The sequence below is a fragment of the Pieris brassicae genome, chromosome 8, assembly GCF_905147105.1.
Source record: "Pieris brassicae chromosome 8, ilPieBrab1.1, whole genome shotgun sequence".
In the NCBI taxonomy this organism is placed as follows: Eukaryota; Metazoa; Arthropoda; class Insecta; order Lepidoptera; family Pieridae; genus Pieris; species Pieris brassicae.
The window spans coordinates 528,415-672,593 of NC_059672.1; the positions used below are offsets into that span (position 1 = coordinate 528,415).

General features: G+C 35.0%; 10 protein-coding genes across 18 annotated transcripts in view; 6 read left to right on the forward strand and 4 right to left on the reverse strand.

The window, feature by feature from the left end:
• Window positions 1–4,437, forward strand: part of LOC123713752 (protein spaetzle 4) — a 9,019-nt gene extending 4,582 nt beyond the window's left edge. The window contains exons 2-5 of the mRNA XM_045667577.1: window positions 1,938–2,111; window positions 2,279–3,036; window positions 3,362–3,523; window positions 3,773–4,437. Coding sequence (XP_045523533.1) covers window positions 1,938–2,111; window positions 2,279–3,036; window positions 3,362–3,523; window positions 3,773–4,031 — 1,353 coding nt within the window. The 3' untranslated portion in view covers window positions 4,032–4,437. The remainder of the gene's footprint in view (window positions 1–1,937; window positions 2,112–2,278; window positions 3,037–3,361; window positions 3,524–3,772) is intronic.
• Window positions 4,438–21,439: 17,002 nt separating this feature from the next.
• Window positions 21,440–28,155, forward strand: LOC123713139 (serine/threonine-protein kinase VRK1). Of its 2 annotated transcripts, none has more exons than XM_045666668.1 (9): window positions 21,440–21,827; window positions 22,103–22,172; window positions 22,253–22,449; window positions 23,034–23,250; window positions 23,741–23,914; window positions 24,363–24,844; window positions 25,683–25,781; window positions 27,290–27,452; window positions 27,983–28,155. In XM_045666668.1, exons 1-8 carry the CDS (start codon window positions 21,603–21,605, stop codon window positions 27,440–27,442), a joined length of 1,617 nt encoding a protein of 538 aa, XP_045522624.1. In that variant the 5' UTR covers window positions 21,440–21,602; the 3' UTR covers window positions 27,443–27,452; window positions 27,983–28,155. The 2 variants fall into 2 exon arrangements, with proteins under 2 accessions (XP_045522624.1, XP_045522625.1); XM_045666669.1 differs by having other exon boundaries at window positions 27,290–27,443.
• Window positions 28,156–28,274: 119 nt separating this feature from the next.
• Window positions 28,275–32,671, reverse strand: LOC123713140 (facilitated trehalose transporter Tret1-like). Its single transcript, XM_045666670.1, has 4 exons — window positions 32,164–32,671; window positions 31,293–31,428; window positions 29,818–29,963; window positions 28,275–29,409 (listed from the first exon to the last, which is right to left on the reverse strand). Exons 1-4 carry the CDS (start codon window positions 32,206–32,208, stop codon window positions 28,321–28,323), a joined length of 1,416 nt encoding a protein of 471 aa, XP_045522626.1. The 5' UTR covers window positions 32,209–32,671; the 3' UTR covers window positions 28,275–28,320.
• Window positions 32,672–32,871: 200 nt separating this feature from the next.
• On the reverse strand, window positions 32,872–35,916 carry LOC123713141 (facilitated trehalose transporter Tret1-like). Its single transcript, XM_045666671.1, has 3 exons — window positions 35,420–35,916; window positions 34,089–34,234; window positions 32,872–34,016 (listed from the first exon to the last, which is right to left on the reverse strand). Exons 1-3 carry the CDS (start codon window positions 35,529–35,531, stop codon window positions 32,928–32,930), a joined length of 1,347 nt encoding a protein of 448 aa, XP_045522627.1. The 5' UTR covers window positions 35,532–35,916; the 3' UTR covers window positions 32,872–32,927.
• Window positions 35,917–36,170: 254 nt separating this feature from the next.
• Window positions 36,171–63,566, reverse strand: LOC123713788 (insulin receptor substrate 1). 6 transcript variants are annotated; one of them, XM_045667632.1, is made up of 13 exons: window positions 62,574–63,566; window positions 57,800–57,983; window positions 54,110–54,235; window positions 49,014–49,162; window positions 47,125–47,220; window positions 45,599–45,910; window positions 45,145–45,249; window positions 44,484–44,595; window positions 43,274–43,444; window positions 42,930–43,143; window positions 41,745–42,225; window positions 41,374–41,505; window positions 36,171–41,236 (listed from the first exon to the last, which is right to left on the reverse strand). In XM_045667632.1, the coding sequence occupies exons 1-12, from the start codon at window positions 62,938–62,940 to the stop codon at window positions 41,378–41,380; spliced, it is 2,445 nt and encodes an 814-aa protein (XP_045523588.1). In that variant the 5' UTR covers window positions 62,941–63,566; the 3' UTR covers window positions 36,171–41,236; window positions 41,374–41,377. The 6 variants fall into 6 exon arrangements, with proteins under 6 accessions (XP_045523588.1, XP_045523587.1, XP_045523591.1 ...); XM_045667631.1 differs by having other exon boundaries at window positions 45,599–45,913; XM_045667635.1 differs by lacking the exon at window positions 47,125–47,220.
• LOC123713789 (facilitated trehalose transporter Tret1-like) lies at window positions 50,310–53,900 on the forward strand. Its single transcript, XM_045667638.1, has 4 exons — window positions 50,310–50,466; window positions 51,153–51,288; window positions 51,984–52,129; window positions 52,386–53,900. The coding sequence occupies exons 1-4, from the start codon at window positions 50,428–50,430 to the stop codon at window positions 53,460–53,462; spliced, it is 1,398 nt and encodes a 465-aa protein (XP_045523594.1). The 5' UTR covers window positions 50,310–50,427; the 3' UTR covers window positions 53,463–53,900.
• A 479-nt stretch (window positions 63,567–64,045) lies between the features above and the next one.
• LOC123713831 (disks large homolog 5) lies at window positions 64,046–82,431 on the forward strand. Of its 3 annotated transcripts, none has more exons than XM_045667713.1 (28): window positions 64,046–64,385; window positions 64,583–64,619; window positions 64,690–64,735; window positions 65,191–65,462; window positions 66,040–66,155; window positions 66,457–66,579; window positions 66,695–66,812; window positions 67,199–67,344; window positions 67,619–67,742; window positions 68,382–68,494; window positions 68,803–68,909; window positions 69,465–69,604; window positions 69,977–70,072; window positions 70,141–70,266; window positions 70,966–71,126; window positions 71,635–71,789; window positions 71,906–71,982; window positions 72,437–72,564; window positions 72,935–73,022; window positions 73,441–73,531; window positions 75,911–75,984; window positions 76,116–76,179; window positions 76,251–78,190; window positions 78,948–79,222; window positions 79,402–79,622; window positions 79,757–79,890; window positions 80,708–80,927; window positions 82,301–82,431. In XM_045667713.1, exons 3-28 carry the CDS (start codon window positions 64,693–64,695, stop codon window positions 82,405–82,407), a joined length of 5,259 nt encoding a protein of 1,752 aa, XP_045523669.1. In that variant the 5' UTR covers window positions 64,046–64,385; window positions 64,583–64,619; window positions 64,690–64,692; the 3' UTR covers window positions 82,408–82,431. The 3 variants fall into 3 exon arrangements, with proteins under 3 accessions (XP_045523669.1, XP_045523671.1, XP_045523670.1); XM_045667715.1 differs by having other exon boundaries at window positions 69,471–69,604; XM_045667714.1 differs by lacking the exon at window positions 64,583–64,619.
• Window positions 82,411–83,359, forward strand: LOC123713285 (the record flags this gene model as incomplete). The annotated part of the gene is made up of 1 exon (XM_045666889.1): window positions 82,411–83,359. A coding segment is annotated over one exon (786 nt), but the record flags the coding sequence as incomplete, so codon positions are not given.
• A 4,835-nt stretch (window positions 83,360–88,194) lies between these two features.
• LOC123713375 lies at window positions 88,195–116,922 on the forward strand. Its single transcript, XM_045667000.1, has 9 exons — window positions 88,195–88,563; window positions 105,997–106,173; window positions 112,609–112,769; window positions 112,847–112,949; window positions 114,475–114,663; window positions 114,918–115,085; window positions 115,338–115,459; window positions 115,978–116,175; window positions 116,497–116,922. Exons 1-9 carry the CDS (start codon window positions 88,365–88,367, stop codon window positions 116,698–116,700), a joined length of 1,521 nt encoding a protein of 506 aa, XP_045522956.1. The 5' UTR covers window positions 88,195–88,364; the 3' UTR covers window positions 116,701–116,922.
• Window positions 116,923–137,973: 21,051 nt separating this feature from the next.
• LOC123713468 (ommochrome-binding protein-like) lies at window positions 137,974–138,922 on the reverse strand. The gene has a single exon (XM_045667144.1). It carries the CDS (start codon window positions 138,883–138,885, stop codon window positions 138,109–138,111), a length of 777 nt encoding a protein of 258 aa, XP_045523100.1. The 5' UTR covers window positions 138,886–138,922; the 3' UTR covers window positions 137,974–138,108.
• Window positions 138,923–144,179: the final 5,257 nt, after the last annotated feature.

Genomic DNA, 144,179 nt, shown 5'->3' on the forward strand with positions numbered 1-144,179 from the left:
CAAGCAAAGTCGATAAGCAAGCAGTAGAGAAAGTTTATAAACTATTAACTAAATGTCCGTGTATACACTGTAATATTACCACAATTTGTGGTAGTGATGCTAAAACAAAAATAAATATTTTCATTACTATTTAAAAACTTGGAGTCGGAAAATTACAGTGTGTTAAAATAAAAATAAAACTCCGCCATAACATGAAAATATAATTAACATGCCTGTCGTAATAGAACTCCATCAATTATGTGAAGAAGAAAAATTTTAATCAAATATTATCAACTCAAATACGTGTGTCCTTTGAAGTTTTACATCAAACAATTTTTTTTCAATTAAGGAAGTCCTTCAATTTCTGATAAGTGGTTATATGTGTTAATATATTCGGAGATAAATGAACTTTATACAATAGTTTAAAAACATATGTATTTTTAACAATGAGCAGTGATGGCCTAGTGGCTTCAGCGTACAACTGTCATCCCTGAAGTCGTTGGTTCGATGGTCCCTGGCTGTGCCCCAATAGACTTTCTTTGTATGTGCGCATTTAACATTCGCTCGAACGGTGAAGGAAAACATCGTGAGGAAACCGGCTTGCTTTAGTCCCAAGTCGTCGGCGTGCGTCAGGAACAGACGGCTGATCACCTACTTGCCTATTAGATTAACAAATGAATGATTATTTGTTAATCTCATGTTCATGAGAAACAGATACAGAACTGAGGCGAAGACCTAAACGGTTGTAGCGCCATTGATTTACATTTGACAATATTTTATTAATACGATTTTCACACAAGCACCTGTTGAGTCTAAGTGAGACTGGTTTTTTCACGATATTTTCACCTAACGAGTCTTAAATGCGCTTATAGAAAGAAGCTTGAATACGTGCAAAACCGTGATACGAATGCACTTATTTAGATTCGTACGTTCAAACCACTCTGTTAATAATACGTATATGTTGCATCATAATCGTAATTGAAGGCAGCTCATCAGCCCTACGTGCCTTCCGCGAGAAAGTCAATAAAAGTGAAATCTAGTATCTAAAACAATATTCCAATTAAATACACAAGGTGTATTTACTTTCATTTTAGTATTTGGGGCCTATCCTAAATAGGCTTGCTTTTATCAGTAAGGTACATTTTGAAATACGTATTACATAGTTGTATAGTTTTCTTCGTAAATAATTTGTATATCGTATGTGTATACCACAGAACTACACTAACAGAAATTTAAGCAATATTGACAGATCTTATTTTGTAAGCTAAACAATCTTAGTAGGGAAACATCAAAGCCGGAATAACATTACGAAATTAGTGGCATGCATGTGAAATCTGTTTCACGAAAGTAGTTTCGATATAGCCGAAAGTAAATTCTTTATCGCATCAAAGCTTTATTTTTCTATATTCAATGTAGCCAAGTGCTTATCTCTTAACTCTGAAAGAAGACGTTGATGGATTCGAGAATGATTAACCAGAAAGGCTTTGGCTGAAATAAATTTAATCTCTGAATTAGCAGATGAAGATTCTGAGAGCTATGAAAGCTATTTTCGTATGAGTACAGATAATAATTTTTTTACTGAAAAGTGTGTCTAAAAAAATATCTAAACAAGATAAATATGTCGAGAAGCGAATAACAAAACTTAAACTTCAAATTACGCTGCGTTTTTTAGCAACTGGAAATATAATAGTTAAGTTTTTATCATACGAATTCAGGGTGGCATCGAAAGACAGACATAATACATGATTTCGCGACACTAGTTTCACGTCGTCGAAATTGATACTAATTTCACCAAAAAAAGATTTGCATGCATTACGAAAATATTAAATTCTCGTAAAACTAGTGTGACGAAATAAATTTTATACTTATTTCGTAATTATCACTAGTTTCTGTTAGACTTTATATTACAACGTTTATCGATATTTTCGAGTATCAAAGTATCAATTGTCCGTAAGTAGGTGACATGGCGAGACGTGGTTGGCTTGGACTCGGCCAGCTCGTGTGCGCGGCCGCATCGGACCACACGTGGCCTCCCGGACGCCCCATGCGATCTCAGCAAGCTGAGCTATTGTACCACGCCAGGGAACAGCTATCCATGGCATGCGATACGGCGATTCGTTAGAGAAAATCAGGTACATAACTAGATTTTTTTGATAGTTTTTTAGAGACTGTTTCAGCAAGATTCGTTTAAGTATTCTAAATAATTTCCGTAGTAAGCTTAGGTACGATTGTAGTATTTTTAAAAAGACATATTCTGAGACTTTAAAATACATACTTAACAAGAAAAAAAATATTACAGGGACTTATGAAAAGAATGTACGGCGAAGAACGTCACATAGCGGTGTTGAAAGCTGAAATAGAAAACTTTATTGAAGACGACGAAGACGACAAGTCGAAAGAATTCGCTGAAGATATAATTAAGACAAAAATAAAGTACACAAAGAAAACACATCGAGGCATAAAAGATAAACCGCATTTTAGACCAATACAAACTGATAAACAAAAAAAAGAAAACGATACCTTACGTGTTAAACCACTACACACTTCAAGCAATAAAACTAAAATAGAAAATAAAAAAGTGGAGAAAGTAGATGAAAACGAAACTATAGATGATGCAGAAATATCATATAAAACAAAATTAGAAAGTATTGCAAATATAGAAATTAACAACCTAGCCCCGGATGTTATAACATTAGAAGCCGTTATCAAACAAAGTATCGAGACAAATAGTATTTACCCAAAGGTATCCAGTAATTCTAAAGTTGAGGCTTTAAAATTTGATAATAATTCAAAGGATGAAAGTAATGTCACTACTAGTACAGAAAAAATGAATTCAACAGAAACGACATATGATCAATACGATGAAATAACAACAGAATCGAAAGACAGTTGGAAAACCACGGATACATCGACTCTCCCACCGACACTTCTATTCTCTGAGCTAGAAAAAGTCAAAATAACTGATCGAATAGATACAAAAGTGAATGAAAAGAAAGAAGATTTTCACCCAAAACCTCAAGAAACAATACGACCTGCAGTAATTAAGTTGCGAGGAGCGTGAGTTGACAATTTATAATATTTTTACATTTTTTATATTGATTTTATTCATAAGAACCTGCAGCTGAGATCATCATAATAAGCATAACGATGATGTCATGTTTACCTAAATTACCGGACACCATATTTAGGATGCTAACTTTCTCTGACTACTTTAAAAACATTTTATTATGATAAATTTTCCATTTTAGTGTTGAGAAAGAATTTATTTTTCTCGTCCGAACGTCATCAACACCTTGAGTATCATTTGTCCAATCGAAACATTATCATAGACATTAGATTGAATTTAAGTTTATCTAGCTAATAACAATGTTGTGTATTGCAGTAATGCATGCGAATCAAAGGAGGAGATGGCAGCTCCATTCTGGGCGAACAGCACTCGCGGCGAAGTCCTGGCCCTTCTCAACATGTATCCTTTCGAGCAGTACATACATTTGGAGACCTGTGTACACGAACACAAACAAATGTACTGCAGAGAAGGATGCAGGTATGTAATATTTAATTTCAATGTTTAATTTTACATCGACTTAATCGACATATAATTTACATTCAATAAAATAAATTAATTAACGTCACATATTATGACGCCTGCCAAAAATAACATAATTAAAATGGGTTAAATAATAACTTATAGAATTTATTACAAATATGTTTTGTCTCAAATCTTTAGTAATAAAATATTAATATCAATATCAACAGATATCTGAGTTTGATTATACCAATATCCTACTTACAGATGTGAGCAGCAATACCGTATCCACCGACTTTTAGCGTATGATCCTCGCAACGAGTGCCGTGGTATCTTCGCCGACTGGTTCAAATTTCCTGCGTGTTGTGTTTGCAAGTGCTATGATGTTCCATTGGAGTTTAGAGCACGATCTCCAAGAATTCTTCGTCCTCAATATGATGACGACGTCAGGAGGATCATTTATGAAGACGTCGCTCGCGATTGGTACTCGTTATCTTACGATGACGAGGATGATGACTTTTATTAGGAGTTTTAAACACTTAATTGCGCCAGTACCATTAGACCGTGGTATTTGAAAACATCTTAATTAACATCCAATAAGAATTTTGGCGGTCTGTTAGGTTTTTTCAAGTTGTTATTTATTAAACAAATCATACCACTTTTCCTTAAATGAATCTATAAGATTTTTCTGTTCTGTACAAATCCCTTATACCTATTATTATATAAGTAAATATTAACATAGATAACTATTTTTAAAGTGCCTTATAAGCTATAGTTAAGTAGGTTAAGAAAATTTGTGAATAGTTGTATTAAGATACTAATAATGTTATATAAATTTATGAAAATAATTGTTTACTCAATAAATTAAATGTAAGGCTAGTGAAGTTGTAAATTTATACATAAATAATCTATATTTTTATTAAACAACGTTTCGAAAATCGTATTTTTATTAAATCGTGATAATTTCTTTTGTGAAAATGATATATATTAATGTTATATTACTTATTTTCATTAGTATTCCCTATATTTCTATTATCACTAATCAGTAATTTAAAATTATTTTTTCAATAGTATGTGTGGACTCAGTTTCCGCACTTAGACGCTCAATAGGTCCATTGTGCGTAAAGTCCTGGCTAACTAAGCCAGCCTAACTCCTTCCAAAAGCACAGAGGCCTCCTGGGCACTTAGCAGGCTTCACGGAGCGACCTCGCTGTTCCGAGGATTTCTGCACGTTGTTTAGTCACAGCCTCGCATTCCAGGACTACGTGGGTGACTGATTCCTCTGCGCCGAAACAGCCTCTGCACAGGGGGCTGTCTGTCGCGCCTAGGACATAAAGATGTTTATTAAGGAGACAATAGCCCGTAATTGTCTCTATCATTATTTTAGATTGATCCTGTTCAAGTTTAGAAGTTGTTTGGTAAGTTGCCGGTTGACTGCTGGCAGAGCCATTTTGGACTCACATGCAGTCCGTACCTTGTAACCATCGTTGATGTTGCAGTTCTTAGGATCTTTGGCGTATGGGTACCTGCGAGATGGGTAAGGGAAGGAGCGGATACGGACCAGCAGGCCTCATCTCCGAACCTCTCCTCGCAAGCTCATCGGCAGCATCGTTGCCAAGTGATCCACTGTGTCCCTTGATCCACTGCAGGATAACTCTGTTTGTCAGGGTTATTACCTCCAGTGCATCGTAATATTCCAATATCAATCTACTGTTGGTCTTTTTGCTTACTAACGCCATCAGCACAGACTCACTGTCGGATACGAACTTAATACACAAGTTATTTATTCCTAACCGGTGCACGGATCTGGCTGCTTCGGTTAGAGCGACACATTCGCATTGAAAGATGGAGCTGTATGTGCCCAAGGGTACGGTATGTTGATGTTGAGATCAAGAGAGAATATGCCAGCACCGGAGCCACAACCTGTTTTTGAGCCATCGGTATATATGCGCAGCTCATTCAGGGGTGATCTATCACATTCCTCTTCTCTCATTTGCACATGGTATCTTCTATTGAGTATGTTCTGATTTGCGATCCTATCACATGGAGCGGCTAATAGAGGTTGGTACTCTATCGCCTTGTTGAGAATCGCTGTGTGTGTGCTGTAGTGATGTTTGCCCCATAGATCCAATACCATCAGCATGACGGCAGCCAGTGCCGCCTCCTGCTGTATGTGTAGGTCCAGGCGTATAACTTGTAGGGCTGTCTCCAAAGCTGCAGTAAGCGTTGTTTTCATGCAACCGCTTGCAGCGGACAACGCAAGCCTTTGGAAGAGTCCAAGTTTCATTACTGCCGTTTGGAGCTCTATTCTCGGCCACCAAACCAGGGCTCCGTAAGCTAGCATTGGCCTGATTACGGCAGTGTATAGATAGCCATAAGGTAATCTTAGGTGATAGACCCCATTTCACGCCTAGCATCTTTTTGCATCTTTAGGGTAGTTTTGGTTTATGTTGATTGGTCCTTATTTGGTTAAAATAAAACTTCCTAATAATTCGTTGAGAAGAGGTGAAGATGGAATGTGGAATGTGTTTAATTTTTAAAAACTGTAGATTTATATACAAAAATTATCCTACCTGGCCACTAGTGGTAAACATGTGGTACTAAGATGCGAAGGGTGCGTAGACAATAAAATCGAGGCGCGGCAAAAAGTTGTCCTAACGGTAACGCAATTAACTGTTCTTTTCAGAACAAATTATTGTTTCATGACGACACGTACTAATCACCTACAGGATTCCCCCTCTAGCGAAGCGTACCGGCAGGCGTATAACGCGGCCTCGGCGAGTTGTTCTGGTAGGTATTGAGGTGTTCCCAGTGTCTTGTTGTTTCAGGTTGTTGTCATCTTGATGTTTCAGGGTGTTGTCATTTTGATGTTTCAGGCTATTTGATGGTTCATGTAGTTCGCTCGCACTTGATGTGTTTTGCTTGTTGCAGGTACTCGTTGTTGTATCAGTAGGCACATCTTGCTCGGCGATAGTGTAGGCAGGTTTAAGTCTGTCGATAGAGATATTCATTTCACGGTTAGGTAACTGCAGCGTGAATATCTTACTGTCTCGTTTCAGCACGCGATAGGGTCCGTCGTAAGGTGCTTGTAATGGCTTCTTTACGGCGTCTATGCGTACTGTTATATTATAATCCTGCACCCTGTTCGGCTAACGTGCTAATACCTTCTTTTTGGTCAGCATTTCTTACCGAGAGGTGAGACGATGCTTGGAATATGAAAATCAGTTCGTTATCATCCTCCGTCGCGCACACACATTTGTTGGCTTCGTTTTAAATATAGTAATTAAATTAAAAGTTCAATTTTATTCTGAACTCATCTTTCCTTTCCTTTTTTTTTTAAAAACCCAAATACCAGAACACGTCTAACATTGGTGGCAGCGAAAAGGGATTTTTTATAAATCCTGGTAACGTCTCCTGTGTGTGAAAGTGCATAAGTGTATTTGTGAAAGTGATATCGAACTCAATCCGTCCACTGTGTGATAAGTGGCACAGGCTTGTCTTTCATCGTCAGCCCAGTTGAGCCCAACACCGACGGAACTATATTTCTCCATTCAAGAATGATATTTTTGTACATCATCCTGTAAGTTTTTAAAATACTTTTGTAACTTACAACTCAATACCCGTTTATCAATCTCCGCATACCATAACAAGTAACGTGATACTTTAATTGTTATGACTACACAAGCCGAGACAGTTTCAAGGCGAACAAAAAAGGAAGACAACGAAGATAAGATGGACCTAAATATATTATTAAAATTCATTAAACCTTTCGATGGCTCTAGGGAAAAACTAATCCCATTTCTCAACAATTGTGGAAACGCCTATGATTTAGCAAGTGATTCAAAACGGTCTGTACTATTAAAATATATTTTTAGTCAGTTGGAGGGTAAAGCCGAAAGTGCATGTGCCATTAAAGAATTTGAGTCATGGGAACAATTATCAGAATTCTTAAATACACAATTCGGGGAAAAGAAACATTATTCGGCCTTATTATCCGACTTACAAAATTGTAATCAGAACAATGATTCGGTTAATGAGTTCGCTTTGCGTGTAGAATCATGCTTATCCAAATTATTGACGGAAGTAAATCTATCCCAAAAAGAAAAGAAAAGCGAACTTGCTGGCCGAATCGCAGCTATGCAGGATCTAGCTCTGCATCATTTTGTCATTGGTTTAAAACCACAATTATCCACAATTGTCAGATGTCGAGACCCGGAAACATTAAACGACGCTATAAATTTTGCAATTTCCGAAGAGAAAATAATGGAAGCTTCTCGGAAACGATATAATAATCCTCAAAGTCAAGGGCCGCTAAATAAAAATAATTATTCGCGCCCTAATTATCAATTTCGAGATCGTTATCAAAACAAACCAACATTAGCATATGAATGCACTCCTAATAATGTGAATTTAAGCAGTGCCCAATCACTGTTTTGTCGCTATTGTAAAGCTAAAGGGCATGTGATAGAAAACTGCCGAAAACGCGAATTTAATAATAGAAGATTCCAAAATACAAATCAAAATCCACGCACATTCCAACCACGAACTAACAGTAGTTCTAATCACGTAAACTTTGCAGATCAAATACCTGACGAAATTACTGATGAAAATAATGAAGAAGGCATAGACACAGTGGATCATTTAAACTAATCCCAGACTCGCGTAAGTGCCGTGCGGGTCATAAGATAAAATACGGCACAACATATAACAACAATGTTGTCAATTATAGTAATCCCATTTCTTTACCCTGTAAATCAAAATCCAATTCCTTGGCTCCGCTACATGGTAGTCAATTTCGTAAAGCTCCAATATCCTCTCAGGGTAATCCAAGTCCAAAGGCTCCGCTACATGGTTGCCATATTATTAACCAACGAGACGATATTATGACTAGATCTTCTGTATCCACTACAACTAAATGTCCCACTGAATCTTATGCTTCCGCCGCGAAGTTTGGACTGCCTAATTCCACTGTATATACCAATACACAACACAGTACAACCACAAGCTCTAACTCCAAAGACACACCTACTGTGTTCGAAGTGACATCCAATGCCATAAAGAGATCCTTACCATATGTGTTACTCCAGACAAATGTCTCTGAAATCCCAATCAAATTCCTAATTGATTCAGGCTCGTCAGTTAGCCTAATGAAACAATCTTGCGTCCAGAAAAAACTATTCTTTGAACCGCCCAAAATCTTACTTAAAGAAATAAACTCAAACAGTGAAGCAACCAAAACTTTAGGCCAGTTTCCATTAAAATTCTTCCTGAGCAATAAACAGAACATTACTTTTGATTTTCACGCTGTAGATGACATCAACTTACCCTATGATGCCATAATTGGTAATGACTTCCTCAACGATCTGGAAGGCATAATTGATTACAACCAAAATTTATTAACTCTAAAGAATGATGCAATTAAGGTAGATTTCTATAACCCCGTTTATGTAATTCCACCTCGTTCAGAAAGTATTATTGAATGTTCAGTATCCAACCCTAACGTAAAAGAAGGCCTTGTTTTAGACCAACATTTTCACGAAGATTTAATTTTCGCTATCTTGTCTCAGTCAAAAATAATAAAAGAATTAATATATCTGTTTTGAATATCTCCGAAGCTCCTGTTACCTTAAAATCAAATCTCGAGATTACTCTGAATCCTTTAGACTTTGATGATATGATTCATGAATCAGTTAACTTTAATTCTACCTTACAACATATTCAACATAGTGACGCTTACACTCGGACTCAGGAAGTACTTAATCAATTAAGAGTGAATCATCTTAATACTGAGGAATCTAACGCCCTTCATGACATATGTTCTCAGTATTCCGATATCTTTCATATTCCTGGAGATAAACTATCTCATACTGATGCCATCCAACATGAAATAAATACATCACCCCAGAATCCTATACATGTAAAATCATACCGCTTTCCAGAAATTCATAAACAGGAAGTAGCAAAACAAATAGACCAAATGTTAGAGCAAAACATCATTAAACCTTCTATGTCCCCGTGGTCTTCTCCTATCTGGGTGGTCCCGAAAAAGCTTGACGCTTCAGGACATCGCAAATGGCGTGTAGTTATTGACTACAGAAAATTAAACGACATTACCATTGGAGATAGCTATCCTATTCCTCAAATTTCCGAGATCTTAGATCAACTCGGCCAAAGTAAATATTTCTCCACTCTTGATTTAGCCTCTGGGTTTCATCAAATTCCCATTAGGGTGGAAGACACACCCAAAACCGCTTTCAGTGTTCCCCAAGGGCACTTTGAATTTACTCGAATGCCCTTTGGCCTTAAAAACGCACCAGCTACATTCCAACGTCTTATGAACACAGCTCTCGCTGGTCTTCAAGATATCCGTTGTTTCGTGTACTTAGACGACATTGTCATATATTCCCACGACTTACCTAGTCACATAACAAATCTTGAGTTAGTTTTCCAACGTCTTAGAAAGTTTAATCTTAAACTTCAACCCGATAAGTGCGAGTTTCTGAGACGTGAAGTTATTTATCTAGGGCATGTAATTTCCGATAAAGGTGTAAAACCCAATCCAGATAAAATTAAATCCGTGACACAATTCCCCATTCCAGAAACTCCGAAAGATATCAAATCCTTTTTAGGTCTTGTGTCCTATTACCGAAGATTTATTCTGGAATTCTCCAAAATCGCCAAACCTTTAACTGCTCTTTTAAAAAAAGATGTCCCATTCATATGGGAAAACCAACAGCAAATTGCTTTTGATGAATTGAAACTTAAATTAACTTCTGCACCTGTCTTAATTTACCCAGATTTTTCCTTACCATTTACCTTAACCTGCGATGCCTCTAAATATGCCATTGGTTCTGTTCTTTCTCAAGGACCTAAAGGCGAAGAAAGACCAATAGCTTACGCTTCTAGAACTCTGAATAAAGCTGAGACTAATTATAGCACCACAGAAAAAGAACTTCTTGCAATACTCTTTGGCTGCAAAACCTTTCGTCCTTATGTTTATGGGCGCAAGTTCAATATAATAACTGATCATCGACCATTAGTCTGGCTCATGAACCACAAAGACCCTAGCAGCAAGTTACAACGTTGGCGGCTTAAACTCTCGGAATATGACTATAATATAATCTACCGTAAAGGTCGCCTCAATTCCGCAGCAGACGCTCTATCACGATATCCCGTAAATCCCATACAGAGTGATGGCTCTCCATCTAACCTTGATGAAATTAGCCCATTCAATCCCGATCATCTTGTCGATTTTGAACCCCTGAGTCCGGATGGCATTATTCCTTCCGAAATAATAAATCCCGATCCAATGACAGATCAACGGCAAGCTGAATCTCCTATAGATGCACAGCGAGTTCTCGACGACTTAATACAATTAGAAGACTTACACTCTCCAAACTTACAAAATAATCCAATTCGCTCTGAATCACTAACTCCCAACAAGTCTCATTCTAACAGTTCTCCTCCTGTCATAATTCCTTCGTCCAACCATGATTACAACACGTTCTTGAAAGCATTGTCCAAAGATGGTACAACCTTTACAACTCACATTAAAGAACACAATGAAAATCTCCTGAAGTCTAAATCCAATACTATCCTTGTACCGGTGTCAATCGATTTTGACGAATCCAATCCTTATCTCGAGGAAATCCTCTCTAATTTAGAAAACGAAGAAATATTGAATGAAGAACGAGAACTCCATTCTTATAAAGAACTTTTTATAAATGAAAAAACCTTTTTCCTTCTCTTAACAAAAGTTTACTACTTCGACAATTGCTCTTACCCAGATATATTTAAAACATTAAAAAATGTACGGGATAAAATTCTTTTATCCGGTAATATCAGCGAAATAGCTATATCCGACTTTAGAAACCCCTATGACAACCAATCATTCTTTAAAATATATAACATGTTAATTTATTTATTTAATAACACAAACATAATAGTTAATGTCTATCATAACAGTATCATATATCCTGTTCCAACAGAAATTACTAAACTACTTAAAGAAAATCATGATATTCCTATTGCTGGACATTTAGGCTCTAATCGAATGTTTTCTCGCATCAAAGAAAGATATTATTGGAAAGGAATGCGTTCCGACATTGAAAATTATGTAAAAAATTGTAGCTTATGTCAATCTAACAAAGCTTTTCGCAAAATCAATAGAGCTCCCATGCAAATAACTACGACATCAACTCGTCCTTTCGAAAGAGTTGCTTTAGACATAGTTGGTCCTTTGCCCGAAGCTGGTATTATTAAACTTAAATACATACTTACTCTACAAGACGATCTTACTAAATTCTCTTTGGCTTATCCTATTACTAATGCTAATGCTGAAGAATCTTGTGAATGCTTAACACATTTTATATCCTTATTCGGTATTCCAAAATCAATCTTAACCGATCAGGGTACTAATTTTACTGCAGAACTTTTTAAAATGTGTTGTAAATTTTTAAAAATTAAACAAATATGGTCAACACCATATCATCCACAAACGCAAGGCGCACTTGAACGCAGCCATTCAACCTTAAAGGAATATCTTAAATCATTCGTAAACGAAAACCAATCAGATTGGCATAAATATGTCTACACAGCTATACTCACCTATAATAGTACTACCCATAGCACCACCAAGTTTACTCCTTATGAACTCATATTCGGTTTTAAACCATACATACCAGACTCAGTATTTAAGTCCCAACCAGATCTCACTTATCCTGAATATATTAAAATGCTACACCATCGTTTAAAACTTTCCCATCAAAAAGCTTTAGAAAACATCAATATTTCTAAAGAAAGATCCAAACAGTACTACGACAGATACACTCGGCCTGTACAATATAAAATCGGTGACTATGTGTATATTAAAAACCATGTCCGACTCCGTAAAGCCTTATCACCTATATGGAAAGGTCCATATAAAGTGGTAAGGATACATGGTAATAACACCCTATCTCTTTTAATTAATCGTCGTCATGTCAAACATCATTATGACGAAGTTAAACTCGCAGTCAACAGTGAAAACTAAATATAATAAAAATAGTAGTAAGGTAATTTCTTAAGTAAACCTAAATATTAATTAATGTTTAATTAAATTATGTGATAGACTTAACTTTAATTAGCATTCAATTTTCTATTTCTTCTTACAGACTAATAATTTATAATCCTATCCTGGGAAACGAGAATGAAGAGTACATTCATACTATCACCTCGAGTCCTGGCATTTACTTCGATCCACAAGGCACTGCAAAAATAATAAATGATCATATTCACATAGTGATCCCAATTGATATATCCTTTGCTCCAACTCACATCGACAATATTAAGAATGCTTTTGGCACAATTCGTTACTTATGTCAACAAAGCGGATCATTCAACCACTTTGAATGTCACAATTTAATTCAACCACTTGATTCATTATTCAAAGACATAATTCGAGATTTTCAATCTATATCGCACCTTACGACTTCCAAATCTAAACGATCTGCTTGGTTTGCCGGTATTGGAACCGTATTCAAACATATATTTGGAACTCTAAATGAGGATGACGCACATAGATATAATAAGGCAATTGCTAAAATGCAACAAATCGATAAAGATCTTAATTCAAACATTAAACAAAGCATCTACATCTCCAAATCAGCAATTACAAATTTCAACGCTTCCATGAACGAACTTAATAAGAATCAAATCCTACTGAACGATGTTATCGATAAATTATCTCTTTCCGTCAAAAACGTTTCCGAGGTCATCAACTCTGTCAAATTTCAAACAAACATGGATGAACTCTTGAGTGTGTTACAAGCTAGCCTATTAACACTTTCATTCAAAATTGAGGATATTGTAAGTAGTGTATTGTTTTCAAAATCAAACACTATTCATCCTTCAATTATTACTCCTAAGCAATTATACATAGATTTAGTAAGTAATATTAAAGATGTATCTAGACTTAAGGATTTCCCTGTAGAGTTAAATTTAGATAATATTAACATTCTAATGAACCTGGCTAAAATAGTTTCATATGTTATCGATAATCATCTAGTATTTGTAATAAAGATTCCTCTTGTAAATGTGGAAACATACAATCTTTATAAAGTTATACCTATCCCTGTACCTCATAACCCGACATCTCCAAATTCTTTTGCACTTATTACTGCAACAAAACCTTTTATAGGCATTAGTGAAGATAAGAAATTATATTTTAACTTTGATAATATAGATTCTTGTAATTTAATGATTGGACATCAGTATATTTGTAACCCTTTGAATATTCTCAGTGTTGTCAATTACCCAATATGTGAAACAGAAATAATCACTAAAGCTGTAGAAAATTTACCTAAAACTTGTAATACAAAATTTATATTTGGTAAAATTGATATCTGGCATAAATTAAATAATAACAAATGGTTTTATGTTGAATCCAATGATGAGAAACTGACTATTGAATGTAATCACAAAATAATTGACATTGTTATATCAGGAACCGGAATACTTACCTTGTCATCCGGTTGTACTGCATTTTGCAAAGAAAATAGATTTGAAGCAAAAAGTGTTTATGAAATTATTATAAGTTTCAAACTTTAACATTATCAATGACAGTTGTTGCAATTTGATTGAATTTTCCAAATTAAATATTAACATTTCAACACAACAGTTACGTCATGTGAATCTTGATAGTTTGAACTTAATTCACGATTTACCTATTAAGTCAATTGATGATGATTTAGATGATTTCCTTAATGACCCTTCAGACTATGTTAGTTTTAGCTTTAGCATAGTTTCCTTTATAATAATCTTAAGTATTGCAATTATAATCTTTGTTAAAGCCAATAAATGCGTTTTCCGAAACAAAGACATAGAAAATCCAGATAATACCTCTTCAAACAGTGAAACCCCATATCCTCAGCCTCGTCTTCGTATGGAATGACTATATTACCCTTTTATCCTTTTCGCAAACTTACCTAAAACCGTAAGTTTACTCTTAAACGGGGGGTTGTTATATTATAATCCTGCACCCTGTTCGGCTAACGTGCTAATACCTTCTTTTTGGTCAGCATTTCTTACCGAGAGGTGAGACGATGCTTGGAATATGAAAATCAGTTCGTTATCATCCTCCGTCGCGCACACACATTTGTTGGCTTCGTTTTAAATATAGTAATTAAATTAAAAGTTCAATTTTATTCTGAACTCATCTTTCCTTTCCTTTTTTTTTTAAAAACCCAAATACCAGAACACGTCTAACAGTACGAATACGTATTCACATGATTGCAGGTCGCGGTGAACGAATATGGGTTTTGTGTTGCTGTGTGGTTGACTCGGCATTGGTTGCAGGTTACGTATTGCGTCGCGCAGCTGATCGATGTAGCCAGAGTCCATGATGACATCATTGCGGGTCGTTGATAAGAAATCACCGGGTAAGCGTATGTTGCAACCGTAGGTAAGCTGAGCGGCGCTTACGCCGGTGTCACTTCGCATAGCGGCACGTAATCCGAGTAGGACGGTTGGGAGCTCGTTGATCCAGCTTCTTGCGGTCTGTAGTCTTGCTTTTAATGCGGCTTTAAGGACACGGTGCCATCGTTCGATGATACCGTTACACTGTGCGTGGTATGAAGTTGTACGCGTTTTTTCGATTCCTAGTAAGCGAGAAAGAGATGCAAATACTCTGCTTTCAAATTGGCGTCCTTGGTCCGTTGTTATTGTTACAGGACAACCGAAACGGGAAATCCAACCTTCGTATACCGCTTTGGCGACGTCTTCAGCTGATATTTCGCATAATGGGTATGCTTCGGGCCATCTTGTTGCTCTGTCGATCATTGTCACGAGGTATCGATGACCGCTGGCCGCGGTAGGTAGCGGACCAACGATATCGATATGAACGTGTTCGAATCGTTCGGTTGGTGAAAAAATTGATAATCGACTTGATGTGTGGCGTTGTATTTTGGCGCGCTGACACTGTAGGCATACTTTTGCCCACTTGCCGACGTCTGCGTTCATTGAGGGCCAAAAGTAACGTTGCGTAATTAATTTTCTCGTAGTCTTGATTCCAGGGTGGCTAACGTTATGTACTGCGTTGAATGCGGTACGTCGGTATTCTTCTGGTAGGTACGGACGTAACTGTGAGGTTGAAGTTTCGCAGTGTAATTTGATATTTGAGACGGGCAGGTTGACTTTCTTGAAACATAAGTTGCTCTGTAGACTGAGTGCTTTAATGGTATCGCTATCGCGTTCTTGAGCTTGTGCAAGTAGATTGTAGTCGATCGGCGATGGACAGGTGATTGCTTCGACACGTGATAATGCATCTGCGGCTGCATTTTGAGATCCACTGACGTGTCGTATATTAGTGGTAAATTCGCTGATATAAAGTAGCTGTCGGGTGCGTCTCGGTGATTCGCTGTTTGTATTTGTTTTTGTGTAAGCGAAAGTTAGCGGCTTGTGGTCGGTAAATATAATTATTTCTCGTCCCTCGAACATTTTGCGGAAATGTTTGACAGCCATGTAGATGGCGAGTAGCTCTCGATCGTAGGTACTGTAGCGCGTTTGTGCGTCGGTGAATTTCTTCGAGAAATAGCCGAGTGGTTGCCATGAGTTGTTGATAAATTGGTTGAGTGCGGCACCAGCTGTTTTGTCGCTAGCGTCGCTGAATATAGCAAGTGTCGCCTGGTGAGACGGATGAGCAAGTAAAGCGGCGTTTTTTATGCTCTCTTTACATGCTTCATAAGCTTGCGTTGATTCAGTGGTCCAGTCGATCTTAGTTTTGTCACGCTTCTTGACGTTGTGCAGGTAGGTATTTAACGGCGCTTGTATGGTGGCGGCATCTTTGATATTTTCACGGTAAAAGTTTATCATACCGAGAAAACGTCGTAGTTCTTCTACGGTTTGTGGTTTTGGAAAATCTGTAATAGCTTGTACCTTCTCTTGGGGTGGCTGTATTCCTTCCGCTGTGACTTGGTGACCGAGGAATTTCACAGTTGGCTGGCCGAAAACACATTTTGATGGGTTGATGGTGATGCCGTATTCTTCTAGTCGCTGTAATACGATGCGTAGATGTTTTCGGTGCTCTTCCTCGTCGATTGATGCTATGAGTATATCATCAACGAAAGGAAATACGAAGTCGAGTTCGCGCAGTACTTCGTGAATAAAGCGTTGGAAAGTCTGTCCGGCGTTCTTTAGACCAGGACACATGCGCGGAAACTCGAAAAGACCAAAAGGTGTGATGATGGCGGTTTTCTCCACATCTTGCTCGCTGACTGGCAGTTGTTGGTACGCGCGATTGAGGTCGAGTGTGGAGAAAATTTTCTTCCCTGCGAGTTGGTATGTGAAGTCACGTATGCGTGGTATGGGATACCGATCGGGCTTGGTTATGGCGTTGAGCCTTCGGTAATCGCCACACACGCGTAGGTCTCCATTCTTCTTTGGCACGACGTGAAGAGGTGATGCCCAAGGGCTTTTGCTTGGTCTGCATAACCCTTGATCGATCATGTTTTGGAATTCCTTCCTGACCATTTCGTAACGATGCGGTGCAATGGGGCGTGGCTTGCAGTGAAGGGGCGGTCCATTTGTTTCAATGAAGTGTTCAACGGAATGTTTGGGACTAAGCTTCATTGAAGTGATTCTGGTTGTGCCTGGGAAATCTGCTAGTATGCTGTGGTAATTTTGCTCAATGTCTATACTACGAACTGTAGGTATGTCTGCAGTACTGAGTTGAGCGTTTGTTACCAGCTTTGTTTTCCCGTCGATCAATCTTCGGTTTTTTACATCGACAATGAGGTGGTGGTGCTGCAAGAAATCTGCTCCCAGGATTGCCTTAGACACATCTGCTACGACGAATTTCCATGTGTATGGTCTTCGGAGGTTAAGATCAAGTTGGAGTGACTTCTCTCCGTATGTTGGAATGACAGTGTTGTTGGCGGCGTAGAGTTGAAATGGCAGTGGTTTTTCACGTGAGCCTTTTGTCTTTGGTAGCACGGAGATATTGGCTCCTGTGTCGACCAAAAAGGTAAGTTTCGTTACCCTGTCGATAACGAAAAGGCGGTGTGATGATTCGGTAACGCCGGTTCCCGCCGCGGCCAGCGTTACTTTTAGTTTTCCGACTGATTTATGGGCTTGAAACTGCATGGTGGTGTGCATTTCTTCGCGTCCATACCGTAGCGATGATGGTAATAGCAGTACGGCATTGGAGATTTTTTCCGGCTTCGATCTTCCATCTGCGACTCTCGTCGGTTTTCGTTGCGCTTTGTTGATGCGTTCCGCGAGCGTGATTGTGAATGTGAATGGTGGCGAGAACGACTGTTGCGGTAGTTGTCGCGAGGTTGTGCTCGTATCTCAGCGACTTCCAAAGACAACCTTCTTATTTCACCGATAAGGGTGTCGATGGTTGGTTGTTCTGGAATTGGTGGCGATGCTACAGGTGTGAAAGGCGTTGCGACGGCAGCGATGTGTTGCGACGGCGTGTGGACTTCCATCATCTTGTCCGCGAGCAAGGTCAGGTCGTCAAGCGTCGTTTTGATTTTAAACGCTTCGCTGACGACTAGCACGGAACGAATGTGGGGCGGCAGATGCTCGAGCCACATCATTTTGATGGTGCTCTCGGGAAATTTGTCCTTGTTAAGCTGCTTCATTTGCCTCATCAGCTGGCTGGGTTTCTGGTCTCCAAGCTCAACTTGCGACCGTAGCTTCTTCGTTTGTGCGCTGTTAGATTCTTCATATAGCGATATTAAACGGTCTTTAATGGCGTTGTAGTAATCTGCTTCCGGCGGCGAGCAAATGAGATCAGCGATGTTTTGGATATCTTGCTTTTCAAGCTGTGCGATGACCATCTGGGCGAGTTGGGCCTGGCTTCGTTTCAGATCGGCGGTTGCTGCTTCGAAACTGCAGAACCAGAGGAGCGGCTGGTCGCGCCAGAATGGTGGCACACGGAGCGACAGTGAGATACCGGAGACTTCTTGGCTCGACGGATGTGATGAAACTTGACGCTCTGCACCGGAATTTTCTGTGTTCGTCATCTTCAATTTTCTTGGTGTTCTTCTCGGGGTCACCACTTTAGGGTAGTTTTGGTTTATGTTGATTGGTCCTTATTTGGTTAAAATAAAACTTCCTAATAATTCGTTGAGAAGAGGTGAAGATGGAATGTGGAATGTGTTTAATTTTTAAAAACTGTAGATTTATATACAAAAATTATCCTACCTGGCCACTAGTGGTAAACATGTGGTACCAAGATGCGAAGGGTGCGTAGACAATAAAATCGAGGCGCGGCAAAAAGTTGTCCTAACGGTAACGCAATTAACTGTTCTTTTCAGAACAAATTATTTTTCATGACGACACGTACTAATCACCTACACATCCATAAAGTGCGATCGTTGCTTTGTTTAGTTTGTATTCCAGGGGTTTATTGCAAAGCAGTTTGCTGTCCAGAATCACACCTAAATACTTGGTGTTTTCCTTTCGTTTTTTCAACAGTCTAAAAAATAACTAAAATAATCTAGGAACGAACGCAATAGGACTATATTATATGTAAAAGGCTGTCTAAATATATCCCATAAACAACGCTGTTTTACGACCCACCAAAAGATCACAATTATCGACACAATCTTAAACCGTCCCAAGGAGTGCGTCTTTAACTCCCCCAAGAACATCATAGACACTCATTTAAAATTACTAAAATTTTCATTCATCATTATAGTTATATTAATACACATTAATGATGTTAAGTACCCATCTATTGGATAGTTAAATAATAGGGATGTTTTTGTTCGCGATTTTAATATTAAAAATAATCGAAAATAAATCATAGTTTCTTTTTTCATCTACCAACTTCCGACCTGATATCTGACATTATGTCTGGTCTTTTATAACCCATACCTCGAACTATTAGGGATGTTTGATATACATCGATGTTTACAATGCGATACATCGAATAGATCCGATGCTTTAAACGGGTATTGAGCAACAGTTATTTAAAAAAAACTACTTAAACGCAAATCAGGCAGCAAAAATCACTTGGAGGTGTCAATCAAGGCCCCCCGAGTCTCCTACATAATCAGTATCATCAAATTATCTATGAGTTGCGGGCGACGTAATTCTAAACCCAACCCTTAACCTTAGTTGGCCAAGAGGAAACACTCACTGAGCTGATTGTCTTTTGGTTGCGGGTTTGTAGCAATATATCCAACTTTCATCACTGTGACGATGTCAAATACAGCATTTGAGTCACCGCCGTTGAACTTATCTAACATTTGGTGACATCAGTCCATGAGAAAGTGTCTCTGGTCGTCGGTTAAAGTATGGGGAATCCATCTGGTACAAAGCTTCCTGACACCTAAATGTTCGTGTAATATTTTTTGAACTTAACTCATACCAATACTTAGGCTTGCCCGTACCTGCTGATAGGAGAGTGATCTCTTATCTTCCTCTATCATGGGTCGCACAGCACTGATCTTACTCAGCACTGTTATCTTCAGTAGTCGCTGTTAAAGGACATCCCTCGCACGGATCATCCTGATTCGGAGATTGCTACGACCACGCTAAAAATCGTGAAACCGTACCATAAATAGTGGCACGAGATGGGGCTTCATTAAAATCTCTTCACAACGAAAGTCATAATAAATAATGTGTAACTAGAGTTTTAGATTTGCCGCCAATTTACAAAAACAAATAACAAATGAATGCAATATACTACATTAGGTTACCAAAGAGTTCTAAAATTAAAATTCAAGAAAAGTTTTCATTAGCAATGTTTCTAACTGGCCAGTTCTAAACATTTTCGGTGTTACTCACGTATACTTTTCAGATGTTCAGTATTGTTGTATGAATGCTTAAATAAATCTCAACCAATGTGTGACGTGATTTGTTACAAATCCTATCACGCATAAGTTCTTTAATAAAATAATTAATAGTATAATTATAATTAAAATAAAGTCAATTATTACAACGACAATGATAATAATATTTCAAATCAACTGTTTACAATATACAACTTACATTTATTGTATTTATTATTGATTACGTATCTTCCTTCTGTACCATAGATCGGAACCCCTTCTCAGGTAAAAGCCTTCAGCACTTTCCAGCTCTATACATGGCTTTCATTCTTCATTTGTTTCGTGCTTCAGTAACTACATCATCTATCCACCTTTTGCTTGGTCGCCATTTTCTCCTTCTTCCCTTTGGTCCTTTCCAGAAAGTTGATTCATCTGTCATCTATCCATCAGAAAGACCCACATGCAGATATACCGATTATAGCTTCATGCTAAAGTTCCTTTAGGTAGTCAACAGAATCTGCAATTATGGCAATAGTTTTGTCTTTATGCCAGTTTCAAATAAAGGTTGGGAAACTACACGCGAGAAAAAATAAACAAAGACATCAAAAGAAAACAAAGGGATAAGCTAGTTAAAAATAAAATATGTACATAAACATATTACATCTTAACATTATTATTTGTTATGAAAGAAGATAACATTATAATACAATAAAGGATAAAGCAAAAGGCAGGAGATTTTAGTCTGAAACGGAACATGTGGTAATTGTAAGGAATATATAAACGAGGTGTGGTCATATTGGAAACAAGAAAAGAAAATATGGACGAGATCACCTATATCTTCTCCACCATCAACAATACGAAGCCTAGCTAAATGATGAGGTGTACATACATGTCCTAAACGCATTCTACAAATGATAGAAGTGACCATTTTAGAACTTTTAATCTCATAGAACCATGGTTTACTGGGGATCCTGGGTTGAATTTCAGCATAATGTTTGCATTTGAACTATAGCATTGTTTTAGATTTTATTATAATACTATGTATTTATTTTGCGCCTAAGTCTGTGGTCAGTGATAATCTGTAACTGACTAGTATCGACAGCTTTATGGCAACATTTGTCAAAGAAGCAAATTGCCAAATCAATTAGTCAAACATCAAAATAAACTTGTAGAAACCAAACGAAAACGAAAAAACGGCGGTAGAATTTATTCGTTTTACTATATAAAGTTTTGTAAAATCTGTTTGTTAACTGATGTAATTAAAAATCATGCATGTGTAAATAAAGTGTATATTGTAATTAATCATCTGTAGATATTTTAAAGATATACTAGTTAAAATGACTGGAAGAGGACGAAAAGCGGCCGTGCCGAAGAAAAAAGCTAATGGCTACAAAATGCCAGCACCAATTCCAGCAGGAGAAGTAATTAATGATACGATAGCTAAGAAGAAATGGAGAATCGGCCCTTCGATTGGAGTCGGCGGGTTTGGGGAAATATATTCAGCGTGCAATCATGAAGGCTCTCCGAAAAAGGCATCTGAATATCCATTCGTCGTTAAAATAGTAAGCCTTAATAATAATGTTTATAGCACGTGAAATTATTTTGATATTAGAATTCTAGATTGGCTTGCCTACCTAAAAACACAACTTGTGCCTTTATACATACACCCCCTGAATTATTGGAATATTAAAATAAGCTGCAATTCTTTTATCTAGGGTGTAATGTGTAGGCCTTTCTGTTTTCTTATTATATATGTATAATAATGATGATATACTATATTGATATAATGATTGATGATGAGATACTTGTTTTTATACTTGTTTTTTTTTACACACAGGAACCTCACGAAAATGGACCACTGTTTGTAGAGAAGCATTTTTACATTAGAAATGCTAACAAGGATGACAGTAAGTGGTTGTAATTGTCTATTAAGCATTCTAAAACAATTGTAATTAAATTGTATAGTACTGTAATATATCTGTTTTAGTTTCCAAATTCATGAAGGAAAAGAAGTTATCAACATTTGGCATGCCAAGTTACTATGGAAATGGCTCACATACCTTCAAGGGTGAAAAGTATAGATACTTAGTTTTAGAAAGATATGGCAAAGACTTGTGGAGTATATTTAAGGATTCTGCACGATCATTTCCACCAACTACTGTTTTTCAAATAGGACTGCAAATGGTAGTATTTTTGTTATAAATCTTGTAAATGGTCACACTAAGATAAGAATTCTTACCTGGTAAACCTCAATTTAGGTTATTTGTAGATAAATTGTTAATACAATCTTATCTTCTTAAAGTTTTTAAAAATAATCTAAGCTTGTTGGGTACATTTATTTATTCTTAGTTGTCATGTTATTCATAAATTGGTAGTTTTCTTGTTATTTTCTGTGCCGTATCCAACAATGGATAGTCTGGATTTCAGAAGTCAGATATAAAAATAATAAAAATAAACAAATTATTTCCTTTAATTGGATTCTACATTTTGGTTAGATAATGTGATTTTGTATAGTATTACATTTTATATTTTATTTCAAAACAATGTGCCAAAGTATTATAATATTATCGGTCACTCTCCATTAGTGTCATTTAACCTATTATTAGTTATTTCCGTTTACAAAGTAAAAAACTATAGTTCAGAAATATCTTGTGAATGAGACTCAACCGGAATATCCTTAAGAAGACCTAACTCTTGATGTGAATGTTGTATGCACCTGGTTTTTTGAAATTTAGAGCTTTAAATTGATAGGTATCTTACATTTACAGCTAGATGTGTTAGAGTACATCCACGGTAAAGGCTATGTGCATGCAGATATTAAGGGAGCAAATATTCTATTAGGACTTAAGAAGGGAACAGAAAATCAGGCATATCTGGTTGACTTTGGCCTGGCAACACGGGTAAATGATAAAGAGTTCAAACCTGATCCGAAGTGTGCTCACAATGGCACGATTGAGTATACGAGCAGAGATGCTCATTTGGGAGGTAATTCATGTTCTTTAAATAGTTATGCAGTGGAATCTCGATAAGTCAAAATCCTCATTTAATTTCAATTATGTAGACTTTGTTGACTCCAACAAAATGTTATTTGTATATTTAGTTGGTAAAATATAATGACATCTCACTTGGAAGTCCCGAAATAATAGCAATACAATCCAATGAATTTTTTGCCTTGACTTTTGAGCCATTGATATTCCACTGTATAATGTTAATAGTAATAAAAAATTTTAGTAAGCTTAACTGCTTTATCGTAACCCTTAAGCCTACAACTACATAACTTCTCCCATACATTGCAAAAATAGTGATTAATGTTCCATATTTATCTGCAATATGGGTTACATGTGTAAGAGCAAATATGTATTTTAAATATACTTTTGTATGTTTATTGGGGTCTTGTCTAATATGCAATTTCACTATGCAATAGCTTGCTTGCTTTACATAGAGCTCAAATACATAAATAAAACATTCCATACAGTATCAACAATGCGTGGAGATCTGGAAATCTTGGGGTATAACATGCTTCAATGGATCGTTGGTGACCTACCTTGGGAGAAGGTTCTGTCCCTACCGAAGACAGTGCAGGGAATGAAAGAAGCCTTCATGAAGAATGTTCGCGCTGAAATCACTAAGAAATATGATAATGTACCCGGTGAGTAATTTCTGAAACTTGATTTATTTTTTTAGCTTTCAAAGAAAATGGTCTAACAGCCGTAAGCAGAGTGGTTTATTTCGAGAAACTACAGTTATAATACCAACCATAGATGCTAAGCATATTAAAAAGATCTGCCCCACTGTTCTTTGCTCCCTTAAATTAGTATGAAATCAAAATAAATTTGATGCATATAAATTAATCCGTCAATATAATTCAATGTTTGACTCTAGATTCTGTTAATGCTCTAGTTTATGTGGCTTCTGTGAGACTAGGTAGGCTATAAATGCTGCTTCAATAGTTTAATTTATTGACAATATTCATTTATTAGTTATTTTGTGGGTTCATAAAAATTCTTAAATTTAAAAAAACTGGCCTTTATTAATGAAAGTATTAAGTTGCTATGAGCTTGTTAACAATATTAATATGTGTTAATGATTCTTTTTAGATCAGTTAATAAATTTTTTTGAGTATATAAACAAATTAAAACCGAAAGACCCGGTCGATTACGCAAAATGCAGACAAATGTTCGAAAGTTACCTCAAAACCGAGGGAAAGACAAAATCGAGCAAATTAGAATTCGCATCGAACAAGAAACGGAAAGCCGTAAAGAAAAATGATACAGGGGATGATGCAAGCGACGAAGCGGCACCCGAAAGCCACCAGGACGACGATGAGTGTAAACCGAAGAGGAGAACGACGAAGCGGAATGGTATAGTTAAAACCAGAAGTAGAAAAAAGAAAGATGAAAATACGGAACCAGATAAAAATAAAAGTGTAACGGTGAAGAGGAAGTCCCTGGAGCCTTCGTTCGTTGTGAAAGTAAAACGAACGAAAATGGCCCCGAAGGCCACGCCCCCCGCGAAACAGAATCACACCAACATGGCAACGCAGACGTCGGAAGAAAAATCTAAGAAAAATTTGCGACAGGTATATTATTTTAGTATTTAATCCAAAAAGTTATATGTGTCGGAGAAACACCTTCCCCACTGACGTCATCAACAGTGGTTGCAGATTTGGTGGGCGTCATGAGGGTAAAGCGCGAGCACAAAACACGACGATTATAGTTTTTACAATATTTTATTTACACAGATGATACACTGATATTTTATGGTAGTTATTTAATAATAAATTATAAGTTTTAAGACCGAGCAGTGAGTTCAATGCACCAATCTAGCGACCAAAACTCAGGGATCCAACTCGATCCGTCTCCACTTCAAAAAGGCCCCGTAACAACCAACGGACTGGGCTATACATAGATGGCGCTTCGACCCCACTCGAGCAAAGTGCTCTGCTCTCATTGGTCGTTTGTTTAATAACGATTACAATCATATAAATTAGAAAAACGTAACAAATTTTAACTAAAATCACTAATTTGTTAACAGAAATATGTTTTAGGTTTTATAATATCATAAAATCGCGTATTAAGTTCAATTAAGATTAATGCAATCTGTTTAAATGATAAAGAGAATTTAATGTGTTATTGTACAATCAACAAGCAACTCGTTGAATTGCTTCCTCCGACATATATATATTAATTACCATAAATGCTTTTTAATTAACTTGTATCTATATCCCAGAAGCGCAGGCACATTCGCACATCGCTGTCCAGACTTCGCATGGCTGGACGTTGATTTTAACATAGTCCAGTAGTTTTTGTCTGTTACAAACTTAAAAAAAATAATTCATGGCAGCCTGGTAATTTCTCAGACAAAGATTAGTTTAACTAAGAGTAATTAAACCCGTTAAAGATCGTACATCATTGCAGGTGTCGTTCGACAGTCCCATCTGTGCGGTCATCGGAGAAAACCCAGCCGACTCCAGCGCAGATATCTTCGACGATTCCTTCACTGACGACAACAAAAAGGTAGATTACCTTATCACTTGTAATTTTATTTGGAAATTGACATGACAAAAATATTTAAACGATTTTAAAACACCAGTATAATACTCGAAACTGAACTAATTTGTGTGTACGACCATCCAAGCTCCAGAAGATGAACCACTCCTGATATGAATGTCTAAATACTAAAAGGGCACATGTCCCCTATTTAGTTCTGAATTAAAATTTACAGGAGATAGAAATAACTGTATAGTTTTTGAAAGAATGAAGATAGAAACTTATGTATGCTATTGAGAATGTACATGACAACATAATCTATATTAAAAAGTTGCATATTTCTCTGTGAATGCTTAAAAACAGCCATAAAAATATCATGTACAAGTTACCTTTTAGTAATTAGGTATGTATTACCATGGACATGCGCTCTTTTACCACTTAAATAGTAATCAATCTAAGTAATATTTAAATAAAATCAAACACAAAGTTAATCAAAAAATTTATAATGTATTCGTTAACCATCTATAGTATCTATATTTATCACTTATAAGTTTTATTCTAGTTTTATTCTTATTATTCTAGTTTTATTCTTATTATTCTAGTTTTATTCTTATTATTCTGGTTTTATTCTTATTATTCTAGTTTTATTCTTATTATTCTAGTTTTATTCGTATTATTCTAGTTTTATTCTTATTATTCTAGTTTTATTCTTATTATTCTAGTTTTATTCTTATTATTCTAGTTTTATTCTTATTATTCTAGTTTTATTCTTATTATTCTAGTTTTATTCTTATTATTCTAGTTTTATTCTTATTATTCTTATTATTCTAGTTTTATTCTTATTATTCTAGTTTTATTCTTATTATTATAGTTTTATTCTTATTATTCTAGTTTTATTCCTATTATTCTAGTTTTATTCTTATTATTCTAGTTTTATTCTTATTATTCTACAGGCCAATTATAAATGCTATTTCAAAATGACAGGTATTCTTCTGGACAAGTGCCGTTTTAGTATTTAGACATTCATATGGAAATGGTTTTTACAAAATTAGAGCTTTTATCAGTGAATAAAATTCAAAACTCTCGTTAAACGTTAATTAATCATTAAAGCTTTTTATACATTTGACGAATATTCCAATGATCCAAATCCTTGGGATTGATTTGACCCAATTCATACAATTAGTATGACTCGAAACTTGGCGAATAAAAAAAATGGGGGAAGGTTTCTTGCCAGTTCTTCTGGTCCGCTCTACGCCCTTGAGTTGCAGACTTGCTTGAACTGTTAGTAAATGTAAACTAAGAAGGAATTTAACATTTAGTTTTATGAATAACCTTATTTTGAGTTTGTATTAGAATATATGTAATATATAGAACTGTGGTTATCACACGATTTTATGATTGAAAATAATGGACTTCCATACGACGACTTCTATTCTATTGGATTTATAATATTACAACAGAATATTGGAAAAAGGCTTCTTTGGAAATCAAAAACTTATACACCTCAATTGTCTAAGACATGCATCGGTTCTTAGGTGAAGCCGAAACCAAAAAGGCGTCTGATGTCAGATGAAGAGGTAACTGTCAAAAGGGTGGTAAGGCGGAAGGTGACCTCGGCCAAGGCGAAAGGCCGCTCGTGGAAGGACACGGCTGCGGTGCTGAACGGAAGATCACCACCCAAGGCATGAGGTCACTTTGGTAATTTATATTATTTATTGTTTAAAATTAAAGAATTACAAAATTACAGTTTCATTTAATATTTGGTTTATTATAATTAATCTTCTACAAATAAATATTATGCTAAAGTTTAAGCTCAAATTGTGTTTTGGTAATTGACTAATTATGTCTATGAGTGATCGAACAATATAAAATATTTTAATTAAAAAATCTCACATAATTCTATATAGGCAAGTGGGTGATCAGCCTTCTGTGCCTGACTTTTTGGGTTTGAAGAATAAAGTTTCCTTCACTGTTCGAGCAAATGTCAAATGAACAAACAGACCGTACATTGGTGCACAGTCGGAGATCGAATCTACGACCTCAGGAATGAGTCGCACGCTGTAGTCACTAGGCCATCACTCACATAATTATAAAGTAGTTATAAATTATAATTTCTTGGAACCTTCATACATAGAGTATTTTTACTATTTTAACATACATTAATTATAATGGTAAATTATATTGGCTAACAGTCTATAATCGATAACAATTCTCTTTATTGTTCACAGGGTGTGGTATTTCGGCGACTGTTTTTAATAAAACAAGTATTTTTAATATTTTGCCAAGTATTAGCAAATATAAGGTATTTAATGTATTGTGAATGCAGACTGATAAAATTAAGTTGACTTCTGCATTGATGTGTGTTTGGTATTAATTGTTCTACGTACTTTATAATGTAAATGCTCTCGTTGAGTTTGTACTTTAAAAAAATAAATAATTTGTACTTTATAAACTACCTCACTCGAACTACCCTCAATTTGAAATCTAACTTTCGACTGACGCAAACGTTATATTCCTTTCTGTTTCTGTTCTATTTTGTCGCCGGTTAAACCTATACTATCGAGTATTAGCACTTTTCGTTGTTGTTCAAACTCTCCATCTCGGCGACGAATCTTTGAATTCCCTTGAACCGATCCTCGATTTGCTGTAAAGTCTGTCCCTTGGTCTCCGGCATCGCGAACCAAATCACAGAGAACCCGTAACAAATGACACTCGCGTAGATCCCGTACACGCCCTCGATCCCCACCCCCGACAGGAGGTATGGGAATGTCTTCAGAACGGCAAAATGGAAGCCGGTCGCGATTGCCGTGGTGAAGCTTATTCCTACGCTGCGATGCGCTAAAGGAAATATTTCGCCAACTATAACGTTGTTCATCGGCAGTATCCCCGATGACATAGCCACGCATTGCAAAACCAATAACAAGGCCGGAATCGCCACGTAGTCGAAGGATACGTAATTTCTCACACACACGTAGGAGATGATCAAAACGTGTATCAAGAGACACGAGCCGACGGAATTGAATAACACGGTCCGTCTTTTCAATGTTCTGATGAGGTACACGGCGAGGAAACTGGTCACGATTCGGGTCACGTCCAAACACACCAGCCAGAAGTGAGCGTCGACATCCGATCCCATGATGTTTGAGATGATGGTCGTTCCATACACCGCGATGGTCATGGTTCCACTGAAGTATGTTATCAACGACACGTGAAGACTGATAATGATTGGCTTGTAAAACTCCATACTTCGAATGAGCTGGACGATATTAACGGCTGTTTCGGTGTTGTGCTTTATTCTGGCTTGGATTAATTCGTTTAGCTCCTCGTTTTCGCCATCGCCTCTGAGCCACCGGAAATGCTTCTTGCATTCGGCGTATCTCCCGTTGTTTGCGAGCCAGCTGGGCGATTCTGGGAGGGTGAAGGTCATCACAAAGCTGAGTATCGTGAAGAGGACGCAGATGCCGGCAGTGATCTGCCAGCTGACCAGGGAGCCCAGCAGGTGGACGAAGAACACTCCGGACGATTGGGCGACGGATATCAATGTGAGGAAGGCTCCTCGGTTTCTGGGGCTTGTGTATTCTCCGATGATAACGGCGCGAATTAAAGCAACTTGGCCGAGAGACAGACCGTGCATGATACGGGCTAGAATTAAACTCTGAAAAGAGAGCAAGAGGAGTTATTCAATAGCTCAAGGGTTTTAATGTAGTGCGACTGCTTGGAGGTTTTTGTATATGATTTATTTCCAATAAGCAATGGCTGATTAACATATTGGATTGAGTATATGGCTTCTTAAACTGGAAATTGGTAAGTTGTTACACTAGTGTCGGAAATTTTCACTGTTTTGTCACAAGATTTATGTCTATATGTTGACTTAGATTGAAATTCAGGACATAAATCCCATGTTTTTAAATTATTAGAAACTGAAATGGAAATTCTGCTATATTTTTGCCACGGCCAGATGGCTCGCGAGTGTGTTGACGGACCTTTGTGAATCGGCACGCTCTTTTCATAAGTTGTTTGAACTGTAGTGCAGTTATGAGCTTAATTGTGTTATGCGACTTACCTCAACACTGGTAGCAAATACGATGAGTAGCCACCCAATGGCCGTGGGTATCATGACTATAAAGTGTGCTTTTTTACGTCCCAATCGGTCCATTACAGCCGGCATGCTGAAATTGCCCACCAACATCGCTATTGTTACCACTGACGCTGCAATCGGTAATTCTTAATGATAAACCAATCAAAAATATCGGGATTAGTAGGAGCTATCAACGGTTTGAATGAATGCAGGAATTGGATCACTTTGTGGCTATAGGTTATTGAGGTTAACTGCAAATATACTTTCAAATTGAGGATTAGACCTTACCCACATAGAAAATAACAGCGCTATAGTACTGCGAGCTATATATGTTTCATTATGGGTGTCTTAACTACTTTCGTTTAGTTTATTGGAAGAAAAATAGGGCAAAATTCACAAGTTTAAGCTTTATTTATTAACACTTCGTTGCATACAGAAATATTATTGACATAATTTAATGAAAACGAAGGCAACTAGTGGCCTTATCGCATTCGAGCGATCTTTTCCAGGCAATTACAAAAAAATACATAAGGTAAGCAAGAAGTGCAAAATACATACATATTTAGTCTACTTTAGTTCAGTTTTATGCCGGCAACGCACTTGCGAGCTTTAGTCATTGCTTTCTTAATATATTTTACATTTTTTTTTCAAAACTATAAAGTTAACCTTTAGCGATGGAAAGTAATGCGTGAGTCGAGACCGTTAGTTGGCCCAGACAGCGATTAAATGAAAGTTCACTTTAATATTTCAAATAATTTCTCTTTCGTTCAAATTATTAATTAAGCCGAAGAACATATTGTAGTTCACTTGTCTTTAATCTCAATAGAGATATTCCTCTATCTTTTGGCATATAGAACAATTAAAAGCCTAAAATAATTTCAAATCTTTGTGTGTATTGAGCTATTCTATGATATCGCAGAACAACATAGCAAACAATTGTGCGTAAGATATTGAACATCTTATCTCTCATAGTTCGGTCTTATCTGTAGTATTTTAAACAGCCGTAGTGATAATTTTTGATTTTCCTGATTTGATTTTATCTTTTGAGTGTTTTATAGCTTCAAACTATGTTTTAAGGTTTTTTTATTTCGCTATGTTAACCTGTTACTTAATCAATAGCAACGGCTGTGGATAAGTGGTGGCTAGAATCAATTTCGGGACCTAGGTTCGGGGGCTTGTACAGATTTAAAAATTATCAGTGAAATACACATTTCGACATACAAAACTTAGTTTCTCCTTATCTTAAAATAGTAAGGTAATAGCTGCTTCTAAATTACGTATCAGAAAATCTCTACGGTAGGTACAGTATCGAAAAAAATATTGCAATTACATTCGAACTGTCAAAGATAGGGTAAAAATCAGAGTATGCCAGAATCCAATCTTCATCTTATGTAGTTAGGAGTACTGATATATTTTTACGACCAATAACAAAAGTAATTTTAAAAATACTGTTGTTTTACCTATCCATGACTCCTGGGCCTTGGTGAGTGGAATGGGAGAGTCTGGAAGCTTGAGTTGCGGCAGCAGCACCGCAGGGAAGCCGTAAGCGCAACCATTACTTAGAACATTCATACAAACAGTCGCGCACACGTAACACTGTAATATGTAATCGAGTTTGTATTTCTAAAATGTAAATGTTATAAGTTATGAAGGAACTGTCTATATACGATTGTTCATTAGGTAGGACGTAAATTTTACAGAGCAACGTGAAACACTTCCTATACTTGACGAGCATTTAATGCTATATAATGCATATAGAGTGCTGGAAAAGTGAGAAATCGGGAGGTGTATGTCAGGATAGGAAGCGCCAGGCTGGTCTCTGCAGGGTAGGGCATTGATTTATATTAATAAAAAACATTATCTTTGAAACAGACTTGACGGACCAGACGCTTGTCGCTTATACTCCAGTTATGATCGAGTTTCAGTTTCCTAATTAATTTCACTTTCATCGAGCCTTATTGAATTACATAGATGTCGTTATACGCATGTAAAGACTTATAACGCAACATGACTTGACTTGTAACCTACTTATTTGAGGATCAAGATTTATATCGAATGCATAGTGTAAAAAAAAATACGAAACGAAATATGTCAACGTGTTAAATATTTTAACGTTGCCATGAATTTGGAAAAGCAATGCGTATTTTTAAACGTCTACCATAATACTTAATAGTGTCTTTTGTTAAAATAGCTTTTTCACATTAAGAAAAACACTTTTTGAACGGATTAAAGCTATGTATTATTATTTATAGAATTATGTAAATAATTATAAGTTTTTAGCAATACATAGCATTAATCCGTTCAAAAAGTGTTTTTCTTAATAATACTTACTTGTTTTATAAACGGTGAGATAAGGCTTTTGTCAACGTCCGTCATTCTAACATCACAAACTGAACACTGGATTTATTAAACAGGCAATAAAATTTATCTTTATGACTATATCACTAAAAATAAATAAAACTTTACAAGTTTTCTTTACTACTACTGTTCGCGCGAAATTCGTCAAACGTCACTTAGATCGTTATGCGAGACGAGTGCCAATTTTCGACATCTCCAACCCCACCTATGCTCTTATAAAGACAGGTTTATATTTCCTGATGATATTCCTATCAAATAAGGTCACCGTTATGTTACGGAAAAATATTTTAACCTGTCTTTTAATTAGAAATTATCTGCAAAATTACTTAAGATATTCTGAATTTAGCACTGACTTTTATTATTATTTTCATACCTTTGGTATATTCTTTATTGACTACATCTATGCAAAAACTTAATACATATTTTTACGGACTATTTAGATTAATCAATTTCAATTTGTTAGCGTCTTATGTAATTTATATCTTGGAATAAGACAAGTCAAACACGTACTTTTTGCATTCCTATTAAGTCCTTAAAGTATAGTGTTTCAAAGTTTCTTATAATAAGTAATATTTTTGTCCTGCATTATATAGTTAATGTAAATATGTAATTCATATGGAATTATTTCAAAAGAGGCGGTAACTTTTACGCAATAAAATAAAAATACATTTATAGCAATAGGTAATGATTTTTAATAAACGTTATTTCTACCTACGTTTATAAATAAGTACTTAACATTATTTAGCAAGTTCGTTTAAAGGCTCGGCTTCAACAGTTTTCTCAATACCTTTAAACCTATCCTCGATTTGCTGCAATGTGCGGCCCTTTGTCTCCGGCATCATGAACCAACAGACAATCATGCAATAGCAAATTACAACGGCATTTATTCCGTACACGCCTTCAATGCCAACCATAGTTACCAGGTACGGGAAAGTCTTTAATATGACAAAGTGAAACGCAGTTGCGATGGCTGTACTGAAACTGATACCTAAACTTCGATATGCCAGAGGGAACACTTCTCCCGCTATGACGGTAATTATCGGTACTATACCTGCCGATACAGAGAAACTTTGCAGGTGAAGCAGTACTGCCGGTATCCAGTACACATGATACATCACACCAAACTTTACCAGCCATATATAAACCACTACGGCAACATGCGTTGCCAAACATAACCCAACAGAGGTAAAGGTGACTGTTCGCCGATTAAACTTCTTCATAAAGTATACCGCAGAGAAACTGGTTAGTATCCTTAATATATCTATAGAAACGAGCCAGAATTGAGGATCGACCTCGGTACCCATGACCTCCGATATGATTGTAGGCCCATACACGGCTATAATCATGCCTCCCGACATATATCCCAATAAGGAAATATGCAACGTTATAGTTATAGGCTTATAAAACTCCACTTTATAAATAATCTCTTTAAAACTCGACCTGTTCTCATTCTCCCTGTAATCTATTCTAGCTTGAATTAACTCCATAAGTTCATCGTTTTCCTTTAATCCTCTTAGCCATTCAAAATGCTTTTTACTCTCCTCGTATCGGCCCTTACTTGCGAGCCAACTTGGCGATTCGGGAATAATAAATGTCATGACAAAGCTTATAACTGAAAAAGTAATGCAAATGGTCGCAGTCGTCTTCCAGCTGACCAAATAGCCCAAGAGATGGACAACGAATATCCCTGATATCTGTGCGACTGCGTTCATGCTGAGGAAAGCTCCTCGATTATTTGGACTGGTGTATTCTCCAATCATAACGGCTCGAATAGGAACAACTTGACCAAATGAGAGGCCATGCATGATTCTTGCCGCTAAAAGCATCTGGAAATAGATAATTATATAAAAATATAATCTTTTTTATAAAATTTCGCGCACATTTTAATACCTACGTACTTCTACATTTGTCGCGAAGATGATTAAGAGCCAGCCCACAGTTATGGGTATAAGGACAAAAAAGTGGGAGTTTTTACGTCCTAATTTGCCCAATAATATGGGCATAGTGAAGTTTCCAACCATCATTGCTATTGTAAGAACTGCCGCTGAAATATATTAAAAAAGCAATATACATAGTTTCACATATATCCTTCTAATAAATAGGCTTTACAATGCATTCATATTTTACTATTTACAATGGTTTCATATGGAAGATCTAATTTTAGATTTTGACACTGAAAATATTTAGAACTGGCCAGTTAGAAACATTGCTAATGAAAACTTTTGAATTTCAATTTAAGAACTCTTTGGTAACCTAATGTAGTATATTGCATTCATTTGTCATTTGTTTTTGTGAATTGGCGGCAAATCTAAAACTATCTTGTTACACGTAAACGTTAACCTAACGCGATAAATTTTCGGTCAATTATTTATTATGACTCCCATGTTCCCACTTTATATGTTGTGGGCTTACCCAACAACGAAGCTATGATAGTCTGCGAGTAGCATTTCTTAATGTAGCCCCATCTCGTGCCACTATTTACAATTGGTTTAACGAGCTTAAGCGTGGACGTAGCAATCTCAATGATGATCCGCGTGAGGGACGTCCTTTAACAGCGACTACTGAAGATAACATTAGTGCTGTGCGACGCATGATAGAGGAAGATACGAGAGTGACCTATCAGCAGGTACGTGCAAGCCTAAGTATTGGTATGAGGACTGGTATCACCAAATGTTAGATAAGTTTAACGGCGGTGACTCAAATGCTGTATTTGACATCGTCACAGTGATGAAAGCTGGATATATAGCTACGAACCCGCAACTAAAAGACAATCAGCTCAGTGGGTGTTTGTTGAATATTGTACTATGGCAGGTGCCGAGATAATGAGTCATCCGCCATACAGTCCTGACCCTGCGAGTTTCATTTATTCCCAAGACTTAAGATAAAATTCGAGGTATTCGCTTTGCGAGCCCTGAAGATGCGATGAAGCGTACGAAAATGTCATGGAAGAATGGGCCCACTGCTTTTTAAATACTGCGACGATGTGTAGAGGAACGGAGATTACTTCGAAAAACAATAAAAGTATTGGCAACTTTATACATTAAGCCGTTTTTCATTTTCTAAATAGTTTCAGTGTTACCTAGGTATTCATAGGAATTATAGGCGTATTTTTGTATATATAGTCATAAGTTTTAAATGAAAAAAATTATCTAACACTTTTAGTGTTATTGGTTTTGCTTACTAGTACAACTACAAAATTAAAATACTTGGCCTGGTGTATTTAACCTACCTATCCATGACTCCTGGGCCTTGGTGAGTGGAATGGGAGAGTCCGGAAGCTTGAGTTGCGGCAGCAGCACCGCAGGGAAGCCGTAAGCGCAACCATTACTTAGCACATTCATACAAACAGTCGCACACACGTAACACTGCAAAAATTACGATCTAACTTCTAGTTTCACAACACGTTTTTAATAAACATTTATTAACACACTCACTTGTTTGATAAATGGAGAAAAAACTGCCTTCTCGGTCATTTTATTTCACTTTCGGAATGAAACATCCAATTTTAAGTTATCTTATCAATAATTCATGACCGGATAAATTTGAGGATGCCTTTGTATTCCGTAAATGCTTATTCGTAGGTATTCTGAATTACATCTTCTGTCTTATATTTTAAAATGTAGAAATTTGACTAACGGTTTAATAATTAGTTTTATTTGTATACTATATTATTTTAAAAGCCAAGTCACACATTTTGTCTTTGACAGTCCAAGGTTATTTATAACGACACACGTTGCGATAGACGTATTTATTACGCAATAATCGGCAAACATATAATTACACTAAACAAAATTTATACTAGAAAGAGTCATAGGGTTACACGGGTCTATTGACCCGACCAGAGATAAAACGGATCATACGTCATTGACTAGACTAAAAAACTAAAGTTAATTAAAATTAGGGTTTTTGCGTGTCGGTCGTAATTCGATACAAGTTTACGAATACGCAAAATGGGTACAACAAAAAAAAAAAAACAAAAATCAAATCCAAAGCTTTTATTTATTTACAATATAATCGTAATATGAAAGTAAACAAAACGCAACGTACGAAAAATTAGATTTAGATATTTATAAAACATAACATCGGGCGAGCCCACGAAAATGCGAGAGAAAACTTTTAATGTGATAGAAACATTTCAGCGAGAGCCGCACTCGGTTACAAAAGCTAAAATACGTAAGTGTAGTGATGTTAGTCTAGATCTAGGGCGTTGTGATACGGCTCGGCCGCAAGCTGACGTCACTAACACGAGTAGCACCTCTGCAGAACCACCCCGCTCGGCACTCCCGTCGCAACTACACGTTCACTATGCACACTTACTCAATAATATTAAAAAAAAAAAACTTTACAGGAACATCTTTATGCAAAATCCTATTAAACTTGCAATGGGACTAGTATAGAATAAAACTCCATTTGTCATGACGTCTCTCGTGGAGCTTCTTCTCGTACAACATACGACAATAAGGCCGCATTCACACCAGCTTTCGATGTCGTATAATACGTGTACCGCCAACGCTCCTTTTATAATACGCAACTTTTTTCTAAATATACTTCCATCTGCTTTTGTGACACTTAGCGTAAAACGTATTTGTGCTTATGAATAAATATTTTCTCTATATAACACTTTGTAAAATATGAACATAACAACTTGCATTATAAAAGGAGGTTCGTTTACGCCATTCGGTACGGGTGCGCTCGACGCTAGGGCCGACTCGACGACTCGACGCGCCTTACAGCTAAGTGGAATAAAGTAAATACGCTACTCGTAAATGTAATATATACCTAAAAGTAACTACATAATTGCGAGGTGGCTAGCTATCTGCGCACGGGCTGAACGGACTCCGACGCCTCGCGACTCGTCAGTGCGAACGTTAAGCCTAAATTAAATAATAAATTAAATTAAGTCTTATCCACTCGTTATTGAACAAATCTTACTCACACTGGTTGAAGTCGCAGACACCGACGCTATATGCATGTATAAAAACAACGGCTGTGCCCAATTGTACTAATTACCGCTTAAAACATTCGCCAAGAGCCGGCGACGCAATTTTCTGGGATATCGAATATCACGAAATTTTACTCCAACTTTATACAGACCCTCGGGCACGGTCGGTATCGAAGATGAATCGAACCTTTGCAGCCGTGAAAGCAAGGGGTAATTTAAAGCTAATTTATCGACCAGAAGCGGTCCAAATTGCGGACAATAACATTATATATAAAATTTGGTGTCAACGCAGTCAGGCACATACAGATCCCATTACGTCATATCGAGCGAAGTCCGGTAAGAGCCATCGATTTTGTCGTGGTAGGATATTTACAGTATAAATATATGGTGGGATGTGTTAGTTTGTAAATTGACAAAAACCTACAGCTCTTAGGGCCAATCTCGTACTTATCAATAGAAATTTTCATGATTACTGTAGTAGAATATCTATTAAACGATAATCATTGTAACACAACATTTAGTTATCAGGATTGGTAGTGGAAGATTATTGAACACATGTGACTAGTCAAATTGCTTCGGTCGGAATGTCAACCGTGAATATTTCATACGACATTTACTGCATCGACGACCGGCTCGTAACGAGTTTGTATGGTAAGGCTGAGAGATTATTTAACTGATAAATCTATCGCTTGTGCTTGGAGTAAGCAGACAAAATTGTCTGAAGCTAAAGGACGAGTTGTTGGAGCTAGACACCGCTGCTGGTGCGCCGGTCGCACCTCAACACCTTGAAACTGCACGTAAGTGGGTCATACGGATTTGTGGGGATCTTGTAGCGTCAAAAGCTAATGACGCAGAGAATAGATTTATTAGAAGAGAAAAAAAAAATTAGAAGAACCCAACATTAACGGGACGAGAGAGCAAAAAGACAACTTCCAACGAAAAAAGCTTCGATATTTTCGTTACACAAAAATCCATTAACTAAAGGTTAACGATTACCCGAGTTGAATTTGGGAATTGAAATTCCTCAAATCAATCTTCAATTTCCATCAAGTATGAGAGCCTTTAATGACCGACTGACTCAGAGGTCTAATCAAAATCCAACAAAGCATGATTATACTATTGTAATATAAAGTTTTCTTAATATTAAAATTCTATTTAGTGGACGTCAACGAACAGGTCGTCGATTTATACACTGCTCGTGGAACGTTTCCAGACTAATTCATTCCGAGTGAAACGATTTGAAATGTACCAATTACGTATAAAATAAACAGCTCTATTATTTGTGTCAAATGATACTGTAGACATATCAAGAGGAACATTAAAGTATTGAACAAATTCTGGCATTTTTCAAATTGCAGATCTTCGTCATAATTTTTCAAATAGAAAATCAAGAGCTGCTTAAATTTACTTAGTTAACAGTTCATATATAAAGAACAAAACGTATCAGTGGTACATACATGTAGTACCAAGAACCGCTAAACTTTCGTAATTGTACCCAACAACGGACAGACTATGTATAATTGAGCTAATCATAGCTGGAACAGACTACGGGTCAGCTAAAAGTTACTGAAGCGGCCGATGTGCCGCATATGCTGACAAATGGATAACGATGGCTGAGTTTTTATTCTGGAATTATTATGGCCAGTTCTAATCGTGGTCAACGTTCTAAACCAATGTTTCCCATCGTGGGACCCACTCCCCACAGGGGGCCAATTTGATTATTAAGCTATTTATTTATTAGAATTAGTTTGAATTTTAAATTCAAAAAAAAAATTTATTTGCCGTGTTTTTCGTAACCAATTTCCTAGTGATTTATTTTTATTCAGTTTCTTAACTAAACAATTAAATTTTTATTACTACAAATTATGCATGTTATACATTGGTGGGGATTGGGGAGCATGGCCCAAGAATGATGAGAAACACTTTTCTAAACTGACTTTGGTGTTTAGATGTAAATTTAATGGAGTTGCAGAAACTTTTTGTTGGGTCCACTGATTTAAACCATACGAAGCTAATAAACTTTTCGTATTACGCTTAAATTCACGATACAAGGGCGTTTTAACGCATTTTTTTTGCAAAAATATACCTTATCTACAATCTAACCAGAGATATGCAATTGACAAGTAAATTTTCACGCTGACCATCTCAAAAACTTTGTGCCAAATTTATGACTTTTGTAGAATTGTTAAGTATTTTATAGAATGACATTATTGATATGTCATTCAAATAATGGCGGGCCAAATGCCGCACTGCTTCAGCAGTGGACGTCAACGGGTTGAAAATATACAAACGAGGGCTGTCGAACCGTTTCACTAACTCCATTTCCACTTAACCAAACGTTCGACAATTATATAATTTGACAGAAATCAAGTAAATACGTCACATCTGACACCCATTACCAACGAAACACGCAATAACAAGTTTAACACGTAACCGGAGACAATAACACCTACCTGTAAACTGTCAATATGAAAACAAATTTCTTGAACACATCGCGAAGCCTGAGCCCGAACTTTACGAGAGAAAAGAGAGAAACGCCAATTAAGAGTCATCGTGAGAGATGTTGCCAATACTCGAAACTGGCAAATCAACCGAAGGCCAACAAATACTCCCTTCGTTTGGCAACATTTGGTGAATTCACAATGGGCGATTTCAAATTGGGGAAATTTTTCGTCGCAATTAAAATGAAATTGTTCATAATTAGTTACAGAAAGTCCGGCCACAGCGGCGAGACTGAAGGTATACGTGTCCGTAATAAATACCGCGTCACACGCCGAGGAACTAAACACGGGTGGTATCTCCGAGGTAACGAAGGGGACGACGGGCAGGCTCAGGTTCCTGTCTACGCCGAGAGTCGTCGAGCAGTGGTCATAATAAATCAAACGGGAAGCCAACGGGACTCTCGTCATAAACAGTATAACAAACGGACCGGGGACGGGACAGTCGGTCGCGCCGCGGCCTCAATTCTGCTATTTTTCTCATTCTCTAACTGTTTATTACAAATCGTACGAAAATAAGAGCTGTGTCAACTTTTTAAAATATTGTTTACAATATACAACGCGATATATAGGTATGGCCTGTACGTACGCGCACGTATACGCGACCGTCTGTCGCCGTCGATTTCGCGGTCGGAGCTGTAACTACGAACGACAGGTACGTCGGTGCGTAACCGTCGAATAATTAGGCCTCACTCACAACCGTGGCTTACGTGTTCGCGACACGCGCAGGAAACAAATTTTTGCGAATGTTAAACGTAAAATCGTTTATTGTCTTATCGCGTGTCGAGTTCACTTTGTATTTATATATATATTTCATTCAATTATAGCAACGACTCCCAAAAGGTATCCGCTCGATCATTGTACCACGGGACAACATGAGAAAATTTTATATCAAAAATATTGATGAGTATTTTCACTAGGCATTACGAAAAATATTTCTTTTTTTAACACTTTAATAAAAATCCTATATGGAAGCGCGTCATTGGCTAAGAGGCTCGATTAATATTTTTGATATAAAATCGTTATATACAAATACGTATCCTACGTACGAAAGCTATGTGTGAAAATCTAAATTACATAAACTTTTTACAAATATTCAACAGACGCAAAGCGCGAACTCGTCCGGCGACGAAGAGCGAGACGGGCGCGTCGACCGGCCGGTCTTCGTCGACGACGCGAGTGTACAATCTCTTCGACGGCCCGGACGGGGCTCGCCGGGAAAGATTTAACGTATCGTTTTAAAACGGAAGCGAGCGACCCGAGTCTTACATAATTTCGTTCTAAACTTAATATTTCAAATCAAAAATCAACAGAAAAATAACAAAAGCATAACATTAGATTTAACCAGATTTTGTACGACGTCGCTCAAGCCGCGTTCTCGATCATTGATAGGATCTCCCTTAGGGGCCCGTATTCCGGCACGTGTCTCACAATTTAGTCTTTACAAAAGTCGACGCTCGGAATACGGACGTAGAACTTCAACGTGATTTTAAATTTCCTATCAAAATTTGATAATCCCGTTTGTTGCGTATACGTACGTACGCGTGTACGTGTTCTCGTGCGGAGGCGTCCGGTGGGCTGATCGCCGACTTCAAAGTGCACACATCTGGAATATCATTTTAGAAAATTAACTCCGGCAGTAACGTCGGCAAAACCAGGGGCGGTACTCCTACTTCTGCGGCTCATTGACGCTTCCCTACCGCTGTTGATTAGCCAGATGTGACGTAATATCGACAGGTATACCTGGCTAGAGCGCGTCGGCGGCGTATGTCTCGCTGCGGGCGAAGTCGATCTGCGTGTAGAGGCGGTGAGGGGGAGGGGCAGGGGGAGTGCGCGCCTCCAGATCCAGAGCCGCATAGTGAAGGCGCCCACCCTCTGTGGAAATTTATATTTGTAGTACTATTATGAGTGAAGAGCTCCCAGTATAGATGGAGCTATTCCCGTATGGCGTAATTCCTTTTGAACTTTCGTAAGACAGTTTATTTGTGCTGGAATTATTTTAAGAATATATACAGAAGGAAATTAATGGCACAAAAACACATTTCCGTATCTTCGCAACCGCTTCGGTGGATCATAATTCTTCTACAAATATCTTGAGAAGACTATAAACATACCTCTGTTATCATCGATCTTGGCAGTCTTATTATTGTTGAGGCAATCGGGCCTCGCCAACGTCACGTACTGAGGCGAAGAGGAGACTTCGACTCTTCCTTCTCTTCCGTCTCTTCCCTCCTCCGAAATCTCCCTCACGGTGCTCAACGCGTGCTCGATTTCCGGGGGGGAATCGGGGGAAAAGGGGAAAATGGTCTGCGATCCGTGGAGGGCTTTCTCCGAATCGGGGGAGGAATAGGACGGCCGATTCGTTATAGCTATGGGGCGAGTCCGAGAGCGATAGCTCATCTCCACGTACCCGTCCGGGGGGGTCAGGGGGTTCATCGGGGAGGACACGGGGTTGATAGGGGGGATGGGAGCGATCGGCTCGCCGGGCTTCATCTCTACATAGCCGGCGTTGCGGGGGGACATGTCGACGTATTCGTCGACGGGTTTCGATTTGGGTATGTCCGAGTGGGTCGGCGGCGTTCGGGCGATAGTTGGCTGGAATAATAATAATAATAATCTTTATTTCTTCTCTCACATATACATACATAGAAGGTTATTATGATTAAACTAAGATGATAACATTTGGAAGTGTATGTGAGAGACTGGTCTCTGTAACAGGAGACCTGAGTGACAGATAGCCAGCCTCTCCACCACCGGACCGGAACACCTACAATCAGGTCTTTGACATAAGATACAATAGCAGAAAATAAGCAAGTGCTAAAAGAAAACATTGGAAACGGAGTCGTAAAAATAAATTTGGTGTGTGTTTGTGTCTGTGTGTGTGTGCGCGCGCGTGTGTGTGTATGTGTGGGCGAGTGGGTGTGTAACAGAGTAACAGTTATTAAATCTTCTGTTTCATCATAAATCAACGTCTTCAGCCAATTAGTAACCTTTTTTTTACATTCATATTTCGATAGTGGGTAAATGTTATTTTTTTTCATTTAAATTATTATACAGGTAATGTCAATCGCATCAGTAAACTGTACCCAAAATAGATTTTGTCGAGAATAACTGTTAATCAATAATTACATAATTACAAAACACAATTGATGTGGATCCCTGTCGAGGTCTACAATGGTTCGGTAGATGAAGTATCTTCTTTGCTGGTCTTTCTTTTCATCAACTCGAACCTCGAGCAAGTACAAAGCAGGGAAATATTGACACTAAACGGGCACTGTATTTGAATTTACTTTCTTTACCTTAGACTGTGGTGAATTCGCGGAGAAGTCAATCTCCATGAGGTCATCCGTGGGCCTGGCGTGCGCTGGGCGTCGCCTCGCGCCCGCACTGTACGCTCGTAGCCTCGAAGCGGGCTCGACGCGCTCCGTGCGCACGGGCCGACTTCCGACGCTGTACGCGCGCGTCGACCGCTCCTCGGATATGTGGGACGTCGCCGGTTCCAGTTGGTATTCGCTGGAATTATTATAAGCCGACCTTTTGCGAATCGAAATTTTTAAGGTCGTTTATTTATCTGTTGTACATACCTTGATTATTAAGTCACTCCCATTTCAAACCAAAAGAGAGAAAATAACAAATGTCATACCTAAACCGTGGATCCGTAGAAGGCGTCCCGCTACAGACGGAGGCAGAGGAGGACACGTGCGGCGGACCCATGGGCAAGTAGCCGTCAGGTACGTCCCCCACGTCTCTATCACCCCCGTCGTCCACCCCCATTGACGATGTCCGAGAGTGTGCAATGGACCCCGTGCGCATACTGTACATACAATTTCGTCTTTACTGAACGAAAATATAATATTTAGAGTAGAACGTAGAACTTGTACGAAAAAAATTAAAATATTATAAATGATAATTATAATTAACTTTTTATCTATATAAAAACAAACACTTTGTCCGAACTATAGATAGTCGGTACGGCAAGATTAAATAGAAGCTTTTACATCAGTGTTATTACAAAGGCAGTTGACGTAATGATATGATAGTGTTACGAAGACGGGTCGACTGCAATGTTTCTAGATTTTTCCACTAGTTAGTGAACTTTTCAGCATGCTGTAATATGATTTCTGACCGTTTCAGGAGAGGGTCAATCACATATTAGAAAATTGTAATTTCCATAATGTTACCCTAGTTTTCAGGAAGCTGAAACCATTTTTCAGTCGGTTTCAGAACATGTGTAGTCGATTGGTGCAGTTTTCAGGAGACCCGTTTTCAGGCGTTTTCAGGCCTAGGTATACCCCTTTGATGAAGGAATATTCTAGACCGAACTTTCTAGGTGTGAGACAAGGACGAAATGATACGAGAGAGAGAGAGAGAGAGAAGATCAGAACATTCTCGAAACTAGACTGAGCACTCTAGAACGCCGTACGACAAGGACGGAGCAACGTGCGAAAGAGACAAAGAGTGCGGACGTTCTAGAATTGTGCAATCGCTACTCAGTAGCAAGCCCGCCTAGAAAGTTCTCGAATATTGTTTAGAATTATTCCCAGGGATATATAAGCGATCCGAAACGCGACTAGTCGCCTTTAGTTTTGAATGCGATAACAAGAGCGAAACACCGAAGTGATAAAGTGCGAATAAAGTGAATATAAGTGATAAAGTACTGTGTGAAGTGTGCATAAGTGAAGTAATAAGTGACTGTGTTTTTGTGTGTTATTAGTGCATCTCTGCAATTAATTTGTGCCCATAAATTCCTCATTGATTTATCAAGAAATAAACCCTTGAATAAATCCACGGCATTTTCTATCCGATCCCCTAGCTCGTAACAATAGTTTAGTTTGTACATATGAGATAAGTACCTCATAAAATCCCGAGGCAACATATATTCGCAGCAGTCCGGCTCTTCAGGTATTCGCGGAGTGCGATACCACTCTGATATAGAATCTATGTCGTCGCGTGATGAAGTCAGACCTAAAAATAATAAAAAAAAAAACTTATTTTCGTGCAATTTGAAGTTACATATGAATTACATATAGTATTGTCTTTTGTTAACATAGCTTTTACACATTGAAAGAAAACACTTTTTTACCGGATTGAAGCTATGTTTTATTATAAACTTATAATTATTTTCCCGACGTTTCGCGTGCTTTGACCGTCGGATTAAAATTATGTAAAATAATTATAAGTTTATAATAAAACATAGCTTCAATCCGGTAAAAAAGTGTTTTCTTTCAATGTGTAAAAGCTATGTTAACAAAAGACAATACTATATGTATCACATTACATTATGCATCATATCATCATAGTCAATTCTCATATTGTTTTATCGCTTTTAATTATAATATTTCACCTGTATGTAAATAATCGTAGCTTTTCCAAAAGTAGTACATTTAATATATTTTGAAAAACTTTGGTATAAAGATCTTTGAATATTTGTGTTAAATTATTATAACCTTTATTGCCATACAAAATATATTTTTCTATACAATTCCAGATTAATTTAAGGCAATATATAATTACCGTCAACGACATCAGTGTGCCTCGTTATTTGTGGACGGTCCGACTCGAACGAGGAATAAGCCCTAGAAGGCATCGTCTCACAACGATTACGAAGTGCCGTTACATCTGCGAACAATGTAATTATGTAAACCCAATGGCCCACGTTAACTTCCGTTTAAGAGCGACATGTCAAATCTTAATCATTGCATACTTACTAGTACTCATGCTGAAGCAAATTATACATACAGTTAGACTTATGTCTCAAGCATACGCCAATTACAAGCTCACGAACAAACATTTCACAGCAAAATATACACCGGGGAGTATATACAAAGGGAAACGATCACAAAAGCAAATAAACACATGCAGACAAACCAAGCTGACAAAGTAAACACAGGCAGATCTGATAAATCGAAATCAGGAATGGGATTAGTGTATGCGATGCGATGTTGGTTAGTCGAAGCATGATACATACTCTTGGTATGCGCCGGCGACAGTTTGGAAAACCGTGTGCCGGTACTGGCACGTCTGCACCAGGGATTCTTCTTCATAGAATCCGTTCCATTGACGGTTTTGCAGGAGGAGTGCATCACTGTTTTCTCTAAGATAGCTCGATCTACTTCGTCCCCTGTGAGAGGCTCGGATCTAGTTCTGCCGTGGGCGATCTTCAAAGGCTCCTGGAAGACTGAACAGCCGGCTGGGAGGGACACTGTACGGTGGTGTTTAATATGCCGCGCGGGGCGGTCCTGCTGTTCGGGCGTTAGTGTGTTATTCGGCGGTTGGTTTTCTGCTGAAGACAATGAGAAGCGACACGTAAACATCTGGCACCAAGCGTCACCCGGTGCGATGGTAATTCGTGATGATGTTACGCTGTGTACGAGTTTAAACGCAGAATTGCAAGACTGTTCATCAGTGCAATTGTCAACCGAAGTATCAAGTACAATGGTCGTATTGTGATTACAACGTTGATATAAAAATATGGCATGATTTAAAGAAGAAAAAAAAAACACTTGTTGTCTTTAAGCAAAATCCAGCGTACGCGCACTGTTGGCCAGTTAATGATATGTTGAGAAGTAACTGTAACAGCGATTTGTTTTACCATATCTTTACATAGAGGTGAGTAAATGACGCTAACAACACAAGACTGAACCATCACCGTTCCATGCAGACAACAATCTTTCATCACACCATACAAGTTTAAAGTACAGATACTCATACAGATTTTGGGGTAGATTTACGGTTATTGTAAATTCGATATTAAATGATAAGAGCCGTACATTGTTAAAAACATGCTACATTTTGTTCTTTTGCATTTTCCAAATATCTTAAAGCCGTTAAATTTCGCTGTTACACAGATAATTTCATGCTAATCCGTTAATACAGATGTCACCGTCACATTGAAAGCATCCGATATTAATCGAGCGATTGGAAATTCAATGATACGATAGTTAACAGTTAATGATAGACAAATAGCACATCAATTTGAGGAGTGCAACGTTTCCGAAAACCATTGATTAGCCACTCATATATTTTGATGTGAAATTTGTTATCAATCTTTTTTCCGATGGTAAATGAGGATGAACGATGAATGATTTACGATGCCTCCACAACCAAGCACGACCAAATGATCGTCAAATGACAGCCATGAACGAATTGAGCTAGTGAATGAACATTTCTAACATTCTGTACACTCGGTTGACAATCTAGACAAACTAATTAACATATCTTCACTTCCATCTCTTTTCAAAGACAATATTAACTTTTTTAAATATTGATAGCAGGAAAAAGAATGAAATAGATTACGAGAAGGAAAGACATAATTTCTTAGAAATTATAAATAAAATAAGGCATAGTATGCTTTCAAATGTAGGAGAAATGGTTTTCAAAGAGGTTGCAAGACTTAAAGAAATAGGCACTGAGGTACAACGAAGTTGCAAGAAGAGTCTAGAATGTCACCGAGCATACATGAGAAGAGAGTCAGCCAATAGAGCGATCTCGTACCGTTAGTGGGGACGGCAGCGGCGGAATCATCAATGGAGTAGGTGGCGGAGGCGCAGACGCACTGCCGTATGCACGCGCCCACGCAGAGGCCTTTCTCTGCAATGCGCAACGCGTCAACCCACTACGCTACGTACAGCTCACACGATACTAAACTACATTTTAAAGATAGTGTAGTGTGGTGTTATTTGTTTGTTCATATATTCATTAATTGTGAAATACTGTATTCATTTGTGTAAATGTCCAGTGTATATGTATAATATACAGTTCAGCTCATAGTGAGATATTTTACACCTGGTGTTAAGTCATAACGCGCCCATGGCCATTCACATTGCCACAAAGCTCGCAAGTGTGTTGCCGGCCTCTGAAGAACCATCTATAGATGGTAATATAGGTAAATATTTGGGATGCATCCGATACCGATCCCTATATATCGGCGATATTTTAATTGCCGATATTATATATTTTTGAAATCGCGCTTTAATTAAGTAATTGTTGTTTGGTCTAGTTCGTTGCAAACGAGACACGCACTATCTACGCCCGGGGAATCCCCGCGTTTTATTCAGTTTGTTGTCTCTCTCATACGGTTTGTCCCCGAGTATTTCATTTCGCTAGACACGTTGGCTTTTAGATGCTGTAGTGCGTAAAATTACAAAAATCTTATCAATGTTAATTTTAATTATTAACTGTTATTAATTTTAATAATTAAACCTTAATTCTTATTGAAAGTTTGAGACTGTGTATATTTTATAATATAAATTAAAAAGCTTTAACCAAACTTGAATTTTTTTTTGCTTAATTTATTTTTATTCAATAAGTGTTGGGATCGGTATTTTTATAATCAGCATCGGTAATCGGCAAAAAGGCGTATCGATGCATCCCTAGTAAACATAGGTTAAACATCAAAACTATAAACTTATAACTGATAATAAATGTCTTTCATACTTGTCAAACTGAAATGTTGAGGAATTGTAATCGTGTAAGGTAATCAGCTAACTACGTGCTATGTTACATAAGTGATAATGGAACTATGTACTACTAATATAGTTTTACGCTATCTATATATTAGTCAAAACAACTTTATTTACCCACATAGCATCCATATAAATTGCTAACACACAATCATTATGACAAAATATATTTTATATATCAACGATAATTTATTATAACCTAAAAACTTACTATAAGTGTAACATATAGTATATTATTTGGTACCTCAGTGGGTTAATATAATTGTCGAACAAGCATTCTACTCTACTGTAAGTCAAACTACTATGACAGCCTAGTCTACTAAATGACATCTACATGTATCGGAGTCTACATCTACATACATCAGTTTTCAACTAAAGACTTTTGTACTGTTGAACTAATGATTTTCGTAACAGATAAGATATTTTGGAAATCGCACCGAGTTACTAACTTTTCATTACTTCAATTACGGCGTTGTATAATGTACTATAATAATATATATAAACTATCTGGTCACTCCAGCTTCTTCTATAGCCTGAGCAGTCATAAAGTAATCGAAATTTTCTATGTGTAGTAGTCTTTCTTAAATTCATTAAAGCCTAAGCCCGGTCCCATCAAAATGACCTACCGTAATTCCTACGAGTGGTTTGACAGTTTTTCCAAGCAAATTATATTGACAGTTAATGGAATCTGTTTAGTGAGTTAATCACATATAATGTCACATTATTAATAAAAAATATAAAAAAAACGTAAATAATGACTTATTAAATACAAGTATACAATCATTAGTTATACTACAAAACTGTCTGTTGAACAATTGTAAAACTATAATAAATGTATTCCGATAGCAATTGTTTGAACTAACTTATAAAAACGACACGATCGTAATTAAGTTAAAAAGTTATAAATTGTTGAATACATACCGTTATAAAGTCCAGCGCGTCCTCTGCCATCTGAGTAGGTTTGCCTTCGTGCGGGTAGTGGGTTCGAACTCTCGAGCAAAGAACTTTTCCCCGGTATCACTATATGATCCTTTTCATTCTCCGACTCTTTCGCGCAGTTCATCATCGCACTGAAAAGTAAATAATAATTTCAACAATCTCTGTTTGAATTTGCATAGGCTTAATAGATTACATGCTGTAGTATGTAATGATTACGTTTTCTATTAAAACGAATAAAAATTATGCTCCATGAATGCCGATTATATACCCATATCTATATAACCTAAAATAGATCTGGTTTTAATTGGGTCATCAACCCTTCCCCAGCATCCAAAGGTAAACTGTCACTAGGTGAAAAATGTGACAAAACACATAGTACATCGTGTTTTGAACTACGTACGTATAACGAATTTATTTAGCTTAGATAGGGGCTCAGTAATTATTTTAACAACAATTAACCCTTTTTGTATTTTTATACGTGTATCAATTATAGTTATATTTGTATTATGTAAAAAAGTATACTTCTAAAGTTTAATTATTAATTAATTAAGCTACCACAGAGACATTAATTTAAATATCGTACCGAATATATGTTGTCTAAGGATGAGATTTTTGAAATGTTTACTTTTATTTCTATTATACGAAATTGAATAATAATAAATACTTATTTAAACAGACAATCTTAATCATTATTTTAAATCAGTCAGATTTTTTCTTTTTAAATATTAGCGAGTGCTGCCTTTTGCATTTAAAACATGTACTTAAAGAATTACAAACAAATTTCTTTAAGTTATTCAACTACATAACATAATGTCTGGTGGAGTTCAAAAAGTACGACCCCATCTCGACAATAAGACATATACTATATATAACATAATCTATAACACAAAAAAACTTTTTGTGTAATAGATTGAATTACGAAATTGACACACGTTACTCAGTTTAATCGTAATTCAACAATAATGAATGAAAGTTTATATATTCATATTAAACCGGGAGATAATGACACAAAATATTGGGTCATTAGTACCAGTATTGCAGTTCTTTAGAGGTCTTATTACGCAATGAAAAAAAAAAAATGAAAAATGATGATCATAGCTGGTACCGGCGGACCAAAATATAACAATAATTTTCCCATATGTTCAGTTTGTCTTTAAAAAGCAGTTAACAATTTTCAACCTGAAACACTGTATAAACAACCTGATAGTGAAGATAACGCTTTATAATGTAACCGTTGCGTCAATATTAAATTTTGTTTTGTCTTGTGTGCATGATTTTGATATACGCGATCGACGTGGTTAGAGAAAAATATTCTAAGATAAAATGTTATCCTTATAACAATATAATTATTGTGGTCTATCAAGGAGTGCGGAAGTGTTAGAGGAATAATTTCATCATGCATCTTCCATTTGGTAAATCGCCGCTTCTTATACAAGTAAGATTTTCTATGGATATGTTTTATAAGAGGACTGTGACGATTGTGACCAAGCTTTAGTACTTAGATTTAAAATGTTAATTATGCTAACCAAAATATATTTTTTATTATTATTGTAATAACAAAATAGGTTAAAATTTATTCTTCCTCGAATTTCGGGGCCAAATTTGAAAATTCCTCTTGTAGATTAAGGTTAAAAAAAAAATTTTGTTTTCGACAGAAAAATACATATTAAAAATACATTATTAATTTAAAATATGGCAACCCACTAGGAAAGCCTTCTAATAGAGATGTGTTAGCTGTGCTTTGCTGTGGTTACGTGTGCAACTTCTATGATTACCCTGAATCCTAAAGACATCAAAAACAGTAACAATTAAATTAATATTGTATGACAATTATTACAAATGGATACATAGTTGTAATTTAACGCTCTTTTTGTACTCTGAATGATTGTGGATTGTGCATTAATATTGATTATTATTTATGCTATACGCGTACTCTGAAATGTAATGGTCTGGTAAATGGTCTGAGAACATGAGTTAAGATACTTTTTTACATATATAATGTTAAGTTTCTCATGTAAATAAAATAAAATTTTGTAAGGAGAAATAAAGTTCTTTAAACATTATAATGTGAGGAACAAATGAAACATTGGTTACTTCATAAACGAATATAATATTTTCCAGTGTTTCGTGTGCGCGACTGTTTGTATGAATGTGCTAAGTAATGGTTGCGCTTACGGCTTCCCTGCGGTGCTGCTGCCGCAACTCAAGCTTCCAGACTCTCCCATTCCACTCACCAAGGCCCAGGAGTCATGGATAGGTATGTATTAAGGACCGGAGTTAATATGTGTAATTAGGGACTCTGGTGGTGTATGTTTAACTTCACACACACAACACAATAAAAGATTAACCTCTAAATCCAGATTTAAGTTATGATAGAATCTCGGAATATAGTTTTACAGCAGGACAAAAAAAAACTAATAGAATAAAAATGGAGAAGATAAGATCGGCTTACTATTATGATTAAATTGACTTTGTTTTCGTTATAGTACATTATAACGACCATGTCACATTTATTTTGTAAATTATTAATGTTTGATTCGTACCTAAATTAAATTCGCTCCGACCGATCCAACCCAAATAATGGAAACCAATATCAACGGCCAGCTCCTGCGGCATCCTGAGGGCCACCAGCTGATAAGCGATTGCCAATAGGGCCTTTGCCATTGTACAAATGGTTAGTCAAGATATAGGTAAAGCCTTTGATCGGGTGAGGCATAAAAATATAAAGTCTAGGCTCTTTTATAACTGAAGTTCCCTTTCGTCTCTTTCTCTCAAACTGTGTTAACGCTGTATTGAAAAAAGATCAAATAGTAATTAAGATTGAATAATTTAAAAATATAGTTGAAGTCCAATGTGGCCAGTAAGTGTCAAGATAATAAATTTTCTTGAAACACTCAGTCAATAATGTCGTGAGACGATGTATTCTCATTTTAAGCAGTAATATTTTTTCAGCTTCAATTATCACTGTAGCGATGTTAGCAGGTAATTTAACCATGCCATTGATACTGGATAAATTGGGACGGAAAAAGGCGCATTTCTTGATCAATATACCGGCTGTTATAGGATGGCTTCTGATAATGTTTGCAACGAACGTTCAGGTTAGTACTACCAGATTTGTATAGTAGTATAAGTGTGAGTAGAAAATAAATACTAGCAGTAGATGATAAGGGAAAACAAGCTTACGGGATATCCAAAAAGGGAAGTCATCGCTGACCATGGACACGCATTTTAGTGGTTGCATTGCCGGCTTTTGGGGGACACAGCTCGCTAGTCGCAATAGTAAGTGTCTTGTTAAGGAGACCGTAGAAGACTTCCAAGTGTTTTACGACAAATGAATCAAATGTTTAATTTCAGATTATTCTAATTGCAAGACTGATGCAAGGACTATCCTTTGGGCAAATGGTACCTCTGCGAGCTGTCGTTATAGGAGAATACTCAAGTCCAAAGAACCGCGGCGCATTCCTAACAACAACTACAGTTGCACAAACACTTGGCATGTTTGTAGTGCATTTGTTAGGATCGCTGATACATTGGAAGATGACTGCTTTAATCTGTGTATCATTCACTTTAATCAGCTTTATCATGACATTTTTTCTACCAGAATCCCCGAGTTGGCTCGCAAGTAAAGGGAGATATGATGACTGTAAACAGCATTTCCACAAACTAAGAGGCGATCAGGAGGAAGCCGAGCTAAACGAGCTCATTCAAGCCAGAATGGAGCACAATGCTAAAAAAACTGTAATCAATCTTAGAAACAGCGTGAAGATTGTACGTAAAGTAGAGTTTTATAAGCCCATTCTTCTTTTCTTGCATGTGACGTTACTGGTGTATGTGGCTGGTGGGATGAATTTAGCAGTATACGGGGTAACTATTGTAGGGCTCATTATGGGTCCGGGCGTAGACGCGAATTTCTGGCTGGTAGAGATAGACATATTACGTATAATCACCAATATACTGGCCGTTTTCTTTATGAAGGCGTGTTTGCGTCGCACGGTGGCGTTCAGCACTGGTGTCATGTGCTTAATAACACACATCGCCGTAGTTGCCCATGTCATTATGATAAAACAAGGCATTACATTGTTTGACAATATATGGATACCAGCTTTGTTGCTGAATCTACAATGTTTCGCTGTATCAGCAGGAGTATTACCCATAATGTGTGTAATTGCTGGTGAAATATTTCCTTTAGCTTACCGCAGCATCGGTATAAGCTGTGGGACCGCTGTAGCTACACTATTCCACTTTCTAATATTAAAGACCTTCCCCTACCTCACATCTTCAGTGGGTATTGAAGGTGTCTACGGAATATATGGGAGCGTCATTTTGTATTGTCTGATAGTTATGTGGTTTTTGATGCCGGAGACGAAAGGCCGGACGTTGCAACAGATTGAAGACAAATTAAAGGGAATAGACAGATCAGCTAAGCAGTAAAGCGTCAGCTCCAACCGACTAGTTTTAGTTAATCACATAATTAAATTATATATAAGTATATATAGGTCCAATTTGGAGTATTGATTTAACTCACAAACTAAACACTTCATTTATAAAACTATACTTATATATGTACTCACAATTCATTTTTATAGTTGGCTACATCACATTACATTTAGTTATGTTAACAAGATAGAAATTTAAACTATGTAAATAGAGCTTAACAATTAGAATAATCAGTTCCTTCCACAAAATTCTTTCGTATTCTAAATGAGCTTTTGCTAATAAATTTTAGCAGGCGTTAATTAAGTATGACAACGTCATTATTCTCTTCGTACGTTCTTCACAACTATGCGTGTCTATTAATTTAGTATAAGTAAGAAAAATACATATTTATACGCTATATGTATAATGGTACATAAGAATAAAGAATATTTGTTAAATTGTAAATACAGTTTAAAGTTAAGATTAAATATTTTATTTACAGTTCTTTATATAAAATTTATCTACGAGTTCAACTGTATTTTTGCGTGTTTGGTATCCTGTTACCCGACTAATGGACCATGATACCAGCATTATACTCATCCGTTCACACTGTTCTGGGTTCAAATCCAGGTCAACTAAATATATGATATAATAAAACTTACTGATATATAGTTGAATGCATGCTCTGCGCGATGTTAGAGTCATCAGAATGCATCCACAACTCTCCCGCACCTGTCGACGTCTGCCGCCCCACTTCCATGTAGAAGAAACATTCCGAATCACCGCACCTGTCAAACAATTCAAATCATTTTCGCATTAACAACAAAAAGTCGATCTGAAATTGATCAACTTTGGTTAAAAATGAAAAATATTAATGTTAGTATAACATTCTGTCGAGACTGTAACCTCGCTGCAAACTATAAGCTTCGTAATCAATCAAAATCAAATAAATTTTGAGCATACAGCAGTTATCCATGATTCTAAGTACCTATTGACTCTGAATGTTACCTATAGTAAGATCAATCAAAAAATAAAATAAATCAATGGCGCTACAACCTTTTTAGTTCTGGGCCTCATTTATGTATCTGTTTCATGATCATTTGTTAATCGAATAGGCAAGTAGGTGATCAGCCTTCAGTGCCTGACGCACGCCTTCGACTTTTTGGATCTAAGGCAATTCGGTTTCCGCACGATGTTTTCCTTCACCGTTCGAGCTAATATTAAATGCGCTCATAGAAAGAAAATCCATTGGTGCACAGCCGGGGTACGAACCTACGACCTCAGGTATGAGCGCCGCACGCTGAAGCCCAACTAGGCCAACACTGCTCATAGTACGAACAATACAAAATGAAAAATTATCGTAATAAAAAAAACGATTAATATTGTATGAAACTGATGTTTTCGAGTTGTTGTCGAAAATTTAAATTATCGTATTGACGGATATATATATACTTGACACTTTTTTTATATATAACAGGGTCAAACTCGAGAAGTTCATCTGATGTTAAGATACCGTTTTCCTTGAACACATTGACAGAAGGCTGGCTAGTGCATTGTTGGCCTTTAAAGAATTGCTTCTGTCTTTTATTGAAGGATCCGAAGTCAGATTGACTTCATTCCTTAATCTTTTTTAATACTCAATGTTACGATTGCACGACGCGAAGTCCAGACATTCACTGAGCTGCAATACTTGAAATTCAGTAGAGACGCAAAAAATCAAGTCAATGTAACCGGAATTAGCAAAGCTTTGAACTAATACTTCCAAAAATCGTCTCTGTTTCCTGAAACGAGCAATCAGACAAAAGTGATGCCAATAATTCCAAGACGAAAACAAATCAAAACCCGTCTGAGACGCGTATTAAGCCCATTCAACAAAACATGGCCTGGTGTAGCCCACGCGCTCAGTGAATCATCAAAACAAGTGCCAAATATTGCTTCTACAGTGCAACGAACGAACAGTTATACGTTTTAGCATTCCAGCCGAGGGTCGCTACTCATAGAGCTAAAATTGTTAAGAGTTTTTAACATATGCGACTTGTTAATTAGGCTGGCAAATTAAATACCTAGGATACAAGGAGAAATCCGTAAATTATTTATTTGTATTGATCTATTTCTGTAAAACGTAATGGATTTCGAAATAGAACATCCTAATAAAGGAAAATCCTTCTTTCTCAATACTCATACATATACGGATTTTCATAGTTTCCGTCATAGATTAACAGATTCATATAAGTTGCTTGGAATATAACTATAATTATTGGAAATGTTGGAAAAAGTCGAATGGAACGAAGCCATAGCCAGTCGCTGTTAAATAAAATTTTAAACAGTATAGTTGGCTTGTTCCTTAAGGAGATCAATTTCACCCGAAAACCCTGGACGCATTTTATGAACTTTTCACAAAACCCAGCAATGGCAAAACGCAATTTTATACTGCAGCAACGTGTATCATTAAGAATTCACACGCAGCTAAATGCGATATAAACTGTACCAGACGTGTCTCGCATTATAATTAAGTGTTATTTATAACTGGGAGAACAAAGCGATACCTAAAATAATCTGCATCCAGTAATAGACCAGCAATGCTGAGACAAACCCGCAACTTCTGCATAGATAAATAATTCCAAACAAAACGTTATAACAAAAACTAATAATGTTCCCATTAAAACCCCTGGCATATCGAAAACCTAAGGTACAAAAAAAAATACCGACTGGCAATAGATGGCGTTGATATTTTCAAGACTCTCATCATAATATCAAATAGTTATATGTTAACTTGAGACAGTAATCTGCTAACCACAATTCCTATAAAACACTCGAAACATCGAGTTCTGTAAATAACTACACTTGTAAGGTATATACAGGGCAGGGCACAAACGGGCAGTAGGCTCACCTGATCATAAATGATACCACCCATGGACAGTCGCAATGCTAGAGGGTTTGCGAGTACAAGCCTTTTAGTGGTACGCTCTTCGCTTGACCCCAAGTCGTATAGGTTACTTAGTAGTAGCTGTTTTCACAGTGGTGGTGCGTGACAAAAACTGCTTTAAATAACGCTCAGACGGACGTCAAAGGAGGATTTTTGTATTAATCCAAACCAACTATGTCACTTTCATTTAAATAGTAGCCACGTTAATAAATCAAATAATAAATGTGTCGTTTTAGTATACATGCTTATTGTTTATATACGAAATGAAGAATTGTCTAGATTATGGCTGTGAGAGCTTGTTTGTTTGGCTTGGCTGGTCACGAAACTCACCTACATATTAAGTAAAATTATCAAAAAGACAAATATTACAGTTTTTCGTGTATTACACAATAAACAGAAAAAAACAAACTCTACTAACAAGGAGGGGAAATAAAACACCAATACCAATTTGAAGCGCAGTTTCATTCGCACAAAGCAAACATGTCTTTGTTTTTCTACTGTGGACAGTCACACGACCTTTCTTAGAAATATTAAAATGAATTTCCCCGTCTCCAGATCGTACTTTGTGTATGAAAAACTTCAGGTCATCGACTCGAGATGGTGTTTTTTTTAAAGAAAACGATTTTCTTAGAATTATATCGGCCTAAATGAAAAGCATGTACATCATTGTGTTTACGTAGTATTTTATTGGAACACACATGCAAAATAACTTTTAATTAGTTACATATGGTAATGTATGATTCAGGAAAAACTACAACACATATTTTACCGTATCTTATTCATTGGATTGTTTTATTAAAAACTCATTCCGGATTTCCTATATAATATAATTAATGAACTAGATTACGAAACAACCTAATTTAATTTTCCCTATTGAGTATTATGTATGACACTATTATCTATATCCATCTATTTTCTTTGATAACATATCTATGCTCAATAGTATTATGAACTGCAGAGTTTATTTGTATAGGCATACTAAGAAGCTATGAGATTAAACTAGAAAAAAAAGGTATTATAATAGTAATTAAGGAATACCTATAATAATAATATATCGGATACCACTAGGATCGAGTTCAAGCGATTGAGAAACCAAGCACAGTCAGTAATAATTATTCAACCCTCCAACTCAAATACAATCTAATAGGCAAGTAAGTTATCAGCCTCCTGTGCCTGACACACGCCGTCGACTTTTTGGGTATAAGGCTAGCCGGTTTCCTCACGATATTTCTCATCACCATTCGAGCGAATGGTAAATGAGCACGTAGACAGAAGGTCCATTGGTGCACAGCCGGGGATCGAACCTACAAACTCCAGGATGACTGTCGCACGCTGAAGGCCAACATTCCTGCTGTATTTACAAGCGCAGCCGCAAAATATCAACAATACGCGACAAAAATAATGAAATTAATAAAAAAATACTTACCGTCTAATATTCTTCAGAGAGTACTCCACACGTTCCGGTATAACCAGGTCGCTGATGATGTTGTTGTGGCTTTTGATCTTAACTAGGGTTAAAGTCTTGTCTGTGAGACACAGGTTATATAAACCTTGGATGCTCTTGGACGCGCCCAGACCTTTCTTCTGGACGTTCACTTGCCATACGTGTTCTGAAAATTGGTAATCTACTTAGTTAAGTGAAGGCACTGACACTGACAGCTCAACATGGCAACAGCAAAGAGAACTGTTATAAACACCGGTTGACTATTTGAATCACGAAAATGTGTACTTTATTTTAATTAGTTATTCGTAACAAATATATTTAAAACATATCCTATATTATTTAGCAAATAAGTTCTTAGTGCTTTAGCTGATTTTTAGAAGGCTAACATAAATAAATTTAAATGAAGCTTGGCAGAGAGTGGCACAGAGCAGAGAGGAATCGCGTGATTCGGAGGAGGCCTTTGGCCAAATAGGGCACACAGATACCTAAAAAAGTTTGAAATAGTGTTCATGACTTTATAGTCAAAATTTTTGTTAATTTAGAATTTTCAAAAATAATCAAATCTTGGAACCCACGATGACTTACATATTAAAAATCCAATACCCGTTTGACATAGGCAGTCAATCTAAGTCCCAACTCAGAATTACTCTTAGATATCTATATAAATACAGGTCTTAGACTTTTCAGTATAAACCCATAGAACAGTTACGTCAACAATTCATAAGGCGGTTGGAGACAACTCAGCAAATTTTACCTACCCAGAAGGTTGTCTGTGGTTTGAGGCTTAGCAATGTAGCACAATTATAAATTATATGGATATTAAGTGAATGTAAATTAAATTCCATTTAAACAAATAAATATATCTATATAATCCTACTAAAATAAGTTTAAGACTCCCACAAAAATATAGGTTTAATAGCTAGAGTAGTATTTTTTTTAATTCACAGAAAAAACCTACCAATAAAAATACTTACATTTTGTAAATGAGTCTTACAATAGTACGAAAAAGTAAACAATATATACCGTGGTAAAGAATTAATATGTTTCATAGGAAAAACCTAATCTATAGATCAATCATAAGTCGATAGAAAATAACATATTGAGTCATTTGTGTTTTCCCCACGAGTTGATAAATAATTTGAATAAAAGATTATTCAACTCATACGCACAAGGATTACCATTTTTGGACTTAGCATGGAAAAACTATTAGCAAGAAAAACCGGCAAAGAATAATACCGGCGCATATTTTATTATACTAAGGCTTAGTGGTAAAGTTAATATTTATATTAAAAGACTTTATAATTTTTCTTTACTTATTATTAATCAAATTATATAAAGAACAAACTGGCACAAATGTTTTTCCTTTCCTTTCACCAAATTTTAGACTTCCGGGTTCAACCAATTGACCACTAAGCAATGGTGTTGATGTTACATTAGGTACATAATCTAATATTACAAATATAAGGAAAACGGCAAGTTTGTTCGCTGAGAATTTGGAAATTGATACGCTCGATAACTGTTCGCGGAAAAATATTGTTTTCGGAAACATATTACTTTTATCATTACTTAAGGAGACTTAGATTTAATATGTACTTGAAATATATAAATGTACAGAAGTATTAATCAGTAGACACCGCATGTGAGTAACATTTAAAAATGAATAAAAACATTATATACGCAAAAACTGTGTTTTATTTATTTTGTCTCGTCCGTTCTCGCTAATTTTTAAACTAACTAAACTTATATGATTATCGGAGTTTAAACATAATATATATATATAACTTGAATGGTTCAGATAGTCAACGGTAGATTGGTTCCGCGTTATAGGAGCATTCTCGTATAACGCGCTAGTATGACCTTATGTACAAATGAATCGCGTTTAACTTTCCTAGTTAAAGGAGATTTAACACAAACATTAAGAAAACACTATATAATGCGCACAAATCATTATAAATGTCACAGTACAGAAATAAAACGTGTGAAATCTCCGCATATACCCGTGTTATACGAGGGACTAAAATCGCGCAATATAAAAATGCGTTATAAGAATACCGCGTTATAAGGTGGTTTACGAAATTTGTTATATTTATAAATTTGTGTAAAAATCACCTGCAATATGCAATATAAAAAAATCAAAATAAATCAGTGGCGCTGCAATCTTTTAAGGTCTGGGCCTCAGATATCTGTCTCTGTTTCACGATAATTTCTTAATCAAATAGGCAATTACACGATCGGCCTCCTGCGCCTGACATACGCCATCGCCTTTTTTGGTTCTAAGACAAGCCGGTTACCTTACGATGTTTTCTTTCACGTCCAAAAAGTGAGACCGAGGCCAACACTGCTTAGCATAATGCATAGAAATAATAAAAGTCAAGCGAAAAATACAAATTAAATTATATATACCCTTTATCATAGCTTAGGACTAGAGAATTCAAGTTCGACGACTTTTTCGTTTTAACGCGTGTGTACTATCAATACGTGACTGAAAAGCTCATTTGATAAAACTGATCTTCATAATATAATAATTTAAACGGTAGTGTAAAAGGCTAACAAAACCAAAAGTCCCTTAAAATAAGGCCACAAAAGTTCTATCAAGTTCTATAAAACAGAAAAATGTTTTTTTGGCTAGACATCTACGATTTCCCGAATAGTCCGTAATTTTGGGTAATTTTTGTCTAATTGAATATAGCTAACACTGAAGTATATAATGACGCGTAATATAAGGTAAAAATAATTAAAAAGAAGTCGCACGGAGACAAATATATTGCGATGCGTTCTTTGCATGTTTTATTCATTTTTTCGCATGTTTATTTTTATCTTAATAAAGTCTAGTTACCTATATAGTAAATGGATGCGAAGTTGTTTATCATTCGCAAAACAAAGCATCAAAAATACAAATTAAGCGAAAGTACTTTCCACCCTGTCATCACAAACCGCTGAAAACGAAAGCCAAGTAAATACCGAATGTTTTCAGTAAGGGTTTTTACGGTAAATAGGATTTTACGAAAAGACGACATTTATGAAATTGTGCAGAACATTATTTATAATAAAAAAAAACATTGTTTCTTATACAACGTATACAGTTTTTTTTTAAATAAAATATTTTTTATAAATGTTTACAAAGTAGGAATTCGAATGTTTAACCCAATTTTACGAAAGAACCGCGAGCTATATAGAGCTAAAATATTTCAGCAATTGTCGCGACATTAATTTAATTATGATCGATCATGGTTTTTGTTGACTTGTTATGATACGTACAATGGTAAGGTCAATGACATATCAATTAGTTTTTTAAGTATGTTTCCACCGTGACGCGGCGCGGTACACAATCCTTGCAAAGTCAACTCTCAAGTCATTAACACTTGGCTCCAATTAGATATAACTGTTCAAACTTACGTCTTGCCACATCTTTTGTAATATTCTGTTAGAATTGCATAAGCACAACTTATTGGAATGCGCTGTTAAAACAATATTAGAAAAATACATGCTAAAAACAAGAATTACTTAACCTTTAATACGGATCCATCACGTGTTCAAATATAGGATCAAAATCGAAATTACTAAAGTGGCTGTACTATTTTGTGACTACCAGTATTAATTTTATAATTTTACCAATATATTCAACAAACAACTTACTAACCTCAACCTCTAACAAAAATAATACACCAAATAGTTTGTGTTTTAATAAATACAAAATAAACACATAATATCAACCTCAATTCTAGTCATTAAAGTTTTTCACTATCTGTACTTTTTTAATTTCCTCTTTCAATTCATTAAAAACTAGTTTTTTATTTTATTGAAGTGACTTAATTTTAATGTATTCTTCTTAATGAGTTTGTATAAAGATGTTTTTTCTCTAGAATATACAAATTTTCTCAATGACAGTCTTTCAAGATGCGAAAATTCTCTTTTATTGTAAAATACATTTACATGTTTAAACAGAGAATAACTTTACAATTAACAGACATTAATAGTCTGCAAACCAAATTATAATATTTTTTTAAATATCGAGTGAAAACTTTAACTTAAATATATAATATTTAATTAATTAAGTAATTAAATGTTTAACCAATTTACTCATTCAAATATTTATTAAGTATTAGTGGTGATGGTGGTATATATTAATTTCCGAGCCTCTATTGCCTTAACATATTTAATAAAAGTTTTCCTATAATTTTTATACTATTAAATATTGAAATCACATAAATTTTTATTTATTGTAAAATCATATTTCATCAAAATCTCTATCAAGAAGCAAATTTTGCTAAGATTAAATATAAAACTTTTAATTTTCCACCAATAATCATTATTTCATAAGCAGTTTAAAAATAACCATTTGGCTTTGGTTAATAATAACCAATTACACATATGTATAGTTAAGGTAAATAAACTTAAATAATTCCTTACTGTTCAATTTAAACAATTTTGTTGTTAACCTCAACAAATTAGTATCTATTATTAGTTTGATAAAATGTTTACTAATTTAAAGATTACTTAAAAACTAAAATTGAATTAAATAATTTGTATGGCAAATGCTTACTTAGTTTGTGTTATCAGCAGCTATTTTCATTCAATGAAATTGATGAATCAGACAGACTTGTTTACAAGTCATGATTTCAAAATAACTTATCAAAGCAAATTATAGAAAAATAATTATAGGGAACAAGTTTGCTTGGTAATTTATAATACAATATTATTATGCAACATCAAAACAGGTACATTTGCCAGTCAGGTAAATAAGTGAAGTACTTACGTATGGGATGTAGAAGTTCAGCACTTGCATCATCATTGCGGAATAATTTGAGTATAGCAGCCAACCATGCATGCAAGTCTTGCTCATTCTCTGCTACTATACACAGCTGTTCCTCTCGAGTGAAAAGAGCAATCACATGCTTCTGCTTCAAGTCCAACCTTCTAGTTATGTTGTAGCAGCTCTTTAGGGACAGCACGCGGCGCGGGGCCGCGCCTGATCTAAACTTCTTCTCACTCTCGTAATACTCTAGCCTAGCAGAACAGTCAGAGGTTTCCGCGCGCAGAACGAAAAATTTCTTTTTCATCGTCTTTAATTTTCGTAGGTGGCCCTGACGCACGATGGCGCCAGCCTCAGAAACCGCAGCCATGTCAGCGCCTCCGCATCAGACACAAATAACCTTCAAGTTGTTTACGAAGTGTTATGAAAGTCACTAGTCTCGGTTGACGCGACTAAAAATACGTACTATCTCTTTTCAATAGTGCGTAAATAGTAAAGCGCTCGACAAATCGAACGGCGTAACTAATCCGTATTCGAGATAGTCCTGGCGCCATATGACTGCTTATTTTCAACCACTACGATCTTCAATCGAGATAACGGCGATTACTCCGCAGCAATGCGGTGCAAATATCAAAATACAAACAACAAACACTTTTCAATCCATAATTTGGTACGCTCGCTGTTACACTCGGTCATTCACAGATACTCGAGTTTAGAAAGAGATAAAACCATTCATAGTAAACGTAATCTGCACGCCCTTCCGTAGGTACACAGGGCATGGAAGTCACGCCGTGGTCATGCCTTGGAACGACACCAAAACAATCAGATTCCAAACTAGTCTTGCACTATCACTAACACAAAACCATCTGGACACAGTCAGTACAAGAATCAAGTTACAGGAAAGTAGATGAATGTTTTGCACTCGATTTACAAAACTCTTGTTTTTGCGCGTCGTTTTTTATTGGCTCGTCGCTATTGCGTGTCATTTTTCGAACACCGTACTCGAGAAAAATAGTGCCGTATATAAATCGGAAAGTTGTACCAATCATAGTCACAGATTACTAGACACCGATAATTATTCTTTGTTGGAGTACTTTTTTAAAAGGAGTTTATGTTTAAAATTTCTAGAAACATTAATTATTTCACTTTTTAAAAAACCAATTCATAATTATAACCATAATTCGTAATTACTAATGCTAAGCGTAGTATTCTTATTCGAATATAAACGTTTGTTAGATAATAATTGGAATAAATTCTGAAAAAAATATCATGTCACCTTGTATGATATAAGGTATGAGATATGATTATTTATTTGTACCTTGTATATTGTAGTCCAAGAAGACTAATAGTGGTAATGGGTATATATATGTTTATTGAGATATCAACACACGTATCCGAGTTTATATATTTTTGACTATGACAACACATAATTATACGTCCGTCTGCTTTTGTTCCGAATCCGTCATTTCATTCATTCATTTCGTTTTGCTACTAAAAAAGGTACCTACCTACTGAGAAACGGGAAATGTTGGCAAGTTACAGAAGATAAATACGTGTTAAACTCGTAACCGCATAATTATTTGATGAAGAAGCTTGGTGTTACTTTCAAGTATATGTTCAAAGCCCAATATTTTACCTATTTCTGTTGGGAAATTGGTAATATTTAGTTTCTGTGAAAACCATAGTCGTAGCGAAAGGAGAGTTTTTATGTCGTTTTCGGTGTTCAGTGTTCAGTGATCGTGTTTATTGACTGCATTACATTTACAGTTATGTGATAATCGTGGAAGGTTATGGTGAATTTGGCTGGATTACAAGGTAATTTATATTTTAAAATTTTGTGTAAACAGTATAATGTGCAAAAGTGAAGTACCGAGCTCGGTTGCGGTTTCATAGTTTTGCAACCATCATTAGAGCGTGAAAATCGTGTCAAGCTTATACCCTCTGGGCTTTAGATTCGTGAATATGTTTATTATACAAGTTAATTCTTATAAGATGATTCTTGTTTGTTGTAGTTGAGGAGACAATGGAATACAGTCACTGATTGTGAAGGTAATTGCTAGTTGTAATTCAATAGATTTCATTTTAGTTTGTCATCAAACTTACATTGCACATATTTCAGATTATGGCTTCTGCAGCATCTTCATTGGAAAGCAATGGCAGTAATGGTAGGTGTCTTTTTAGTCTAGTATTACAGTGATTGTAGCATGTTTATTATTTAAACTTTGTATTATATTTAGGTACCTAAGAGTGTATATTGGTAAAACAAGATGTTGAATAAAATTTAGTTATCACTCATCTTAATAACAGCAATATATTTTCAAAAAATACTATTTTAAATTGGCTTTTGACTTTTTAATATGAAAAGTACAATAAAACTAGTTAATTTTTACCTAACATCAGCAAGTTCTCTTAAACTGAAGAATTTAGGTCTCTTTTGACAAATGTTCTTGTTTCTCTATAATTTATAAAAATCAATATGAGAAATAGATAAAATACTATTTATTTCTCACTAAGATACGGTATAAGATACACAGACATCAGTTTGATGAATGATTATTTATAGCTCAAAGAAGCTAGTGTGTTAACTCTTACTATCTATAGAAGATATATTTCATTACAGAGTCCATATCTCACAGCTATGCTGGCAATGAGCGGCACAATACAGCACAATCAATACCTCTACCCATAGACTATGAAGTCATAACTTCTAACTATGACAAGAACTACACCCATTCCCATACTCTGTCCACACCTTATGAACATCAATATGATGTTATTAACAAACAGGCAAATGAAAACTTGAAACAACAATGTGAGAAAGCCCTACATGATTTAAATCAATTGCGACGGCAGCATACAGAAACCACGAGGCGATGTGAGCATGTTATGAAAGTGAGTGCTATTTATTTATATGAAATATATTTTTTTGTAATTTTAATTAGTTCAGCAGTTTTAAGTGTTATTTAATTTAGTTGCAATTATGATAGATTGTTATGGTAAAGGTTACAGTTATGATTATGGTGAGATTATATAATTTTAGCAACATAAACAATTAAACAGAGCATATTGAACCTTTGGAGAATACTGCTTGTAGTTGAAAAAAAAGATATACTTTCAAAGAATGAGTTTAATATTTATTGTCTATTTAAAACTTTTTAGGATTGTTTAACTCTATCCTATTCTATCAATAGAACCATAGTTATATTTTGTGGGTGAACAGAAAATATCCAATATTTTAAAAGTATATACTAATACTACTACTATTACTATTAATATCTGCTTAAAATATTAGACATTCAAAATTCCAGTTGTTGATAAATGGTTCATTTATCATGTATAAATTCACCAAGTAAGAATACATTTTGCAAGTTTAACCTAATTATAAATTTTGTTAGTAATTAGAGAACCTTATGAGATGCTTGTAAAGTTATTGAATGCTGAATATTCATTGTTATGAATATTTTTTTAGGAATTAGAGTACTTCCGTGGACAACATAGGGCTGCAATGAATCAGTTAGAGGTATCGGCTCAGGAGGCAAGTAGCCTTCGCGGCAAGTATGGAGACTTGCTTAATGACAATCAAAGGTAAGCTATAGTATCCTACCCATTTTTTATTTATATTTAATTTTTTTCACCTTATATAGGTGAATATGACATAGAACGGTTCGTTGTTCCTTTGAATTCTCATGAATTTCGATGGAACCGTAGAGTAAGATTCAAATGCAATACATTTGTGTTATTTAGGTTTAGTTTGACTATAAGTTGCAGCTCTTATTCAAATTAATTAAGAACAAATTTTATTAAGGTGTTTACAAATATTTATTGTCTTGGTTTGGTTACATAAATGTTGTATTATATTTGATATTTAATATTATGAATTTTACAGATTGGAGCGGGAAGTTCAGCACCTGCAGCAAAGCAGTACTTCGGAAGGTAGTTCCGATGCCCTCGTCCACACGTTAAGGAAATATGAAGCTCTCAAAGAGGAACTTGACTGCTTCCAGAAGAGGTACGTATCTCTACCCACCGATGTATTTCCGAAATATATAATATAGATAAATAAAATTATTTTGTTTCGTTTCGAGATGACTTAGGATTCACAGTCCGACAATCTTTCTGTTAAGGTACGATGATCTCATAGAAACACACAATGCTACGTTGGAGAAGCTTCGAAGCGTTCAAGAAGACAACAGCAGATTGAAGACGCAGTGTCACGAGCTCACACAAGAGAGGAATGCTGTGGTAAGGACACTTGAGTTTCCTGAATATGTTAAATAGCTCTAAATTTTATAAAATTATATAAAACTATATGTATATATATGTGTATTGTGGCTTGAGCGTGCGCCTTTCAACCCAAAGGTATGTGTGGTGTGGTGGTGGTGGTGTTTGTATTACGGCTGTGCACCAGTTGTTTCTTTTTAACACTCTTACGGTGAAGAAAAACCGATAGCGTGTTAAGAAAAAATAATCACCAGAAGCAGAAACCTGAGGGCCGGACCAAGGGTTGTAGGAAGTAGGAAGGATAATTTTACCTTCGGAAGGCAGTAGACCAAGTAAATGTTACTTGTAGAATCGTGTTTCAAAGGAAAAAATAAACAATATTGTATTTTATTAACAAACTTATTTAGATCCGCGAGCGTAACGCCCTAAAGCAGCAAGTGTCGAGCGTGGTCCGCCAGTGGGAGGGCGGAGTGAGGGAGAGGGCGGACATGAAGCGCCTCACGGACGAGCGCAATGCCGCCATGGCCGAGTACACGCTGATCATGAGTGAGAGGTGAAGCTTTTATTTAAAGATTTCCATAAATTGTATTTGAAAACACTAAAATGAATTTTCCTTTTGATATTTCTTAGAGCACTCGGACAGGAACCTCGATGTGTTAAGTGCTCTGACCCATAGACACTTACACCGCCTAAAAATAATATATAAATGCAGTTATGTAAACTGTCTATCTAGTAAAATGTCATTTGCTCGGTTAGAAAAAAAATATTATCAAACTTTTGTATAATAAAAGATACACGTGTCTGATGTGCCGAAGGTCGTATTTCAGGGACACAGTGCACAAGGAAATGGAGAAGCTGTCCGATGATCTGCAAGCAGCGTTGAAGAGAGTCGCGGCGCTAGAGGGCGCTCTGCAGGCCAGCAGGGATGAGCAGAGGGCCACAGCGCTGCAGGTGATTACGAGATGAATAATAAATCATCATTTATATAACATACACATAATATGTTTAGAGAACATATAGGACTTAAAATTATATTTTCAAGAACCTCTTATATAGTATAGACCTCCTTGAACTGGCTCCATCGTGAGCATTTTTCTCCCCATCTCAATCTCACATCACGAAATATGTGAAAAAAACTTCAGCTGTGACTAGTATGTCGAAATCCAATACGTTTTTTGACAATGGCTCGTACAAGCCTGTCGTAACTTCCGTGAGTGTAATTAAAAAAAAAATTGCTTAATCGTAAAATTCAATTGTGGAAATTTCCTACACTCTTAATGAGAGTTTTTCTCACTCTCACTCTGTCACAGAGTCACTCTTCACTCATTTAAGGTCGATTGAATGGGAAATGGGAAAACTTATAACACACCTGTATGTTCTATGTATCAATGTTTTGTTGTGATTAGAGTCAAATGTATCGTCTTAGTTTCGTACAATTTCACTTTGTTTTTTATTTTACTTAATTAATAAAAATAACAAAAATGTTGTAATTTTTTTCAATGTTCGATGGCCATATAAAATATATAATCTGTATAATTGTGGCAGCGTATTAAAGTGGCTCTCTTTTCTCACGTATTGTGTTGGTTCCAGGCTGAAAGTTTGCGTCGTGAGATAGAGTCGGCGTTGGTCGACCGCGATCGAGCTATCAAAGAGTGCACAGATCTCAAAACTCCACAGAACACATCCACTTTGGGAAAGTCTCGGTGGGTTTTAGTCCGTTCATCTAATATATGATAGTCCGTATAAAACCTAAATATAGTTTCAATGTCAAACCATTTCTCTGTTTGGCATTTTTTTTTAATAACAAGATTATGAGTTGAGATTTGAATTAGAATATAGACCAAATATTATACATTAATGTGGTATGTTTTTGCACTCAAATTTTGGTAGATAAAGTTTTTATGAAAAAATTAAAGTATCGTTTTATAGTAAGTTTTGTTGTAACAGCAAATTTTAATTTTAAGCAACCGATCTCATTTAGGCTAGATTTTAAAATATTTTTTTATTGCAGCCAAGACAACACTTCGTACCATCACATGGGTCTGACCACTGGGGTAGGCACCGATGGCTTCCTTAACGGGCAACACTCCAACAATCCGTCTATGGATAAGTTGCAAGGTATGGAGAGTTAAGGAATTAATGTGAATACGGAGATGTAAATTAACAATCATTGCTCCACTGCTTTAATGACATATTGATATGACTTTTACAATTACCCATTGTTTACATTTGCATTTGATAAGGGTTATTTTGCCTAAGTACAATTTATTAACTGAATTATGGTAGAATTTTTGAGTATTAGCTGTTTTTAGTTTTTTTTTCTTCAATAGTTTTGCTTATATCAAGCGTATGTTATAACAATTTAAATATATAAAATACATATTTAACTTGATATAAAAAGTAAATAAATAGAATCATATGTACATGGAAAATATCTCGTCTGTTCCGTACGTATGGGTGCGTGCGCGTAGGTAGTGCGTACGTTCAGTCTACGTACGTATTTTTGTAATATATCATTTTTAAGATGGTGGCCCCTACTTCAAGTTCTCATGAAAATTTTCTAAAAGCAATTATTGATTGCCAGAACCCAGACGCTTTAACACGCTTCGTTCATTTCGTAATCTTAGGTTAAAAGTACCTTAATCCAAATCGAGTAAGGGTTTTAAATGTCAGGTTTAGTGGGTATGGTAGTGGACGCAGCCGATAAGGAGCGAGTGGACAACCTGGAGCAGGCGAACCAAGAGATAGAGAGACTCCGCAAACACGTCGACAGGTTGCAAGCCGACTTTAACGATGCTACACGAGAGGCCGAGGTGAGATATATTGTTTAATAAATATATATCAATATATCAGTGGATAAGCCGAGCTCGCCCTCTATTGACGTGTCAATTATTATTAAGCATTATTTAATCCTCAATATGGCGATGAGCTCGAAGCTCAAGAGTTAATGAAGATCTTACTTTAACGAGTGTATTCCGTAACTCTAGGTGATTGGACTCTGGCATACAGAAGTCATGGTTGGCGTTAATTCACTTTTCTGAATCATGACAGCGCTTGCAGTGCCCTGATTGGTCAAAGTAATTTTTTAATGATTAAGTTAGTTCGAGTCAAAATACAAGTTTTTTTTTTACAGAATTGCCTTAATGGTTAATAGTTAGTTTAACAGTTAGTTGGGTTTTTAACAGGTCTCAAAACGAAGAAGAGACTGGGCATTTTCTGAAAGAGATAAGCTGCTACAAGAGAGAGAAAGCGTCAAGGCGTTGTGCAATAGACTGAGAAAGGTTAGTTCGCAAGTAACTCTTTTGTAAATGAACACGAGGACGGTTTTTTGATGCTTAAATGTTTATAGGAACGAGACCAAATGGTAGGCGAGTTGGCTGAAGCCAGACGTCACGGGAAGTCTGAGGGGAGAGAGGGGAAGTCGAGGAAACACGATCCTCGGTTGGGGAACTCTAGCGAAGCGAGGGAATTTCAGGTAAAAAAAAAGTATAAATAAGTCTTTTAAATATAGTACGGTTGCCCCATTTGGGCATGGCTGATTCACGAAGATTCTTGGTTTATATTGAAAAAAAGTTTTTTTTGTGGTTGCTTGTTTATTGTTATATTATTTTATGCATACGCGTTGTTTTAAAACTTATAAATTAATAAATTTAAAAGACCTGATGGACATTAGTATTAACCGAAAATTTCAGCAATTTATTCTAACAGAACAGATGTAATTAATTTATTATCTCTCCCGAATGTTAGTAGTCTGTTAGCTGGTTCAAGTCACCACAGACTACAGACAGATAACAGTTAAATATTTACTTATAAGTCAACTATTGCTTATCTTGCGTTTATATTTTTAATGATGGGCCTGGTGCTCAAATAAATTTTTTAACTAGACTATAACCAAAATTACCCCCCATCTTAATGGTTTCAAACAGTGTTACGGTGGGCTAACAAACTAAAAATATTTAAACAATACAATAATCACAGCATAATTAAGAAGATACAGACCAAACAGCCTCCGCCTCTCTGTAGTAGGAGTACTGTTCGGAAATATAGACTAGTGTTCTTACAGCTATCTTGAAAAATATGTATACATAGCTCCCCAGCTAAATAAAGATAAATGGCACCATAACACCCCTGTTATGGTGCCATTTATCTTTATTTTCTCTTTACCATAATGTAGGAGTTGGAGTGGGAAACGATGGAGATCGAGCTATGCGGGGAGCTGGAGGCGGGAGGGGGATTGGAGCTGTGCGGGGGGAGGGAGCAGCCCGCCTTCCCCGGGGACCATGCCCTCTACGTGGCCAGTGTTGCGCCTGGCTCCGTCGCTGATGGGAAACTTCGGTATGCGAATTTACTATAATTTGATGTAAAATAATTAAATGGGTTCAATTACATTTTAAAATTTATGCGAAATGCGTATGTTAGTTACATATCAACTTAATTTGCTAAAAACAAAATGTTGTCGACAAAAAAAAATTATTGCATTGTTTTTCTTTGGCATTATATTCTCAAAAGATATGACATAGTACAATCCAAAAAAAATATTACATAATAAATAAAAATTTCAATATTTAAATAAAACGTATAAATTCATTTAGGTAACTCAATGTACACTTATGAACGTCAATAAAGAAATACCTAAATGCTTCTAACTTTACATTTACTGCCGGTTCTCAAATCAGGGGCGCAGAACGGAAGAGAAGAACTGGCAATAAACTTTCCGCCACTTAATCAAGTTTGTTTTAGGCGTACGCGCGAGGAATTCCTCAAAAAATGAAAAGGTTTTTTTGTTCGCCTCTTGACGCTTCAGAAACGTTTTCTGAATAATTTCTTATTATATTGATTATAGGGTCCTAGATCGGGTAACAGAGGCCTGTGGGGTCTCGAATTGGGCACGTGGAGCGGCCTGTAGGGCGGCGATTAGGGCCGCCTTGATGAGGGGACCTGTGGCTTTGAGGATCCAACGAGCAAGGGGAAACACGGCCACGCTTACTATGCATCAAGGTGTGTATTGATCTCTGTGGTGATGGCGTGAACTAAACGGTAGCAAAGCAGAATTTCTTTCAGAAGAAAAAGCCGCGATCAAGTATGGAAAAATTGTTATATTTTTATAATTTCAGGTCTGTTTATAAGCAAAGTGGCGAATGCTAACGCGGCTAAAGCTGGTAACATTTATGTCGGAGATCGGATTGTCGGGGTAAGTTTTTAAATTACTTCTTCAAATTAATTTTTTCAGATTTTTTTTTATCAACAACAGCAAAAATGAATAGTATAAAAATGGTTGTCTGTAAAGTCGGTTTACGGACGATAGTTTAACGTGGCAATGTCCTAACAAAACATCAATGAAATGATTGCATACTTTTATGAATAAAATTGAATAACTTTTATTGAATTATCACTATTTTGTATACAAATACAAAGATGGAGTGAATTGTGGGAGAGAAATAGATGCGGTGCAAACGTACAATGAGCGTAACGGGACAATGAATGTAATTGTACAATGCGTCATGCTTTTTCGTTCGTGTAGCCGGCGTTTTTCGATTTATTAGACGTCAAAACGCTTTTTTTTTAGTTTTAAACGTTTTGAATTAAATATTTTCCATATACTTGTTGTGGTAAAGTTCGAAGAGTAAGTGATATTTTGAATTCAGATAAACAACCGATCGTTGGAAGGCGTGAAGAACGCCAACGAGGCGTTGTGGCTCCTACACGAATGTCAGTACGATTGTGTGTTGATTACTGCGTTACGGCCTGCGCAGTGTCACGACACGAGACACAGGTATGGATGGGGCATGGGACGCTTAGATCTTTGATGGAATCCACTTGTTTTGTGTAATGTTTACAGAACGCAATGAATTTTTTGCATACTCGAGAATATTTGTCAACACATTCAGTTTGATCTCGACTTCCGTCGTCAGTTGCTTTTGGAATTTTTCGTGTCAAAATTGATGTTCAAGCAAGTTGCAAACACCAATTTATGAAGTCTTTATGGACATTTGAATGTTTTAAATTTTTAATATAAATTCTGTGCAAAGTATTTTTCTATGTTATTAATTTAAGTGATATTAAAATGTAAATTATTTTCCGATGAAAGTTTTTTTCTAAATTTTGTATAGAGCAAGATCTGTAATTTAATATTAATTTTGTAGGACGTCATTGTATGAGCCATCATACGGAGATGGGAAGTCTTCGGACGAGGCGTGGGCGCCTTTTACGCCACCGCCACCTGAACCGAAGGTAATTTCTATAAATTTAAATAATAATAATAATGTATTTCTTAAGGATCATCATTTATTGTTTAGGATAACATAAAAATAACAATTAAATATACAGTATTTACAATTTTCTTAACATTTATACTAATAATAATTTAAAAAGTTTGGTCCCTGTGGCAGTGTAGCTTTAATACTGGCATTAACTCGCTGTATTGCGATAATTATTCGATCAGCTCTCATTATTTAATATCAAATATTCCTTCCTATTAAAAAAAATATATATATACTAATTACTACAAGAACAAAACTAAGGTTTCATCAGATTTATTCTGTCATATAGTTTGTCGTAGAATTATACTTCTATATAAATTGAAGTGGATTTGCTATCTCTATCTTTCCACTCCATAAATATAGCTATCTCTCTCTACCTCACTTCACAGGTTCACATCGACGCGTGCGTAGCGGAGTTCGATCGTCGCTACGTATACCACGTGGCTGCTTCGAGTCAGGGGAAGATACATCAGGAGAAAGGTAATATATATGTAATAAGTCTCTGTCATATTTATTTATTTAAAAAAAAGATGGTGTTTTTGTTGTTGTTTAGACTTTTTGCGAAATAAAGTTGTTTATTTTAAATCTTTTAATATTAGTTTAAATTAACGAATATAGATTTATAAAAAAAGTAATATGATGTAGACATAGACATAACATTTATTACTAACAAAACACACACACAGAAACACATAAAATAACAATAATCAAAAAAATAATAATAATAAAAAAATAATAATAATAGAGAGATACCAATTTTTTTAAAGTAAAAGGTTTAATTGTTTAATGCGTGTGTGCTGTGGTTGTAATTGGCCCTGGCTCAGCATTATGCTGAGGAGCAGAGTTGTTCCACAGCGCTAATAATAATAATAAATACTTGTACGATGTTATTATTTTCTAGTTAATTTTAGACACTTTAACAGCCATAATCGCAACTCACCGAGTGACTAGCCCTTATTATAAACTTTTAAAATTTACTAGGGGTATTCTTAGATTTTGGGGTCAAGTTCTAAAAGTCCAGTTTCTAGGTCTCTTTAAGTTGATTTTCTTAACTGGTAAGTAAATATTATTGCGTTATCAAACAAATATACCATAACATTCGATCGCACTTGACTGATATCCTATCGATCTCTGATAAGATTGTAATTTCTTTCGGTTACGGCTGTCGTGCATTATATTTGATATTTTGATAAGACATTATTTTTTTTACTAATACGAAAATCTTGCAAAACTATTTTTAAAAATGTTCATTATCTTTCCCCTAAGTAATATATAAAATCAAAGTCAAAAACCGTTATTTCGAATGGTTTATTTGATTTGTCAATGTTGCTAGATCTATAAGTTAACGGCTATTCAATGGTTGATAATAATAATGACACCATAGTCATTATTAATATTATTAAAAGTAATTTGTAGATCTATTAATATAGGCAAATCAAAGAAACCATTCGTTTTATTGTTGTAAAGTAGTTTGACTTTGATTATATTAAATTACCAGGCAGCTGATACCAGCGCCATTGTTCCGATATATATATATTAATTTTCAATATATTTTAATATATAATTTGCTCTCATTAAATAACTAAAATAATTCCGTTATAGCGAATGAAGAGGACTACGGCAAGCATTGCTTATTTATGTACAGCTCACATGCCAAACAATAATAAAGACTAACTTTCAGTATCTTACTAATAATTTTTCCTACTTAAAATATAAATAAAACACATGTGAAACTTATTTATAATAGTGATTTTAAATTCGTCGAAATCTAATTGGCAGGGTTTAGACCGTCAATATATATTGTGATCCTTCATACACGTCAATATTTATTGATATGTAAACGTAATTATTGACATAAAATGTAGATTTTTTTGTGCACCATCAATATTTATTGACTGTGTGTGCGTGCGTGTCGTTTGGATGAGCACTCAGAGTCAGATTTTGGATTACAAAATAAACCTACGTAAAGTATCTTTGTGTTAATGCTTATTCAAAAAATAATGTACATAACTGATTTCGCAAATTTATTGATTTAATTAACTTAATGAAGATAAAATTTTGGTCTGTATTATGGAAATACAGGCCTCATTTGTATCGTCCATTATTACGAAACACGTCTACTGCGAAGAATGATCTTCTGACTACTGGCGATATTAATGTTAATATCTATTAAAAGTGTTCGACCAGTTGATTGAGATATTGAGACAGGTATCGTTATATTGGATCGCGATATTTATTGACCGCCTGACCCCCTGCTATTGTAGAGGTAGAGCCAGGGTAGAGCCTTTGTTTCTATGTGTTAAAGCAAGGAAATATAAGTTATGTTTAATATTCTATCAAAAACAAACAATTACGTAACCCAAATAGATTCGGTGACTCTTTGACAACAAAGGTCTGTGATCTGTTGTATTAAATCTGTGTGTTTTCTGTTCACATGTTTGGCAACCAATATTTATGTATGTCAATCCTGTTTCATTACTGACTTTCTATAATACGCCATTTTCCGAATATTGTGAATAAATTTGTCGATTAAAATACCTTCTGTAAAGAACTCTAGGTTCACATTATCGACGGGATGAAGATGAAATGTTTGACAGTTAAAAAACCCATGAACATTTTATCTTCGTTAATTTTTTCAGCTATTCGGAGACGTATACAACAAATCAATATGTCCAACCGTTTTGGAGTTATAAGTGTCCGAACTAACCTGACTTTGTTTTATATAAAAGTTGTTTATTTATTTGAATGCAACCCTAATAGGTCTATAAAAGTTATCACACAATTTGCTATCCGATAACGGCTCTCAGTGTGCACATTTGTGTCGCAGGCCTATCGTTATCGGTTGTGATCGTGTTTCAGGGACGTGGGACATGATCCGAGGCAAAATTGAGGCAGTTACCGGACGAAGCAAATCTAAGGATAAACAGAACAAGGTGGGTACTATAAAGTCTTTATATTTTTTTAAATATTCTTCATTAGGAATAAAAATTTCTTACTTTTTTAATTCCAATATATATCAAAGTCATATATACTTATATTTATTCATATATTATTTATATTATAGGTTCCGGAATCTGATGCAATCGCAGAGTTAGACTCTGTAATCGACAGTTATCATGGCAAAACAAGTGAGTTTGTTTATTCATTAAATAATAATTGTTCTAAAGTTCTGTGCTATTTATTTAATTTCCTTTTTCAGTAAAAGAAACGAGTAGTGTGTTAAAACGTTCACGAAGAAAAAATAAAGAATCACAGAACGATGCTAAAAACGGTGGCACTTGGCCCAAAGCCCGAGCTAATTTTATCCTTGAAGATAACGCGACCGGGACCATAGTCCAACCCCGTTCCAGAAAAGAGAGGCCACCACTGTCGATCCTTCTCAGTCCACCCACAAAATTACCGCCCGAACCACAGCGCTCGAACACTAATAGAAATTCAAACCCCATACCCTTGGGGCACATGCCTCTTACTCAAGCGACGGCACCGGCGAGGCATTCAGTGTATAAATCCATCGAATCTAGCCCAGCCATCGAACATTTTCCAAAACCAGCGCCGTTAGCCATACACAACCCTTTTGCTTCCCCTAATAATATTAACTTTGAAAAGAGTCGGACGCTGGAAAAGGAAAGGGACAAAATATCCATAAGCGACTACGAACATGATGTCACGCCAAACAGACTAAGCCTAGTTCTCAACCCTTCCGATGATTCCTTGGACTACCAACCTGCTGTAAGAAACAGAACAAAAAGCCCACATTCTTTAGATTTCATGGTCAACAAGGGACCCAGTTCCCTCGATTTCGTTTCTCGAAAATCGCCCAGTTCTTTAGAGCACTCTATCAAAAATCACACGGGTAAAGATATTCTCGACCAGTATTATTCGTCAAAAAAGTCTTCCTCGCCCAAAACTGTGAACAAATACCTGTCTGACAGCGATAGTTTCGGTCCTGATAGTTTGACCAGCAATGCAAACTTTCCCATGACAGGGACTCTACCTTCACAGACGAGATTGCAATCGCAATATTACAGGGGACCGTTCACCAACTCCAATCCACACAACTCTAGCAGATACACGCATTTGTCCAGCCCCACAAACATCCCTCAGAGCCAGTCTGGAGAGAGCATAGGAACGAGTTACGATATGCATTCGTTCACCTCACACACGCACAATATGTCGGACTTGAACCCAGTGCCTAGAGTCAACAGAGAATATCAGCAGACGTACGAGGGCGGGACGTTTCCCAGAAAAAAGGAGAATCAGAGGTTTCGAATCCCATCCAACCCCAGTGTGACATCCAAGAACTCCGCTGGGAAACTTAGTACGGGTTCTATCGAGAGGAGTTCGGAGAGAAATTCTCCCATGCCGACATTTCATGTCGAAGTTTTAAGTCCCGGACACGGTGTTAAGCAGCTAGCCCACAAAACGAGGAATTCGATGCCTGAATACTGTGGACTCAGCTGGAACAAGCCGTTACCGGGGGAACTACGAAGGGTACACATAGATAAAAGCCAGCAACCACTCGGTATTCAGATTTACTGCCCACCGAGTAGTGGCGGAGTATTCGTGTCGACGGTGAATGAAAACTCCTTGGCTAGTCAAGTTGGTTTACAAGTGGGTGACCAATTACTTGAAGTTTGTGGGATAAATATGCGATCGGCGACCTATACTTTAGCCGCTAGTGTTTTAAGGCAAATCGGCAATTCGATCACGATGCTTGTCCAATTCAGCCCCGAGAAGTATAAAGATGAAATGGAAACTCCCGGCAGCTCGTCGTCTGGAGAAAGTTCTCACGACGAAGAGGTATCTCTCTCCGGATCGCCTACTCCCAGAAATTCTCCTGGTCCTCAACAGTCCTTGAGGATGGACGTCCCGTCGACTGACGCTTCTACGCTCAGGCAATCGCAAGGCAAGGACTTGCCGAGGTTTTTGTTGATAGAGATGAGGAATTGTTCAGACCTGGGCATTAGTCTGGTTGGTGGAAATGCAGTCGGGATTTTTGTACATAGTGTTCAAATAGACTCTCCGGCGTACATAGCAGGTCTACGTACGGGTGACCAGATACTGGAGTATAACAACGTTGACTTAAGGAGAGCTACGGCCGAGCAAGCTGCATTAGAACTCGCAAAACCTGCTGATAAAGTAAGTTTGTTTTAATACATTTCCATTTCCCATAACCAAGTTAATGATTCCTTTTTTCAATTGCAAAGAGGGAGTGTGTGTGATGTGTAAGAATGTGTTACTAGTTGTTAGGTCTCAGTATCATCTCCAACTGCTTATTAGTGGATTATAGGTTAGACATATAAAATAAAAAAAAACTGTGTACTAGTGTCCACACGTAAGAAGAAAAACTTCTTTATGACTTTATTTTTCTAAAAATGATTTTTTTTTAATAAAGTTAAATTAGATAAAGTTTAACAAAAGTCTTTTATTATCATAGACATGAATACAAAAAATACAATTATTTCATTTTAACTACTACTATGATTATTAGAGAATTTCATTAATTTTAATAGAATTATTACTATCATTGTTATCGTAATTATATATTTTTGTTATTAATGGCTTCGAATCTGTTCGAATCAATCGTGATAGGGACAAGAAAAAGATGGCGTGTAACGGAAGAATGTGACGCGTAACCGAAAAATGTGACGATAATTTTTTTTACAACTCCAATAAAGAAGTTTCACTTCAAAAAAAGAAATACTGTGTGTATGCCAAAGACAATAATTTAATGGTGGGTTGTGAGCGGCCAGATATTGTGTAGCCTATTTAATTTATTGTAAATATAGTCTGCCTTCATATTGCAACTGGCGAAGTCAGTCTTTACTGTCTGACCAAAGCCAACATATTATGGTGTATAATATGGATTTCCTTAACGTTGTTTTATTCCCATTAGGTGAGCGTACTAGTCCGTCACGATCTCCAACAGTACCACGAAATAAAAGATAAACCGGGCGATGCATTTTACATTCGAGCTGGCTTCGATCGTTGTGCCAAAATTACATCCATAGGAATGGATACGATAGACGAATATTCATTATGGTTCCGAAAAGACGAAGTCCTGTTCGTTGATAATACATTGTTCAATGGAGCCCCGGGACTGTGGCGCGCTTGGCAATTGGATTGTAAGGGCGTTAAGCGACACTGGGGAACGATACCGAGTAAATTCAAGTGAGTGTGGTCTGACTTGTTATGTTTTGTTCAAAAGAAAAAGGAATATTATTAATTAACTGAAACATTATAATGCGAACATTTTTATCAGTTTAAGAAAGAAGCCCTGGACCCATCTTTCATATATACGTGGCCAAAAAGTTATTTACCGTATTGTATAATATTGTATGGTCTTTCAGAGTTGAAGAAATCCTTCGAAGATCGATGGGCGCGGTAGACGCCGACGCACAAAGACGCGCGTCAAGCACGGCGAGAAGATCATTCTTCAGGCGAAAGAAACACCGAGACAGCAAGGAGTTGGCTTCCTTTTCTAATACAGAGCTGGGATGCTGGAGTGATTCTGGGACCCTCGCCGATGATGTACCGCCTCTGTCTTATCAGAGGGTTGAGAGGTTGCATTGTGAGTACAGGTTTTTTTTTACTACATAACTAGCTTTCCTTAGAATTTCTTTCTAAAAACATACTTGTCTCTGGAAAGTGTAAACGCATCTATCTCATAATTTTTTTCTTTATCACCAATTATTTCCTGTTCAGACGGTAGTCGGCGTCCAGTAGCAGTGTTGGGACCGCTTAGAGAGATAGTAGCGGGGAAACTGGTGACGGACTGGCCTCACGTGTTCGTACGTGTAAGACCGGACCCGCGTACGTTACGAGATCGTGCGGACAAGGTAACGTACAACTATATATTGTCTTACTATGTTTTAATACACAAAAAGAGTCAAATACCCATTAGGCTTTTATGCACATGACGAATCCCGGTGGTACAGGATGCAAATTAATCACCTTCATGCATTACAATCTTTCAAACGGAGAAAGGTTTCCATAAGGAAACACTATAAAGTGTACTACAAATATAACAAGAATTGTTTGGGTTGATCCCTCCTGCCTCGTTCCTCACAAAACGGACTAGCGAACTGTAGAATCGACTCCCGGTGAGGTTACGACCTCCAATTGTTTAAAGAAAGAGTATATGTAGTCCGCAAACGCACCCACTAAAATGGGTGTCCATGGGCTGGGATGACTGCCCTTTTTGGGCGTTCTGAAGGGTCGTTTGTCCCCCTATTGTTTATATAAAAAAAACTAAATTGTAGTCAATATTTGTCCACCATATTTTCGATAGAACAGTAAACTCAATAAAAAGTGTGTTTAGTGACTAATTTCCGGATACCCATCTCGCTATAATTAAATAAATATTTAATACGTCAACATCGATATAATCTTTTTCTAGTATAAACAGATATCTTACGTCACAGTCTACTTGAGCATTGGCAAATGTCAAACTGCTAATAGAAAAAATTGTCTTAGTTTGACAGCTCTTTAGACTAGATTTAAATGCCCTAGAATACTAGCAGCGACACACCTAAATTATAATTCGATTTTTATATCTAGAAAGGCAGGAATCAAAACAGAATTTTGTTTTTTATTCTCGTTGGACACGATTTCTCGGTCCAAGTGTCCATACTACGTGTGATAGTTATTTTTCAGGGCATCCACTGTATAATCGACGTCTCAGTGGCCATAATCGAAAAGCTTCACAAGCACCAGATATACCCGATAGTGCTATTTATCAAGTTTAAATCGTTCAAACAAATAAAGGAAGTGAAAGATACTCGCTATCCAGCGGACAAAGTGTCGGCGAAGGCTGCGAAAGAGATGTACGAGCACGGGCTTAAATTGGAGAATGAGTTCAGGAATTTTATTTCAGGTATGAGTTGTATGTTTAAGATGTAAGGACGGGTACTTAGTACCCGTATATTTTGACCGAGGCCACCGCATCAGTTATATTGAGATAATATCAGAAAATAAAAGTGGTAAAAGAATTTAGCAAATATCATGAATTTTTCACACGCATTACATTTATATTTAGTACAAATACGTATTTTAAAAACAATTGCTCCCATAAAATTAAAGTCACAATATAAAGAGGACTACAGAAAGATATTTGCACTTTTCAAAATTATACCTATACACGAGAAAGTGCAACTAGGATTATTAAATGAAAACTACTTTACAGAAAATTACCTCAAAACAATTAAAACTCACTATAACTATTCAACAAGTAGAAAATTAAAAAACGAATTACTATTACCCAAATACAATAATTTATATGGTAAAAAAACATTAGATTACATTATTCCAAATTTAATAAACTCGATACCAGCTACACTTCTTACTAATATAACAAGAAACAATATTAAATTTAAATTAAAAAAAATACTACATAAGTCAAACAATTATAAATTATGCATAACAAAAATTATGCTATATACGTCATTAAAACATATTCGAATATAGGAGCTCATCCTGTACGTGAATGAGAATTCTCGACAAGAACAGGTTTCACGTCAGTGTTTAGATTTGTTTACGACGTTTTACGTGCAATTTTAAATCGTTTATTTTTATAAATTTAAATTAACAGTATATATGTCACTGGCCTTAGTATATATATATATGTGTGTTAATGATTTAATTATGTTCGACGTCCTGGTGGATAGAAAAACTGTGCACAGTTTGTATTTCCACCACATCAACTTCCTTTATATTAAGAACACTTATACAATAAATAAATAAATAAATAATTAACTCATAGTAACTTTTTATGGGAGGGTAAACCGCTTCGTTAGGTAACGCGTTATGACAGCCTGTCTAGCTTCTCTTTCTCTCAGCGATGGGCAGGCTCCTCTTCTCTCACTCTAACCTGCTGCGTTAGACGCTATCCCCTAACTCTACTCAGTGTCTAGTGTGCGTTAGACTTTTGCTGTTGACAGTGAACATAACGACAAACTGTCATCGTTTTTTTAAAGTGATTATAAAAAACTACTATGAATGAAGCAGTAAATGATCCTATGATCATTAGAGAATTAAATAGTTCAACTTAGATAAGTAAGTTTTCACTTCTGCCCGGTGTCCCGAGACCCCACACATACATTTTATTTATAACTTCTGAATATAAATACGAATATATATTTGAGTTGCTCTAAAAGTAAATTATACTAATTACTATTAATAATAAATTATTTTGCCAGAACCCTTCCGCTTCTACCAGTTGCTCTATAATAATGTAATAATATTTTACAGCGGAGATCCCAGCCGGAGTAAATATCGCGTACATGTGCACTCAAATCAAAGAGGCCGTCGAAGAGGAGCAGAACAAAACACTCTGGGTTCCCTCCGCACAGGCCTGACCCTTACCCCCCACTCCTCAGAAGTCTGTCACGTTCTGCGCCCACTACAAACACGAGAGACACAAGCGCACAGACAAACGCAAACAGATCGACAAACATATTGAACAATATCACTCGGACCCTGAAAAACCGCAGACGGAAGTCAAAGAGAAACCGAAAGATGACGACGTCAGATATTATTCGGAACCGGACGGGAAGTATTTTGAGATCGACTACGAATTCCTCAAAGAGTTACGTCAGATCGCAAGAAATAACTGCCCGAAATGTCGCCGAAGATCCAAGAAGGTCGACAACACGAAAAGATATAGAGAAAAGAGGCAGAAAGAGAGAAGAAGAGGCGAAGAGAACTACGTTTTGTGTAACGGGAGGTATCACAGCGCCCGGCAACATTGCAGATTCTGCTGCAAAATCTGCAATCGATCGACGGACACGCTCGACTCTTTCGACGACGAATATTCGTTCGTTTCGAAAAGTTACAGCTTCCCGTCGAGCAGAACCACTAGCTCTCGCTCGAGATCGACCCCGAGAAGATTCAAGGAGAGAAAGAATTCGATACAATCGAATAAATCGGTGTCGTTCTTGGAGTCGAGCAACGAGGAATCGATGAAAGACGAACCGAATTACACAGCGAAGAGTTTCACAAATGATCTGAAGAAGTTCTTACTCAAACCGTCATCGCCTCGACTCAGTTTGAGGGAGAAGTTTATGATCAGTTTCAAGCAGGAGCTGGAGGCGACGAAAAAGTCACCGAAGTTAAAGGCTATTAAGGGATTGTGGAAATCTTATTAAATTTATCCTAAACGGAAGCGAAGAATGCAACATTTTGGTATGTTTAACACGAATTTTCTATTATATTCTCATCTTGTGCGATTTTCCATTCGGGTCGAGTTACAATTTATATCAGATTTGATTAGATTCGATATGAAAATGTATTTTTTTCGGTGCTGTGTTCTGTTTTGTTTTTTAATTTATACGGTAACTTTACAAACGTGTTCATATTGGTCTAAACGTAGCAACGTAGGTGCTAACCTATATATACCCGTCCTTGTTTATTCATCTTTCTATTTATTGGAACTTAGGTCCCTTTCAGAGGCGCTTTCGTAAGAATAACTCACTACTGAAATGATGTTTTTATGACATTCAAGTTGAAGTACATTTTACAATGTACATCAAGGTGTATTTTTCAGTTGGTTTGAATTTAAAAGCAATCCAGCGCTTATGAGCGAAAGGGACGCAGTTATTAGGAAAGAAAGAGCAAATAGAATGAAACTCTTGAAACTTAATAGTATCATGAAAAGTTTAATATTTTTATCTGTAGTAGAAATCACGTAGATTGTAGCAATAAAAGATAAAAAAATTAATTAACATTTTAAAGATTTTGATTGTAGTTGGTCCGATGACTTAACGGTCTCTGATTTAAAATGGCAAATTTCGTTTTTGCGAAAGTGGTGTCTTGTGTCTTGTTAAAATATGGCATCATTAAAATAAACCTCGTCCTAGTCTCGACATAAAAAATCTAAAAACAATGGCTACTACATAATCCTTGGAAGTATTACGAAAAGAACAAAATTTAAGACATTGGATCTCAAAAAAACACAAAAATGCATTGTAGCGTAGATTAGATTTGTGGTAGTTATCTAGGGCACAATAGACAACTTTTGTTGTATAGATGTTTGTATACTCTGTTAGGTTTAGGAATGCAATTTTTGCGTTTTACTGAAATCTGTATCAACTTAATGTATCCGTTTAGTAAAATGCAAAAATGTTATGAAAAATTGTAACAGTTCGTTAGTCGATTGACGATATACAGTTATACACGTAGACGTTAGTAAGCACAGTGAAATTAGCACATTTAATAGATATTCTAAAGTACTTTGATACTGTTTAAGAATTAAAAAAATTATGCAATTTTTTTAAAATATAAACATCACAAAAAATCTATTTAGAAATTACGTCTTTCCTAAAATATGAAATAATTTTAAATTATGTGCAAAAATTGCAGAAATAGAACTATAGTTCAGGAATTATACAATTATGCACGTTATGGTAGAAACGTTTCATCAGTGATGATTAAAATATAGATTTACAAGCTAATGTATTGTTTCCTAAGCTATTTTTACAATATTACTATGTCAGTCTTATCAATTGAAACTATTCCATATTAAGTTAGTAAAATGCAAGCACGTATACGTCGGTGCGTACGTCGTCACGTATACGTTTAAACTGAAAACGACTCCAGTTATGGCAACTTTTTGTTTTGAGCAGTAAACTGACTTCATAAATCCCGGAGCTGGTTGCCAATAAGCATACATTTCGTTTTATAGATTTTTTAAAACTTAATCTGACTTAGTAAGGAGTAGTTTGTCGATCTTTCAACTATTAATTAAGATTTATCAACTATCAATAATTTTGTGGACCATTCTTTGCTAAACAGTTGTTTGGATTAAAATATATTTATTTTTAAATTATCTCCATAGATATTTTTCTGATGTAAAGCAATAAAAAAGTGCTGTTTGTTCAACGAAATAACCTATGCAATAAATAAAATTATTTTGAAATTTAAAACAATAGAATATATTTAGTCTAAGATAATTTGTTTAGGACGATTATGGTTTTTCGATATTTGATATTAGACGGTAATTTTTTTTTGATTCTACCATTATTGTTTGTTGTGGTTTGCGCAACAGTTAACATTTTATATCTGTGTCTTTGGTTCACGCAAATACTTTATGACGGTATAACTATAGTATAATTACCGGTTTTGAGTGATTTACAGGAGTGGTCAGCGAGACACACCCACTACAGCACTCCTAAACTTTTGTAAAGGAAAATGCTAGTTCTTCATAAAAGTAACGAACTGCGTTTTATATGATTATGTTTTGTTGAATCGATACTGCTGTTGGCCATCGTGGTGTACCCAGAAGTTGAAGTTGCGATCTCAATGATATATTTAACATGAGGCTTACGATTTTATATTTGAGCACAGTTAGTTAAGTTTTTGTACAGTTTTAATTCGAGTTTATTTCAAGTTTACGCTTGTCGCTTTTTCAGAGCTTGGCAATGGTTATTTAAGTTTACGGCGCCACAGAGCTGAACGTGCAATAGTTCAAAATGTTGCCAGTCAAACGTCGTGTACAATTTGTGCACACGGTGCTAAGCGGCTTTTTCTAGAACAATGTGAAAATGAAACTGGCAATCTAAAAAAATAGTTACCATAGAACATGTTTAACTACAATATGCACAAAAACAGTTCAATTTACATTAGAATAGGTTTTTACTTTTAGTTGATAAGTTAACATTAATTTGATCTGATATAAGTTATTGCCATCTTCGCGCTCTTGAAGCCTAAAGTTTATTTGACGTTTATTTGACGTTTCTTTGATGTTTTGTATATAATATAGATTTTTTATTAAACTGTGACCAGAAAATTCCTTATAATTAGGAAGGCCCGAACGTGTATTTTAAAATTGACAATAAACAGTATTTATACAATGTATGTAACGTAGTCGATATTATATTGTTTTGGAGATATATTTATATGTTAATATTTGATAATTTCTGTATTTTGTAATGGTATTATTTTATTTTAGATTGTGTAATAAGTATTTTGTGTATATTTGTGTACGGCCGTGGACGTTGGCCAACCTTACATATTGTTTATGCGAATGTTTCAACGAATTGTTTTTTAATTTAGAACGAAGCAATAAATAATAAACGATATTATATTTGTGTTTTAATCTGCTGACAATCCTCAGTAATAATATAACATGTCCCCGAGCACAAACTTTATTTTTGTTATAGTTCGGAACCCCGTTCCATACAAATTCTATACTTTACTGTACGAATGCTATTAGACAGTGTGTACTATCATTTCTACTACTAGTACTTATTTATTTCGAACATAAACTATTTGACTCAGACGTGACGCTCATATACTTCAACTTATATACTCTAGATATATAGACGCTTATTGGAAATTCCATCTCACAGTTCATCCTGAGGCTATTCGTCTAGGATCTCCGCCATTAAGTTGTGGAATAGGCTGCCCGACTCCATACGATTGGCTACCTCCCTAACATCTTTTAAAAATCTTCTGCATAAACATTTCATAACCATATCGAATTCCCCTAAATCGTGACTTTTTAATTCTTGTTTTTTCCTTTCTTTTGTATTGTATATTGTATTACATCGCAACTCATAAATGTGTGTAGATTTGTGTATTGCTTATATTTAAATTTCTATGGTTATATTTGGTATCTTAGGTTCTATATTTTTTTTTTATTAGGCTTAGTTATACACTTCTTGCTCTTTACCCAACATCTTTATTTTTATAGTTTTTTTTCCTTACTAGGGATGCCTGGAAGAAAACGCGCGAATTAGCGATAAGTCCGCCCGTTTCATCTCCTATAATTTTTATGCAGAATGTTCAAATCAAAATTATTAAATACATTTTATTAAGTAATACCTAGTTTGATATCATAGGTCTAAATAATCTATCTATCAAACACACTGTTCTCATCACAATATAGCGTCAATACTATTTGACGGGAAGGTACCTTAGTTAAAACTGAGTTTTAGGTAACGTAATGTATGTTGTGTTCAATATTTTATTTATGATGGGACATTTAGTAGATACTGTAAATCAGCAAGTAACAAACCAGAATACAAATTAAAGCTTTTAAGGAAAAAATGTACAATACCATCGCCCTGAGAGTTCAGTCAAAGTGTATTCGAAATCGTGTTTGGTATGTACTACGACGTGGAATACCTAAATAATTAATTTTAGTGCCTGACATGAGAACTAAATAGAGAAAGTAAATTTTATTTAAAAGATTCTTCTTACTCATACTCTTTGACCGATGTTTGTCATTCTAGGTTACGTGACGTTATAATAATATTGTTTTCTAAAACAAATCTCAGTTTCGATACAAAATCATGGACTGTCAAATGTACTCATGGCAGCGAAGACGACCGCTTAATGGTAAACGTAGCGTGGACTACTTTTCCTTTATTTGATTCCCAGAGAAAGCATGTGTGATAAGCACAAAAGATGGGGCATCATTACAGATGTTCTGCTTGTCTATGACAAAAAAAAACACGCAATAATATGCTTGCCCTAGGAGGCCTTCTTATCAGACGCAACGCAGCAGCAAAGTATAGACATTAAAGTTTACCGTACTTATACTGGCTGGCTAGTATGTTTTAGGCTATAACAAAAATAACAATGTTTTCGACATAACAGATAAAACAAACCCCTGTAATTTTAAATACAAAACTGAAATCAATATTTTAAAAACCCGATATAAATTGCAGCCAAAATTAATAGCACACGTTGGCTGCAGGCGGTAACGAGTGGAGCGCCCATTAAATCTCATTTTTGGATGATATTTATTTGTTCTCTGCACCAATTTGTATTTTTCGTGAACTCATTAACCAGAATTTCAAATGTAGAGCAAATATTTGTTAAATAAAATTCTATTTTTCAATAGTCGAAACCTAGATTCAATCGTATTTCGTTTCTGGACATTATTTTGAAGTCTAATTATAATGAAACATAAAATCTTCAAGGTTTCATAAAGCTGAAAATTATTAAATTCAAGATCTTACTAAAGTGTGTCCAATTTGTTTTTATAAACTATAATATGCCAACTACCAATCACTTAATGACATATCGTATATTTAACTTACTCTATGGTGATATAAACTTTATAGAAACTTTTTTTATCAGTCGACGGTCGATTAATTCGCTTGCGGTTGTCCGCGCAAACCTGTCTTGTCAGTGTAGTGAAAGACACCGCGCATGCGCCGTTGCTCGAAGCATGTTCCAAGAATTACGCGGGAAAAACTGTAATTTTTTCAACATACCAAAGTTTATAACAAATGAGTCTTTATAAATTAAGGAAATTATTTTTAACGCCAAAGAAATATTCGCTTAATCCAATTATGAATCGACAAAAATGTATACGAAATCGTTTCGATTAAAATGTTCAGTGATTTTATTTGTGATAATAATTGTATGTTTTTGTGATTGTGCTAAACGAAACGGTCACACGAAATTTAAAAGAAAAGTTAATAATTGGAGTGTTATAAAGACAAACAATTTGAACTCTCGGAATACGACTACTGTCAACGAAAAACGCGGGTTTTTCGGACACGGTAAGTCCTTATATATTTTGAATAACTAATAAATATAACCCTAAGTTCAATAATGTTACGCGAAAGCATTGCTAAGTTAAAAAAAAATCATGCGTAGATAAATAAAACTACAACTGGCTTAAAATCTCAAAGTCCTGTTAAAGAAAGTGGTTAGGCACCGTCTGGAAGACCAGTTGCCTAGTAGGTTACGGCTTCTTACCTACAATAATTATTGTAGGGTTTATTTAAAAAAATTACACGTCGCATTGTTCTTCTTTTGATTTTTAAGAAGTTAAAAAGGAATTTCCATGTTTGTGAATTCAAAGCCTAAACTCGTCTACATTACACAATGCGTAATAAAACAAAATAATAATGAAGGGTCGGTATATCATATTACGTACATTAGGTTCAAGGAAAATTTGCTTGATATAAATCGTACATTTTTAATCATAGCAATGACTACAAAATGTTGTCATATTTATCGTTCGTAGATATACAGCTTGTATGGCAGGTGCCGAGTTAATAGGACAAGTTCTGTGTCTACTGTACGACATTAATAAATAGTATAGTAATTTTTCAAATTTATTTATTCACACGTCGTTACCTTATCCAGAAACATACATATAAAAAGGAGGTTACATAAGTAATTTACCTTATACCTTATTTGGAGGCCCGTAATCCCATCTTTTTAAGTATGTTTCTATGATTGATTTACCAATAAGAAACATGGTTTCGTTGTAAACATAACTCTGGATTATCGTTCTATACGTCATTTGTGTTTACCACTGAGCCACAGTGTATTGAGATATATTAATTTCATTTAAAATAACTTATATTAATTTAACTAGGTTAATAGCGTCAATAGTAACGTCAATTCGCGCAATTAACCATATTTATTTTATTGGGGATGAGATAGACCTTCTAATTTTAATGTAAACTAGAAGTATTATAATTATTTATATGTGAATGTTCGGTACAACAAAAGAGCAGTGATGGCCTAGTGGCTTCAGTGTGTAAGTCTCATCCCTATTTTCGTAGCTTCGAGCCCCGGCTGTGCACCAATGGACTTTCTTTCTATGTGCGCATTTAATATTCGCTCGAGCGGTGAAAACATCGCAAGGAAACCGGCTTGAACCGGCGGCTTAGACCCAAAAAGACGACGACGTGTGTCAGGCAAAGGAGGCTGATCACCTACTCGCCTATTAGATTGACAAATGATAATGAAACATATACAGAAATCTGAGACCCAGACCAGAAAAGGTAGCGGCAGTAATTAATTTATTTTTAACTTCATTAATAAACACGTTAATACGTATTTAAGTTATCACGGTGGTATCACTAAAAAAATGCTTCATTATTTTATAACATATATTCTTCAACTGAACTTACAAACGTTACGATGTCACACATATCATAATACATTCATGTAGGCATGCTACAGCATTCCCTCCTTTACAAAGTGTTTCCCAAAAAATTATATCATGTTTTGGGACTAAATTATGTGGTCTTAAACCAATAAAATGTCGTCTTTTTTACGCGAATACTATTACACATTTTAATAAAACATCTTTAATGGATATAAACATTAATTTCGTCTATTACGCCGTACTTTCGTCTATTGCCGCGATTGATGTAAAGCAGTTTTTACGTGGATATGTGCTAATTTGAGTTAAAGAACATTTTAGTATATTATTGTTTAAGTTATCCGTTATCACTATGTGGTCAATAAAACGTGATTCATTTTATAACTATTTGACGGCGGCCGGATGAGATGTTGTTGATCTTTTGTAAGATGGGACGGGCTTTGATATGCTACTTGTGTGTACACGTTTGCCCTCACCTCCCTCGGTCAAGCAAAAAAATCTGAGGCGTCCGCTCAGCAGGTGGAAAATAATAAACGGCTCAAATATAAGAGTCTTTCCTCCAGCTCCAATTGTTCCCTTAGGAGTAGACACTCTTGGGCTGTGGAGTTCAATGCACAGGCGGTAGTTATGGATTTAAGTTGGCGCCTGGTAGATAGACCGGAGACCCCAGAGCTGGTGCTTCCTCGCCCATCGGATAAGTATCGCAATACAGCGAGGAAATGCTGACAACGTTAAAGGTCCACTGCCACAGGGACCAAAATTTTTAAATTTGTTTTAATTTACTTTCTAATAGTTTTTTATCACTATTAAGGTTAAGGTATGTGTAAATACTGCATTATGTTATGATTACTCATAAACTTTGAATAAGATAAAAGCTCTAATTTTCATGGAAGCTGGGGTGAATCGCTAATGATAAAGGTGCGTCGACCGGTCGAAATTGAATCCCGACGCCACGAAATTGGACATGTCTGTAATTTATGGTTCAAGTGCACATCTGCAAAATGTTTACAATTTATTCTTGTCGCAATATTTTTTGTCAGTTTAATTTTTAACCTACAAGGATGCTACCAGTTTGACATGTACTGGCCAAAACGAAACGTACGTTATCATGTTGTCTTAAAGTTTTGTATTATATAACTTCCGTATGTATTGCATTTTCTGTTTGGAATGTTTTCTATAAATATTTTTTCATATAATACAAATAATATAATTTTTTTGGCCTTACCACATATTGAACTTCGTTTTATAGATTAAAGTCTAGACTTTAATAGTAGTAGATCCCTGTAGACACAGCTTTGGCGTTTAGTAGTTTTAACATATAAGTATTGTATTATAGTTTATTTAATTATCACTAGCGAGCACTAGCTTCGTACGGCCAACCGTGCCCCAAAGACTTAATTTTTGTGTCAAAGCTTATATATAGCTCTCACGAACTCTCTATAGAACTCACGAATAACGTGTCTATTGGTACTAAAACTTTTATGAATCTGTTTAATAGATCCAGAAACCTCACGTATGGACCACTAATACATATCAAATATAATGTTACGATTTTTTAATGTCGTAGTTAGGATTGGCTATCTTTAATTCCGATCTTTATTATTGTTTTTAAATATAAAATGTTTTTAAACGTACTGACGTGTTTTCAAATTACACCTGAACCTCTCTAGACCTTTAAACTTTAATACTAACATAATCATAAAATCCAGTTATCAAGACGAAGGCCCTAAGTTTAATATCTAATCTCCTTATATATATTGGTGTTAAGAGGCCAGGTAATTGTTTTCACCACATGAGTTGTTTTTACCATCCGGTTTGGATGCGTGGGAGTTTAAAAATGGGGTTTAAATTTGAAATATATTGCTATAAAACTCGGTATTAAATATACACTATATTTTAGTGTATGTTTCAAATTACCGACCGATTTTTGTGTGCATATCAGTTAGGTCTGCGAATCGGACAACATCTATTTTTCCTAAATCCTAAGGTCCACCCCGAATTTTATTTTTTTGTTAATTTTTTTATGATACAACATACAAAAATACATACATCCCTTAATTTTCACCCATCTACGATCAACCCCTATTCGGTATATAGAGAAAAATTCACAGAAAAACCTACAAAAATTTAATTCCGGAACACCGAACATTCTCTGGGGTAGCATAGCAATGGTATGTACTAAAAAGGTAGGCTAAGTAAAATCACATTGAAGAGAAAAGAAATTCGCTGGGGGGAGCTAGTATTTTATATTATACACCTATCCTTTATGCCTTAAAGACTCGTCCTATGATTTATTTACGATCTAATGTTAAGTCAGTTAACAGTTAATAATAATATTATTTATACTTATACACAAATATATCTCATTATTTTGAGGTATCTGTGTGCAAAGGTTTCTTTCAAATCCCGCCATTCCTGTCTGCACAGTGCCACTCTCTGCCATGTACCTGCTGTTTTCTTAATTTGGTCTATTCACCATCTACGGTGTCTTACTCTTTTTCTTTTTTTTTACCTTGGTAACAGTTAATAGGTACGTATAAAATAAGTTTGAAAATATCTATTCCCTGTAATTTTTTACTTAAAGTTACAAATCGTATATGTAGCTATTAATGAACCTTCCTTGCAAGTGGCAAAGTTAAGTTAATGTTTCTAATTAAGTCGGGATAATTACGACTTCGTGTAATCGTTGGAAGTTCAGGTTTGCTTTATAGCTTTTGACTGACTTTGAAGATGACAATGTTTGATTTCGTGTTTAACTTGAGGAATCGACTTCCTTTTCGATTAACTTTTGTTATTTGCTTTAACTTTTGTCTTGATGGAATTTGCGGTTTCGTTAACTATTTTTGTTGTATGGTTGCACATACTAGGTTCACTATTTGATGATTAAACGAAAACAATGGTTCAGCTAGCAGAGACCAAGAGGCATCATACACCAAATCATTTATAAGTTGTTAGTAGATACAGGCACTTGCTGTGCTTAACTTTTAGTAAAGCTTCTCTGGCTTTGTTTTTAATTTCAAATATTTTTTTCACCAAAATGAAGTTAAATATAACTTTTATTAAATAATAGTAATTAAACGTTGATGAATACATAAACTTAAATAAATGTTATACCTAAGTTTGGTCCTTGTGTAACTTTTATACAGACAGCATTTCCTCACTGTATCTCAATAGATATGCAATTTACTACAATACAATTAATGTTTTGCTTCCTTCCTTCTTTTCCGGTTATATATGCACTTGACACTCTTGAACTTACAACAATCTTCAAGCTATAGTATAATATACGAAAAGATTGAAGAGGTATCACTTATTCCACGTCATTTAATTAGATTTTGTAGACATCCCTACTCATCGGGTAAGAAGACAGAGGTGTAGGGCCGAGAGAAAAAGCCGGCGTAAAAAGCTCTCGGTACTCTTTTAAAATAGCAAATCATCATACAAAATGAATATGGCAAACAACAATTATTTTAAAACAAATATCGCAAATTAATTATAAGTAGCCTGTCTAGCATTAGTCCCAGCAGTCAACTAGATAATCGTTAACTTTATAGTAAGTCTTTTTACACAGCTTTTGTTTCATAAATTTATTAAAAGGCATCTGGGATTTTATTAAAGAAAATTATCCCTTTTCCCAAAAAAAGAATTACTAACTTTAGATAGCCTAGTACGCGGAAACATATATATTTCCCGGTTTAAATATGTTAAGGCTGATTAAGTTGCGAGTAATCTACTATTAATATTTCCAACGAATTATCAGCTAATTAATTAAATATCCGGTTGATTACGACTCTAATAACCAGTTATGATGATACATGACATTTGACAGTGAAATGACTTAAGTGAAAATTTTCTATCGGACCACATTTGAATATTACAACGTACAGTTATTCCTAAGTGCTTTCTAAACGGCGTAAGATTGCCAATATTCCCTCATCAAATACTATTAAACCCTTTCTGTTCAAACATCACGATTTCACCGGAATCACTTGCAAGTTTATCGCAACCTAATCTCGGGACAATTTGCTTCAAGGTTTATGAATGATGGTAATCGATAGGAGAACTTTCCCTTCCAACTTGGACAGTTTCGCAGACTATTCAGTTCATATTAAAGGATTGCGTGATCTATAACTCGGTTAAGAAACTTTATATGGCCTAATAGACGAAATTTCGTCGAAACAAAGAAAAGGTTGGATTTACTTCTTCACAATATAATAAAGAGAGTGGCTGGTGCCTATAATAGAACTGGAGAAGCCCTGTGGAAGCAGAGCCAGTCTTACCAGGACTATGGACTTTTATCGCGAATAACAAATGTCTATTAGTACATACATTCTAAAAGAGACCAAGACTAAACAGTAATATTGAAATCGTTTTTGTATTTTTTTGTTATTTTATTGCTCATATAAGTTAATAGTACATTAAGATGTCATGTCGAACATTGGAATTATTCTTCACTAGCATCCTGTCCAAGCTTTTTCTTGACTAGAAATAAAAAAAAATATACTCTTCCACTTATAGTAATATTTATTGAAATCGGCCCAGTGGCTTTTAAGTTTATTTCATTATAAATATATCAACATACAAATCTTTCCTTTTTATAACACTCGTCTACATTTACGAAATGGAAAAGCTTATATATAAGTTTAGTCTATTCGATAAATCGCAGAGAAAAGACCAAGGCACCATTCACTAGCATCCTGTCCAAGCTATTTCTTGACTAGAAATAAAAAAAAATATACTCTTCCACTTATAGTAATATTTATTGAAATCGGCCCAGTGGCTTTTAAGTTTATTTCATTATAAATATATCAACATACAAATCTTTCCTTTTTATAACACTCGTCTACATTTACGAAATGGGAAAGCTTATATATAAGTTTAGTCTATTCGATAAATCGCAGAGAAAATACCAAGGCACCATTACTACGGGCACCTCCTGCCCGTTTGTCTCCTATTACATTAAAAAACCAAATCTATAACATTTTGTATATAATTCAAAGTTTCGCGTGCATTGAGCATTCGAATTCATACAATCGTATGCTCTATAAAAGAAGTTATATTAATGTACAGCACTCGCATCAAAATATAAAAGCAGTAAAGAGTAAAATCATAGCCACGATATCATTAATCACACTTTGTTTAAAATCAAAAGGCATTAAACAAATTCATAACACTTTCGTTTAGTAATTGCATTCTTTATAGCACGCGACTGTCACCTCTCAAGTGTGACGATATAGTTGAAAAACAACTTAGACATCAAGGAAAAATGTTTTTTTTAATTCGAATTTACATCTATACAACGTAGGTTTAATTTCTTGATAATATTTGCTGACGGGATGGGACATAAATTAAGCTAATATATTTACATATCGAAAGCAGTGTTGGCCTAGTGGCTTGAGCCTCGACCTTCACCAATTTATTCTTCTAAGTTCGCATTTTAGCTGTCGCTTGTACGGTGAAGGGAAACATCGTAAGGAGCCCTAGATTAAAAAGTTTACGAAGTGTGTCACGCACAGAAAACCTTATTAAGAAATTAAGTAATCACGAAACTTATTAAGTAAACGTAGTTATGGTAGTACCGCAGCTTTTATATATCAGTATATATAAAAGTTATGTTAGTGTTTTTTTTTAGACAAAGCACTGGCAATTGAGGTGTACAACACTGTAATTGGTCAGTCTAGAGTGCCAAAACTGGCCTCTTAACAAATTATTAAGAGGAATTCACACCGCTATTTTTGTTATCAAATGAACAGTACATTTAGGTTATGATATAAATTATTTTATCACAATTTTATGTGGCTTGCATACCGTTAAGTTAATCTATGATTAAGTTATCACTTCATTTACATAGAGATTGAAGTCACGGAAATATGTAAAATTTTAAAATATGAATAAATTATAAATAAGTAGGCTTCGAGTGATTAATTAATTGTTCAGGTGTAATTGAACGGTATTAAATAATTTTAGGAATGCAAATGTAACAAAAACTGTAGTAACTATTTAAGTATGTATGTGCTTTGCTTTAGGACTTCCAACTAAATTAATTGAAACTTAGGTCAAACGTTCGATGCCAGGCTGTGCACCTATCGAGTTTTACGCAATTACTAGTTCTGCTTTTGGTAAAGTTAACAAAATAAGAAAACCAAACAACCATGTTAGTTGTAAAAATGCACGGGGAAGCTCAGCTACTTCAGGCAAGTTAAAGGGAATTATTTGAAATATGAAATCTAATGTCGATACCCACAATGGTAGTGTTACTTAATCATAATTAGTCTTTTAACTCTGAATAAGTGTTATAGTACTGATTAATAAATCATTTATCGTGGAGATTTTTTTTTAATTTGATTTATAAGAAAGATTTGACTAACTTACTAACTAAATATAAATATCTTGACATATTACTGCTTAATTATTAAGTAAACTGTATTTTTAAAATTAAATCATTTTAATTCAACTATCTATATCAAGGAATAGAATAGTATTTTAAACTAACTAAAATTAGCTGACACAGGGTAGTAGAACGTATACGCTTATAAAAACTTATGATACATTATTCCACTGAGGAACTCGGTCCCAGCTCTCCTTGCCGAGACCACACTTGATGCTCATTAATTAAAGACAATGTTGATATAAGTCAATTTATTAAAGAAATATAAGCTGCTGATTCCAGCAGCTTGTCTTATAAGAATGTAAAAACGGACATTCATTATACCCAAAATAGTCAAATCGCACCTGTGTGAAACACAGAAGGCTTATACTTGTATTAGAAAAAACATATGAACACATAATACATACAGAAATCTAAGATGTTGTAGAGTTAAAAGTGTTTTTTTTTATAAATGTCTTATAGGCGCGACCTTTAGTAGACAAAGTACATATTAAAAATTGTATACTAAACAGATAACAAATTACTTAAAATACACAGTAATATTCTCTTATTGCTGTGTAAAAATGTAAATGTAAACGCATTCATGTGTCATAAATAATTACATTCAAATAAGCATAAGTTAGGTGTCACCGTTACATGTAGAAAGTTAAACATTTATTAAAGATGGTAAAAACATTGTTGAGGTGATATTTTTTATTGTTTATCACAAGGGCATATTGAGTTTTCCTTAAGGTTAAAGTGGGTTACGAGGCTACGGCGCATACTTTAAACTGTTTTTAGAAAGAAAATGTTTTATTCTGATGTTCGTATAGATTTACGATGGATAATAAATCATTGACAAGCTTTTTAGGCCTAAGCCTTTGATTTCTAAATCTCTTTTATGATCAGACACTTGTGCCTGACACACGTTGTTGACTTTTTACGATACTTTCCTACTCCATTCGAGCGAATGCTACATAGATCGAACCTACGACCTCAGGAATGAGAGTTGAAGCCACTAGGCCAACACTGCTCGTCACGATGCACATCTTGGAATAATATTACTATACTACTACTACTAAACCTAACCTTACACAAAGGTCGCAGGTTTTCTAGATGTTAAAATAGTTTTGTAAGGAACTATTGTTTAAAATGCTTTATTGAATATTTTGTCTCTATTTGATAGATTTTTGTATGAATTGAGTTTTGGATTTTTATAAAAATAGTTCTAATACAATTGTTCTAGCAAACTATACAGGTGCTATGATTTCATAAAAACAATATATTCACCATCTTAATTTAATCACTAAGTCGAACTTAAGCGACACGAGTATCGTTTCTTGTAAATATTGAATAATACTTGATTATGTTAATTGGATCGAGAACAGGTCCTTGTCGCTATTGTAGAGAAAGCCGACGGGTTTGTATTTAAAAAATTTAGCACGCGGCCGGAATTGAACTTGTGATAGACTAGATTTATTATAAGTTAACTAAGTTTAAATTTATTTTTGTCATTTTTAAATGTCTACAAATTTATTTATTTCTTATTACTATAGAATTTAAAAAAATAAAATGTGCCTCAGATTTCTGTATTTGTCTCTCACGATTGTTAACCTTCACTGTTGAGCGAATGTTAAATGCGCATACAGAAAGAAAGTCCAATGGTGCACAGCCGGGGATCGAACCTACAACCTCAGAGCTGAGAGTCGCACACTGAAGCCACTGCTCACTTATAGAAACAACATAGTAACTTTGACATACAGATACATCATAGTAACTTATTTTTAAATAAGACATAGCTAGTTTATATAATTCACATCTAAACGAAGTATTTTAGGGGATAATTGTTTTTGACTAAAACGTTTTGATATGAGCAAAATGTAATAAAGTAAAAACCCGTAGTAGCCTTACACCAATAAAGCTGTAATAATGAATGAAAGGCTGTTTTTCATCATAAATTGTCATCAACATATTTACGTATGACAATTCCACACTAAAACGTAAATTATTAATGTAAATGTAATTTTCTCATGATTACATTAATTAAAATGCATAGATATATACTTTAAACCCTTTATTATATATATATTATGGGATGGTTTTTTAAATTATAAAAGATATTGTATTTTTGAACGTTTTTAATATACAATTGAGAATCTTCTTCATGAGTTTCTGCTTAGGGATATTCTCTGTGAGGAAAATTCGTATGGAAAACTGGTTACAGTCGCAAGTTCAAATGGATGCATTTAACTAGATCTGTTAGAAAGTATATCAAAGTGCCGCATCAAGCCGTTTAATATTGCGGTTAGAGGCTAACTACATATTAACGCAACGAATTCTTATTATATATTTTTTTTAGTAAGGCCCTTGAAATATTCAAGTAGGTAAATAATAATAATTGACTAATAAAATAAGGTAAATATAAACCCAAAATGTTGATAAGGATTTTTGACAAGTGATAGGAAGGAATACATAAATAAGTATGGAAAAAAAGTGAATTATAGATACTTTGTCTAGACATTGAAATATTAACATATTTAAGACAAATTAGTTTTTTCCAATTATATTACTTATTTTGGTACAAATATAAACTTATAAAATAAAGACACTCTCGGCATATGATAATATAAATATTTCCTTTAACAATAGGGCTACATATATATAAAACCATACAGCTTTTGTTTAAATAGCATAAGTTTTAACGTCTCTCCGTAGTGATGTAGTGCTTCCCTGAACCGGTTGATATGAGCTAGTCCTGTATGGTACGAGCCACATAACTGCAGTGGTTCACCCCGTGGTACACTTATGTACACGGTACTGTCAATTAACACAAAAAAAAACCTTTGTCTAACCCAGCTTATGAAGCGGAAGACATACTGTTTCAACAAAATATAGTTGAACTAACTCTACTTGTACCTACTTGAGTTCGTTATTTTTCGTTAGAGAAAAATAAAATCTCGTGTTGTAGCGTACTGATTATGATTATAAATAATTATAAATTTACTTTGTACTAAAACGAAAAAAATAGAAAATAAACTTTTGCAATGTATTTATTCATTTACTTCGTAATCCTATACTAAATATGTGGCCAAAGATGGAAAACACAATATATACAAAAAGGTTCAAACATTTACGAAAGAAAAAAAATTAAATACATTTAACTAAGTAATAATACGCGTGTGTTGTATGATGCTGTGAAAGTGTGGGTTACATGTATGTGGGTTGATGATGCAGGATATTTAGCGGTAAATATGGACTATATTTAATTATTTAATTTTTATTTATCAAAGTTTTAATATTATAAATAACATATCAAACAAACCCGAGGAAAAAATCTTCACTTATATTATTTTTTAAGGGTAACCGAGACAGTTGGCTGTGTTGGCGTAGTGGCTTCAGCGTGTGACTCTTATCCCTGAGGTCGTAGGTTCGATCCCCGGGTGTGGATCAATAGATTTTCTTTCTATGTATGCATTAAACATTAGCTCGAACGGTAAAGGAATACATCGTGAGGAAACCGGCTTGCTTTAGACCTTGCCTCCAAAAAGTCGACGGCGTGTGTGAGGCACTGAAGGCTCATCACCTACTTGCCTATTCGATTAACAAATGATCATGACCCAAATACAGAAATCTGATTCCCAGACCTAAAAAGGTTGTAGCGCCAGATGTATTTTTTATTTTAACCGAGACATACATTTTCTTTATTAGCAATTTTGTTTGTTTTCGTTTTTAAAGTGTTTGCTTACTATTTGTTTACCTACTGAGCAGTGTAAGATTAGTACCTTCAGCGTGTAATTTTTGAACTCCGGTTGTGCACCAATACGTTATCTGTCTACTCGTATGTGCTGATGAAACAACAGGAGTACGACGCTGAAGGTGTTCGCCGTACAATGTGAGAGAACCAGTAAGAAACTAAAAGTTGACAGCATGTCAGGTACAGAAGGCTGATCACGTACTTGTCAATTAGAAAAAACAATAACCACGAAATAGATACAAAAAACTGAGGATCAGACCTAAAAGGTTGTAGTTCCACTGCTATGTATGAAACTTTCAAGTCATGAGTTGAAACCACGTTGTGCACTAACCGACTCTTCTTACTGAAAAATTCATGCTATATTGACAGACCCAAAATGTATACGTTCTTGTATAAAATATATGTTGATGATATATCATATGACATATATGTTAGGGTGAGAAGAGAAAATCTTCGTGCGCTTCCGGATGTCAAATCTTCATTTACCCTTACTAGACTCGTTTATATGCTAAACATTGGTCATTGGTAAATAAGTTGTAAATTTGTTGGACGAGCTATGATAATAAAATAAGAATTACAAATAGCACGTAAGTTTTTCTAGCCACCAGCTGAATATTAAAAACTAGAGTGAAAATGAAATTGTATTTCTTAAAATAGAGAAAGTTTATTCGTTTTAATATTTCAGTACTAGAACTAAAAGAACCATTAATATTAACATCGACAGTTGTTTTAACTGAATTAGAATCGCAAATCCTTTTAATGGTCTCAGTTAAATAGATTTGCTTAAAATGTCTTTATCTTGAAAGTATTTATAAAAATCTCATGATTGTTGTAAAATTAAATTTTATATGTTACAATCCTACACACGTAAATTTGTATAGTTTGTGTTTTTACAATAAGAAAATACTAAAAGGCGATAAATAAATACAAAGCCATTTTAAGCAAATATAACAGAAATATGTAAATATACACTATTTACAATTTTAACTTAACCTACATAGTAATAATAATAAAAATTAAATTAAAACAAATTATAAAAGTTTGGTCCTTGTGGCGGTGATAACGCTAATAATAGGAATAATATTATATGTTATAAAATTGAATAGATATTATTTATTTATTTATTAACACTTCGGTGCATTACAATAAAAATGAACATAATTAAATGTCTCTCATCCCTTTCAGGCAACCACTGTGAGAAAAAAATGTATTAAATTATATAAGGTAGGCAAGAAGTGCAAAAATACATATTACATATAGTTATTATGACAAAACTAAAAAATAAAACATATTGATAATCTATGAAATTATTTATATTATTAATTAATATTTGCCGCTTCAAAATATTGCATTAGAGTTTACATGCTGTGAGAGGCTAGTGCCTTAAATAAGACTAGAGAATTCCCATGGTATCAGGTCACCAGCCTTCCATCGTGGCCAGAAAATATACAAAGAGATGACTAATACTGAACTAAAGTAACAAACAATGGCGTGTGAATTTTCACATATGTGTAAATTATTTATAGTATTACCTTTGTTTATATTTTTGAGTAAGTAGATTTTAATTCAAAATATCCACTTTCGTTTTGAGCGATATATATATGGCATAAAATAATAGGAGGTGAATTTACTTCGTCAGTGAAAGTATTGCTGACTAATTGCATATTTTCAATGATTTGTAACGCTACGCTTTAGTGCCACTGTTTGTCGCATAACTTGTATATATTATGTGTTACATTATGTATTTTCCGGCATGCTTATATCGGTTTTTAATATAATCGATTTTTATACATTATATATATTTTATACATTATAATTGGGCAACTTCACTATTATCTATATTAATTCCCCAGTATGGCGGCTCAAACATGAAATCTATCTGATAGTTTTTAACGCCGGCTTTTTCTCTTGGCCTACAACCTTTGTCTTCTTTGTCGATGAGTAGCGATGTCTCCCTATACAAATTTAATGACGTGGAATTAGTGATAAGACACATGTATCTTATATTCTATAGTAAACATTTTATTTAAATCCTACAACTATAAATGTATATGAAAACTATTGTTATTCACAATTAACACTGGAAAAAACAATTATTTCTTGTTTATGTCTCGATTGATTCGAAAAATTAACCTTCGCTATAATTTTGAATATAGATTTTTTCATATTGAGTACTAAGACTATTTATTATGATATTTATATATTAATATGACGGTGTTACAAGATAACTAAGGTAAATAAGCACTGATGTGACCTTAAATACTACAATGGTATATGGATGGATGGATGGATGGTCTTTCTACAATACACACATATTTAATATTCTTACACAAAAACATATCTTCAAATATTTCTCAGTTTTTGTTAGGCCACGTCATTTTATCTTTGAATCCATTTAGTAAATTCATTTAAATATAGCAAGCGGCTGTTTGATTATTTTAACCGCTTTTGGCTGACAAACCGCCTTTTGCTTTGACTGTTTACACGACTACACTTCCACTGTTTCTTATACTGAGAGCTATTTGTTTTCAAGTTACTATTTGGCTCATAACTCACTGAAATGATCATTAACTAACAGGTACTGGACAATTATATACAGCATCTGTTTTACGGAGGAAGAGATTTTACCTTCTCCTTTGGCAAGAATATTTATAACGGAGTCAAAAAGTTCTAATGGTCGGAAACAAAATGGAAAAAATTAACGAAATAAAACACAATACAAATGCATCTCAATACTTTTAGAAATTTCACGAAGATACCTAAAGTAAGTGACGAGCAAAGCGTGAAATGTCATTTATAAACTGGTTAATATGTATTCAATATAATCAGTGTTTAAAGATCCTTAACATATTCTCGTACAATGTGCAAGCGAAGCTGCGACATACTATCACATCGTTTATCAGATATAAGTGATGTGGCTTATCAAAAGCGCACCTGACCTGGAGAATTTATTACACCAATAGGTATAAACTCTCTTACCAAATGTAATCCTGAACCAAACTTTGTTGTTCGCTCGGTACCCAATCGGTGCCCTCTCTGGTTAGTTTAGAATAAAAACACAAATATATGTTATTTCTATTCAGTTCAGGTAGATACTCAATAAACAAGTTCTATCAAACAAACGGTTTTGAACTAAAAAAGACAATTGTGATAAAAACTTCTAGTGAAAGTGAACTACAGCGCAAAGTTACACTTGTTTTAAGTTAACCGAAGCGTCTGATAACTGTCCGTGACCATGTCTGTGTTTAAATATAAAGTTTCAAAACATTTCGGCTTACCATTAGCCTTTTTAGTTTCTTCTGTCTTTTATTGCATTGTTTTTGCTTCTTCTACCTGCTTACTTGTTATAATTATTATATAATAAGCGGCTTATAGGTACTTTGGCTATTAAATGGTAAGTGTAAATACAATGAAAACGCAGATGAACAATTAGTTTTCTACTTTGTATTGATTATTAAAATACAAATTATTGGAAGTAGTTCCTTATATTAGTTGTTGTTGTTAGTTAAGTTAAATAATTCGTTATAGGTCCCGCTGAAAAATAGAAAATAATAGTAGTTTATACAAGTTCACAATAAAGACAATTTGTCAATTACGAATGCAGTAAAATCCTATAATTACAAATTAATATTGGAAAGGAAAATTAATAAATGTTATATGTACATTATTTTTTATTAATCTAGGACAAATAATCAGGACCCTGTGACTCAGGGTTTACCCAAGATAAACCAGTTAAAGTCAGCTTTCTTGTTACCAGTTATAATATGTAGAATTTACATTATAACTAATTACTGTAGATCTTTCTGAGTAAGTATTTTAGAAAAATAATAAATGTTTGTGTCAGTCTCATCTATTTATTCTTTATCGAAAATAAAATATGAAAAAAATCTCGCTTGTGTTATAGAACCTGAAGGTTAGAATGGATCTTATATCATCATGCTCTAAATACAAAGCATGCTAAGGAGGCCACAGACATTATTTATTTTTAAAAATAAATTACGATTGCAGGTTTTAATGATGGATTCGTTAGACGCAACATTGGCGAAATAAATCAAACAATAATTGTCTGCATGCCAATTTATCATTAAGTAGTATAGACGTGCGAAAGACGTGTGCTCTTTGATATATGGAATAAATGTTCAAGTGTGAAATTTAGCGACATCCAAAACTAAGTATAAACTACTAACCGAAAAATATGATCGAAATTTTGACCCCAATCCAGACAACGACTTTGATTTTCCTTTGGTAATTAAGTGGAAATAAACATCAAATATTCGAAATAACTTTCTATGTAGTTATTAATATTGTAACATTTACGATATGACAAAGAATAAATATCAGGAAGGTGTAGACTAAGAATTAACTACTTACTACTGTCTACTTTTTAAAATCGTTTCGAAATATTTCAACGGTTTTCGAATAGTTTCCATCGACAAATTTCATATGATAAGTAACATTATACACAGAACTACGAACGTTTCTGATTATTTTCACCTTTTACTTTGAAATTATGTTAAGGATCATTATAATAAGCAAAGATTAGATCAATGATTTGCAAAAACAAATGCTAACTCACGTATAGTAATAGCATTATAGTTTATAAAAAGTGAACCAATGTTAGTCGAGGTCAACAAGCTATATATAGAAGTTATAATAAGCTATAATATGACTAGTTTAGAATTAAATTTGGCAGACAGGCATTTTATAGAGATAAAAATCTGATTCTGGGATATAATAAAAGATTTATTTCTAACTGGGACTTGATTTTATTAAATATGTAATAGACAGACCTATGATATCACGTTTGTAGACATAAAACATTAATACACTTTGCTCTATTGTCCATAGTTTGCAACGTACGCGATAAAGGAATTTTTATTCATAATTTTTTCACAACTTAGATTACATTATTGATTTTTCATACGGATGTTTTTTTTTAATAGTTAATTGCCTATGTTCTTCAGTTGTTCCGAACTGTTCATATCGGTTGTATTTATGGAGCTTATTTAAGGCAAGCAAACTGACAATCAGATCTTTCTTATTTATAATATGAGTATATATAATATAAAAAGTTAGAATAATAATAATATTTTGTGTCAAATGATAATAAAACTTGAAAGACGGTTCTGCAGCTTAGATCTGATTTATCCAATATTATATATTCGAATATGTAAGACTTGTAAAAGTCATTGCTCCAATACAAATTGATCTCAATGACTGAAAGTATCAAAGTGCTCTTTGATACAAAATGATAAAAAAGGTGAATAAAAGAAATGTATCTACGTTTTTTATAAGATTAATGATTCTCAGGTGAAAGTGAGAGAAGAAAAAACTTCGATGCCTTCGAGAACTTACAGTAGCTTATAATCAAAAGCAACTTTTACCGAGTAATTTCAAATACTTAATTTTTTCAAAATAGTAATAATGTACTGTAATTTGGGCCTCAGTGAATGGTACCAAACCATTATCTGTCAATAAGCTTATGCTTAGGAACAAAAACTTATTACTACTTTGATAAATGGACTGTGTACACATGTATTAAAAAAATACTTTCACAAAATAACTTTTCAATTCGATCCAGTGGTTCCTGTTATAAGCGCGTCAAGGAAATAAACTCCTCAGCTAAAAATTTTATATTAAAAAAATCCCCAATAGATGTACAAATTTTGTAGATAAAATATCATAACTAAAGTAGGTGATTTATCATATTTTTTTTATTAAGGGCATTTTACGAATTTTTCTGCAACCAAAACTAAAACTATCAGACAGACGTTATATGTTTAATTCCACGTCATGTCCATCAACAGTTAATAACAACCTTCTCTTATTCCAACAAAATATACAGTACGTGTAATGTTAGAGTAATTTAATTTATTACGTTCATAAATATACAATTGGCTACATAGATGAATACGTGATAATTGAAAGTTAACTTTATATACAATTTATTATTCATTTCTGTCTTCTAGGTGTATTCACGCTGGGAAAGGTGTTGAACTTCTTCCCAGTGGGAGGCGAGAGGGAGTGTCAGGCAAGTGGGCATCACGTAGCTAGATCTGGTATCTGCTTGAACCCGTATGACTGCAGGCAGCGGGACGGGACCGCTTCTGGAGACTGTGCCCACGGGCTGGGAGTGTGTTGTGTTTGTGAGTATACTTAAGATTGATTAAGATTTGTAAATATAAAGTTTTCAATTTTGAAAACAGTTTCATTTTCTGTAGTTAAAAACAACTTTAGTCTCTGTTCACCATCGAACAGAAAACCTGATTATATAGTGAGATTATATAAAAACCAAATCTTGTATCGATTTTGTCTGGTATATTTTTACAATAACGAACCTTATTTTATTTCTAAAATTACTAGTACTTAAATATATCTCAAACGAGAATATTCAATAACAATAAAAATGTTTACATTTAAACTCGTACAAATTGATAAAATAAACAGACGAATTTCACAAGCAAACGCTTGAAAGTCACATAAGTTTTTCTCGTAGAATGTTTTAAAGAACTTTACTCCTGGTCTTAGAAGTCGTTTCAAGTTAGTCTAGCTTTAGGCGAAGTACTTTCGATCGCAATCGTCTATCGTTGTGGATAAGATACCGCAACTTTTCCAATCTATAAACAATTCAAGTTGTGGACTGGCGCTGGGCCAGAGATTTAGCGGTGGCGGATTTAGTTAGGTGTAAAAGAAGTGGTTAGAAGTTATAAAAGCGAACAGAGAAAGAAAGTCATGGATAGAGATGTTTGAAAAGTTGCAGGAAGCCTTTGAAGGGTTTCCGATCGCATTGAGCGAATTGAAGGAAGTTAGGATATTAGGATAACAAGAAAAAATGTGAATAACAAATCTCAACTGTTAATATTACAGAATGGGGTATATTACATTATTATTTTGTTAGGTGTAAGCAATTAACCAATTAACGTTTAGAGCCGAGGGCAACTGCTAAGTGCGGGAGGGTTATGTGGGTGCGTAACCCCAAAGCGCCAAGAACAAGGGCGGATGCGGTAACAGCAGAGCCTTATGCTCTTTCAGACATCTGACATGCGATATGACGGTTGCGTCCGCCACCCCATGGCCAATGTTTCCTTCACAGACAGGTCCATTCTCTTTTGTAGTAGGGAAGATGGAGTAAAGTGCTTACAGGGATGGATCATCATCATCCTTCTTTTCACCTAACCTTATAACTGAAAATATCCCATGCTCCATTGAAAGGGTTGCAGGGTTACTAAGTCCAAGTCAAAGTAGAGACAAACAAGTTCGCAGATTTGGTCTTCTAATATTAAAGATTAAATCTAGTATTAACCTTTTGAACTATGTATGAGAGAGAATAGAAACTAATGGGACGACGACAATCGCTTGTTTAGTGTCCGCTTACAGCCACTGGGACATTCTGAATGCAGAATAAATTCAACGAGAATAACGAACGGCGCACGCCCACTTTCTAGCCTTTGTTTCAGATATTTGAGGTTAATTTACGATTCGTTTGTGTATTGATTTGTTGTCTATTCTCTGGATTTAGAAATTAAGCATGGCAGTTGTCTTGTCCAACGGAAAATAAATTAAGCAGTAGTACTGTAAGCTATTTATTAAAATTCAAATCCTTAAATCAAAATGGAAAACAGGATATGTATATATTTATATATCCGCGTCGAAGGACCAAAATGTACTGGCTATACTTGTGAGGCGTAACTTTTATGATTTAGTTAATTGCTATGAAACGAATAAATGCAATATAATAGTTTAAGAGAGTGCATCTGGCTATACTCTAGGGGCGTAACTGCGACGATTTAGGAAAGCCTGATTGAACAAAATCTACAGGCTTGGCATATACACTACTACAAATCAGTCGTTAGCTAAACTGCCTTACATTGTATATGTCGATCAATCATTAATTATCAAATCAATGGATACCGAATATTGTAAAAACCATTTTAAACTAGGTAGTGATGAGTTTCTTGGCCATTCTTTTCCATGTGAAACTACACTAACTACTTCTGGAAGGGGAAACTAGGCATTATTTTGTAATTCTGACTTTCAAAAGTATCTTTTAATAGTCCTAAATGAAATGAATGATTTGACTTTGACTTCGATTAATGGTAGTTACGGTTACATTTAAATAGACGACTCTCAAAATTCAGTAGTAAAGTCGTTAAATGAAAAGTACGCCAATGAGTACTAGAAGAGGGTGAGAGATCAAAGAAATATTCCCTGACAAAGATCCCTTTTGATTACTAGTAGCTTGAACGGGCGTTGTATGGCTATTAGTTTATTTTTAATTATTTTGGAATTTAGATCGATTTGTAGAAAAATTTATGTATCGAATAGAATTGTCTATACGCCGAATGTACCTAAGGTTGGAAAATTTTAATGATAAAAAACTCATTCAAATTTATAGCTTAAGTATTGTGGAAATAAATTTGTAATCCACTTTAGGATTATTTTCTGGCTGGCTTAAAGTTAGCGACGCGGGTAAACAAGATGAAAAGCTTTTGGACTATCTTCTTGTGAATTAATTAGTCTTAACTATTTTACTAAATGCTTATACTTAGCCTTATCTAAGTGAATACTTTCACTATTATTGTTAGAAGCTCGCACCAGCACAATATAATGAATGGGTTTTTCTTTCTATAATATTTTTTTATTTCCTCAATATCACACATGCCGGCGACAAATAATTACACAGCTTTTGTGCCTACATACATCTAAGCTGACCTGACGTTTCAGCATTTATAAGTGTAAGTTTCCATAAACTTCAAATAGGTTATTTAAACTTTTTATATCTTGTGTTATTTGCAAGTAAAGATATAAAACGAAATATTTAATGTACTTCTTTTCTTTGACTGATCCAGAGGCCTGGACAGTATCTTGCTGTATCGCAAATTTATAATTGCTATTGTTAGAGAATAGTTTTTGGACATTAAGAGTTTATAATAAACGATCCTAACAAGCCATCTTTTTTATACATTTAAAAAAGACAAAGATGTACGGTTGTAGCAAAACCTACGATCGATGGTTACAATCACTGCGATGGCTGCCATGAAATGCTCTCATTAGGTTGTTCCGATCGCTACGCTAAACAACTCGACCTTTGCCAGGGCTTTCGCGGCAGTTTATGGTTAAATTTGTCGAGGACTTACCTTTAGCTTCAAAAGGAACTGTTCACCAACCTTCCTCCGCGACGCATTTTAGTCTTCTAGATAGTCATTAACTGTTTTTTTTATATATGTTTTGAATCTGTTTAAAGGCAGTTCTAAGTTTAAGTCATGTTAGATAACTTAAATTTCACGAAAATAAATGTTAAACTTAGTAATTAAACGAAATCACCCTAAATTTATTCAAGAAAGTGTTTTCTCAAAGGATAACCGCCAATCTTATCACAGAAACCCACAACCTCACTTTAATATTATTGCTCTGTGGTTACTATTAGGATTAGTTCGTCTCGGTATTAAATTTCACTGTAATTTCTGCTAATTGTGATTTGAAATATTATTCAGTATCTACATTTATAAAAAGTTATATAACTACTTTATAAACGAATAGTTTAAATTACCTTAGCTTTAAAAATATATTAAATTATTATAACCAATCATCCTTATCGATATAAAACAAATTTTACACATGGCTAGGTTAAGGTTTCATCGTTTAAACCGCGTAGATAAAGTATTTCATTTACTAAAGTGAATCTGGATACAGCTTAATGTGATCCCCATTTCAAGCTATACTAGAAGTACATAATAATATGTACTAACATACATATACATGTAGATGGCATATATTTTGTTTTTTTCAAACTTTAAATTAATGGTGATTCTTATCTCATATAGGAGGTAAGTGATAAGCCATATGTTTTTATTATATAACAGGGGGTAAACGGGCAGGAGGCTCACCTGATGTTAAGTGATACCGCCGCCCATGGACACTCTCAATGCCAGAGGGCTCGCTAGTGCGTTGCCTAAGTTGAATTAATTCGGAAATACTTCAGTGGGCAGCTGGTTCCACACAGTGGTGGTGCACCGCAAACACTACCTTAAAAATGCTTAGTTGACGGATGTGACAGACGGATTTCGTATTCTGTGTAGACTTGATGAAACAGCTGCAGGTATTAATCCGAACAACTCCTCTGAACACAAATCGCTCTTCGTTGAATATGGTCGAGCGGAATTAGCTGGTACTGGGGAGCTACCGTCCCGGAGCTGAGAACCGTTTGCAAGCCTTAGCCCGGAGTGAAGTACCGTCTTTACATAAAACAATCTATACATATATATTTACTACTTTTAAAATACGATCAGATAAAACAGAGAACAGAAAAAAAACATTTTTAAATAATCTGGCAGTGATAGTCTATTTCCGGCTATGCATCAATTTATGTTTTGTTATAATATATGCACTCTCAGCTGTACGGTATAGGAAATTTTCAGTAAGGAATGTGCATATTTAATTCCCAATAAACAACGAAATTAAACAGTAATTGCACAACTGGATGTAAAAAGATTCCACAAAAGTATGTGTAAATTAAAGTAAAACCAACTTAATAAATTAAAAATGGATTATCAGAAAACAATGTAATAACATTTCAATAAAACATGGCAGATTACGGCGTGATGACCTAACGGCGTACGCAATCAAGCGAGCCAATATTATCGCGAAAGGGAAATTCAATTATGCACCAATACGCAATATATCGTTCTCGATGACATTGCAACTGTACAATGTAGTGGCCATTTTACCAAATTTATAACGGTTTCCTATAAATAAATAAAACTAAGCGTAAGTGGTGGTTGTGTGAATATGTGTAAGGGTGTGTGAAAGAATTCAATTTTAAATCTGATTGTGGAGCCTTTCAAGCATGTCATTGCATATGCTGTGATAAATCAAGAATCTATTAAATAACTTCCATTTTATTCGAGTTTATATCAAAATTATATAGACATTTTTACTGATGCCATAAATATATATTGGCTAGCCATATTATTTTACAATTGTTTATATTTATAATACCTTATTATTCTGCGGTATAACAATTCAATAAATAAATTTGGTCGCAGCGTAATGATTAGCTTTCATCGATTAATGGACTATTAATTTTTAATTTTGCGTGTTTAAACATTAAATCAATAATAAATAACGTTTAAAAAGAACAAAAGCAAATGCTTCAGATCTTTACCGTAACCAAACGGAAACGATCTCTGAGTTAAACGTCTAAAATTGTCCGTTTCCTGCGCTTTCATTTGAGTGAGCACACATTATATCCACAAAGTAGAAAGTAAGAAATTTTTAGTCATAAAGACAATTATGGTCTCATATGAATAACAATTTAAATATTACAATTGTATAAATATACATAAACTCTATATTTAGGGCCTGTTTTCACAATGTCCGGATAAGTTATACATAAGTTACAAATAAGCTATTTATTACTTATTGGTAGGATAAACACGAGCGTTGCTTCACGACTGTCAGATAGTGTGACGTAAAGGCCATTATAAGTTATGAGTCCGATGACACGTGAAGTTTCTTATTCAGAACTTTTATCTTCCAAATAATTTATGTGTTCCATAGCTATTTGGTACTTCATCCATACATTGTTAAACAGTTGAGTGTTTTACGCTAATATCATTCAAGATTGGATTCGATGGGAAAATTGTTTCGATGACAAAAAGCTGTTTACTGAATTATGTCTGCCCTAATATTCATTAGATTTGAACTAATTGTTTTTAAAATACTTGTTAAGCATTCTGATCATAACGATCGATCTATTTTGGCAAACAAAAGACAACAATTAGAATATCCATAGCGCATCCAGCATCTTGGCACACCCCACGTACATACGTAGCCTCACTTTTACACTATCACACAAAACAACCAAATTAGGTATTAATTCGTTTAATTGTATTGAATAATTTTTATTTTTTAAATGGATTTTTTCCTTCTGTAATATTTGAACCTTTGATTTTATTATATATTCTATGTTGGCTATATGTTTAGTATAATTGTTTTTTATTTAATATAATATATAATTGTAGCAATACGAAATAAATAAATAAAAAGGTTTTTATTATTTGTAAGCATTTAAAAGCAATTAAAAAACAATTAAGAACATACAAGAAACGTAAATTTTACACCTGTCAACCCAACACTCTGTAAGCTTAGAATAAGGATTACCTCCGTATTTCGACTACGTATTTGCGTATTGTTCCCACGAGAATGTAAGTGCCTGCTCCCATTTCACCATGGCTTCTGGTGATGTTATGTGGAATATGGTGTGATGGTTGCAGCTCCTTACAAACGTTGTGTAATACAAAAAAATAACTTGGCGATTAAAAAGAGTGGCGGAGAGTTAATTGGCAGTTTTTCTCTTCCGTTCTGCGCTCTTGATTTGAGAACTGGCAGTAAATGTAAAATTAGAAGCATTTAATGTTTATTTTTTGACGTTCGTAACTGTACATTGTGTTACCTATATGAATAAATGATTTTTGACTTCGACTTTCATTCCTTAGAAGCCAAAATTCATTTAAATGACACTTAAGCTTCGTTATTAATATCTATAAGGCTAGAAATTAATTAGAACTATTCAATTTCAGTTGAGGTGACGTGTGGAGGTACGGTTCAAAACAATCTCACGTATTTCTCATCCCCGGGTTTCCCAGAACTTTGGTCTGGCGAGGAAGACTGCAAAATTGAGATCGAAAAGACACACGCCGGCATCATGCAGTTGAAAATTGATTTCATACATTTTACAATAGTATGTTATATTATTTACACTTGAGTAATTTTTTTAATAAAAATAGATTATATTTAAACCTTATAAATTGGTTATAGGGTCAGCCAAATAGACGGACAGGAGCATGTGATGAAGACGCTATGATTCTTGGTGAAGGAAGATCTAATTTGACTCTGTGTGGGCAGAATCATAAACAACATGGTGAGTGCATACATAAAAAAAATTATTTATTATTGCCAAATAATAAAACGGAATTTATTTCTGAAGTTATACTTCTTTTGGCGCGAGATTATGAGAGTTTACAAAAAAGTCGACACCCTGGTTAGAATAGTTAACGTTTAACATATAAAATTTCCATTTCTTTAATTATGTAGAAATATTTTTTTTGTTATATTTATTTAACTAGATAATGCGTTATAACAAAACTTTCAATGTTTTAAATACCTATTTTATTAGTGTCGTTTCTACAAACTTTTTGAAAAGATTTTTATCTTGTTACGCCAAAGAAGTATAACTTCTAACGCGTGTAAAACAAAGACTTAGTCGTAAGATTAAAAATAATGGCTGAAAGATAATTGCCGTCTATTCTACGCTCATAATTCGATAACTATTTGTAAATATTTAGAATAATTGATGTTTTTTAGAATTATATACTATGTTATCTTCTTTAAAATATATATTTTGACTTCTACTGTACAAAATTATATTTGCAGTCCCTTTTTTGATACTAGAATTGGTATTGTACGAATTCGCGTGGATTCAGGAACGTGGAATAAAATACATTATCAAAAAAAAAACGACAGGAAACGATTATGTCATGAAATTCGTTTTATAATTTATTCCGTAACTTAAAATATCTAAACAATTTTTTTATTTAAAGAATTTATATTATATGTGTTTTTATGAATTAATAATCAGTAATACACCAAATTTGGTATAGTAATAGAAGAAGGTGATATCTCTTCTTCTTTGTTTTTTTTGCGACTGAGGCGCAAACTAGCTGCTGTGGTCTCGGGCAGAATGACCAGAGCTGTAGAACAACTCTGCTCCTCAGCATAATGCTGAGCCAGGGCCAATTACAACCACAGCATACACGCATTAAACAATTAAACCTTTTACTTTAAAAAAATTGTGATCTCTCTATTATTATTATTTTTTTGATTATTGTTATTTTATGTTATGTGTTTCTGTGTGTATATTATGTATGTCTATATGTCTATATCAAGTTCTATACTTAACATAGTTTTCGTATACAAATCTCAAGCGTGATATACGTCATCTCGACTTGGGTAATAAACCCTATCTGATATAACTCTGGGATAACTTAGGATATGTTTCGGGTCACAGTTTTCATTTTATTTTCCTGTTCGTCACAATTTATAAATGTTGGTTTTATTATCAATAATAATTAGCAGAAACCTTTCATGTAACCCATGGAAACTGAGATATAATGTAAAGTATAATACAAATATAATATGAAATTCATTTTTAAAGTATAATATAAAAAGAAACATAGCATGCAGGCAGTTCATATAATACTTTTATTTTTGTACAGATTTTGATAAGTGTATGTAAGATTCAAAGTGTTACTTTCTTATGCCAAATCAAATACATTTTTGACTTCCGAGAGCTATACTTCGCCCTAGGTTTCGACTCTGAATTCAAGTGTCTAAAACATCGTATCGACATTAATCTTATTTTAAATTTATCATTATTCCTTTCCTAGTATACTATACCCTCTCAAGTGCGGTAGAAACTCGAGAGGATGGTGAACTTCCATCCACTCGGTCTACTCCCCTGTTCTTCAGGATGAGAGGTGGGGATCACCCTAGGCTGTGGTTGCTACGGATTGCTCAGATGCCTCTAGCGTACTCAGCTCCACATAATTGCTTGCAGTACCTCACGGATACCAATGGTAAGTTTCACTATAATAAATTGTTGCTTTAGAAAAGAAATGAAGCAAGACTTGACAGATCTATTGTTGTCTATATGTTTGAATCCTCAAGACTAGATTGTGATTTAAAGGATTATATACGGTCTTAAAAAGTCCCTACAAAAATTGATGTTTGATTGATGGTGTTGGCTGTGCTATTGAAATGACTTGTTATAAACATATGTGTTCAAACCACTACAACAATTACAATAAAATGATTAATTGGTAATTTATAGGTACAATACGATCATTTAATTTTGCATCAAACGGTCGTCATTTAGCAAATCAAGAGTACAGATCGTGTATTCGAAGAAATACTGGATTTTGTACCATTCGATACTCTCCTTGTGACAGTAGATCCTTTCGGATAGGACCGGGAGGCAATGGACCTGAAGATTTAATTGGTAATTTATTATTTTCACTTACGTATTTTACAAATACTATAAGATAACAAAAATCATATCAAGTTCATTAAAATTTCACGAGAGAATTGGAATGTAGAAGATATATATCTTTATGTCAGTCTATTGTATCGCTTCTTCACCGTCAAATATATTGATAAGTTTCTTTTAAAAAAAAACGATACAATCGAACGAAAGTTTCGTGGTCCTCGTAAGAGGTTGGGAGTTTTGTTTCTGAAATAACATTAATTTCAGCTGATCCAGTCCAAAATGACGATATGATACCAGCTAATGACCAAATCCAGGATGAAGAAGGGTCTGGAGCTGAACCTCAAATTGCAGAGGCCACAACACCAGCTCCTGGCTTAATGAATAGGGTAATCTATTACATAAATTATTTTAGTTGTCATTATTAATTTTGACACTATTCATTGTAATGAAGATAATTCATTGTTTGAGAAAAAAAAACACATAATCCAGTTTGGTACTGATCTATATGTTAAACGAATGCAAACATATGGAATTTTTATCATTTCTTTTGCAAATAATCGTAACCATAGTTTTAATTTATTTATACTTACTTATCCAAAAAAATATCAATATTTATTGTCCAATACTAAATAACCTAAAATTTACATTGCTTTAGTTCCATTTTCCGATTTTAATAAAAATTCTTACTTTTTACTATATATTATAAATAACTAAATACTAAGCCCACCAGACTAAAACTGTAGAACCCATTTGGCTTTATGGATTGAAATACTTAGGTTTATGGATTACTACTCAAATTTTAAATAATTTATTATATATACCATCGCAATCGAATAATAATAAAGGTGGTCCTAGGCTGTTCCCTTATGAAACCCCTGTAGTTAGACTAACAATTAATGTATAGATATGGAGTTATATCTGGCCTTCTTGGATATGGGGGCAGAGTCGAACCTGGCACTGGTCTCCATACATCCAGAACTACGGAGACGAGGTTTTCCCGTATTATGGCTATGGCAACTATGGCAAAGGCCTTAGCGGGTACGGAAGACAAAAATGCGGGGACCGAGTTACAATACCTTGTGAAAACGAGTATTTTGTTTCGGTAAGTTTATTATCATACTTTATTCCAGTTTCTATTTTAACCGTATCTATATTTATAATTATAAGGGTTTTTTTTATGATAACTGGACTTAAATTATTACGATTAAGAATTAAAGTTTTGATATCATAAGTTTACCCCAGTTTCTTATAATATTGAAATTGTATATTATATTTCAAACTTTCTTCAGTATTCTTTTTAATTTTGCTTGAGGCATTTGTATTTTATTGGGATTTAGACTTGGGATTTGAACGAACTTCAATATTCCTTACGATAAAATAGGTTTCTGGCTACTTTTGAACATGGGATATCTCTTCTTTTTAGAGTTCAGTATTCAGTCCGGGAGTGTGTGACCCCCACCACTGTGGGAGCAATTTCTGTCCCGGGATGCGTTTTGAGGATTGCCATGTCGAATCTTCAATATCCCCTTTTGCAGTATCCATGCATTTTGGACCTCCTACAGTTAAAGAGAATCCAGAAGATAATATAGGAATGTGTCTACGATATAAACAAATTCCATGCAATTGATAGTTTGGCAGAACTTGATCCAAAGATGTTGGTCTAGGAACAATTTATTTGATACCTCCCATGCAATCATTTTAGATTATCAAACTATTTATTTTAATTTAATAAATTAACAGCGTTAGGAGCTCTACATACATTTTGTATTTAAGTTTACATTGTTAATATTTTATGTATTGTGTGGAATGTATCGAATCTATATTCAAGAGATTTATAAGACTTTTCAATATTAAGTATGTACTGGTTGTAAATCATTGGATGAGCATGTAAATAAAATATATTTTTTAATGTTTATGTACAGATATTAAGTAAATTATTTACACATTTATTCTTTTATTTCCTCTATCTATACTTCCTTGATTTGATAGAAGTCTTCCACAGCGGTATCGACTCCAGGTTTGGGTCTTAAAAGTACGACAAAGCAATCACTAAAAATTAGTGTCCATAGGCTGCGATGACTAACCTTTTTGGGCGTCCCGTAGACTTATTTCCTACCATATTAATACATCGTGTTAATTAGCATTTTACTTCACATCGGCTATAGACACTTTAAGAATTCGTTTCAATGAGTCGTAATAATCCAGTGGCGATACTATTTTATATGGGTACACTGACACTATTTGCACATTTTTATGTTGACAAGTATACAACATAATTATCTATTAAGTAGGCAGTACTTACGTAATAAAGTTTTCCAGTTACCGATCAATATACCACCACTAATAGAAAAAAAAATCCTTAAATACTGTTTGTGCTGAATGTAACTCTTCGCACTTAACGTTTCCACTGTTTAAGCGAATTAAAGTGTGCAACGCAATACACGTTTTAATATTTTTTATATTGCTTAAATTTCTCATAATAAAATTATCTTTATCACCGCCATTCTTTCACCCTTCTAAACCCTTTTTATGTTGAATAGAGATAAAAGTAATAAAGCGAGACCTTTCTCCCATTAAAATTATATTAATGCAAATGGGGAGAAGTTCTCATGCTATTTACCTAATTTTCTTTTTTAAATAGATCTGAGTAAAACTTCTGTATACTTTTCAAAATAACCAGTTATTCTTGAGACAAGATTGTTTATAGAATGGTCTTGTGTCGTGTCTTTTTTTCGGAAAATATTTGTTTGAATTTCACAGACGTTTGACCTGTTTATTTTTTATATATTTGTCATAAATAATAAGTTTCTGGATACTGTTTTATAGCGAGATTAAGGGATGATTTTCATAATTTATTGAAACATCAGTCACGTTGCAATGGCGTCGCGATAGAACTGTACTATTGAAGTGCTTGAATCTTACAGCAGAAACACGTATAATTACCGTGTACGTATTTTTATACGATAACTGTTGTAAAACACAAACTTCTCTGTTATTTATATTATTATATTGTTACCAGCTAAGGGATCGGATGGAAATTGCCGTTGATCACTTCAAGGGTTTATATATAAATTAATCAATGAGGAATTTAAAAGCCACAAATTACGTGAAGAATTTTATTTGTTACCATACACAAAAACGGTCACACGATACTTTTAACTTGTCTTCACTTCACTGTTAATCTCTCGGAATCGCTCTCGAAACTGACCTAATTGCTACTATTTCAGCTGGCTTATATATCTCGGCCAATAATCTTGAACGTTATTCGAGAACTGTCTGGGATTGCTACTGAGTAGCGACTGCACAATTCTAGAACGTACATACTCTTTATCTCTCTCGCACATTGCTCCGTCCTTGTCGTACGGCGTTCTAGAGTGTTGTCAGTTTGGCTTCGAGAAGGTTCCGATCTTTCTTTCTCACGTGTCATTCCATCCTTCTCCCACACCTAGAAAATTCTGTCTAGACTATTCCTTCATTAAAGGGGTATAACTAGTATTGACAATCGGGTTTCCTGAAAACTGTATCACTCGACTGCACATGTTCTGAAACTGCCTGAAAAATTGTTTCAGTAAGTTTTCTAATATGTGTTAGAGCCTTTCCTTAAACGGCCATAAATCACATTTCAGCTTGCTGAAAACGTCTAACTGGTGGAAAAATGGAGAAACATCAACCCCATCTTCGTAACGAGTCCATCTTTTATGCTGTTAGTGCCACCGCGTACCAATCACATTGACGGAGACGCTAATACGACAAAACATGGCACCCTTTCTGACAAGAATTAAGCAAAAGAAAAATATTCACATAAAAATGTTGTTCGCATATAATAACGTAAATAATATTAAATAAAGTTAATCATTGCTCGTGTTCTATAACTAGGCGTATAATTTTAAGCTTAATTTAAATTCAAATGGTAAAAGCCACTCAGTAACTCTGAATAGAATAAATAAAACTAAAATAAATTGCCTAACGTACGGAATACGGCTAAAACATTTCAAATAATGCTCGTGGAATATACGAAATTTTATTTACTTTATAAACTTGCGTCTTCAGCGTTGGAGCTTCTAGGAAAATGTATAAAGGAACAAAGGCACCTGTGTTTTACATATACCTATTATGCTATTTTCTACATTTAGGAAATACATATACTTTTGGCATTTCCCCTCAAACGCTCAACGGATTGAAAGAAAATAAAACTTCTGTTAGACCTAATAGAAAAGTAAATAATTTAATAAAATGTGTGCGTGGACACACTTAAGAAGTAAAACTACTTTATGACCTTATTTTTCAAAAAATTATCTACTATATATACTTTACAGACATTGGTTAAATAAAGTTAAATAAGATAAAGTTTAACAAAAGGATGATTATAACAAATAATACAATTATATCATTTTACCTTGTTACTACTAAGATTATTACAGAATTTCATTAATTGTAATAGAATTATTACCATCATTGTTATCGTTATTTTATATTTTTGTTATTAAGACAAGACAAAGATAGCGCGTAACCAAAAAATGTGACGTGTAACCGAAAAATGTGACGTTTTTTTTTCCAACGCTGATAAAGAAGTTTCACTTCAAAAATTTAATAATGGAGCCCCGAGGAAGTTAAGAAGCATTATCACCACCACAGGTTAGTGCTAGTCTTTACATTAGATTGGAATTCCTTTTTGTTGCTACTGTTAGCGCCTAAAAATTATGTCAAGGAAATGGTTTTGGCTTAAACAATAAATGAAAATCAATATTATTTGACAAGTATTATAGTAGTAGTATAAGTAAGTATTGTTATACCCACTGAAACTATAATTACTATTAGGACTAATCGGTACTACATCAGTGAAATGGTTACGTAAATCTCAATTAGCAACCGACTACGTAATTATTAATGTTCGCGTTAGTACTCTGCTATATGCTTCGACTTTCATACATACTGGTTAAGGTACAGTACAGAATCCAGCACTGTTTTCAAGTTATTTATCATTATCTCTAGTTACAGATATAAAGTATTATTTAAGATTTATTTGAAAATCAAAAAAACGAAACATTCGTATAGTTTTTTTGGGTCAGAGTGTAATTTCATAAAACGTAAACTAATTAAAGAATTAATAACTTTTTTACAAAAACTTTCCAACGCTTAGTACGTATATATGTGTATGTATGCGTAACACGAAGAATGATAAATAATACATCGATTTATAAATTATCAAAATTAAATGGAAATCGACTTCAAAGTGTGACCAACTATGGACCTGGCTCGTATATCGGAATGCTAGATCTACAAATAATGGCAAATGCGATGATGGGATGCCTGGGGTGGTCACGAAATTTATCATTATTAAAAGGTTATACATTTAAACTAAAGAAATGAGACAAGGAATTAGTTTTATATGTGATGAAATATCTGATTAAACTTGTACAAAGAATGTAACCGAATTGTGTCAAAACTCCTGCAAGAGTTTCCTGAAACTTTATGAGTTTCTTCAATTGCTCTATTAGTAGTTGCGTGTAATGGGTTGACCCATCGGAACGTACACATTTCGTTAATCATTTACCTTTATAAGACTCCATTTATAATAATTATTTCGCTGCAAAACGAATTTAAGGCTTTTGGAACAATATAAATTATTATTTCATATGAGCAGAGGCTCAAACGTTAGGGTACAGTCACTACTTGTAGTTAACGATTTCGATTTCAACAATATGTTTTCATACTATGTTATTTTATGTACGACGTGAGCTAATATAGGGACAATTACATTAAATTAAATTTCGTTATTTGGTTGGTTTCGACAATGCAGGTAGCATTTACCCATAGTTTTGTTTACAAAAACACCAACATCCTTTTGTAGTTAATTAACAACCAATGCCTGTGTTGTAACAATAATGATAACAATTAAGCCTCATTTATTACTAGAAACTTTCATCCATCTTTCAAAAAACACTTTATACAGAAATAATTTAAAAAAAATTTTTTTTTCTAAGGAAGCCTATTCTCTTTAACCTCTTAAAGAGAATAGACTTCCTTCAATTAGCCATTTATTATTATTCACTCTCTCTCTCTCTCTCTTTTCAATCGGCAGCTCATGTCTGAGCATCGTGGTCAGCAATGAAGCATTTAGAGCGGACTATCTGCTTCCATCGGTTTTTGTCCAGCGCCTCTCTTATGATAGTGAACAGTTTTGAGGACGATGAGTCTTTCATTCATCGGTCCATCCAGTTGGTGAACGGCCACGTGATCTTTTGCCTTCGTGTTACCAACCACGATCAATTTCTCCAAATTTTCATCGCCTCGGTGCATTGTATGTCCGAAATAAGAGACGATTCTCTGTAGGCATATGGTAGACAGGCGAGTCCGTACGCGGAGTTGGGTTAGGATCAATGTATTGGTACGCTTCGCAGTCCAAGGTATTCTGAGCATTCCAAAGGCATCGATCCTCTGCCTTTCTCACGTTTCTACTCCATACAGGAAGATGGGGAACACTAAAGCCCGTATCAGTGTTATTTTGGTATTGATACCAAGTCCTCTTTTCTTCCAGATGGCATGGCACCTTTAGCCATGCCGATTCGCCTTTTCATTTCGGGGACGGAGCTGCCGTCGTTAGAGATTTGGGATCCGAGATATACATCGGTCTACGATACAGATTATTATTCACAAATGCACGAATATCGGTCAAAATGGTCCCAGACGAAATTAAACATTAATTTATATATTTCTTAGTAACGAGTTGATATATTATTTATAAGCCCGTTACAACATCGATCCGACTTATCTGTGATTCCTTAATGTCGTTGTCAAAACGCCCATTGCAAGACTAAGCTGTTACATGAAAACTTAGTTTTATTTTTAATTACAAGATACGACCGAATCTATTCTAAAGTTAGCAAAGGCGACATGATTACAGTTTAATAATGCAGGCACAGCCCTTCTAGCAAAAGCAAGACTGGCTGGCCACAACTTTAGCGTAAACTAAAGCGGTAGTATACAGCGGAAAGTATGAAGGTGTTGTGAAAGTGATATCTATGAAACATTGGTAATCAGGATCAACAATGTTTCTCCAAGCAATTCAAACCCAAACAGGGTGATCCTTAGAGAATTTGTCTCATTTTACCCGAATTATTAAGCCGGAAATCAAACATTCTTGGTAAATAACCTAGCCTACCACTTGATGCGTATAAATCAAAGGTTGTGTTATGAATTTCTGACAACATTTTGCGTTAAAATAAACAACTGTTTATTTACCGAGTCCTTTAGTAACACACAGTACACTTTAGAGTAATAAGTATGAGAATATTAGATTCCCGGCTCTTTTCTATTATATGATTTTGTTAGCGATTAGACTTCTCGTGCCACGGCCTCTGGCAAAACCTGTTAGTTATTAGGTATCTGTCATTACAAGTATTTTTTAAATATTTCGTTGAGCACAGCATTGGCGTATCTCTATCCTCATTGGTGTATAAGTGCATCGGTGCGATAGTTGTTACAAATATTCGCTGCTTGTTTCTTGTGTAGAGGGAAAAGTCATAGAGTACCTTGGTGTCCTACGTATTACATATATTTATTTAAAAAAAAAACACGACAGGTTTTAATTCTTTCAAGTCGTAACAGTTTTGAATTCACAGTTTTTTTACTGTTACAAAATCATTATGTTTAGAGAACTGTATGCCAAATTCTTAACAAAGACGTCTCAATATTAGTGAAGTATATAGGTTAATGATAATTTGCTCGCAATTTTTTTGGAGGCGTATTTTAATTTCGAATAAACAATTAAGAAAATGCTAAATAAGTGGGATTGTGCATTTATTAGACAACTTTATATAGTTTTGAAAACAAGGTCCCAGTCGAGTCGTTAAGAACCAGTTTCCAGACTACAAGCAGGTGTAGCATTGTAACATTTTGTGCACTATCAGTGTCGAATTAGTAATTATTTTTATAACCCTAATATGAAATATGAAATTAAATAAAAAAAGGTGGAAAGTACATATTTCGTGGCCAAACGGTCTCATCCCAGCCTGTCACACAGAATTACGATTTCGTTCAGAGCGTTTCGGAATACTAACGTGAAAGGTCTTAAAGGTCTTGTGTACAAATTGACTTGTACACCATGCCCCACGTCCATAATTCCAACGTCGTTCATCGAAAATCTGTATTTTGTTTTACCAACGTACTTTTTTGTAAAATTTTATACAAGTAGAATAGCTGTTTCTATATTTCTAAAAATTTAGAGCAGTGTTGGCCTAGTGGGTCCAGCGTGCGACGCTCTTCCCTGAGGTCGTAGGTTCGATGCTGTGCACCAATAGATTTTCTATGTGCGCATTAAATATTAGCTTGAACGGTGAAGGAAAACATCGTGAGGAAACCGTCTTGCCTTAGACCCAAAAAGTAGACGGCGTGCGTCAGGCACAGAAGATTAAAAAAATAATCATGAAACTGATACAGAAATCTGAGGCCTGAAGAGGTTGTAGCGCCATTGATGTTTTTCTCTCTTTCTAAAAAGCCTTGTTTATGATGAAACAGAAAATTTGTTATCCATTTAAGATCCAAGAAGATAACTCACATACATTGCCTTCATCAACGTGCCAAGTCTACTTGAGCCGACAGGTATCGCAAGAGACGATGGCAAGAGACCGGATTGTATGAGTTTGATTCCATGGAAGATGGGCCGGGTATGGGTATGCAAACCGTTCAGACGCGCTGGCCTCTTCCCATCTACATGGAACTAACAACGGGTTGATGGCAGAGCTGGTGCGGCATTTGAAGCGGCGGAAAAAGCTAAATCATGCAAATACGGGGGTCTAGGCTCCGTATATGATTATGTTCTATTCGGTGTCGAGCACCTTGGTCCGTGAGGTCCTAGCGCTATAAGACCTTTTAAGGAAATAGCAAAAAAATTAGTTAACATCGCAGGAGACCGAGGAGCTGGCAGCTACTCCGGACAAAGAATTAGTCTGGCTATTCAAAGTGTTCAACACACTGCCAGTCTTTACATCTTCGGAGCCTTGCCTCCCCCTTTAATAATATATTTTAGTAATTATTTTTTAAGGCAAGTTATTGTTTTTTGCTATATTAACTTATGTTAGCTGTAGGATCACTTTATATATATTACACATACACACACACCCACACATATTCACCCACCCAAAATTAAACATGCTTCAGTTAGTGTATATTGTGTGTGTATACAACATTGAGAAATAGGATTTATTATTATTAAGTCGTTACACGAATTATTGTATATTTGTTTGATATTTTCATGTTTTATGTTCATTAGACAACTGATTTAAAGAATTGGAAACACTGAGTTAAGAAAATGTAACGTCCGTTGCATAATTTAAAAAGAAAGTAAAACTCCAAATTACTATCAGTATTTTTTTTATATTTTTCTAACCTTTTACCTGATAGTGATCGCTTGTTAGCGTAGAGCCCGATACATCTTTAACTTTTTATATTATTTGTTTTTATTTGTAATGTAATTAATAAAACTATACTGTAATTTATGTAGCCTTAACCCTGAATTTGATTATAATATTGAAACAGATTTGAATTTATAACACCAGTTAAAACGTATTTGTAATTATAATGAAAACTGTGTTTTATTATTCAATTGCAAGATTAAACATCGAAAACAATGATTAAATTGCATAATCCATGTTTACATTGTTCGTTCATGAAATTTTAATGTTAAGAGTATATTCGATGTTACATTAAATACTGTTCCATCGGAAATGGACTGAATGCTGTTTAATGTGCCTTATTATTTATTCATGAGGATTGAGTATGTTTTCATATGAGATATTATGGAAACAGAAGTTACTTGTTGAATAAAGCTAACTTTGGGGAAGAAATAAAAGTCTTTCCTCCTACTTCCATTGTTCCCTTTGGAATAGACTCCTGGGCCGTGGGGTTCTAGTGCACATGCGCTAATTAAAGATTATGGTAGGTCGTGGTGCAGATAGACGATTCTCACGTAGAAGGGAAATCGCGACTGAAGCACCTGCCGGTGCCGCCGGTGGATATGGATGGGGGCAGAAAGCGCGAAGACTACGCTTGCGTAGGTCGTGCACGGTCGGATGCAGGCCTTGTACAAATCACCTTGTGTCTAAGGCACATGTGATGTGTTATTCAGGAGGAAATAGTGACGAGAGAGGACAAAAGAGGCCTTGTTGCGAACGGCGGCTATGTGCTTACGAAAAGACATGCCGCTATCGAGCGTGACTCCTAGGTATTTGACAGACTTTTCTCAGGGGGTGGTTTGCCCGTATAGGGCGAAATTTTCCCCGAAAATTAGCGAGAACACCGGGGTTGCCCCCTGATAAAGGGAACTGCGACGCTTCTTGGGATTTATTTGGAAGCCCCATTCCCGAAATCATTTGCCTAGCGACGTAGTTGCGGTCTGGAGTCTGTTCACGATCACACCTCTATCTTTGTGTCATCGGCATAGAGGGCTAGTTCCACATTGGGAACAGCGTGAACAGAAGGGGCGAGAGGACCGAGCCTTGAGGGACTCCGGCCCTGATAGATGAAACCACGAGCTTGGTGTGACTTCACATTACATAGCAGCCTCGCGCTTCTATCTCTGCGTATCGCGTATACGTAGTTTTGGTCGTAGTGTGATATTGTTTACGCCAACGGGTTTCTTTTTATTATTACTATTTGGTTTGGGAAAATTGTAAATATTGTATATTTGATTGTTATGATAAATAAAATATTTGGTGAATATACAGTAAATCAACATTTTATATTATTGTCTGGCGTTGGTTTTGATTTGCGTTCCCTAGACAATCGAATTCTTGAAACTCATAAAACTGAATTCTATCACTCCTCCTTTACTGTGCAAAGTATCCTACTATGGAATTCCTTACCAATTTATATCAGACGAGCTCAGTCTTTAAATTTATTTAAAAATCTTTCTGAAATACTATTTAGTTATTATACCAATTCATAATTAATATTCATTGTCAAGATAGGATAACGTCTGTCGGCCCCGCTAGTAAATAAATAAATCTAGTTTGATGGGTTATAGAACTGGTTATTTAAAACGATCACATAGAAATTACTTTTGATTATTGGACGTAGAAGCTGAGTACAAAATTCCACCCGTATCACCTCAACCGTGGTCGTTCCACAGCAAAGCATTATTTAAGCCAGCTTAAAGAGCGTACCAATTCTGAAAAAGTACGCAAGCATTTGCGAGTATTTTGACATTGACAGCGTCCATAGGCGGCGGCGGTATCACTTAATATCACTTCTGCTCGTTACTAATTACAGGTTATATATATAGTGTCTTAAGTTTTTTTTAAATAGCAGTTTCACACGTCAGGTTTCTTTTCCTTGCAACCAATCAGTTAAAAACAAATTTAAGTTCGTTTGACGATCCCAACAAAATTTATTTATTATTCTGTAAACACAAAGTATGTGTAGTAAGTCACAATAAGTCGCAAAGCTAATATTCTTTATCAAGAACCTGCTAAATCCAATGTAGCGGTGCAAATATTACAGCACACTTACCGTTTTTCACATTTTGCGGAGCGCACTTTAAGTATTTCCACAAAATAAACAAATTTCATAGAAGTTATTACCCCATTTTTGCATAATTAATGTAAATATGCAACGTAAGGGCAGCCGCACATAATTATGCGAGCGGTAACCGCAAAACCGGTAACATAATACAATTGAAGCCACACATCGTTTAATGGCAGATCAAAACAATGCGACATTTCTTTTTTCATTGAAATAGCTGCTTTACCATTCACGGACAAAAATAATCCTTCAAGAGAAGAGCGTACCAATTCTTAAAAGGCCGCACTTACGAGCCTTCTGGCAATGTAAGTGCGCTATACCCTATATGGGGCTTGGCCGCAAATTGAATCCGTTCCTTGATCTTTTTTATAGTATAGTAGTTGGTGATCAGCTTACTGTGCCTGACACCGCTTAAATGCTACGAGATGATACGTGCTACCGCTGCATATGGAGACATGCCAGAGGACTCGCAAGAGCGTCGTTTAGGTCTGGAACTCAGATTTCTGTTCTGTTCCATGACCTTTTTAAAATAAAACTCCTTTGGACTCATGAAGGTATTTTTTTATGGATGAAATACAATCATAATAATAATATTAGCGACATGAAGATGTGCAGTATTTTTGTCGAAGAAAAAGGAGAGCGATTGAGAGAGAGAGAGAGTGAGAAAGGGCAAAAGTAGCAAATAGCGATGGAGCGAGAGTAGACTGACAATATACTCTATTTTTAGAAGATATTTAGATAATGTTGAAATACGAACTTATATTGCATATTTTACTTATCATAATGCTTTAGTCACAACAATATCGGTATTGTTGAAGAAGTTGAAAAATTCGCGTCGAATCATGTTCGAGCGAATAAATAAATTAAAAGAAATAAATTTATAATTTGTATTAATTATCGAGACTTCTAATATTTTAAGGACAATTAAATTCCTAACATATCTTCCTTCCCTCTAAGTATCGGAAATCTAAAATTAAGTAGATTTGTTCAAATATAAACAAGACATGCGTACAACGCACGTTTTTTTTTCACATCGAAGATTTTTGGGTTTTATGACATGCCGTTTTCCTTACGATCTTCACCGAGTGAATGTTAATTATATAGAAAGAAAAATCCCCAGTATTTTCTCCCTCACTATTTTCTAACATATTTTTTATGATATAAGTTAAGGTTTCTATAAGTTAGGAATAACTTTATTATTCCTCAAACGCAAAAGCTGTTTCCGAAAGAAAACTTTTTTATACAAAACTTGGCTGCATCCAAGTTGCGTATACATGAATCACTGTTAATAAAGTTAAAATACTTCTAGTGTTTAAAATTGTATTTTGGAAATTTTTATTTCCTTAATTCGATTGAAAAAGTAGCGTTTTAGCCGCAGTGCGGCCTAACCTATGATATTTAAAAAGATTTTATAGCCTGGTCGCTTTGTTTGCCTAAAATTGAAATTCATGATGAATATGCAACGAGATTTGTTGAATACTAAAAAAAACACGAAGTTTAGATTTGGTTTAAAACAAACGTTTGTTAAAACAACTAGGTTTTGGGTCATGATGCCTTCAATTCAATTTGCTGGCTAGAGGAATAACTTTTATAATTAGCCAAACGTTTTGAAAATATCCTTATGGTAGATGGACAATTAAGTATCGTTCACATTACTTGTTTATGTAAAAGTTGGTGCAAATGAATCTTTTTTTTAAATTTGTTATTACAAACTGGATTGCGACTGTGGCCTGTCTTACATAGGGCAAACTAAACGCATTATGGCCAACAGACTCAAAGAGCACATTGCAGACATAAAACATAGACGACACACAAAATCAGCAGTCTGTGAACACACAGTAGATAGGCCTAATCATTACATACGTTTTGACCAACCGATAGTACTTGCGAAAGAAAAAAGATTCTTTCCAAGATTGGTACGCGATGCCATTGAAATAAAAAAAAACACCCCAATTTCAATAGAGAAGACGGGCTAAAATTACACCTGGGAAGGTGTTTGATAATTGGATTGGATTGGATCCCTCCAATAATATCCAAATTAAAACCCGAAGACAAACAATCCGCGAAAACAGAGGACACCGTGAGTCATTTTTGCAAAAACCCGTCATCTTTTAGTCGATATCAACTTCGGGGAAATAAATACAGATAATACAACTTTCTCTGCAGCTGTGATACTTTTGACATTTAACACCTTTCGTCTTCAGTCACCGTGACTACGCGCGCTGTGAAGCACGCGAAACGTCGGAAAAATTTAATTATAAAAATTTAGAATTATGTAAATAACAATAAATTTTAAAAATAATACATAGCTTTAATCCATTTAAAAAGTTTTTTGTTTTTCTTAACTGCGTATCTGTTCACATATGCAATGTCAATGCGTAATACTGGTACAGATACCGGCAAACTTCTTGAGCATTAAACAAGGGAATGGGGGAAAGGTTGCGCAGCACGCATCGCTCTAAGTGATACCTAAAAATCGCATCTGCGCAGCCAAGGACATTTCTTTAAGATGTTTGTCGGTATCTGTATATTTGCCTGTAAAACAATAAACGAAACTGACGCAGTTGTCTTCCCAAATTGGGCTTACTCATATAAGAATATTTAGGAAGTTATTTAAGAAAAGTCAACTGCTGATGTCAAATAAAATTATGTAATCATTTGGTTTGATTCAATATCCAACATGCCAAAAGCCCGTCCCTACTCCCTCAGACAACCACAAAAGCTCCCCGCGGAGCATGCAGAAAAAAAAAATTAACGGCTCAAAGAGTCTTTCCTTCAACATTGATTTGTTGCCTTTGGAGTAGAGACTCTTAAGCCCAAGTGCACAGGTGCTTAATAAAGATTTAAGTTCGTAATAGAGTGAGGAAATGCTGCCAACATTAACACAGGGACTAAGCTAATTATCCATTTTTAATTATTACTGTGTCGGTTAAGAATATTGTAAATACTGTATATTTGTGCGTTGAAAATGGAATTTAAATAGAATAATGTGCAACACTTTGTTCAATAGGTATTTTAGTGCTATTAAAACTATAAACCTGTCGCCACACTAGTGGAGTTCACATTGATTGTCATTCACACAAAGCATTCTAATGGATTGCATGTTCGTGGATTTTACGTAAAAACTGTTTGATATTACGATACAAATGCTAAAAGTATGACAGAGATATTGTGATCTGTAAACGTGAAACTTTGATCTAGACTAATATCTCTTCTTTTCTCTTTGTTCTTCAAAGATGAAAAAACCTACAGCCTAAAAAGAAGTTCGTTTTGTTTTCTGCATCTTTTACCTACATATCTTTACCATATATTTCGTTTCTCTTCCGTTATGAGGACTTGATTTGAGATCTGGCAACAATAGTAAAAAAATATATTGCGATAATTCTTTGAAGTAATTAGATTGCTTAGATTAGTTTCCGTTGCGCACAGAGATTAAAAAGCCTATTGGATTTGAACCCGCGATCTCTCGATTAAGCTTTGTGCACTGCAGCCAATTCTTAAAATATAATATAAAATAAATAATATTTTATAAACCATTTATAATCGCACTTTAGATTACTATTTATGCAAAAGGCAACTGTTTCGCCTAAGTAACCCGGTTAGACGACCTAACGGCATTAAACTAGTTGATAAGCCTGGCTTTAAGGCTAACTTACGATATCGGAAGGGAGCGATAGAGAACTGAGGCCTGGGTATAAATCCAATGCAAATTATGTTTGACCGTCCGCTTTGATATTTCCTTCACGTCAACCGACTTATTCTGGTGAGGAATTATCGCTCATGCTTTATTATTTTCAATCGTCTACTCCATAGACTAAAGGCTTTTACAATTAATTTCTTTTTTTAACCTTCATAAGTGTACCTGTTTACAGGTATCAATAAAGTTATTTTGAGTTTGAGTTTGACTAACGCAGTTAAGGCGTTTACTCTATAAAGAAAAAAAAAAGGAAAAAATACCAAGAAACTTCAATAATCAAGACCATTAGGTTGGTTAAAGTTTTACACTGTCTGATAGTTATACTTTTTAATATATGGAAATACTTTGGTTTGGAAAAACGTAAATATTAAATGTTCAATTAAATTCGGAATAAAATACATCGTAATTTTTCTATTATTTTAAGAAATAAATTCTCTATTTGCATCGCATTAACTAAACCACTTCTCTCATGTGAAGACAGCATTGCCAACACAATTTGATAGGAGAAAGCCAATGAGTTCTTCTATTTCTTTTTGTGTCTCATCACTATTGGAGGTTGGCCGTCAAGCGTGTCTTGCCGTGTGCCTTATGCAGCAACTCTTCGCCAGTCGCAATACTTGTACACTCCCTAACGTAAAAAGTACTTTACTTAAAAGACGAATAACGATAATTGTGTCGTTATTCTGTTTTAACCAATAAGCTCTAAATGCCTCCATCTTATCTAAGATTTTATCTAAGCGTTTTCCTTATTGTGAAGCTATCAGAATAAGTTAGCATTGCAGTTGTTTACGTATTCAGCGATGACACCATTTTAGAGTCAAAGGGAAGGAACGAACACAGAGTGACAGGAGCTTTGAGCGAACCTTACCGGATTTACTGGGTAATATATTTTATACGGTTACTACAAATAGTGTAAATATGTGCATATTATGATTAGATTTAGCAACATTTCAGAAAACTGTTCATGCTGTCAAGTTTCTTTGTTTTCAAATATATTTTTTTATATAGCTAATGGTATTTATTAAATAAAAATTAGTAACGTATAACTCAAATAAATAATGAAAAATTTATTTAGTTACAAAGAAATCTTACAGCAAACACTAAGACAATATACTAAGTATTTTAAACTTTATTTTAAATTATAGAAAAAAATCCCTCTTTGGGTAAATATATAGTTGTAAAACGAGGGAAGAATTTTCAAAACAGGGATATTAGTTTTTTATGGCATATTTAATGATTCATGACAAAAGAAAGGTAAGTTCAACTAAACATTCATTTGTTTTCCATTTTTTATGAGGTGAAAAGGCCCGCGGCCATGCTTCATAATAATTACATTTTTTAAATAACCTTCAAATTGATTAACTCGATATCCAATTGTATATTTAAACGCGACCTTGTATTGTGTTTAAAATCAATAATCCACGTTGAGTTATATTCAGAAGGCATGTTACCTAGCCGAGCTTCAGTATCAAAACCTCATCGCATTAACGGAACTAAAATAGAATTAGATTACTGCGGTATTCAATTTTTATGATTTACTAGCTTGAACACGAGGTTTTGTCTCTAAATTAAATCAAAATAAAGGTACCACCATGTGGCACAGTGCAGACAGGAATGGCGAGATTCGGATGAGGCCTTTAGCAAAAAAGGCAAAAAGATTTAAAAAAATAATGGGATAGAAATATAAACGTGTAGAACACAAATAAAAGGCTATCATTAATATTATCTTAGACCTGGTTTGTATATTTGTCTTGCAATAATTACACGAAAATGTTTAATGGTAGGTAACATACCTCAAAAGCTTTTAGAAATGCCCACAACATAAGAGACAATCCAACCAAATTCTAAACGTATAGTATTTTCGTTTCACACGTCGTCACGGTTACGTGTTCTACGAGTAGATATTATGAGTCTTAAGCGACATGAGATTTAAATCTTCAAGAATGATGACCTGAATATAACCCACCACCGAAAGGTAAGCGGATCGTGCACAATGCTTTAGATTAAAGTCCGGTAAAGCGCTTTACGCCTAGCTTAGAGGATCTATCTGGGACGCAATCGCCACGTCTATTCAATACAATTTTTCAAATGAGAAAATTATTTAGTTCATAAAAGGCGGACGGAAACCGCTACTTATGAACACGTATGATTTATTTATTTATACCAACATACACAAGAAATGAAACAAGTTATACAGAAAACAAATTTGTGGCCTCGATAATACGTGCGGATGGCGTGAATAAACATAATGCTTATATAATACAAACATAGTAATTTATTTATTGTATAAGTGTTCATAATATAAAGGAAGTTGATGTGGTGGAAACACAAACTGTGCACAGTTTTTTTATCCACCAGGACGTCGAACATAATTAAATCATTAACACACATATATATATACTAAGGCCAGTGACATATAAACTGTAAATTTAAATTTATAACAATAAAACGATTTAAAATTGCACGTAAAACGTCGTAAACAAATCTAAACATTGACGCGCCATACATAGCCGATGCCAGAAACCTGTTCTTGTCGAGAATTCTCATTCACATACAGGATGAGTTTCTATATTCGAATATGTTTTAATGACGTATATAGCATAATTTTTGTTATGCATAATTTATAATTGTTTGACTTATGTAGTATTTTTTAATTTAAATTTAATATTGTGTCTTGTTATATTAGTAAGAAGTGTAGCTGGTATCGAGTTTATTAAATTTGGAATAATGTAATCAAATGTTTTTTTCCCATATAAATTATTGTATTTGGGTAATAGAAATTCGTTTTTTAATTTTCTACGTGTTGAATAGTGATAGTGAGTTTTAATTGTTTTGAGGTAATTTTCTGTAAAGTAGTTTTCATTTAATAATTCATTTAATGGAACCTAAGAGAGTGATGTCCTGACGATAATCGGATGGGCGATCCAACAAAATATCAGGATTGTTCCAGCCCTGGAGCTGATTGCACATTCTCGTCATTCTGTTTAGTGGAGGGTAGAACCCTAAATTAGAACGCTCAGTGGAGGTGAGCTTTTTTGCAACGTCTAAACTCCTAGGAACAAAAATGTTCAGTTTAGCTAATATTTGGTGAGCCTTGCATAATGTTGCACAGTTTATAAAGAAAAATATACTACAAAGAAATGTTTTTCAGTTGAAGTGCTGTAGACGATCGCTATACGATGGACTATCAGATGTCAGATGATGATGCTGTTTAAGTATCTTTGAGATTGAGTGTATCTCGTGTTTCGTATAAGACCTATTTCTTATAAGACCATTCATAGTCATTTGTAAGCATTATTTTAAAATCACCTCAAAGGTTCATTTTTCTCTTTCTGATAAACAGAGTTTACGCTCAGATGACATGAGACAAATGCCATCACTGACGCTCCTATTTTTCATTATAAAACAGATGCATTACATATTTTATATTAAACTAAAAAACTACCTAACAGATCTTTGTACTGTTTTCACCAATATATGGTGTGAGGAAACTTTAGAGCATTATATGTTAATTTAGATAATAAAACGGTTTTTTGCAGAGGTCGCAAGAAATACACGAAATCCACGCGGGAAAGTTGCGTCTCTATATAAATTTATTACGTTCATTTTACATAAAAGATTGGGTATACGTAGCTGGAATATTCTATTTAAACACATCTAAGGGTATGTTAATTTCGAGAGTATTCAGTAATAAAATATAAGGTAACAGACAAGCAAAAGCCTTGGCAATATGCCAAAAGAAGTTTGTATTACCCGCGCTAGAGTGGTGTATACGTTATTTTAATGCTTACCTTTATAAATGTATTAAACTCTGTTCGAGAAACATTTTTAATTTCCATTTAGCTTTGTATTATTCAATTTTACACGAGAAGTGTATACAAAAGGTTTTTATCCCTTTTTTTAACAGAATGAATTATCATAAATTAAAAATTATGTCAACAATACAAGGGCAGCGTTGGCGTAGATTATGCGTAAACTCAACTCGTGATTGTTGACTTAAAGTCGTGAGTTCGAACCCCAGCTGATCAACTAACAATATTCTATAACTACTTTGTCATCACTGTATATCTCGCCATCGTATGAGTGCTACTTGCGTAGATTGATTAGTGAACGTAATACTTAGGGTTTGAGAATCTATCAAGTTTTTAACGTCCAAAAATGTGTTAATAATAATAATAATAAGCCTTTATTCCAAATGTTTGACATACATTTGATTGAAATAAAAAGAAAAATTATAGTTTTACTAAGATGCGGCCCCTGTCCGGGAGAAGGCCTCCTCCAACTTTTTCCACCCTACTTTATTTTTCGCCATCGTCATCCAATCTCTGCCAGCTACCCTCTCGATCCCGTCGGCCCATCGCTCCATTGGTCTTCCTTTCTTTCTGTTTCCTTTCGGACCCGTCCATTCTGTTACTGTTCTAGACCATCTGTCGTCTGTACAACGGGCTACGTGGCCTGCCCATCTCCATTTAAGTTTAAGGGCATATTGCTCAGCATCAATAATAATAGTAATAAAATAAGTAATTTATTGACATGTGAAGTACAGTTAGTAACCATTTTTACTGAAGGACTGTACCCACGCAGACCTCGCAGAGTAGATACTCTTTAATGAATCAACTAGTATGATTGTCCAAACAAAATCTGTTGATTTTTATATCCTGGGTATGAGAATTACGGGCCACTATCTATTTAACAATCATCTCTTCGTCCTTGGTGCGTCAGACAGTCTCTTGTGCAGTGGAATCAGTCACCCACGTAGTCCTGGAATGCGTGGGCTTCACAACGAACAAAAATCCTTGGTGCAGTGAGATCGCTACGTGAAGCCTGCGCAGTGCCCAAGAAACTTCTGAGCGTCTGGAAGGAGCCAGCCAGTTTAATTAGCCAGGACTTTACACACAAAGAACCAAATTTGTGTTTAAGTGCGGAAACTGAGTCTCACTACATATATACAATATACATACCCTATGTATACGTTTTATATTAAGTATATTTTAAATGTTTACATTGGATGAAACTGCTGAGGCCCAGACCTAAAAAGGTTGTAGCGCCATTGATTTATTTATTTTTATTACGTAAGTATCGTTATTTAATTAAACAATCAGAACGATGTTGTTTTTCTAAGGCATTTCTCCTGAAATAATTGACACAGACGACATAGTATTTTGTACCGCGCGTCATAGGTAATTTCATTGAAAGTAAATTACGAAATTAATGTTTGTAATGAAGTTGGTTAGGCTTAATTGGCTTATTAGATTATCTACGATTTAGCGTGCATGTTTTATGACCACGAAATGTAATTAGGTTGTAAGTGGATTTCATTTTGTACTGCTTAAAGTTTCTTTTTAAATTTTATATGTGGCGTTCACTGTCTTAGCCACAGATTTTTTGTTTTCATTTGTCTTTATAGAGAAGTAGGGAAAAATTATGAGAGTAAATTTTTACGACGCGCCCGCACGCATTCACAAAAAACTGACACCCGCACACCGTCACGAAAAACCGACACCCTGAAGTTAGCATGATCAACATTTAAAAAAAATGTCCATTTCTTTAATTATGTAGAAATATTTTTTTGTGATATTTAAATAAACTTTATTTAAATAGAAAATGCGTTATAATAAAACTTGCAATGTATTTAAAACCTTTTCTGTTGTTAGTGTCGTTTTTTCTACAAACGTAGAAAAAGGCGAAGGATAAAGTTTTTAAAAAGATTCTTAACTTGTTACGCCAAAGAAGTATAACTTCTAACGCGTGTATTTAATTACACACATATGTTTTTTTGCTCTTAGACTTCGGTTTAAAAAGGTAAAGGTTTACGGGTTCCTCACGATGGTTTCCTTCAGCGTACGAGCTAGTTGTATGCACTGTCATGATTCGATCGCACTACTGCAGTGTTAATAGCAAATGACGTATGATAAACATGATTGTTTTGAAGACCGTGGTCAATTTATAGGCAATACTAATATCGATTTTCTACACCATGTCATTGGCGCGGTTCATTGAAACGTACAAGTGAGTTTGTGGAACAAAATTTCATTTAGTTTTATTAAGCAGTGTTAGCCTGGTCACTTCAACTTGCGACACTCATTCCTGAGGTCGTAGATTTGAACCCTGGTGGTGTTTGGGACTTCCTATGTGTGTAAATAAAACTCGCTCCTTAAAGGAGAACATCGTATGCAAATCGCCATGTTTTAGACTTTTATAAATCGACAGTGTGTGTCAGAGAAGATTGATCTTTGCCTATTAGAAATGATCACAGAACAGATACAGAAATATGAGACCCAGACCTAAAAAAAAGGCTTTAGCGCCGTTTTCATTACAATAAAAGCGGAAGAGAGTTGAGGGTTGAATGATAAAATAAACTGTGCAAATTTTGTAAGGGCTATTAGTTGAATAAATAAAAAAAAAAATCCCATACAAGTAAAACAAGAATAAACCTAACCAAGGGAACATAAACTTACAGAATATTTCCACAAATAACCACATGAGTCATTAAAGTGACAATGTTAGAAGTTTGGCGAAAACATAACGATCTTGTGCAAACAATTTCAATTTGGTCGTGTTAATGCCGAGGCATATTCCACTAATTGGTATGGATTAATCCTCGCTCGTGACATTTCATATGAATCGATGTTGATTCTGAGTATTTCATGATTGATAAGCGAAAATGATAATAATTTTATTGGTTCCAAAATCTTATACATACAGCAAATCATTGCAGAGTGAACAAATACTATCCATTTTAGGAAGGTAGTTTGGAAGGAATTGGGATTTTTCTTAGCATCTATATAGCGTATGTTTTTTTTTCAACCTCGCCTGGGATTTGAAATCAATACCTTGTGTATGCCATTTGGCTAACCACTTATGAGGTAGCCGTACGTCATCCATCCTTACCTTAAATATGAGGTTGATTGAACCACTTTAGTCATGTCTTTGTTATCAGTAACACAGTTTGACAGAGACGAAAGGCGCTTAAACTTTTTATGAACTTATTAAAACAATAGTTTTATAAAAAAGATTAAATATATTTGTCAGGTGAATACAAAAGTTAAATCACATCGGAGCAGTTCGTAAATTTATAATTGTGGGTTTGGTTTCGTGGTTTACAGAATAATATAGGAAAACTTTGTGGAATAATTTTGTAATTAAAAAGAAATATGTATTTGTTTTATGCATTATATTGACGACAAAATTATATATAAATACATTTTTAAAACAATATTTTGTGGATAGAACTGTTTATTATATTCACACATTTGTCGATGGTTCAGAATCTGATTCGAAAAGCTCAGATTAGATAAAATATTCCTTTATGGTTTACGATATGTGTATAAAAGATGACTTTTCTATACAATACAAGTCTATATAGAAAACGAGTCTACGGGAAGCTAAAAAGGCAGTAATCGCAACCCATTTTAGTGGGTGCGTTTGCGGACTCGAACAAGTACGAACGTATATTCTTTATTTAAACAATTGGAGGTCGTAATCTCCCAGGAAAAAACTCCACCGAGAGTCGATTTCACAGTTCGCTAGTTCGCAAAAGAAAGTGTTTTGTGAAGCGGACTGTGGAAGACGTCCAGGCATCAAGGTAATTAAATTTTGAATTACGTTGAAACGACGCAGGACGGCTCAACCCAAAAAATCTCTTCAGAACACTCCATAGTAGACTTTGTACACGAAGCCTAGCCTAGATAGGCAATGTCTCTGCGTAGAGAGAGAGAGAGAGAGAGAGAGAGAGAATTAAAAGGAACATTTAGAACATACTTTTCATTTTCAATTGGATTTTTGTATAAGTATATAGATAAAATTGTATTGAAAACTTTATTCTTCATTAGTGGTTGTCAAACGTACAATTTCCTGTGAATTGGAATAGATTAGGTTGTTTTCTCTGTCAAAGCTCATCCCCATAACACCTGGAATACTAACAATTGCTTTTAACTTTTGCAGGATTTTACTCAAAACATAAATTGTATCTTCACTTGACAGATAAATCTGTCTGGTGTTGTCTGTTGCTATACCTAAAAATCTTGGATATGTTTTTACAAGAAGAGCGTGGCTCTCATTATATTTGACAGAAAATAGACCAGAGCTATTAATGAAATATATATTGTTTTCAGCGTCAAAAACAAATTGGTTCACCGTATGCTGTATTTCCGGCATCGCTCTTACGGTCCTGTTCAAGTAGGAGTAGGCTTTCAAGCTTGGAAACCTTACGAAGTACAGCCGTTCCTTCACCACCAGCCACCAGATGTCTAGATTACTCACATCTAATCGTTTTAGAGTCTTGAACATCGGATTGTATTTATAAACACCGTGGCTGCCTCCGAAATACATCTCATTGGCCACTTCATCGCTTGCTATAGCGAACGCGTCTTTAACTCCCTTCAAAACCGTGAGCCTCTTAGTGTCAATTTGGAGTGCACCGGGTAGATATTCTCCCTGGCCTGCGTCGAAGCTGAAATACAGTGTGTTAGTTAGTTTGTCAACGGCTAATTGGTTTGGGCTGTGAGCGAGCGAAGCGAGCGTCTGCTTTACAAAACATTGTTTATTTGTCTCCTCGGATGGGAATTCACAGATTTTGGCAACGCTTACGAACATCAAAGCAAATAGGATGAATATTGATTTAAAAATTCGATTTCTTTCTATCATTACTTCAATTGTCGTTCACACGAACCGCAAATAGTGTGTGACTTAATGAACAAACTACGATGGTGGCTCACGATTTGTTGAAAGAATGCATATGAAGTATTCGTAAATATTATTGTTTACGTTGAGACATATGTCTGTTTGTTTTGGGTATGATAGGATACACCAGGCGAGGCGGGACCTTACTGTCACAATATATTTTTTTAAGATCCTTAGAGATTACATAACTCGGAAATGTTGGAACGTCTGCCAAATAATGACACTCGGAGAGGTAAGCAGACGCGGTTGTCTGCAGGGGGGACGAGCGCGTACAAAGTTGCTCCGAGAAACACCATTTACGTGTGTCTTGCGCACCGTGAATTAGGCTGAATATAGTTAGTTGCGCATTACTCGAATTCGCAAGGATTGCATTATTTATTATAAAAAGGTTTACGTATTATGCTTTCGTGTTTTGTTTATATTCTTAGTTTAATATCTTCATTAATAAGTTTTCTTTTGTATTAGTATTTATTTATTAGGCAACGGGCGGCTTTATTGCTAACAAGCTATTTCTGCCAGGCAACCGTAATATGGAACAATAGAAAAAAAAACACCTAAAGAACACAAAATCACATGTGAAACTAACTATAACTAAAATAAAGTAAAATCTAAAGAAAATAATAATAATATATAATATAAATTTTTAATAACTTTAAAAACTGAGCTCGTATGATATCAATTGGTAAGAAATTCCATAGCAAGAATAAGTATTAAGTTACTGTAACAATAGAAAATAAATAAATGTGATGTGACACTCGTGGAAGTGGTTTAGAACATTGTAGAATTTAGGTTAGGTTTAGGTTAAGGTCACAAAGAAGATATTGGACGGATTCATAAAGATGACACTAATCGAATTTAGAAAAAGCGAAAGCGAAATGTTACATTTTATTATTTACGTTAACATTATGAAAAGTGAAGTTTTAGAAGGAGGATATAACCCTGTCGTGCGTTCGAATCACGGGCACTACTGTATTGTTGTTTATGACCGTAAGTAACGTTCGTACGATAAGTAAAAAGAGGAAGCCTTAAATGCAACAATTGACGGTGTGAATTTCAGCAGGCAACGGCTAGCCTATTAAAATAGAGATTTCAGACAAGACCAAAGATGCTGTGACCATTTTTGTATACGAAATCGCAGCAGCCAATAGAATTTAATCGTTTTCAGTAATGCGAAATAAATAATAGGTTGTTTTAGTATTTCACATTTGTATCATAAATGGGTATTGATCATATGTTACCTATTTGATAATATTTAAAAACTTTTAAGCGTGAATAGTAAATCACAATAGTTTAAAACCTGCAAACTATTTCAAATCAAAGCCGAGAATCTAACAGATCTATACCAATTTAATTTTGTCATAATTGCTTTGCTATTTCATTATAGGGATTATTAGTTCCATTCATATGGTAATGCTATTGTTAGGGAACGTCGCGGTTTCACACCGGCTTCAGTACTATCAAGATGACTTTGTTCCATTTAAAATAGTTAGAACTTGTTGTATATACACACACCCATATATACGTACTTATTTTTTTTTCTTTAATGGTGGTTATGTAACCTAACATTAGTTAAGTTACACATATACAGGTGGCCAAAAAGGTATTACCATGAAAGAATGTACATACATTTTTTCATAATAAGAATTAGTAAAAAAAAGTCAATTTTCCTTTAAAAATGTGAGCTGTCACGGGACGCCTGGCAGATGTGAAACATCGACATTCTTTTGTAAAAGTAATATGCAGAAAAGAACATATTGTGATAGGAACTAAATATGTCATAATGATAAAATAAAATATTACGATTTTTTTCCAGATATCGATTACTATTTATTTAATAAACATTTATTTTCATTAAATACAAAAATTTATGAATTTATTTCAAATCGTGACTACTTAATTCGTTTAATCAGTGACTTCGGTAATAGTTATATTCGATGTTGCTTCTGCGGACGGTATTACTGTGACAATTGATCGATGGTAACTGAAGTATGTTACAAAAGTATTGGACATAACATTAGTAAATATTAATTGGCTTCAATATATTAGTAAACTCAAGAATCTTAGCTAGTTATTTCAATATATTACTAAAATCGTAAATTATAAGTATCAATAATGAATGTTTCACAATAAATTTGTTTGTTAATTGTTACAATAATAATTATTATTGTAACAATATACACGATGGTATATATATACAGTCTATATACAGTAGTGTGTACGGCATGCGTCGCCACTCCAGAAATTGGTTTTACGTGCGGCTATAGATGTTTCACATCAAAAACGCAAAAGAAAATTATAACTTTGCAGGGGTCGAGCTAAAGGACCTCCCGTAGAATATTTTTTTGCAGGATCCACGACTTTTTGGCCGACCTGTATGTATATATTAGTTAATAATAAAAGGCGTAAACGAAATATTTACAATCATCTTACCTACGGAGCGAATAAATTGTAAAACGTCAGTTTTGATAGTGATGGTATAAATGGGCCCTTTAGTTTTTCATACTGAGAAATACTTGTATAACATTCTTGTTTTCGGGAATGTACAATACTCAACATCATTTATATTCTTTATAGGTTGTCAGGTGTGTCACTTAGTTTTACGATCCCATAAATCAGTATTCTATTAGTTCAGCATCGCAACCCTTCTAATTGTGTGTATTAGGCCTTGTTTTAAAGGATTAAAGACAGTCAGAATAGGGTAAAAAACGGACTTCACCGGGGCAGGCGTGAACCTTTACTTCGTACTTCACTCATTCCAGTGAACTTCTGTCCAGCCCTTTAGGTGAATGACCACCCCACGACGGCCCAAGCCGAGATCCGAGTTACGCAGGAAACGCCCAATCCGGCCGAGCTGAGCTATAAAGGCCCTTAAGGCCAACAGCGAGATTACATTTAAAAAAAAACATTAAAGACAGTTGACATTTAGCTTAAAATAAAGAACATTTGTTTGAACACCCTCAAACAACCAGCACCGAACTCAAGTTTTATTTTGGTATATTTTTTAAGTAATAAGTTTTTTTCAATTCTCTTTATTATACATCGTTGGAATAATGGATGTAAAGTCTAGGAGAGGACTAGTATTTGTTAATATCGCAGCACTAGCATAATGTTAACAAACAAATGGTTGTCAAATGCGTGGCACTTTGCCTTTAAATAAGAATTGCATTCTTTGAGACTTGCCTTTACATTCTTGAAACCTTATTTTAAATCAAAACACGTCAGCAGCTCGCAAATGGTAAGAAAGCAAACTTGGGATGCTTGAGGCGTATTAAAGGTTGCATACAAATTAGGTATTATCTTTTGCTATATATTAAAAATAAATAAGTGATAAACATTATTTTTTACCGTGCATTTTTTTCTTTATCTCATTAACATTTTATAATCCTTATATCCCATTCTTATTACTAATAAAACGAAAGAATTTTAAAACTGTATAATACAGAATATAAAAGGATGTTTAGCTGTTAGTGCACTATGATTCATATCACCGGTACTAGATCGAATAATTTATATACTAACACCTTCAAATTTAATACTTAAACTCATCATCGTCATCATCAGCCTCTTAATTTTGTCCATTTCTGGAAATACGACCTCCATTTTCCTCCAGTACGCCCTGATCTGGCCTCTCTGTATCCACTGGGGGCCAACCTTCTTGACGATGTCGTCAGTCCACCTAGTCGGTGGGTGGCCCGGTCTTTTGTTCTGCCGAGGGCCAACCTTCTTGACGATGTCGTCAGTCTACCTAGTCGGTGGGTGGCCCGGTCTTTTGTTCTGCCGAGGGCCAACCTTCTTGACGATGTCGTCAGTCCACCTAGTCGGTGGGTGACCCGGTCTTTTGTTCTACCGAGGGCCAACCTTCTTGACGATGTCGTCTGTCCACCTAGTCGGTGGGTGACCCGGTCTTTTGTTCTGCCGAGGTCTTCAATCTCCATTCAACGAGCCTGCGGGTCCTTCGGTTCCTGTCCATGCGGGCTATGTGGCCTGCTCACCGCCACTTAGTTGTTGCGACAGTCCTTACTACTTCGCTTACGTCGGTCTTTTCACGAATGGCCTCATTTCGTTCGCGATAGCTAAGTGATATACCAAGCATTGCACACGTGGACAGCATCCTTCGCCCGATGCGTTTCAGGTTCCCGTCGTGCATTGTGTGAGCGTTATAGTTTCGGCTCCATAAGTAAAGACAAACAGGATGCATTGACTGAAGAGTTTTATTTACTTTCTTTTACTTTAACCGTTGCATGATAGGTATACGTTCTGTTTCCTTAGCGAAAATTTTGTTTTTAACAATTATTGTTAGTTATTTCTGTCTGTGACGTAATTAAGATCATATAAGTACTTATTACGGTCAAAGACCTGTTGTGTTTGAAGTAATAACTTGACATAGAATGCGACCGAATATTTTTTATTTTTATTTTTAGTTGAAACAGCAACTAAGCGAAATAATTATTATTATAAAATTTCACCTCGTAGTTGTTTCCCGGTGAAAATTACCTTTACACCAGACAAACGATATGGACCCAACTCCAGAAATACCCCGAGGCAACGACCCTGGTTATGTCCAACACTAAGAACCTAATTAAATAAATGTTTCACTCTCATACGTCTGACCATCCTACTGACAGCCAGAGGGCACAATATTAGTATGTACCAACAGATCCTAAGAGCAATGTTGGCCTAGAGGTCTATGAGTCTGGTGGTAGTACGTTCGAATCACGGCAGTGCACCAATGGACCTTTCCTATACCTCGCCTATAAAAAAACAAATGCTACAGAAAGATAAGGCCCAGATGTGAAAGGTTTTAGCGCCACTGTTTTTTTAAATTAAATACTATTAATCTTTAAGGTGTTTCCAAGTAAAGAATAATATTAATATAATAAACAGAACTCTGAATAGTTGAGACTAGTTAGATTTGAATTCTGAAGTTTGAGTGAATTTGTTCGTTAAGTTCTTGAAGAATTTATAAACTTATAATCGTATTCGGGCACTATAAGCCTTAATAGTTAGTACAAGTTTAGTATTTTTATACGAAGGAGGAAAAATTATTTGGAGTTTTGTACGTTTATGACATATAAAAGTTTTTCATCGACTGATATAGACTTTTTTTTAAATTGCCATACTATACTAATGTAGTCTTAATATATCTTTATTTATTAACACTTCGTTGTATGTAAAGAAATATAATATAATTGTCATAATTAAATAAA

Coding starts and splice junctions, on each gene's coding strand:
- LOC123713468 (XM_045667144.1), bottom strand. CDS start 138,885: ATGTTCGTAAGCGTTGCCAAAATCTGTGAATTCCCATCCGAGGAGACA.
- LOC123713375 (XM_045667000.1), top strand. CDS start 88,365: ATGTATACGAAATCGTTTCGATTAAAATGTTCAGTGATTTTATTTGTG. Junction 112,950..114,474: donor GCAGAATCATAAACAACATG/GTGAGTGCATAC, acceptor TTCCTTTCCTAG/TATACTATACCCTCTCAAGT. Junction 115,460..115,977: donor CTCCTGGCTTAATGAATAGG/GTAATCTATTAC, acceptor ATTAATGTATAG/ATATGGAGTTATATCTGGCC.
- LOC123713140 (XM_045666670.1), bottom strand. CDS start 32,208: ATGACGGACGTTGACAAAAGCCTTATCTCACCGTTTATAAAACAA. Junction 31,429..32,163: donor TCTCACCGTTTATAAAACAA/GTAAGTATTATT, acceptor TACATATTACAG/TGTTACGTGTGCGCGACTGT. Junction 29,410..29,817: donor TATTTGCTACCAGTGTTGAG/GTAAGTCGCATA, acceptor CTCTCTTTTCAG/AGTTTAATTCTAGCCCGTAT.
- LOC123713788 (XM_045667631.1), bottom strand. CDS start 62,940: ATGGCTGCGGTTTCTGAGGCTGGCGCCATCGTGCGTCAGGGCCACCTA. Junction 43,144..43,273: donor TCTACGGATCCACGGTTTAG/GTATGACATTTG, acceptor TAATAATTCCAG/CGAATACCAACTGGAACCGG. Junction 41,506..41,744: donor CAAGATCGATGATAACAGAG/GTATGTTTATAG, acceptor AAATTTCCACAG/AGGGTGGGCGCCTTCACTAT.
- LOC123713831 (XM_045667713.1), top strand. CDS start 64,693: ATGGCTTCTGCAGCATCTTCATTGGAAAGCAATGGCAGTAATG. Junction 70,073..70,140: donor TGTGCAATAGACTGAGAAAG/GTTAGTTCGCAA, acceptor AAATGTTTATAG/GAACGAGACCAAATGGTAGG. Junction 79,891..80,707: donor TACGAGATCGTGCGGACAAG/GTAACGTACAAC, acceptor GTTATTTTTCAG/GGCATCCACTGTATAATCGA.
- LOC123713141 (XM_045666671.1), bottom strand. CDS start 35,531: ATGAATGTGCTAAGTAATGGTTGCGCTTACGGCTTCCCTGCGGTGCTG. Junction 34,235..35,419: donor GGCCCAGGAGTCATGGATAG/GTAGGTTAAATA, acceptor AATATATTTCAG/CGGCAGTTCTTACAATAGCA. Junction 34,017..34,088: donor TCTTCGCGACAAATGTAGAA/GTACGTAGGTAT, acceptor ATCTATTTCCAG/ATGCTTTTAGCGGCAAGAAT.
- LOC123713789 (XM_045667638.1), top strand. CDS start 50,428: ATGCATCTTCCATTTGGTAAATCGCCGCTTCTTATACAA. Junction 50,467..51,152: donor AATCGCCGCTTCTTATACAA/GTAAGATTTTCT, acceptor AATATTTTCCAG/TGTTTCGTGTGCGCGACTGT. Junction 52,130..52,385: donor TGTTTGCAACGAACGTTCAG/GTTAGTACTACC, acceptor GTTTAATTTCAG/ATTATTCTAATTGCAAGACT.
- LOC123713139 (XM_045666668.1), top strand. CDS start 21,603: ATGACTGGAAGAGGACGAAAAGCGGCCGTGCCGAAGAAAAAAGCTAAT. Junction 22,450..23,033: donor TTCAAATAGGACTGCAAATG/GTAGTATTTTTG, acceptor TTACATTTACAG/CTAGATGTGTTAGAGTACAT. Junction 23,915..24,362: donor GAAATATGATAATGTACCCG/GTGAGTAATTTC, acceptor GATTCTTTTTAG/ATCAGTTAATAAATTTTTTT.